The 129,085-nt window shown below is 38.6% G+C and overlaps 2 protein-coding genes across 4 annotated transcripts; one reads left to right on the forward strand and one right to left on the reverse strand.

Moving 5' to 3' along the window:
• Positions 1 to 1,238: 1,238 nt before the first annotated feature.
• On the forward strand, positions 1,239 to 96,113 carry MME (membrane metalloendopeptidase). Of its 3 annotated transcripts, none has more exons than XM_060767670.2 (23): positions 1,239 to 1,361; positions 25,171 to 25,340; positions 31,411 to 31,446; positions 47,963 to 48,124; positions 49,052 to 49,132; positions 50,379 to 50,474; positions 50,566 to 50,684; positions 51,045 to 51,110; positions 55,866 to 56,000; positions 57,975 to 58,076; positions 65,000 to 65,136; positions 65,232 to 65,325; positions 70,180 to 70,308; positions 75,332 to 75,430; positions 76,554 to 76,634; positions 78,540 to 78,643; positions 81,372 to 81,430; positions 83,793 to 83,912; positions 85,537 to 85,670; positions 86,785 to 86,850; positions 89,138 to 89,233; positions 89,636 to 89,712; positions 94,150 to 96,113. In XM_060767670.2, exons 2-23 carry the CDS (start codon positions 25,181 to 25,183, stop codon positions 94,247 to 94,249), a joined length of 2,253 nt encoding a protein of 750 aa, XP_060623653.2. In that variant the 5' UTR covers positions 1,239 to 1,361; positions 25,171 to 25,180; the 3' UTR covers positions 94,250 to 96,113. The 3 variants fall into 3 exon arrangements, with proteins under 3 accessions (XP_060623653.2, XP_060623651.2, XP_060623652.2); XM_060767668.2 differs by lacking the exon at positions 1,239 to 1,361 and adding an exon at positions 1,368 to 1,564; XM_060767669.2 differs by lacking the exon at positions 1,239 to 1,361 and adding an exon at positions 24,890 to 24,992.
• A 14,227-nt stretch (positions 96,114 to 110,340) lies between these two features.
• On the reverse strand, positions 110,341 to 116,354 carry STRIT1 (small transmembrane regulator of ion transport 1). Its single transcript, XM_060766773.2, has 3 exons — positions 116,272 to 116,354; positions 112,703 to 112,803; positions 110,341 to 111,663 (listed from the first exon to the last, which is right to left on the reverse strand). The coding sequence occupies exons 1-2, from the start codon at positions 116,282 to 116,284 to the stop codon at positions 112,709 to 112,711; spliced, it is 108 nt and encodes a 35-aa protein (XP_060622756.1). The 5' UTR covers positions 116,285 to 116,354; the 3' UTR covers positions 110,341 to 111,663; positions 112,703 to 112,708.
• Positions 116,355 to 129,085: the final 12,731 nt, after the last annotated feature.

The following is a 129,085-nucleotide window of genomic DNA, read 5'->3' on the forward strand; positions in this document are numbered from 1 at the left end:
TACTCAATATATCCCATATGCATGGGGGTATTGGGGTAATGATACAAAAGGTTTGCTAGGCTAGACCCTCTTTCACTCAGACTCACCCCCCCTTGAAACTTAGCCCCCCCCCAAACCCCCCCCCCTGAAAAAAAATTACCCCCCCCCCAAAAAAAAACCGAAATCCTGGCTACAGGCCTGGTCAGACCTCACAACCTCTGAGGATGCTTGCCATAGATGCAAGTGAAATGTCAGGAGAGAATGCTTCTAGAACATGGGCACATAGCCGGAAAAACCTACAACAACCCAAAGTTACACTGACAAAGAGTGCTGGTGCTTCACTAAACTACAAATGTCTGGATTCTGTGGCATTTAGCCTTGGTGGTCAAATTGGTGTCAAACTGCATTAATTCTACAGTGTAGATTCACCTCAAGTCACCTGAAATGTGCAACCTAAGGTTCTTCTTGTGTGCACACATGGATTCCTCAAATAACTTTGAAATGTATTGCTAGGAATTTGGGGGGGGGGGGGGGGAAGCCCTTGGCTCTATGGATTTCTCCATGGACTCCAGGTCTACTCGGTTGAGCTTCTGCAGAAGATGCCTTTTTCATCTCAAGGTAACCAAATCAGAGGTGTGCAGATAGAAGGTTTTAGCAATCCAACCAGGGACAGATCAGCAATTGTGAGCCTTCAAACTGTTTTTAAAAAAGATTGCAGTTGCAATGGAGAAAGTTGGGGAGAGGATTTTCAGTGGAGGGGTGCAGAAGCAGGTCTACTTCTGGCACCCCTTTCCATCAGCCCCACTGGGATTAGGACGTACCCAAGCGACCCCAAAACGAGGTTACCTCCTATCCCGAGCCGGACTTGTGAAGAAGGCTCTGGTGAAGAAAGGGGTCCCATGTCCACAGAGGGAGAGGGGACAACGGGGGAGGGCAAAGGGGTTTCCCAGGGAGGATATTCGGGTCTGTTTGAGGAGTGGGAAGCGGATGGAGAAAGAGATGAGGACGATGAGGAATTCTTTCCATCTTGTCCCTATCAGAAGCTCACCAAGACCCGAGAGAAAGAGGGGAGGGGGGCTCCGAAGTCCCCGAGAGTGGCGGAAAAGGAGACCCGGTGTTTGTGTGTATATCTCTATATGTGTGAATGTACTTGCGGAGGGAGGGGAGACCAGGATTGCGTCCAAGCCGTTCGGCGTCTCTGCTGGCAAGGAACCCCCGCTTCTCCCCTCCTGCTCGGGGGTGGGGGGGGGGAGAGAGAGGGAGAGGGAGAGACCGACCTCCGGCGTGTTGGCGATGCCTCTCCTCCGGGCAAGGAAAGCAGCCTGAGCCCCGGGGGAGGAAGAGAGAGAGACACAGAGAGAGAGAGAGAAAGACAGACAAGAGTGAGAGAGACGCTCCTGCTTTGCCTTGCCTTGCCTTGCCTTGCTTTGCTCTGCCCCCCATCTCCTCCCACCCTCCCGGTGACTTCTCTCGCCTCCCACTGCCGCCCCTTTTGCGCCTTTTCTCTCCCCCCTCCAAAAAAAAAAATCTTGGCCGGGGATGCGTCTGTTCCCATCTGGCTCGAACTTCTCCCAGGAGCGGCGGGGTAAGTCGAGAGAGGGGCTGGGGATCGGGTTGGCTTGCTTGCTTGCTTGTTTTGGGGGTGGGCACAGAAACTGGACCCAGTTAAGGATGGAAGGGGGGTGGGATAGAAAAGCCAAGGGGGCTAAGGAAAGGGAGCGGAGACCAGAGTCCAGGGGAAACTTCACCTGTAGGGGAAAGAAAAAGGAAGAGAAGTTGGGCAGCTTCCTATTGGGAAGGAGCACTGGGACCGTCGAGTCCCCCAAGCATCACTTGGCTACTTGGAAGGGAGGAGAGGAGGACCTCTGAGCATGTCTAGAGTGCATCCCCTGCTCTCTCTCACACACACACACACTCATTACAATTTGCTTTCGACTATGTCGGGTTTTCTTTGGTGCCCATCCACACAGCCCTATATCCCAGAATATCAAGACAGAAAATCACACTGTCTGTGGCTCCTTCCACACAGCTGAATAAAATCCCACACTATCTGCTTTGAACTGGGATATATGGAAGTGTGGACTCAAATAACCCAGCTCAAAGCAGATATTGTGGGTTATTCTGCCTTGATATCCTGGGATATAAGGCTGTGTGGAAGGGCCCTGAGTGTGGACACATATAACCCAATTCAAAGTAGATATTGTGGGGTTTTCTGCCTTGATATTCAGGGATATAGGATTGTGTGGAAGGGCCCAGGACCTCTCCTTTGGGAAGGCAGAGGCATGAAAAGACATTGCTGCTTTGAACTTCTGGAACAGTGTTTCTGCCCACTCTTTCTCCCCCTAACTACTCCTATGCGAAAGAGGGAGCGAATACACTCCTTAACTTTTGGTAGTGGGGTCCTAACTGTAGATGTCCAGTAAGTTTCAACCAGAAGATGTGCTATGTGTTGTCAAAGGCTTTCATGACCAGAATCAATGGGTTGCTGTGAGTTTTCTGGGAGCTGTGCAGCCATGTTCCAGAAGCATTCTCTCCTGACATTTCACTCACATCTATGGCAGCCATCCTCAGAGGTTAAGGACTCAACTTCGGAGGATGCCTGCCATAGATGTGGCTGAAAAGTCAGGAGAGAATGCTTCTGGAACATGGCCATACAGCCCGGAAAACTCACAGCAACCCATTGATTCTGGTCATGAAAGCCTTTGACAACACATAGCACATCTTCTGGTTGAAACTTCCTTTCTTGTGTTTAGTTCACAAAGAGAACTGAAACTAAACCAAAAACTAGAAGCTAGAAGTTATTACTTCATTTGATATATTTTAATACTTCTTCCTGATGGTATGATGACATCAATAACATAAACATTCATAACACTGGGCATGTGAATGTTACCCCTTGTGTTTCAGATTGCCTTAATATGAAACAGCGATTATTCCTTTCTTTATATGCTAGTCTTCTGCTATTATTATTTTCTTCCTGTGGGCATTAAGATTTGGCTGACCAGTGCCTATTGTCTTCTGGCTGCAAGTCAGGGAAGAGTTCTGGGAGAGAAGAATTGCTCTTAGAGAGGAGATCCAAATTAAGGAGCGCTCTCTTTCCAATGCAGTAACTTGCCTGAGTAAAACACTTCCCTTTCCTCTTTAAGTAGGCTCCTGTGCTCAAACACAGTTTGGTGAGAGCCTAATACAGTGGTCTCAACCTTCCTAATGCCGCAACCCCTTAATACAGTTCCTCATGTTGTGGTGACCCCCAACCATAACATCATTTTCATTGCTATTTCGTAACTGTAATTTTGCTATTGTTATGAATCATAATGATATGCAGGATGTATTTTCATTCACTGGACCAAATTTGTCACAAATAACCAATATGCCCAAATTTGAATACTGGTGGAATTGGATTTCATCATTTGGGAGTTGGAGTTCATGGGATTTATAGTTAACCTGCAATCAACAATAATTCTGAACTCCACCAACTATAGAATTGGGCCAAACTTCCCACACAGAACCCTGTGACCAACATAAAATACTGTGTTTTCTGATGGTCTTTGGTGACCCCTTTGATGCCCCCTCATGACCCCCTCCCCCGGGGTCCCGACCCCCAGATTGAGAAACGCTGGTCTAATAAAAGGTATGAATGGACCCTTCATAGCATCTAAAGGAACACTAGCCAGTTAGATAGCTAAACCATTTATGTAAAGAAGCATTTCAATCATGCATTTGTGCATCACAGTGCAAAACAAAGGACAGAGTGATTTTTGAAGTCAAGTGGACCATCTTGGAGTCAAACATGGTGTCAGATGCACTGTTTTGTCAAACTTAGCATTCAAAATTATGTATCATATAAGCAATTCTTTCTCTAACAACGGAGACCTTTTCCCAGTTGTTTGAAAATACTTTTGATGATATTTCAATGTTCTCTCCTTATTATGAGTGTGTTTTTTTAAAAATGATTATGTATCCAAAGAACGCATTAATATACACAATTCCCGAGTGCGTCGTAGTTGCAGAGCTACAGCAATTTCAAATTGGGTCCACCTTTTTAAAACAGCCTGTTTGTGTTTTGAAATTGTTCCACAAACTCAGTGCAACTTTTCTTCTCTCCCTCCCCATCATATTTTTTTACCATGTGCTACTCAGCATCATTTTTTCGACTCTTCCAGAAGTAAATGCTGGTATTTGGTGTGCAGTTACTTGTTGCAAATGCTTATTACATTTCACTCACAGAGGAAACTGTTCTTGTTGATTAACTTAAAGAAGCATTTAAACCTTCACAGTTTCAACCTTTGGCTTCAGGCAGACGTGTAATGAGTTCAGTCACGGTTGTTTACAAAAGGAACACTGGAATAGATTTCTTGGGGTTCTTGCTGCCTCTCATAGCGTGTTTTCAGAATGATTTCTCCACTTCTTTACCCTAGAAATGCTTCTTGGCAAAAGCTGGACTGTCCTTCTGTCTCATTCACAGACATGTCCAAATGATGTCTTTATAAGCCTTCCATGTTCTTTGCTCAGTTTAATCCATCTCTTTTCTTGCTGGAGAAAATATTTGAGGGAAGTATGGAATAGCTATAGAATGTCTTTGACCTAATCTATTGTTGAAGTCTTTCATGGCTGGAATCACTGGGTTGTTGTGAGTTTTCCAGGCTGTATGGCCATGTTTGAGAAGCACTCTCTCCTGATGTTTTGCCTGCATCTATGGCAAACATCCTCGGAGGTTGTGAGGTCTGTTGGAAACTAGGAAAATGGGGTTTATATATCTGTGGAATGCCCAGGATGGGAGAAAGAACTCTTGTCTGTTTGAGGTAGCTGTGAATGTTTCAATTGGCCACCTTGATTAGCATTTAATGGCCTAGCAGTTTCAAGGTCTGGCTTCTTAGTGCCTAGGGGAATCCTTTGCTGGAAGGTGATTAGCTGGCCCTGATTGTTTCTTGTCTGGAAATCTCCTGTTTTTGAGTGATGTTCTTTATTTACTGTTATGATTTTAGTGTTTTTTTTAATACTGGTAACCAGATTTTGTTCATTTCATAGTTTTCTCCTTTTTTTTTTAATTGTCCACATGCTTGTGGATTTCAATGGCTTCACTGTGTAGCCTGACATGGTAGTTGCTAGACTGGTCCAGCATTTCTGTGTTCTCAAATAATATGCTGTGTCCAGGTTAGTTTATCAGGTGCTCTGCTATGGTTGACTTCTCTCGTTGTGTTAGTCTGCAATGCTTTTAATGTTCTTTGATTCGTGTTTATTTGAGAACTCAGAAATGCTGGACCACTCTAACAACTACCATGTCAGACTACACAGACATGCAATTGAAATCCTAGTTTCCAAAAGACCTCACATCATATTGTCGAAGACTTTCATGACTGGACTCACTGGGTTGTTTTAAGGTTTTTTGGGCTGTATGGCCATGTTCCAGAAGCATTCTCTCCTGATGATTCACCTGCATCTATGGCAGGCATCCTCAGAGGTTGTCAGGTCTGGTACTTAGTTTTTTCCAATTTTCATGTGTCTTGGAACAGTTTCAATGTATTGTTAAAGGCTTTCATGGCCTGAATCACTGGGTTGTTGTAAGTTTTTCAGGCTGTATGGCCATGTTCCAGAAGCATTCTCTCCTGATGTTTTGCCTGTCTCTATAGCAGGCATCCTTAGAGGCTGTGAGACCTCACAACCTCTGAGAATGCCTGCCATAGATGCAGGCAAAACGTCAGGAGAGAATGCTTCTGGAACATGGCCATACACCTTGGAAAACTCACAACAACTAAGTGATATCTGTTTGCAAACACTTCTTTCTAGTTGTCAAGTACCTTCAAGTTGATTTCAACTTACTTAGGCAACCATCTCATAGCATTCTCTTGCCAAGATTTATTTAGGGGAAGTTTCGTATTGCCTTTCTGTAAGAATGTGAATGTGTGGCTTGTCCAGGATCACCCACTGGGTTTCCATGGCTGAGTGGAATATCATCCCTGGTTCCCAGAGTCGTAATCCAACATTCAAACCGCAACATTACACTGGATCAATTCTTTCTAGTTGTTTAAATCTGTCAAGTGTGGCACAGCTCTGTGTTCAAAATACCAAATGCCTTAAGAAATCATGAAGATGTATGTTAGACAGGATATCTCCATACAATCACCACTTTTCTCTAATTGGCACACAATATTGATAATTTTCTCATTAGAAGACATATGTGCATTTATGCAGAAGTGCCTGAATCTGTGTGTGCATGTAAGAATTCTGCTTCCTGTCAAAGCAGTAAGGACAACTAGCCCCTAGTAACCCAACATCTTTGGACCTGGTCTAGGCAGTTAGGAAACAAGATCTGAAATTCAACTTCAGTGAGCACATTATCTGTATTCATCAGCCACACATTCAAACCTGTTCTTCTAGTGGGCTCCATGGAAGAGGAGGTATGTTCTGTGATTTTTGCTGCTTTCAAAGATTTTACTATCGAAAAAGAGTCACTTTGTATTCCAGAAGATTTCTGATCTGTTTGAATACAACAAAATTTTCTTATTAATGAATAACACAGGCCAAGAGGCCAAACAAAAATAGCCATTGCTGTGTTAAAAGGGAAAGCAATCTATTTACGGAACGGATCTAGTAGTTGCCTTTGCAGAGGTGTCACACTTCGCAGGTCTCATCTCAGAGCTTGTTACTTTCAGTCAGCGTTTGCACCTTAAACACAAGGCATGCTCTCATGCATTTAAATTGGAAGGTGAGAAGTAGCCTATGGTTGCCATAGCTTCCTGTTTGTCGAATCAATTAAGGGCCATAAACAGCAATCCAAATTTGTTATAGTTTCAACTTGAGTCACAGCTATATTTCCACTTCTCTTTTTGAAGCTCTTTCTGCCCATTGTTTCTTTAAATTCATAACTTCTGCTTTGGGGAAAGACGAGTCAATTTTATGTCAATTTCACCTCGGAGGCACCGTTTTCTTGCCAAAGCCTTATTTCCGAAACTGACACAGCCAACCCATCATGCTGCCACTATGGAATGCTTCTTATGTCTGCCAATGTAGGTCAAGGAGCAGTGAGAAGTATTCCTCCTTGAAAGTTGGAAAATGTACCATATGTCTTAGACACATCTTTAACAGACTCACCAAAGCTGGTCAATGAAGTAGGATTTTCCTAGAAATAGATGCCATCCGTTCAAGTTACAAAGTTGTAAATGCTCCTATTGTTTTTTATTGCTGGTTCCAGAGCCCTGTTTCTTGTCATTGCTACTTAAATGTGTCATCTGCATAGCCTCCAGTGGGGCAATAGTTTAAACCCTTCTGCTGGCAGAACTGAAGACTGACAGATCAGAGGTTCAAATCCAGAGAGACCATGGATGAATTCCCTCTGTCAGCTCCACATGCGGGAAGATGAGAGAAACCTCCCACAAGGATGGTAAAACATCAAAACATCTGGGCATCCCCTGGGCAACATCCTTGCAGACAGCCAGTTCTCTCACATCAGAAGTGACTTGCAGTTTCTCAAGTCACTCCTGACACACAAAAAATCTGCATAGGTTTTATATTTGCAAAAACATGCATAGGTTTTACGCATGTATTAAAGTTCAGTGATTTCTTGTATTTGAGTAATAACATGGTGTAAAAGTTTGAACAGTGTACTGTGATTCTAGAGACAAGAGTTCAAATCTCCACTTGGTCATGGAAACCCATTTTGCAACCATGGACAAGCTACATTCTCAGCCTCAGAGGAAGTCAAAAGCTTTGAATAAATTTTACCGAGAAAAAAATGATAGGTTCACTGGGTTGTTGTAAGTTTTTCAGGCTGTGTGGCCATGTTTCAAAAGCATTCTCTCCTGATGTTTCACCTGCATCTCTGGCAGGCATCCTCAGAGGTTGTGAGGTTCAGACCTCAAAACCTCTGAGGATGCCTGCCATAGATATAGGCAAAATGTCAGGAGAGAATGCTTCTGGAACATGGCCATACAGCCCAAAAAACTTACAACTCAGTGATTCTGGCCAAGAAAGCCTTTGACAATACATTATAGGTTCACCTTAGGGTTTGTTTTTTTGTTTTGTGAGGGTACACAAAAACAACAGCAATGGAGGCATGCTCCAATCAAAAGTGATATTGGTTCCTGCTTTCATCCACATACCATTCTGGATGGGAATTACAGGCATATCTCAATAAATGTGTTAGACACTACTTATTTAACAGAAAATTTGGTGCAGGAGCAGACATAACATGGAAGGCGTATGGATAGACTCCTGCACCAAAAGAAAATGCAGTTCAACATATTTCGATTGACATTTTGTTCAAAATTAAGCACAAATGAAATGGAACAATCAGGTCATGTAAGCTTTGCAGAAGGAAATGAAACATTCTGAACCTTCTGTAGACCACTTGAAAACTCCTTCCACAAAGAACAGAGATATTTTCTCCCTCTTAACAGCCTTCTTTTTTCTTATGATTTCTATTTTGAGTTCTATGCTGCTTAACATGTTGAGGGTAACTGACACAAGCAGGCTCGTCTGCTCTTCTTTTTCATGCATGATCATTAAGGAATTATGGAGGCAACAAACGTCTACCTTGCCTGTTGTAGGAAATCAAATGTGCTTCCAGTAAAATGGGCTGATTAGAATCTCACTTGTTTCTAGCTCAAGCTTTCTTTATTAAAGTTTGTACTGCCAACACATGTCTGCAACCCAACACTGAATATCATTCCTGCTCCAGGCTCCTTTCATCAAATTCCTAATGCTGGCAGTGGTTTAAAAAACAGTTCAACTGGACAGAGGAGAAAAAAACAGTGCTGGGCAACCATACAAACCCTAGGCAAATTGAAGTTTCACTGTCAAACGCTTTGAGATATACCTGAACTTTGAAAAGATGTCAGCTCCTTGACATTTTAATCCATAGTATAACTTTTCCAGACACTGGTTTTAGGGTATTCTATAAGAAATAATATCCAATTGATAAGAGTATATTCTTTGTTTATTAGCCCAGATTATAATTCAGAGGAACAAAGATATGCAAAGTTTTCTGGATGCAGCCAGGTATCTAATTGAATAAGAAGATGGACACTAGAGCTGGATCTACACTCCCCTATATCCCAGAATCTGATCCCAGATTATCTGTTTATCACAGATTATCTGGAAGTGTAAACTTACATAATCCAGTTCCAAGCAGAATCTGGGATCAGATCCTGGAATATAGGGCAGTGTAGATTTGGCCTAAGAACAGCAGTGTCATCTGTTAGTGCTTGATTACTTCATCCTTACATGCAAAGACAAAGCATGATTAAAGTTTTCTCCCCTTCAGGAGAAAATAAATATTTGTACACAATATTCTCCCCCTTTTAGAGCTTTCCAACTTTTGTACAGAAATACCTATTATGTTTTTCCACACATAATATTCCTCCAAACACTTTGGAACAATTCAAATACTGGAAGAAGTCTCATGTCTTTGTTATCTTTCCCGGTGGGTTTCCAGATTGTCATGAAACCTATTTTCTGACTGGGAAATGAGTAATAGGGAATATTCATTGCTCCCCTAGTCATCCATTCTCAAGGATATGTATTTCTGATAGAATGAGTCCATATAGGTCTACTCAAAAATCAGTTATCCAGTTCAGTGGAATACCTTCTCCTCCTTCTCTTCCCCAGTCTGGGATTTAAGGTGGTTTCAACCAACAAAACAAACTTCATAGCAAATGATTCCCCTAGGCACAAAGAAGCCAGACCTTGAAACTGCTAGGCCATTAAATGTTAATCAAGGTGGCCAGTTGGAACATTCACACCTACCTCAAACAGACAAGAATTCTCTCTCCCACCCTGGACATTCCATAGATATATAAACCCCATTTTCCTAGTTTCCAACAGACCTCACAGTCTCTGAGATGCTATAGATGCAGGCAAAACGTCAGGAGTGAATGCTTCTGGAATATGGCTACACGGTCCGGAAAACTTGCTTCAACCCAAAACAAACATAGCTGTAAATCCACATAATGAATACTGGTTTAATGATAGTTGTTATCTGGACATAGAATTATGGGGGAAGTAAAATGTGAGAATTATCTCCCAGTATCCATTTTGCCATCCTCAAATGTAGAACCTTTCTATAGTCCCCAAATTTCTTGCATTGCAAACAATGAGGCACTGAAAATTCTTCACACATAGAACATTTACATTTGCCATGTTCACATTCCCTTGGTTTGTTTGGTTGCATACTGCAAGTTCCTTCTGTGTGAGAGAATCAGCAGTCTACAAAGATATTGCCCAGAGGATGCCCGGATGTGTTATGATCCTGTGGGGAGGGTTCTCTCACTCTCCATGGGTGCTAGAAATAATATTATATGGAAACTGACTGGCACAACCTGGGGATCACAACCAGACACAGTGAAGACATCTGTCCTTGCACTTTGCTACTCTGTTATTGAATACACATGCCCAGTGTGGAATGCATGTCACCATGTGGATGTGGCTTCTAATGAGACCTGCTGCATTATCACAGGATGTCTATGCTCTACACCACTGGAGAAATTATACTGTTTAGCCGGTATTGCATCACCTGACATTTGTCATGAAGTAGCAGTCAATAATGAAAAGACCAAGTCATTGACATCTCCGGTCCATCCTCTGTTCAGATATCAGCCAGCATGCCAATGCCTTAAATCAAGAAATAGTTTTCTAAGATTGACAGAGATACTTGCAGGAACACTTCAGCAAACAAGAGTCCAAAAGTGGCAGCCTAAAACCAGGAACCTGAAACCATGTATGATACCGGATAAGAAACTCTCTCCTTGGCACACAGAAGGCTGGGTGACTTGGAAGGTGATGAACAGGCTGTGCTCTGGCACCACAAGGTGCAGAGCCAATCTTAAGAAATGGGGCTACAAAGTGGAGTCTATGACATGTGAGTGTGGAGAAGAGCAAACCACAGAACACTTAGTACAATGTAGCCTGAGCCCTGCCACATGCACAATGGAGGATCTTCTTACAGCGACACCAGGCACTCAAAATGGCCAACTTCTGATCAAAGAATATTTAGTACAATATTTTTAACTTTCTTTGTGTTTTTAAATACTTTATAACTGTGCCCTCAATTTGCTTCTGACATGATAAATACATTCCCTTGTTATCTTTTCCTGCCCCTTTTCTTGGGATGCCTGAAGTGTCTTCCCAAATGCTCAAAATGTTTAAGTTGCTCCAATGCTAGAAATTTGAGAATTAAAGGGGAGGTGGGAAGAATTTGTATTTGGGAGTCAAGGTCCTCATTTTTGTATCCCTGCCCCTCACAACAGCTAAACTCATCTAAAACATTTTAAAGAAGATTGTGCAGTAGGTTTAGTCCAGCCTTCAGAAATCAAATTTTAACTTTCAATGAGAGAAATGAAAACAAAAAAATCACACAAATGTCTTAATTACCGTTTCTGCCACCATAGCTCATAACCAGTCCAAGTACTTGTAATTTTCCTGTTTTGTCTGTGCTTCAGGGGGCAAGTGGGGGTGGAACATAGAAACCCTTGGTGAAGTAGAATGGCACTACAATACCTGAGCTCATATCTACTTTAATTATTCCCAAGCCTTTGTGATGCATGCAATTAAGACATAAAGGGATCCTGACTGGGTGGCCTGTAAAGCGGTTTTCTGGTTTAATAAAAAAGCTACAGGTAAGAACAGTTCAGCGGGGCGCCTTTAAATAATAGAAACACCCTGGCTGCAGTATAAAAACTAACTCTCTTGTGGGAGGGGAAGTTGTGCTGACTTCACAAAGCATATTTGCATGTCAAAGCTGGTAACTCTTGGTGTGCTAATAAATTGCCTTGTAGGCAGCACTGATGTAGCCACCAAATTAAAGAAGCAGTCATTTTCTAATTTGAACTTCATGCATCTACAAACTCTGAGAAGTGTTTAGTCTAAATGATTTAACTTTTCGCTTAGCAACATGAGTGTGGTTATTTTTGCAGTGCATGCATCACAATTATGAGTACATCTCTGTCCCATGTGGTTTACTCCCTGCTAAGCATAGCTATCCTTTCAGGAATAGGATTGCACTGTGAATGTTAGTTTAGATCTGTTGATGTTAGTTTACATCTGTACAAGCCAATAATGTGTACTCCACATCTGTATGCATTTAACTGGTCAATAAATCAACTCAATGTTCTCCCATTTGTCTATGTGATAAAATGTAGCAGTATGTGTGTGGTGTGTCTCCCTCATTATATTTTGAATGCTTTAAATCTTTTCAAATTAGTGGTGTTTTAAAGGGATAGTTTGACTAATTGTGTTTTGTTTTTTTTAATGTTGTGTTTTAACTATAGTTTTAATGTATTCCATTAGCTGGGTTAGTCACATTTTGGGAGAAAAGTGGGGTCTTAATTGAATAAACAAATAAATGGGGGAAAGTTCTTTGTTGAGTAGACTGAAGAGCACTGTTATTTTACCGCTTATTTTTAAATGGAAGAAATATAAAAGAACCAAAAAGAAGGGAAATAGATCATTTCTTTGATTGTAGGTGAAGCGCCTTGTGTCGCCTTCGGGCTGAGAGGGGCAGTATATAAATATGGTAAATTAATTAAATAAATAAATTTCTTCTAGCACAGTGTTTCTCAACCTTCCTAATGCCATGACCCCTTGACACAGTTCCTCATGGTGTGGTGACCCCCAACCATAAATCATTTTTGTTGCTACTTCATAACTGTAATTTTGCTACTGTCATGAATCATAATGTAAATATCTGATATGCTGGATGTATTTTAATTCACTGGATCAAATTTGGCACAAATGCCCTATATGCCCAAATTTCAATACTGGTGGGGTGGAGGAGGGAGAATGTTTTTGTCATTTGGGAGTTGTAGTTGCTGGGATTTATAGTTAACATACAATCAAAGAGCATTCTGAACTCCACCAATGATTGAATTGAAGGAAACATGGCATACAGAACTCCCATGACCAACAGAAAATACTGGAAGGGTTTGGTGGGCATTGACCTTGAGTTTTGGAGTTGTAGTTCCCCCACATCAAGAGGGCACTGTGGACTCAAACAATGATGGATCTGGACCAAACTTGGCATGAATACTCAATATGCTGAAATTTGAACACTGGTGGAGTTTGGGGAAAATAGACCTTGACATGTGGGAGTTGGAGTTGCTGGGGTTTATAGTTCACCTACAATCAAAGAGCATTCTGAACCCCACCACCAACAGAATTGGGCCAGACTTCCCACACAGAACCCCCATGACCAACAGAAAATATTTGGCAACCCCTCTGATCCCCCCTCGTGATCCTCTCGGGGTCCTGACCCCCAGGTTGAGAGACACTGTTCTAGCAAAATCTGGCATCTTTTGTTCATTAAACTGTCATAACTGGTTTCCTTGCTGAGGTATCCAAATTGCAAATTTAGGCACACAAGAACAACAAACAGATATAGAAGGAAGGTATAATTGTGAGTGTGATTGGTAAGTTGCTTGTGCAGGGCTTATTGCCAATGATTTGATTCTTCTAGGTCAAATCTTTACCATTATCTGTATGACTTCCTGTGACTGCCTTAAGAGGCATTTCTCATAATGCCACTTTTTGCAGATGTTAAACGGGAAGGGTGTCCTCTCTGGTGACTCACTTTTGAGTCTCCTTTCCAAGAACTAAAGTATGTGCTATCTTGGATGTCGTTTCAACATCTGTTGAAACTTTTCTCATTTGCCTTCATAGTTACTTAGTAGTTACCTGTGACATTTGCTATTTCTCCTGAAGTTTCATGGTCTTTCTCCATGTTTATTGTTTGGAGTGAGTCAGATTCCAAGGACAGGTATTGCCACAGTGCTCTTCACTTCATATTTGGTTTTATCCCAGAGATCCATCCCTGGCTCTGGAGGATTCTAATTGGAGAGAGAGAGAGAGGGAGAGAGACGGATAGAAAATCAGTTTAGTAAAATTGTACAGGAAGACTGACAGGTTTAGTATGTACCAATAGAAAATTCCCACTCAGACTCTTTTCCTTTCACTTCCCTTGCTACCCAGACACTTTTTTCTCACCTTCCTCACCACCCAGACTCTTTTCCCATACTTTTCTAGCTTCCAAAACCTTATTTCCCTCCCACCGCTCAAGGGGTGTTTTGATTGTGTTTTTCCTGCATGGCAGAAGGGAGTTGAACTACATGGCACTTGAGGTTTCTTTTGTTGTTGTTGTTGTTGTTGTTGTTGTTGTTGTTGTTGTTGCTATAAAGGCCAGATGGCCATCTGTTTGGGGTGCTTTGATTGTGCTTTTAAGGGGGTTGAACTGGATGCCACCTGGGGTTGCTGCTATTACTAAAACTGCTGCTGCTGCTTATGATTACAACAGAGCCTGGATTTCCATCTGCCAGGGAACTTTGTGCTTTTTCTGCACAGCTGAAGGGAGTTTGGACTGGATGACCCCTGGGGTCTTCCATTGAAATACTATTCAGTTTATGATGGTTAAAATTGTTCTTGATTTGTTTGGCCATGCCTGGACTAGAAGTAGCTGCACAGTGGTCAGGGTAGACGGCGTTGCTCCTTCTTTTGGATTTTTACAGAATATACTTTTTTTCATGTTAGGAGCGACTTGAGAATAGACAAAGCTCTTGCCTTTAACCACTCTACTCAGAGAAGGGGATGATTACTTTTTTGATAAGAGTTGAGGCTCGCTCAGTTGAGGCTTAGTATTCACACTGAGCCATGGATAATTGTCCCAAGTTTTTCGAGTTGATTTTTTTGACTAAAATTTCTACACTTATACATGAATAGTTCCAGTTGGTATCAACTTTCTAACAGCACACAACCAGAACTACACTCTATTGTCTTGCAAATCTAAATGTAAGGTTCCATGATTAGGCAACATGAGAAGTATCTAATCTTACATTAGAATGACTATGTAGACAAAATAAGCTCCTTGATTTGAAATGGTACAGGAACAACAAGCCATTAGACAAAACATGAGAGTCTTTTTAGTTAAAAGGTACAAACAAATCATGGAGCCAGCTTGAATGAGCTTTTCAACCATAGATTTTTCACACAGCATGAAAGTAGCTACCCTATGTGAGGAGAAATAGGGAAAGGTCCATACTCTTGGCCAATTGTTATATATATTTCTCTATTATTTACTTACTTTCGTCAAAATACTAAATTGCAGAGCTGAACATCACAGTTCCACAAGCTGGACTATACTACCTATGTCTTCTAAGCATTCACTGCACTCACCATTTAGCTGCTACAACATCCCTTTATAGCTGTTCTATTAGAGACCTGTTATGGATCCTCATGGTCTCACACAATGAGGACATAGATTTCTAGGTAGGCAATTAGAATAGTTTCTGTCCCCCTAGCAAGCTGTAGAGTATTTAATTTACTATATTTATATCCCACCTTTCTTGACCCCAAAGAGGACTCAAGGCAGCTTACAGATAGACAACAATTCAATGCCTTAACAACAATATACAATTAAAATAAACAATTAAATTAAATTAAGATCAAAATTAAAATACATTAAAACATTTTAAAAACATTAAATCACTATAAAACCATGCTATTGGCAATAATGATGCAGGTCATTCCAGTAGTCATTTTACATAATTCCAGTAGTTCTCCGAAGGCTTGATCCCAGAGCCATGTTTTCACTCTGTTTCTGAAGATTGGGAAGGGGCTGATCTAATATCACTGGGGAGGGAATTCGACAGTCGAGGGGCCACCACTGAGAAGGCCCTATCTCTCATTCCCACCAGTCACGCCTGCAAAAGAGGAGGGACTGAGAGCAGGGCCCCCCATATGATCTTATCTCGGTGATGCTTCATAGGGAGAGATACGTTTGGACAGGTAAGTTGGGCCGGAACTGTTTATCATCCATTGGGATCCAGAGATCTCAGCAGATGACGTGATAATTCTGCATCTAGCTTCAGGGGCATAGCCAGAAACTTCCATCTCCTCCATACTCCACCAGTCACTAAAAAAATATAGGGGGTATGCATAGTGACTACATGGTGGGGGGGGGGGGGGCTCTGGTTATTATGGAGAAACAAATCTCAACAGCCAGAAACAGCTATAGATACATATAGACTTAACCTGCATATGCCATTAGTAGAATATCAACCATTATATCCCTCCTTCTCTTTCAGGAGGTTGACGAAACCTTCCTTCTCCTCACTAATCTACACTAATAGCCTTGGAGGTAGGTCAGGCTAAGATAAAGTGACTGAGGTTTTGCTTATGAATCCTTAACCATACCCTTCCCTTCACACGTTCCTGTTTTCCCCCAAGCATTAATTTCAGAATAGGCTGATTCACTTTGTCTTTTCATGTTCATGAAAAATAGTCCATAAGATGAAATAAGAAAACAACTAAAAACTAGATTTAAAAAGAAAAAAATTACCCATAAAGCTTTGTGTGTTTGTGCATCAGATATTTTCTATCACTTAATAGCATGGAAGTGGAAATATGATATTATAGAATGTGAAACCAACATATGAGACTTTATTAAGGAGGGCAGAGGCCAATAAGGAGGCTAGATGGTTTCATACACCATCAGAAAGCTTATTATTCTTATACCACAGGTTTTAACTGCAATCATGGACCATTAAATCTAAACAGTGCATGTACAAATCATGAAAGGAAAATAAACTAAGATGCTATAGTGCTGGGCTTGTATATATAATGTTTTCAGCAATGCTAAATGATGCTGATCTTGGGGTCAGTGGAACTTCCAAGCTGAAGGGAGCATCAAGTGGAATTTTGGTCCGAACTTTCCCTCATCTCATTTTGGGAAATGTTTCTTCATTTGAAAGACACAAATTTGCATTTCTGTGCACATTCCAAACATACATCATCACAGAAGTCCCTTGGATGAGGTGGTTATCCAAGGCTATTGATTTATAAGTTTGAATGTTCTGCTCTGGAAGGTACCCCTCCCCATGTATCAGTGATTTTAAAAGATATTTGTTTTATCTCCATGTGGTGAGATAGGAGATAAGGAGGAGTTGCAGAAGGGTGTCATGTATGGAATGAGGCTGTTTATCTAGAAGCCACTAGATCCTGTCTGACCTTGGAAACCGAGCAGGATCAGCCCTTGTTAGTGATTGCAAAGAAAGTGTGAGACCACTAATGAATACATGCTGTAAGCTGTCTTTTGCTGGAAGAAACTAGTAAAACCATCTCTATGCCTAAATCAACCCTCAGGAATTCATACAGTCACCATATATTGACACACAACTTGAAGGCACATATACATACACATTGCACATACAAGTCCTAGTGGCCCACTGAAGCTATTGTTTCTTACACTATGGATTCAGACCCCAAATGGGGTCCCCTTAGCTCAATGTTGAGGTCACGAAAAATTTGCCAGCACTAAAATGTTTCTGAATACCATTTAGACATTTGCATGAATCTCTTAGCAACAGTGTGCAGTGTTTTGTTTATAGTGAACTCTGTAGAAATAGCTTCAGCTGTACTTCATAAAAAGGAAAATTGGCCTATTTAGCAAGCCTTGCAAATGCTGATTTATTATCAGTAAATGTTTGATCTTTGTGCCTATTTTATATACTTATATACCCAGGATCATGTAAAAAATATTGGATGGAAAGGAATCATGGAAGTATTTCTCAAGCAGACAGTGGTTGTGAGTGGAAAAAGTTTCAGAAGTCCTTCTCTGAGCAATTAACATTCCAGGAAACTAGCTTCATCCCTATAAAAATTACAGACCTTTGCCACCTAGTGACTAAAGATGTTGTGACAGGTTACAGATAAATTTTACTTAATACAAATGAATTCGTCCATTTTAAAAACAAATTGAAGGTGTGGATTCACAATACTTCCCTCAGTGCTGCCAAGTTCTAGGTGTCTCAATTTTATAGAGTTAGAGCTATGGCCACACACCCTCTTTATGAGTGTAATTTACAAGCTGATCCAACCATTAATCCCACCAGTTTGTGCCTGTATAAAAGTTCAAGAGAACAAGTGTTGACACACAGACACACACAGGATCCTCTTCCATTAGAAAGCTGGCTTTTAAGAAGTCAGCCCACTGAATTTAAGTCAAAAGAATCAAAGTACAATAAATGGAATTAGGAGTAGACATTAGGAAGAACCTCCTGATTATACACAATGTTTGATCATAAGGAGCACAGTTGGAAGATGGTTTTGTTAAGAGATTTTAAGTTGAGGAGGATACAATAGCAATGGATTTTATGCAATGGGGAAGGGCTGGTGTGTATAATTATCAGCCACCCTTCCTACTGCACAAGTCTATGGATTACATGGCTGAGAACAGACCTCCAGGGTTTCAGATAGGAACCTTCATCAATCCTAACTGAAGAGGCTTCAGGCTAAACCTTTAGTGTGTGCTAGACTTGTGTGTGGATTCTTTCCACTGTTTTCCTTCTACTTCTTCGGCTTTCTGGATGGCCGTAACAGCAAGGGCTCAGCTGCTTTTTCTTCTTCTTTTGTCTGAAATGGCCCACATGCTGCCAGGCATGGCCTTTTCCCTTCTGCTTGGGAGTACATGGCATTGCTTCCTTAATCCTCAAACCCAGGGTCCCTTGAAAGGAAGGAAGGAAAGGGTCCCAGGAAGGGTGCTTCCTTAACCCCGTTTCTCAAACCCAGGCCCCCTTGAAAGGAAGAAAAGGAAGGATCCCAGGGATGGAAAGGGGAGCCTTGTAAGCTCCCCATTGCCACTAATGGGCCAGATCTTCCCAGATCTTTCAGCTGTCTAGCCAAAAACAGATATTTCCATTAGCCAGTTTTTGGGAGGTTCTCAAAAACAGATCTGGGTACCCAATGAAATTCAGATACCAAAAATGGATCACTCTCCAGCCGAATTGCACAAGCTAGTGTGTGCCTGCCTACTACTGAACGAACCATAGCCTTTCAATTCTGCTCAAAAGAGCCATAAAGATCCATAGTTTGAGACAGCATAGCTTGGAGAAATTGAAGTTCCCAAAACTTTGTCTAATTTGCATATGAGTGTTTTGTAACATTTTTCTAGTTATGTACACCAAGTGATTGATGATAGAAAAACCAGGTTTTTCCATTCCAAATTATCCCCTTCTGGTCTAGCCTTGTAGCAAGAAAATAGAACTCTGGGATTTTCTTACATTTTTACAAGTAATTCTTCCTCTGCAAATAAAAAAAAAATCAGAAGGTGGTAGTGACTAAAATTGGGGAGTGTCTTTAATAAACAACAGAGCTTGTGGTTGTTACCTTTTTGGATCACAACATTTTTTTCTTTCTCAACAAGCATTGTCACAGCCACCATGGTCCATAATCGTCTGCTAAAGTCTTCTGGTTGGTGTGAGCTGTAATCTGAAATAACATTTCCAGGCTCTGGAAAATGAGATAAATCAGCTCGTGTGTTCTGTTCCCACTGTTTTTTAAATTTCTAAGTGTTATGCAAATGTTTATTTATGAATACATTATATATTATTTATGAATATTTGCAGGCTACTGCTCTCAGAGGACCTCAACAATAAAATAAGAGAATAACAGAGACATTTGCATAATGCATCTTTTACAGAAGAAAAATAATGTTCTTCTTTGCATCATATTTTAGAAATTGGTGGTTGGATTATTGAAATGGAAGTTAATACTAGAGTGAACTTAGGCATCACTTTTTGATTGGTAACAATGGTACTAAATTGATAGCAAACATACTAATTGCCACCCCTTAAAAAAAGAATAATTTGTTTCCTCTGAGCCTCCTTCAGGTCTTATCTAGGAGGGGATAGGAATGAAGATGCACTTTACCAGTAATATGTTATTGTTCAGAGCTAAACCTGCAAAGCATATTGGATGGTTTTGTTTTGAATGTGCAGTGAAGCCTGCTCCCAAAAAGAGTAAAAAAAAAATGAAGAGAATGGCTTAATTGATATGAAAATGCTGCTGTTTGCCTCTTTTGGATTCCCCTTGCGATCAGTTCCGGTCTAATAATGGACTATCATCATGTTGCAGGGATACTTGGGAACTAGTTAAGAAAAGCTAGAGGTAGACATGTGGAGTTAAGCTTCTGAAAAAATAACATGGAGAATTATAAGAAGAGTAGGAGAATTGGTATTGATTTTTTTTGTCAAATAAATAAAGAAGACATTGTGTAGAGTAAATCTTCACATATAGTTATGTGCCAATTGTGCTACGCCATTTCTGGATTGAAAGTCAATGTTATATAAGTGAAAAAAACACCAAATATATTACCAAATGCACACTGAAATGCACATCAGAATGCAATGTACGTGTACATCCATGCACACCTTATGCAAAATGGCACAACATGTGCAATTCCTTTCCCACAACTTTGAACTTTTTTTCATGCCAGAAACAACTTGAGAAACTGCAAGTTGCTTCTGGTGTGAAGCAATTGGCCATCTGCAAGGACATTTTCCAGGAGAACTCCAGATGTTTTGATGTTTTACCATCCTTGTGGAAGGCTTCTTTCATGTTTCCGCATGGGGAGCTACACCTGACAGGGGGAGCTCATCCACAATCTCCCCAGATTCGAACCTGCAACCTGTCGGCCTTCAGTCCTGCCGGCACAAGGGTTTAACCCATTGCGTGACAGAAGGCTCCAACTTTGAACTGAATGAATACCTATGTTCCATGTTGGACAAAAAGTACCAAACTATTTCTGTAAAACAGTGCTGCTCAAAATGGCAGTCCATGGACCAATGCCAGTTTGTGAACCATCAGCTGTTAGTCCACAGCAAATTTCTAGGAAACAATGCTCAAACAATAATAATATGGCACAAATGTAGTATCAGTTTCTGACATGCTGTGCCAATCATTTATCTTGAGAAGAACTGTAGGAAAACTATACATGCATAAGACCCCAAGAAGATACACTTTCCTTGAAATTGATTTTGTTTAGAGCCAAGTGAGAACTGAAAACAGAAAATCAAGACAGGCAGCCCACACAAATTAGCAAAACCTATCATATTGCTACTTCCTATTCAACAAAAGGGGGCTTATGAATGACAAAGGATAGTTAGAAATAGTATCCAGTTCACTAATGAAAGCCACAACCACAGACATATTGAAATATTCTTTCAAACATTGCCTCATGTTTTGATGATCTCTGAAAACTATCTTGTGGTCTTCGTTTGTAGTAGGGAGACTAAAAAATTGATGGAAATATTTAGTTTATTTTTGATTTGAAGCAGCATATCTTCAACAAATGTAATTCAAGCAACAACCACACATAATAAGATTTACGTTAAAAAGAACATGAACTCTCATCTATACTGCTGTTTTACTTGTGGATAGACATACTGCTGCCCAATCCCTTATGTTAAGATCTTAGAGTTATCTCCCTGCCTTTCTGTTCTCCATAGGCACTTCTCCAGGGGAGCAGGGTGGAGGTAATTGTGGGTACTGGAAGGATATTGTCAAAATGAGTCAGGGAAATTCCATCTCTAGTCATTGAATTATGCCAGAATCTTTTAAACTTCCTCCTTTGTCAGAGCGTTACAGCATTTTTTTTGTTAGCACTCTCCTACATTTTTTCCAGTACTACAGTATTTGGCTCCAATACAGTATCCACAAGTCTACAGAGATTTTGCTATGGTGGCACATATAAAAGTGCACAAATGTAAGAAGTTTATCTTCTGTCCCTTTTCTGGTGATCATCAAGGTGAAGTTGATTTTTTCATTCTTGCTTTCAACTGCGTGAATGCTTTTATCAACTCCGAGATCCCATTACTGATAGGTAAATAAAATAAATTGTGATGGGAAATGGGAATGGAGTCCCCAAAATCAGATAAATGCACCTTTTAGGAACAGACACATTCATTCCTCATTAGGGAGATCCTGGAGCTCACCCACTGAGTTGACTAGGTCAATGGAAGCAAGAGTATTGTGCTTCTCATTACACAAGAATATAACTTGTCTCAGTTCTCAAGTTCCACAATGACTGGAGAACTAATTCCTCAGAATATGCCTATTATTATGTGCAAATCCTATCCCTTCCTCCATCATTCCCAGACATCTGGAAATCAGTTTCATCTTTGCATGCCTAGAAAGTGGGTACCAAAGTTCCACGTGTGGGAACCCAATTTTGCCAGGATTCTTGCTCACAGTAACTTTATAATCATGTTCAAACAAAAGTGAGTAGGAATAACTCACATCTAGAAAATCAGGGATGGACTGTAGTTATATGCCACCCATATACCTGTCCCTAGTTTTAACTATACATATGTCCTTTCACACTACAGAATTGTAGTACCAGGATCCCAACATGGTTCTTTTCTATTGAATCCTACAATTTCTAATTTATGGAGAGACTTTTAAAATTCTTAGAGATTTCTAGTATCCAGCAAACTACAAATGCCAGGCTTCCACGGGATTTAGCCATAACAATAACTGTAAAATAGAATCATACTGCTAAAAGGGACCGGATCCCATCTGATCTTGGAAGATAAGCATGGGCAGCTCTACACAGCTTTAACAGGAGACCATCAATGAACACAAAGTGCTGTTGATTGTATTTCAGAGGAAAGAAATGGCAAAATGCTATAGAATCTTGGGAGCTGTAGTTTGGTGAGGCCTTGGTACTCTTTGATGGGAAGGATAAAGACCTCATAAAGCGACAGGTCCTATGATTCCACAGCATTGAGCTATGACAGTTAAAGTGGTTCTAGATCAGGGGTTCTTAACCGGTGAGTCCCAGATGTTTTGACCTTCAATTCCCAGAAATTCTAACAGTTGGTAAAGTGGCTGGGATTTCTGGGAGTTGTCGGCCAAAACACCTGGGGATCCACAGGTTGAGAACTACTGTTCTAGGTTAGGGACCAAACAGTATAGAATCTTATAAACATAAAACACTATAGAATTGAAAGGTTTGGGAAGTCATTTCATCTCAAACTTTTGTTCAATGGGGGTTCTTAAGTGCAGGACACAACTGAAGCATTTTGTTCAATGGGGGTTCTTAAGTGCAGGACACAACTGAAGCATTTAACAAAGGCTGTCCCGCCTTTGTTAAAATTGACCGCAGTGAAAGAGAGCCCAGTAACTCCTTGTGGAATTTGGGTACACAGGATGCATCTATGCTGTAAAATTAATGCAGTTTGATGCCGCTTTAACTAACATGGCTCAATGGTATGGAATCACGGGAGTTGTAATTTGCCATTCTTTGCCATAAAGTGCTTGTGCATCACCAAACAATTACATCCTGTGATTCTATAGCATTGGGCCATGGCAGTTAAAGTAATGTCAAAACTCATTAATTCTACAGTATAGATGCACCCACAGTTGAAGAACAGCTCATATCACTAGGAATGTTTTCTCATGTTTAACTGAAAATTACTGCCCTGAAATTTCCACCAAGTCGAATGTTGCTCTCTGGAGCAACAGAGAAAAAGTATTCAAAAGTCATGTGTCTCCTCTGAATCTTTTATTCTGCAGGCTAAACATATCCACATCTTTCACTGGTCATGAGGCTATCCCTCACTGTCCTGATCATCTTTCTTTAAATATGCTCAGTGTTTTAAAATGTCAAACTTGGAAGGAGACAAAGTGTCCCACCATGCTTTCCCACAGTATTACCACATCTATAGAATCAGCCATCATAAGCAAAGATTCGTTGCTGCCAAGGGAGAGAAGGCCTGTCTAATCTTTTCATCTTTCTCTGTTCCTTAGTTGGCTAAGAAATAAGTGATTTTATTTCTCTTTTCCATTTGTACTTTGCTCTTCTTCTATTGACCTCGAGGCAATGTAGACAGATCTATCAATTGCTTTATCCTCATAACAGCACTATGAGGTAGGTCATGGTGAAAATGATTAACCGGCCTGATGCCATACGGTGGGCATCTTTACTAAGAAGGTTTGTGTGTGTGTGTGTGTGTGTGTGTGTGTGAGGAGCAACTTGAGAAACTGCAAGTCATTTCTGGTGTGATAGAACTAGCCGTCTGCAAGAACGTTGCCCAGGAGTTGCTCAGATGTTTTGATGTTTTATCCTTGTGGGAGGCTTCTCTCATGTCCCCACATGGGGAACTGGAGTTGACTGAGGGAGCTCATCCACACTCTCCCTGGATTTTAACCTCCAATCTAATGGCCTTCAGTCGTGCTGGCACAAGGGTTTGATCCAGTGCACCACCAGGGGCTCCCTAAACACCGTTACAATACCCTAACCACTGTATCGCATTACATACCAAACAAAACAAAAATGTGCAATCTCAAATCTTGCCAGAAGTGACAGGATTTATCTATATTTCTTCTTTCCCACCAACACGTTCACTCACAAACTCCTACCTCCCTTTCACTTATTGATAAAGCCCTAAGCAGTAAACAATCACATCGCCACCCCACTTTTTTTTGCATGGGAAATCCATGTTCAAATTACTTTTTGTGTATGTCTGTAAATGACTTTTCCTTATAAGTCCCAGAATACAAACAGTGCTTGAAAAGTACATACTAAGCTTCATATTCTTGCAGAATGAGGAGAAAATTGCTAATATTATTTGTTCTTCTATGTGAGATTGAAATAAAAGAAGTTCTAGATCTTGAATTCTCTGAATTATAGCACTAGAGCTGTCTACCAGAGAATACTCCATTCCACAATATACTACAAATCTCGAGGATAACAAATCCCTTGTAAATGCAGTTGAACAGCTAAACCTTTTATGCTGAGTCAGATCTGTGGGCCATCTAGATTCACAATGTATTTCTTTAGCTGTTCCTGGAAGTGCTTTGATTTGTAAATCCGGGGCCAAATTAAAACAAAACAAAACATACCCAAAAAGCTCAGAGGGACACATAGAAAACTCTGGGGTTGTATTGAAGTCATAAATACAAGACTTTGGTCGTTAAAATTTAGAATGATTCGAAAAATGCCAAAGAGGCCAAATTTTAATAAATCAACAATTCCAAAACCAAGTGCATCTGACTATTGGCAAATGATCAAAGACTGAAAGGTTAAGTTAATTTTTATTCAAACAGTAACAGCTGAATTTCACTCATTTGTGAACTCTGGTACCACAGGAGTGCAATTAAAATAGATATGCTAGCAATAAAACCAACATTGTTAGTATGTTTTCCTTCCTTTTTAGCGGCTTTCTGCCCAGAACAACATTTTCCAGTGAACTGTAAGTGGCAAAATGCAATGTGAATTTACTGTTGTGACTAAGTTTTGTGCCTGAACCACTAATATTTCCTCTTCTTCAATTGGAAACAGTGCCTCAGCGAGGCAGGAGGAATTTGAGAATTTCCAGTCTTGCAGACTTATTTTTTTAACCATGCTTTATTTCCTTTTTTTCTTTCCAGACTCTAGGTTATGGGCAAGTCAGAAAGTCAGATGGATATAACTGAAATGAACTCTCCAAAACAAAAGAAAAAACAGCGATGGAGCGCTCTGGAAATAGGGCTAACTGTTGTAGTGATTCTCCTTGCAATTGTGGCTATTACCATGATCGTTCTGTATGCTACCTATGATGGTAAGTGGATGTTCATTAAACTATAAATTCCATGGCAAATATTCATTCAGAAACTCAAAGAGAGAGTTGGAAATGCTGGCACGAAAATATTATTGCGCTAAAAGGGAGCTGGTCACTATCACTTTGTAAAATATTTTGGAGCATTCTGAACTTGTTAGCCACAACTATTGTGGAAATTTTAGCTACTAAACTGGAAAGCAATCCACATTTTCTTTGGAAGGACATGCTTTTAATTAGCTTGTCTTGCCAGTTATAATAACTGTATGTGTTGGACCTTCTGACTGTCAGATGTTTGAGACTGGCTTCTTTAAGATACGCTATTACAAAGCTACATATAATAAGGATGTTAAAAGCAACAAATTATTTATACTTCCCTGTGTTTTTATTATGTTTTGGGAACAGTTTACTGGAGGTTTGCACAAAATATTTTGCAATACTTAAATTCATTTCAGTAAGTTCAGGCTACTTATAAATGAAAACAATGACTACTTTCAAAGACCCATTGAAGCAGTGTTGACTTACCAAGTTCTTATTCACTCATTGAGTCAAGTCAAGTAAGAACTAGCAATTGGACTTAGGCTTCAATCAACAACTCCACTATATCATCTCAAGAATGGGTTGGTGGTCCTGTAGCCATCCAGATGTTACTGGACCACATTTCCCAGCAGTCTTCACTACTGGCTTGGAAGACTTGCTGCCCAACATCATCTGGAGACCACAGAATTAACACAAGCAGTTCGCCAAAATATACTTTCTGGATCTTGCTTTCTTCTTGCCCATCTCCCCAGAGTTCACTCATTGACTGGACTCATTAGCTCAAAAATTTTCTAATTTTTTACACATACACATAGCTTGTCCCTCCTTTCAAACGGAGAAGGGAAACACTAATATTTTCCGACCATTTAACCCAATACTTTGGGCCATTTCTCTGAGATTTCCATAACAATATCTCCAGGCAACTTTTATTCTTGATGTTGTATGCCTTCAAGTTTTTTCCAACTTATTGTGACCCCAGAGTTGCTATAAATCATGAGATGTTCTTGCCAAGATATATTCAGAGAGCTTTATCGTTGCCTTCTTCTGAGACTTAGACAGTATCAAGCCTGTAGACAGAGGGTGCTACAGGTTCAACGCCCTTCATGCCAAATTTTTCCTGTCCTCAGTCACCTATTTGCTTCCCCCCACCCACAAACACACACACTTGCTTATTTGCCCCTCAGGCTCATTTCACACACACCCCAGTAGGTTTCAGCAGTTAAGCAGGAGCTGAAAACCAGATCTCGAGAACTGTACAATCAGCTCTCTACATTTGCAAGTTTGACATTTGCCAACTTGCTTCAACCATTTTCACTAGGAATGTCTAGGTCCTCTTGTGTGATTATGTGGTCAATTTCCTGCAGATGTTGACCATAAAGTCATTGTGGAACACCTAGAGATTCCTAGAGAACATCTCTCTATAAATCACTAAGTTCATCAATAAATTCTGTGATCAGCATCCAATGGAAGTTAACCATAGAATCATGCAGGGAGACCAATACATTTCTAGAGATGTGTTTTCAAAGTACTATATACCACACTGGATCTTCTCAGAAGATATTACTACTGACTTTTTAGTAATATAGCACAAATTCTGGCGTCATTGACATTTTCTATACACATACTTAAGAACAGTTTATTTTTGCATACAACCATAAAAAATGCCAATCTTATATTCCCACAAAGTTATGAAATACATCATTCTGAGGTCATGAAGCTGGGCAAGAGAAGGAGGGATTCGCCATGCAGTGTGACTAATTCAATGGGTAGCAGGAGAAATCGTTGACCTAGACCTCGCACCACTCGCTGCACTGCTTTCCCCATCATATGGGAAAAAGCGTTGCTGCCCGGTCCCCCTCCCCCCCTTTCTATCTAATGAAAATATTTGAAACATCCCATGTTCTCTGGGCAGGATCCTAGCACATTGCCAGGATGCTTCCTTTGTGGAGCCCAGCTGAAAATAACCTTACATCATATGATGGGATCCATTGGGCTCTGTTAAGGAAGTGTCCTGGAAGTGTTTTGGACACTTCCAGAAGTCAATGTGATGAAGGCGGTAAGATGAAATTGTTGAATTGTCCAAAATGCTTGGGATGAATTTTGTTAGATTTTGGAATATTTGCACATACATGATGAGATATCTTGGAGATGGGACCCATTTCTAAATACAAAATTAATTTATGTTTCATATAACCTTACACACAGAGCCTGAAGTTATTTTTATACAATATTTTAAATATATATATTTTTACCTAAAATAACATTTGTGTGCACTGAGCTCTCAGAAAGAAAAGGTGTTACTATCTCGCCCACCAATGTGGATGGTTTGGGATTTAGGAGTATTTCAGATTTAGAAATGCAAATAAAAGATATTTGGTATGTACTATTTTAAAAAAAAATAGTTAAAATAAGTCTAATGTTATGTCTTGTTACAAAACAGGGTAGAAGTTTCTCTTTTTGTGAAAGCTAGTTTAATGTACTTGCCCATTCAATAGGACACACAGAAGATAATTTCTCTTAATCACTCAATTTTTCTATTTCTCGAATATATTCTTCCTACCTTAGATCTCTTTTCTCACTAGATGTAACATTTTTGCTCTAAATGATGGAAATTGACAGGTTAAAATATCATTAGAATGTACACGATTAGTGAAACGGATAAAGTTTTACCTAATAATTTCCTCTTTCACCATTATACAAACATTTTCCTCTTTTGCAGTTTCTGTTCACTTCACCTTTAAAGACACAAGGCAATCTTATAATAGCTTGATATTTTTTTCAGGTTTTAATGTTCTTTCTTGAGTCCTCACAAACAGAAGTTTGATTTCTTCCTCCTCAAACAAAATAGTTTACCAATTCCCACAACTTGGCCATTTCTTGGGAGTATGAATCACTCTAACATGGTTACACAGTGAAGAGGAGAAATGTTCTGCTCTATATCATTAGAACAGTGTTCCAAAAAGAGAGATTCACCCAAGGCATTTTCAATTCCCCTTTCTTTGTAAATTTGTTATACTAGTACATTATACTTTGGAGTATTATTTCTTGCCATCCCAAAACACCCACCCACAAATTCCCAGCAGTTGCAAACTCTTGCCAAATCACATTTTCTCTACTTACCCTAAACTTCTTTGACCCACTTCAGTAGAAAAGATTTTGGAATAATCCTCCCTTTATGAATAAACAAATCTGAAGAAGGATGAAATAGTTCCACAGACATGCACACATGGACTCCCAATGGATATAATTTTTGAGTGTGGCTCCTTACCTTGGGAGGGGGGGGGGGGCTACATAATGATACATATCAGGGATGATTTCTGTTGCTAGGCGCCACCCATCTCCAGTCACAAGTCTGTGAAAACCAAGAGCCTTTTCAAAATACAGAATTATGGCACTATGATTCCGCTCAATTGTCATAGTTCTGTCCTATAGAACCTTGGTAGTAGAGTGAGAGGCATTTAGAATTCTTACCAGAGAGCTCTAGTACCTCACCAATCTGCAATTCCCAGGAATAAATAGCATGCAGTTATGACAGTCAAAGTGAAAATCATTGTGCTATAAGGACCCTCAGTAAAATATCCAAACACATCTCTCAATGGAAATTGACTAGAAAGAATTTCTTTAATTTCCCTGGAATCAATTCCCCTATCAACTCAATCCACTTTCTGATCCAAACTGCAAGTTTTTTGTGTGGGATTCTCCTGCTAGTGCAGTCATTCCCAGAATTTGGATTTCAGCTCCCAGAAGTCATGACTGTTGGCTAATTTATTTTATTTATTTATTTAAAACATTTATATTCCGCTCTTCTTAACCCGAAGGGGACCCAGGGGGTCTAGAAGCTCTAGAACAGGGGTCCTCAAACTAAGGCCTGGGGACCGGATACAGCCCTCCAAGGTCATTTACCCGGTCCTCGCTCAGGGTCAACATAAGTCTGAAATGACTTGAAAGCACACAACAACAACAACAACAACAACAATTCTATCTCATCAGCCAAAACCAGGCCCACACTTCCCATTGAAATAGTAATAAGTTTATATCTGTTAAAATTGTTCTTCATTTGTATTGTTTTAAAGTGTGTTTTTATTGCATTACAAATAAGATATGTGCAGTGTGCATAGGAATTCATTCATTTTTTTTCCAAATTATAATCCAGCCCTCCAATAGTTTGAGGAACTGTGACCTGGCCCTCTGTTAAAAAAACTCTGAGGACTCCTGCTCTAGAACATGGCCATATAGCCCGAAAAACCTACAATAGCCCATTTGTCTCAATATTAAAATACACTAAGGTAGTTAGGGATTATTGGGGTTGAAGTCCCAAAGTATAGGGATCACTCTGTTAGTGTAACACTACCATAATTAAATACTGTATTTACTCATGTATAATTCTAGAAATTGTAATAGAAAAATTGTTCTCAAAACCTGAGTTGATTTATCCATGAGTCATACCAAAATTGATAACTTTGGCCCCCAAACCTGCCCCTGACATGAAGTCAACTTATACATGAGCATTTCTACAATCTTATGTAACAGAAGCAGTATCTCCACGTGCTCTTTTAAAAACAGGATTAGCTATTTTTGCTGGACAACACTAGGTAGCAGGTCTGTCCCTAGCACAAGTCTTTACTGACTACATTGATGTGCCAGGGGAATTCTCTTAGACCCCTTCTATACTGCCATATGAAATCCAGATTATTATTTTGAACTGAATTATATGGCAGTGTAGACACATATAATCCAGTTCAAAAGAGATAATCTGGATTATCTGTTTTGATAATCTGAATTATCTGTTTTGATAATCTGGATCATATGGCAGTGTAGATCCAGCCCTAGACCACTACTTCGCTGGTTGATTTAACCTTCCTACACATTTAACTGTGTGTGTTGGTTTATGTGCAGCTTAATTTGGGCATTGGTCTCTATCTTGCATGGTCGGAATTATTATGGCTGTGTGCTCACTTTCCTACTTGTTTGTATAACATATGGTCCCAAACTGAACCAAATAATTTTCCCAGTTTCTTTTTTATCTCCATACCACAAATATTTATTTTCCGTCTTCACAGCCCGCTTCTGGCATGTACCAATTCTAGGGGAATGTGCTAGAGATATAAAGATTATTAGTTAATTCCTCCCTCGAGGAAGGTATGTCTCACCAACCACCATGATTTTTTTCAGGCCTATGCCAGAATGCAATGAGAAGTACTTTGTTCATCTGCTTCCTTACAATGTGTACAAAAACTCATTTTGAAGAATACCCCCCTCCCAAAGAACACCACACAGCATGTAGATAGGTGTATGATTATTGATTTAGAAAAGGATTTTCTGTCCAGTATTTAAGCTTTCTAAAACTCGTGCATTGAGATATTAAGGATTGCAATTTATGAATAAATCATTTATGAAGTTTCTGCAAAAATCATTTTCATATATGAATACTTTACTTTTGATCATATTGTGATGAGGATAATTTCTCAACGGTTGTTGTTGTTGAGGATGTTGATGATGGAGTTTTCCCTCACAAAAATAAGATAGGCAGCATTTAAATCCAGCTGAGCCCACTAAGACCTTTGCCGAAAAACCAAAGTAGAAAAAGTAAATAAAGGATTTCCCCCTTCAATCATTTCTCCAATAAGTATTAGTTATTCCCCCACACACATTTCCTTCCATGAGTGCATACAGGTGGAAGAAAACTGTAAGGTTCTTTCCATTTCCGGGCTTAATTTGTATCTCCCTGTGACATTCACTTTTGTCATGGGTGGTACTTTGTCTCATCCATGCTTCTATCCATGCTTTTAAAATTCTTCTCATGAATATTTGAATAATGTATTACTATCATCAGATCAAACAAATTATTCTCATGCATTGCTCCCCAAAATGATTACTAGACATGAAAAGCTTCCAGACCTTTGTAAAGTTGATGATGGTCTTCACTGAACTTACCTGTGCTATCAGAACGATTTACAATTTCAAGACACACAGGATGCTGAACTATCTGGAAAATCCTTGACAATAGAAATATGTAATCTAATCTCTTTTTCAGATGGCATCTGTAAAACATCTGATTGCATAAAATCAGGTAAGATGTTATAATATTTTTATTTACTGTAGTACATTATTATAGATTTTGTATGTGTAATGTATCTCAAAGATCCATATAAGGGGACTTTGAGTTTGTGTTCTCGTATAGTCAATTATTCTAATTCATTTGGTAAATTAAATGCATAAAGGAGACTGCAGACATTGAAATTTGAGCTTCTGGTGGGTTGCCTTCTTATAACTCAGATATTTCTCACAAGTCAGTGTTTCTAATTTAAAAAATGAATGGTAGAATCTCAACTTGGCAGAATACACATGTTTGTTTGGCATATAGTGCTAATATTACATTCCTGCAAAAACAAAAGCCTTGTCATGAAATATTAATATGTTCCCCGCAAACAATCTGTCACAATTCATGAAATATAGCTGCAAAACATCTAATGCAACAGGAAGTGGTGTTGGTGATTCATAACTTTTCAGTTACAGGCATTGAAAAATCTGCATCTCTGTTGCCACAATATACCCTGACTAGACAGAATGACATGTTATGTAATAGATAAGACTTTGAATCTCCATGCCCATTGTTCTCCCATCCTGAATTGACAGTGGCAGTGAGTCAGCCATTACTTAGAGGAAGATTTGAACCAAGGAAAGTACCTTAAGGATTAATGGGCCTACAGTCCCAGGTGTGGTCTATCTCTTAACACAATGCCATGCTTAGGAGATCCCTTCTCAAAAACCATTGGTCTCTTTGCCCTTCCTTGATCAGAGGAACACTTGATGAAGATGCAAGAGAAGGTATTATTCATGGCCACACCCAGACTTTCCCTGAAGAGCTCTCTCTCTCTCTCTCACACACAACAAAGACATTTTTAAATTATGACAGTTGATTTTTTAAACTCAGTGTGCCAAGGACTAGGCACCATATTTGTATCCAATAAGTATGTTTTCCCCCTTTTTTTCTGGAAACTTATGAGGGGTCACTAGAACTAAGCAGAACTTCTAGAAATCATTTTTATGGACTTCAGTCCTCCAGGATATTTAAGTTGGTAACATTAAGTACATGGCCTGGTCCTAAAATAGAAAGACTGAGAGCACTTCTGGTCAGCCTTTTATCCCAGGAGCATCTGTGTTTCTTTTCTTTTCTTTTTACTGAGTTTAAGGGGGCTTCTGGGGAGGGGGTTGGGATGTCCACAGTTTTCTGGGCTAATTTATTCTGCAGTTCAGAACCAGATATAGTGATTTTATCCTGCACCTTCCTAGAAGGTGCAGAATAAATCCACTATCTAATTAATTCACTACAAACTGGGGCTTTCGTGGTTTGTGGTGAATTAATTCAGGATTGTCCAGGACATCATCTGCAAAGCCCCGTCTTTATTGCGGGTGCCCTGCTGGGACATGAAAGAAACCTCCCACAAGGATGGTAAAACATCAAAACATTCCGGCATCCCCTGGGCAACGTTCTTACAAAGAGCCAATTTCACATTAAGAGTGTGGGGTCCTTTGCCATGAACTTCATTTGTTTGTCAACAGGGACATGTTCCCTCTTCAACCCCTTTCAAGATGAAAAAAATACAAGTAGATTTGTTTTGTCTCAATTTCATCTAAAATCTTCTATTGTGTCATGTCCATTACATTGGTCCCTAATGGATTGGGACTGAGTAGAACATGGAAAGGAAATGGAGGCAAAGCAACAGTGATGGTTACAAACAGATGTGAAAGAATTCAGACAAGCAAAAAGATAGATGGTTTTCTGAGAATTCCCCACCTTGTTAAAAAGGAAAGCTTTCTCCCAGAAAATGATGTTATTTTGTTTGCTGTTTTTGGAAGACGTGTTATCTGATTTTACCCGAAACATATCACTCAAGGCAGGCTACAAAAATTAAATCACATGCTCCAAAAATACTGTGATAAAACCAGCGTTAAAACTATGGTAAAATTAGACCAGTTTTAAATCTGACTAATCATTTGTCCTACCACCAGTTCAGCTGTTCAGAAGTTTCCCCCCAACACTCTTAAAAATTGCATAAACATCTTAAATTTTTTATGGAATATGAAAGGCTTTCTTTCATCTGTACAATGAAATCTTTATCTCCTGTGGTTTCTTTCTTTCATTTGTTGACAAAGAGGAGAAAAAGCACACCAGGACAGTGCACAAAACCTTTTGAGATAGCTAAAAGTGAATTATACAAAGTTGTCAAAATTCATGGCATGGTATCAAGTGCATGCAGCAGGAGGATTGGCAGAAGAGATTTTCTGCATCTTGATGTGTACAAGGCTACCTTTCTCTCTGCTTTCGTATTGAACACAAGTTTTCTATCCATAATTGGCCTGCTGGAGCAAAAAGAGGTGATGGTGAAAGTGAACTCTAATACATCCGAACATAGACTGCACCAAGGATAAATCTTGGGGGTCATAGGTTAAATGCTTAGTTGATTTCAATGAATCATTGAGAAGTCACTACCATAGCACTTTAAAAAGAATATATTTATTATATTCTTACCAAGACTGTTAATTTATCTGAATCAGTGTAAATGATCATGTCTGCAACTATTTTAAATGTGTAATGCTATAACACTTCTGTTCAGAAGTAAGTATCATTCAATTTAATAGAATTCTAACAGATATGAGTGTACAGCAAAGATGGGGATCCTCCAGTACATTTCACACTAAGTAGATATAGTGCTATGGTTATTAGGGCTGGGCGGTTTCGTTTCGTTAATTCGTAATTCGTTAATAATTCGTTAATTTTTTTAATTACAAAACGATAACGAACCATTCTGAAGCAATTTTTTAAAAAAACGAATTTTTAAATACGTTTTGTAAATGCTTCGTATTTCGTTATTGTATTCGTTTCGTTATTGTTTTGAGGTCGTTTCGTTATTATTTCCGCATGTCTGGGGCAAGTTTTATGGTTGTTTTTTCATAGAATCATAGAATCAAAGAGTTGGAAGAGACCTCATGGGCCATCCAGTCCAACCCCCTGCCAAGAAGCAGGAATATTGCATTCAAATCACCCCTGACAAATGGCCATCCAGCCTCTGCTTAAAAGCTTCCAAAGAAGGAGCCTCCACCACACTCCGGGGCAGAGAGTTCCACTGCTGACCGGCTCTCACAGTCAGGAAGTTCTTCCTAATGTTCAGATGGAATCTCCTCTCTTGTAGTTTGAAACCATTGTTCCGCGTCCTAGTCTCCAAGGAAGCAGAAAACAAGCTTGCTCCCTCCTCCCTGTGGCTTCCTCTCACATATTTATACATGGCTATCATATCTCCTTTTGTTTAATTAGTGAAAAAAAATTATAATATCACACCAACAGTCAACAACAGAGGGAGAGGGAAGCTTCAGAAGTTTTTGGAGGTTTTTTAGCATATTTCGCGGTCGCGTCCACCATTAACGAATCGATTCATTATTGTTTCGGAAATCGATTCGTTAATGTTTTGTAATTTTTTTCACATTTACGAAATTTCGTAAATATCGAACTTTTTAAAAGGAAAATTTTGTAATTATTTTAAATAACGAAACGCAAAAAACCCCCAAAAACGAATCAATTTTAGAAACAAATTTTTCCGTTGTTACCCAGGCCTAATGGTTATACTTTAACTGCTATATGAAATCTTTGGATTTGAAGTTTAAGGAGAGGAATTTAGAATTGTTGAAGGCTTTCATGGCCGGAATCACTGGGTTGTTGTAGGTTTTTCAGGGTGTATGGCCATGTTCTAGAAGCATTCTCTCCTGATGTTTCACCTGCACCTAGAATTTCGAATTCACTGCCAAAGAGAGCCAACCTCTCAGAAACTAAAAGGTGCAACCATGGCCAGATAGAGTAGAAATGTAGTACTATCATTGCCCATCGCATCAAGATATGGAACTTGGTTGTTTTCCATCTGAGACACAAACTATCAGATCAGCAATCAGAAATAAGGGCACTGGGAATAGTACTTAATTCTTTGAATACCTCCCACTGAACTATGTTGTAATTTGGAGGAAAGAAAACTACAATCTGGAATTCATCAGCACATGTGGTAGGAGAATGTTCACATTAGTAAGAATTACATCAGACCCCATTGTGATGATTCTATTATGGAATCTTACCTTTGAGTGATCTTGCTCTTTGACAAGGGTTTGCTGCTCCTAAAACAAAGTGCTAGATTTGCCCTCTTCAAGTTTTGGTTAAAGATCTTCTTTGTTATTATAGTTTAGTCTCTAACTGGAGAACTGAAACAATGATCAGATGGAAGTATTTATTTATTTATTTATAACATTTATACGCCATCCTTCTCAACCTCCAAGGAAGGATGCAGGACAGCTTCCAACAGGCAACAATTCAGTGCAGACACAAAATAAAACACATAATAAAATACAGCCAAATAATTATAAAAAATATAATTATAAATATAATTATAAATATACATTAAAACGGTTTGTCAGGTTTAAAACGTCATCCAAATCAGTTCAAATTGCGGTCAAATAAAATCTTATCTTCATCAGTAAAATCAGTCTGTTCTGCAAACGCTTGATCCCATAACCAGGATTTAAATTTCTTCCGGAAGATCAGGAGGGAGGGAACAAATCTAACTTCATTAGGGAGGAAGTTCCACAGCCGAGGGGCCACCACAGAGAAAGCCCTGTCTCTTGTCCCCACCAAACGCAACTGCGATGGAGGTCGGACCAAGAACAGGGCCTCTTCAGATGATCTTAAGGTCTTTGATGGTTCGTAGAGGGAGATATGTTCGGTCACGTAACTATATGTTTATTTATATTATTTTAATAACTATAAAGCAAGTAGTCTTAATGTGTTACATAATTTGTCCTTGCATAATTAAATTCTTCAGCACTCTGACCTCCCTCAGCTTTCTAGCCCTATTCAGACATTTGATTTAAGATGAATAGGGCTACATGAAATATATGTAAGCCCCTCATCCCCAACATCCTTGAATACCTAGAAGTAAATTAGACATTTTTGCTTTGATTACGAACCCTCCAAAGGGGTTTTGTAACTGTTGAATACAAAGCACCTTTGAGAACTCACATAAGGTAATACTTCTGATCATGAGAGATTTATAACAGCATTCAAATGAACATGGTAATAAAGTTATCTTGTGAACTTCCTGCTCAGTGTGAAAAGGCCTGTATCTTATTTCTGGGAGCTCATGGATATAGGATGTGATGCTGATCCATGTATAAATAGGTTTTTTGTCTTCATCCAGATCTTAATCCTACAAATTCTCATGCTCAGTCATCCTTCACAACTTCAACCCTCTCCCTCTCTCAGCCAGTCATCAAACATATGCAGATTTATCCAGCAGCCTACTTTTGTCACTGTCTTCATATAGTCTGCAAAACTTTACTAATCATCTAACATAAAAAGAGTGTAATTATGGAAACTCAAATTGGTTGTATAGATTATGTAATGTCGCGATCGTACTCTGTCTTTGGTTCTGTCTGATGTCCTTATCTCATGCCCCTGCAACCATTCTCAAATTGGAATTTGGCCCTTGCAATGAAAAGGTTTATATATTCCTGCTGTAAAGGGGGAAGGCACATATAATTTGTAGTTTTTTAAATAACTCCTGCAAAAATCTAAATAATTTTTTTAAAAAATGTTTAACTGAGGTTGGATCTACACTGCCATATAATCCAATTTCTGAAACCAGATACCTGATCTGAACTGGATTATATGAGTCTACACTGCCATATAATCCAGTTCAAATCAGATAATCTGGATTCAGAAATAGGATTATATAGCTGTTTAGTCAGAGCCTGAAAGATCAGCAGTCTCTCTGATATTGAAAGAAGTGCTTATGAAAAGTATTTATGAAATAAAAGCATTCACTGACCATATATTCATGGTAGTCAAGGGAAGGTTTTTGGTTCAAAATTCTGGATTTTTATATGGCCTGTGGATAGGTCAAGTGCCATTCTACAGAGAGGAGAGAGCTTCCCTTGGATGTTGCCATTTTCCCATTTTGAGAATTTACAAAACACAAATGGCAAAGAGCCTTGAAGATATTTTTTTTTAAAAAAAAACCTAGAGTAACCCACCTGATTATTCCTATTCATTTATCTAGAGAAGACACTGTGCTGAACAGCCACAGCTATTCTAAAATTCTGGATTTCTCAATTTCCTCCAATCCTATGGGATCCCTCTATTCTGTCAAAGATAAAGTGAGAGAGGCCCAAGTTTGCATTGTTATTCATACTTCTGAATAATAATAATTGAACATGGTGAGATTTTGTCCTGATTAAGCATGTGTATTTCTGGGTAATAAAATAACCAAAAGTTGGGCAAACTCAAAAGACTCTAGCAGTTAGGGCTACAATTTGAAAGCTACGGGGACAGGTGAACCATGTAGTAAATGGTATCATTTCAAAAGGAGACAAAATGGAGGACAAGAAAAATGGACATTTGATTCTTCAACCCCTAATGTCTATTACTTTGGAGGGTTGGAGAGGATTAAAATGGTGTGTATGTGTGAAATGAAGTTTAAGAACTCTTGTGTCCCTCTCCACATATTATTCAGGGATGTTTCAAAGGGGCAGAAACGAAAAAGGAAATCCTCCCTCCTCTCATGCTATCCAGAATTACATTTTCCTTCCTTCTCATACATTCTACACCAGTGTAAGATGTCCTTGTTTAGGTCAACAGGTATTTAGCATTACAGAACACAGCAAGTGATGACTGGATGGAAGGGAGAAATAATATTTAACTTTTATACATTCTTAATAGTTCTAATAATCCATTCCCAGGGCTCCTGTTCCAACTATCTGGAGTCCTGACCAGAACTTGAAAATATCCCCTAACTATCCAACCCATATTGACTACTGAGTTTCAGTTTCATTATCCAAAAAGTCAATCATCCTAAGCACTGTATTAGGCAATGTTGAATCAACATGACAATAGCAAGATATTCAGGTTTTCTGATTATTCAAAAGATGGAATGTCTGTTGCCAAGTGTTTCCAGGTGTGTTTTTCATCTCACTAGTTGAAACCACAAAGATTCAAAGCAACATGGGACAGATTTCCTGAAAAGAAAAAAGAAACAAGGCAGAGCAACTTGTGGCTGTTATTTTCTTCTGAAGCCTTAGGGGAAAAAACAGGAAATGTGCATTAAAAAAAAAACTTTACTATTTTAAAATAAGCTTAAAATATTGTTCAGTGTAGAGAAATGTGAAACTTACGACTTCATCACATTGGACTACAATTGGCAACATGTGCCCATTTTAGCCCAGGTCACCCATGGAGCTGGTTGGCTCTCATCACATCTGCCACTGGCAGAGTAACATGGGAGAGCTCCCATGTTGCCATGCAGTCTACGGGGGGGGGGGGGGGGGGGGTGCTGCATGTACCATGTGCATTCACGCTTCTCCCCATGTGATTGCCCTCCCTTGGATCCAGGGGTGGCAGATTCCCCACAGCTCTCAGTGAAGCGGAGTGCCACTGCCGCCGGTCATGGGAGATATGATGAGCTGAAGAGAGACAGTTCATAAAGTTGTCAATAACTTTCTAGAAACATGAAAGTTAGTTGGATAGAGAAATCCAGTAGTAAACAGACCACTTAGATGTTGCCAAAAAACAACAGGGGACAAACATTTCCATAAAGGGTGTTTAGGGGAAAAAATAATTATAGGAAAAACAATGCTTTTCATCTCAGCAGAGAAAACTGTGGGTGAGCAGCCTGGGAATGTGCTCAGTCTTCTAACATAAGATAAAGGCTACTCAATTCTCATTACTCAATTATACCATTATAATTCCATTTTAACCACAGTAGCAGAATTCTGGGGTTTTTTAATTGATGAGGTACCAGATTTAACTTGAAAAAAAATCCCTTCTCTAAACTGCAAATCCTGGGTTTGCATAGAATGGAACTATGGCAATTAAAATGGGATCGTATTGCTATAACTGTGTAATGTGAAAGGCCTCTACCACTTTTTCCCTAAGGTTCTTTATCTTTCAACTACACCTACTTCTGAACAGCTTTTCAAAGAGAACACTTTTTTTTTCTAAGAACATGTGGGCATCTTATTAGGAAGGCATGTTCCACTCCCAGAAGGCATGCTCTGTTCCCACAGATAACAATCCACCCCCCCCCCCCCCCAAAAAAAAAACCTGAAGAGGAAGTTTAGAAAGACTCCTCTGACTTTAAAGTAGCTTCCTTCTATCACAAGTTTTGTAACAGCTGTTATTTCCATCCATCAATTTTTGCAACTGTGTTCCTTCTGTTCTCCGCCACTCTCCCTTCCCATGTTTGTGTCCTTTGCTCTTTTTTCAAACCCTGTCACATCAAGTCTCTTCCTTTAAAATCCCCTTATCCCATCTCTCCTCTTTGTAAAACCAGAGCTATCATGAGAAAACGTGAGGCAGTTCTCCAAGGCCGTAGCTTAAGGGTGATATGCAAGAGCACAGAGTTGTCCATTCCAGAATTTCGCTATTTTGTATTTTTACTGGCAGACAGACAGAGAGAATATGCTTCCAGCTTCCAGTGGCAAAATAACATGACCATTCTTGGTTACTGTGCGCTTCTTTTGAGGGGTAAAGGGTGTTGTTTGCTGTTCAGAATCAGGCAGCAAATTGTCTTCAAGCAACCCTGTCTCTTTAGGCTCAGGTCTCTGTGACATTGCAAAATGTTCATAGAAGTTGTGCCAAATGGCAGACAAGAGCAGAGATGAAAAATGGTTTACTCTCAGCCTTTCTCTCCCTCTATTTCTCTCTCACACATACAGCTATATTGAGAGAATTCACATAATAGAACAAAGCCTAGAACCATAGCCCTTGAATTCTAGTTATCTAAGTGGAGCACATTTTTTTAAAAAAAAAAATATGAAAGAGCATTCAAACACATGAACTGAAGAGGCACTGCTTAAATTCATTAAAGGCCAAACCAAAATCATAGATATTGGTCCCATCGTCCTCTTTCCATTTCCTTCCAATCCATATGAATCCATGTGGTAGCAATCTAAAGCTCTCAGGGAGAGAACACTGAGTGCCTCAGAGGACCAATGGAAAGGAAGCCAGTGGTCTTTCCTGGAACCCGTCCAAGGAGAAGGAAAGTCCGCTACCTGGTATGCCATTTTGGAAATGTGGTAGAACCTTCCACCATTACAGCTATTCCTCACGTGATACTCCAATGATGGTGGCTCCAAAGACAGGGTTATTTGGAGGTATTGTAGGGCATAAATCCCCAAGTACATATGCTTCCTTTTACTCTAGACATGAATTACATCAGCCCTGGAGTAGTATTGCTTATCTTCTCTTCCCTTCAATTGAAGTAGACTTTACTTACTTAGGAGATCTCTCCTTGTCCGAGGATGATGGTCCTCCAAGATTGGTGTCCTGGCAGTGGTATGTAGGTGACTGTGGAGCCCTACATGTGCTTGACCTACATGTTCTCCCACAATGAGGACATCAGTTTCCAGGTGGGAGGCAGTCTCGGTTGTGGTTGGCTTGATGTGCCTCCCTCTTGGCACATTTCTCTCTTTCACCCTCCATTCATACCTCTTCAAATTCTACAGCACTGCTGGTCACAGCTGACCTCCAGCTAGAGCGCTCAAGGGTCAGGGCTTCCCAGTTCTTGGTATCTGTGCCACAGTTTTTAAGGTTGGTTTTGAGCGTATCTTTAACTCTCTTTTCCTGTCCTCCAACATTTCATTTTCCATTCTTAAATCGGAGTAGAGTAACTGCTTTGGGAGACAGTGATCGGGCATTCGGACAATGTGGCCAGTCCAGTGGAGTTAATGGTAGAGGACCATCATTTCAATGCTGGTGGTCTTTGCTTTTTCCAGCATGCTGACATTTGTCCTCTTGTCTTCCCAAGAGATTTGCAGGATTTTTTGTAGGCAACACTGATTAAATTGTTCCAGGAGTTGCATGTGACATCTGTAGATAGTCCACGTTTCGCAGGCATATAGCAATGTTGGGAGGACTATAGCTTTATAAACAAGCACCTTGGTATCCCTCTGGATGTCCTGGTCCTCCAACGCTCTGTGCTTCATTCGGAAAAATGCTGCACTCGCAGAGCTCAGGTGTTGTATTTCAGTGTCAATGTTGACTTTTGTGGAGAGGTGGTTGCCAAGATAGTGGAAATGGTCAACATTTTCTAATGTATTTCTGGCATTGCAGATGTGTTGGTTGGTAACTGTTGGAAGAGCACTTTGGTAGAAGTGCACTTGAAGTAGAAGAGAAGTACAAATAAGGGGGGAGGGGGTCTTCTAACTTTGCAGTTGGGCTTGGAATCTGATGGTAAATCTAACAGAAAGTGCACTTACACCACACAGATATACTATCTACCTCATTCTACATTATTGCTTTTTAAAAGATCTCTTGTCACTATCTGCGCTCTCTCTCCCTATATTGCCATACATTTCAATTTAGTGAAAGTTTCCTCACCACCCTCTCCCACTTGAGATTTTAAAATCCCTTTTCTCTAACTTCTTTCCTCTTGATCAGTTTGTCACCTTTGATGTGACCCAAAATGTGATTCTTTGATTCACGCGCTTTCTGTGCCAGCTGGAACAATTATTTAGAACAGATCTATGTCTGTTACAGAAACTAAAAGGCAAGAGAATCTTCCCACAGCCCCACCTGCCTTAAAATGCCACCCTTAGTATTTTTGTTGTGGTTTCACAGAAATATATCTTGGCAATCTTAACCGACATGCTCCTAAGCCATCTGTTTGCAGCTGTCTCACAGTTATGACACCGTTGCAGGATTTATTTGTAAGATAGCAGAAGTCTTTATAAATTGGATGGAACAGAAGATCTTGTCCATCATATGTGGATACTAGATAAAAGTGAACTGGCTGTGTCTAAGCAAAGCTCAGAATACGTGGATGCAAAGACTGTTCTACAACACATTCTATAGAGATATTTGCTTGTTATGCTCAATTATTAAGAGAATAACTTGCATAGATGTAGCTGACGGTAACCTGGCCACTGCATTATGTACCAATTTTATGTTATATGCTTTGTTTTTGTGTTTTTTCTTTAGGCCTCTATTTTTTCTGCTTCTCAACACTCAGATTTGTTAAAAACATACATAAAAACACTGACTTTCTTTTGTTTCTTCACAATATAACAATTTAGCCAAACCACAATATAAAACGGTCTCTAATTGGCTTTTGTAGTTATTCTTAACTGATTATATTCTCTCAGCTTTTGAGAGCAATGTCTTGGACTTGCCTAACCACAAGGTCTAAATATTAGCGTATGAATCAGCCTTGAGAATTTAGGCTGCAATCCAATATGCCAGCATCTGGAGGGAGGTTCCACTGGAATTCATGCGATTACTTTTGAATAGATGTGTAAGATTACACCATTGAGCATTTAGCCATATGCAGGGGGGAAATAAACAAAATGTCACCACTATCCAGCTGCCAACTATTTTTAACTAGTTTCAAGATCTATATTTAGAATCAGCTGTTCCACATTTCTAAATATCTTTCTATTAAACAGGAAAGAACTTACCACCTCATGCAATATCTTTTACTAAAATAGGATGAAGCCAGTAGATTTAATACTTGTATATTATTGTTTTCATTGTCATTATTCTGTTTTTTTCCAAGAGTATAACACGAAGTGGCTCAGGAGATTAAAAACAAACAAGAGTAAATATTAAAATAGAATCAAGTGAGTTACAATGTTAAAACAATTCAATAAAAATGAAATTTAAAAAGACAACATTCTTAAAAACAGTTCAATTAAAACTACACAACATCCCCTAGTGCAATATGTTCATCATCCTGCCTTTTCCCCCAGTCCATGATTGATTCATCACCTCATCACATTTAGAAAAATCAGGGTCCTACTACACTGCCAGGTCACTTCCTCCTCAAAGCTCGCAGGATGCCATCACATGATGTAAAGCTACTTACAGCGAGTCTTCATGGAGGAAGCATCCTAACAGCACAGTAGGACACTTCCCTGGGAAAACAAGAGGCTTCCCGTGTTCCATAGGGAAGAGCAGGGGAAAGCTGGCCAGTAATGCTTCCTCCATGGGATGAGGTAAGGATGTGCAGTAGGTGATGTAGGGTGTGGGGCAATGGGTTCCCCCACTGCCCCACACATTAGAACCTCAATGTGATGAGGTCCTCAGTCTACTTTAGCTGGAACTAACAATTGAACTGAGCTAAATGACAACAGTTTTATATGAGTACATCTGTGATAATTCGTGGCCAAATTAAATGGTTAGTCTCACATTAAAATAAACCATATTTTCTTTGTTGTTGTTTTGAGTCTTCAAGTAATTTCTGACTCATAACAACCCTAAGGTGAACCTATTACTCCCCTCCCCCACCACCACCACCACCAAAAAATTCTACCTTTTCTATTAACAGTTAAAATGAAAGCAATCTATGTCCCATTAGAAACTGGACTTGCTCCCAAAAGTCAGCTCTGTACACCAGTAGAAATTTCTTTGTTATGGCTATCTTGTCATTTCTATCAAGCCTAAAACAGAACAGTCTAAGAGCTGATTGTCACTGGGGAACAGAGACTAAAACAACATCATCCCAGCAACTGATGTACATAATTCCATTGTGAGGAAACAGAAGATGCACTACTTCTCATCTTGCCCTGCACAAGATAGTAGGGTTCAGAAATGGCAGGAGCTCCAATGGAGCTGTCGGGTCCCTTCCCAAACCCCAGTAGAATGGCTCTGTAAGAGCAAATACAAAGTTAAAATGGGTAATTCGAAACTGCGTCAGAAGTATTAATATGAGAATTGCTTAGAAGCTGCATATATTTTACAATTTCTCTCATTTCTTTAATATTCTTTATTTTGTTTGTTTTTTAATTATCCATTATCAGAGCCAAAAGAGAGAGAGAGAATAGTATTTATAGTATGAATGAATGTGCCACCTCACTGGATGAAGAATTGGCTGCTAGAAAAATAAAACTGCATATGGAAATACATTATGGTTTTTTGTCTTATTAGGGGAAAGGGCAGAGCTGGGGCCCATTCACACTGGATACTTGTAATTGTAACACAACCAGTTTACCTTCTATAGATCAATCCTATGAAATTCTGTGGTTGGTAGTCTGGCAAGGGACAGTGAGGCAAAGAATGCCAAATGTTCCTCCCTATACTTCCAATGCCAGGATTCCGCAGGATGCTGCCATGGCTATTAAATTGGAATGGGCACCTGTAGTAAATCCACCCTAGATCTTTCCTCATTTTGCTATTTGTGAGACAAGTTTGTTCACAGTTACCTATGAGCACTCTGGCTCTCTTTCTATATAAAAAGGCCAGTATTATTTTACAGCACATTAAGTTTGACTGCTTCCAACCAACAGTTATTGAAAAATTCAATGTAATAAAGAATTCATTTCTGAAACACAAACTCCCCATTAAAGTATCTATTTTCAAAAAAAGCCAAAAGTTTAAAACTTTTTTTAAAAGGAACAACATATCAGCCAAATATATATATCACAAGAGCAAATGTATAACAGATGCATATTTTGAATTATCACCTGAGCAATTCACTGTAAAATCTAAAATACGTAGTTCTTCCAAGATGTTTTTGGACAGCAACTACATCAGCCTTAACCAATATAGTTAATGATAAAGCAGGAGAGAAGTTATGGGTTTATGAACTACAGAAACCTCTGAACCAAACATTCGGTAGCTTACCAATTTTCAACCTGGGGCACTTTCATACTACAGAATTATAGCACTATGACCACACTTTAACTACCATGGTTCCATCCTGCAAAATTATGGGATCTGCAGTTTATCCTGCCCCAGAGACTAGGACATAGAGCAATGGATTCAAACTGCGGAAAAAGACATTACCTCTAAATATTAGGAAGCACTTTCTGATAATAAATACTGTTTGAGAGTGCAATACACAGCCTCAGAGTGTGATGGATTCTTTTTCTCTGAAGGTTTTTAAACATCTATCATGTATGTTTTGATTGTGTATTCCTGCTAAATAGATTTGGATTGAATGACTCTTGTGGCCTCTTCCAACTCTAGGATTCTATGACTCTTTTGAGTAGCAGGGAAGTTCCTTCAGCTCAGAAGCCCTTTCAGAGTTTCACATTGTACAAATGCACATCTGTTTAGTTTTGTTCCATCCCTTTAACGTTAGCCATTTTTAAACTTGTTTATCACCCCCAATTTTGGCATGGTACCATAGAACAGAACACCAGGTTCCCAAGAATGAAAAACCATTGCCCACTTTAGCACTAGGAACGATGCTGAAAAATAGAGATTTTCCAGGAGCCCCATTACTCAGGAAGAATTATAAATAACATGGGTTGCACTGTAGTCAAATGCTAGAGATGGCAAACTCTACCCTATTAGTTCTTGCATCCTGGGAGTGTTGTGGGATGGAAATTGTGATAGATTTGAATAATTGGCATGGCTCCATCTGCTGAGCAGGTAGTTTGTATAAGATTCTGCCTAATTCTATTAGCGCTGTAAGCTGTGACATCTTAGCTGTATGAAGATAATGAAATTGTGGGTCTATTTTCAGTATCATTACCAATATTGGAATATGAACCTCCCTCTTCCAGCTTCCTGGTTATCTACTGGAAAATGCTGTCATTCCAAGAAAAAAAAACTGCTCTTCCATTACAAATTCTGAAGAGAGAAGAGCAAAGACTTTTGTGGGGAGAATGCTAGACAGACATTACAATGTGTGTTTTAATTTTATTACATGATGGTCCTGTAGATGGACAATCCATTGGTATTAAGGATATGTTCTCCTCAGATTTTTTTTTTTGTAAAAAAAAAAACATTTTCAGAGAGAGAATTGCAATAAAATTGAAATAATTTTTCTTCATTATCTCAGTAATTTTTAAAGAGTATGGGCATTCAAAAGAAAGATCTTCATCTTGATAATTTGAGAGTGAGCTACAGAATTTCTTCCTGGCCAGAGTTTCAGATCTTATAGGATTTTTCCTGGTAATGTGCTAGAATTTCCTCTGCTAATTGAATTATTCAATTATATGCTACTCCTGGGACAGTTAACAAATCAGCAGGACAATTAACACCATAAGATCATAAAATGCATTATTTGAAACAGAAACACAAAAAAACAGCTGGCTGATCTAATAGACACACAGCCACAAAATAAAACCTGTCGAACAACTCCAGATTCTGTAAGCAGAACTGGGAGAGGAAAACATCCTACAACTTTTTGTGCACCTTCAAAATCTGCTTTGAGAATTGGAAACAAACACATGGAGTGAACTATCAGTTTTCATGGAGGCCTGTAGAAAGGACAGATAGAAAGAAAGTCTCATGTGCTTACACACATCTATTGTAACTTTGAACTTCCCTAGCAGATAGGATTCTAGCTTGTATTATCAGCCACACTTTCAGTGACCTGAGAAAATAGCAGGGTCTTGTGCCCTTTACACACATGCATTGACTCTTCCTTCTCCAAACCTGGAAGAGATTCCAAAGAAAGGCGAAAGACCTTACCAGCACCACTCCTTCACTTTTGGGGGCATCCAGGGAAGAACCTGGGGTCACCTAAGGAAAAGCCTTTGAAATATCTTTCATGTGCGGCAAAGTTCATGCGGGAAATCTGACTCCTGCATGACATGTCGGCAGTCATTAGCACCATTCAGAAGCAATATTAAATGTCTATGTGCTTCCCGTTGGTCTTTCGGATATTTTCATCTCTTCACTTATTGGCCTTTATAGTCTTTCCGATTATCCTCTGGGTAAAAGTGTGAGTAGGTTGTTTATAGCTTAAATATTGACAAGTGATCCTTTACTAGTCATCCTACTTCTTTAGCTGTCTCATTCAACTGCTGGATGATCGATGTCGTCCCTTGTGGAACTTCCAGTGAATTTTAATGTTCAAACGTATATGCACCATCATAATGTATAGGGAGGTTCCTACACAAAAAGACAGTCCTCCTACTTGTAGGTTGCCATAGGATGTTTACAGGGTTGGAAAAGTTAATTTCATAGTGAGCTTTACGCTATATCTTCCTGCTCTGGAATCTAGAACTATTAAAGATATGGGGCCCTTGTCCTTTATTCAGTCTGATAAACTTCATTTCTGAAGGGTTTGTGAAATGATTTCTGCAAACTGATTATGCTGACCATGCTGGAAAGATGTAAATATTTTAATCCTGTTAACTGCTATGTTGTTATAATTTTGATTACAATTTTCTATGTGCCCCAATCCTATACATCTTTACTTGGAAGTCAGGGTTACACAGATTTTAGTGGGACTGAGGCCCCTTCCATACAACTTAATAAAATCCCACATGTTCTGTTTTGAAAAGGAATATATGGCAGTGTGGACTCAGATAACCCAATCCAAAGCAGACATTGCAGGATTTTCTGCCTTGATATTCTGGGTTATAGGGCTGTGCAGAAGGGCCCTTAGTCCCAACGAACTGTGCAGTACTAACCCCCAGTTTAGCAAAATGTGTATTAAAATTACTATCTTAGAACAATGAGGTTACATTTCTTTCCTTTTATATGATCAGCAATTCAGACTTGGGGTGCTTCTTTTAAAAATACTGTTTTTAATAGTTTGTATTTCTCTCCCTTTCACTCTCTTTCTTTCTGTGCCATTACTTCTCCCTTTCAACAGCTGCCCGAATCATTGCTGACATGGATCCAACAGCAGAACCTTGTGAAAATTTCTATCAGTTTGCTTGTGGAGGATGGTTAAAGAAGAACATCATCCCAGAGACAAGTTCCCGTTATAGTAACTTTGACATTTTAAGAGATGAGCTAGAAGTTGTTTTGAAAGGTCAGTTGGAATATATATTTGAGAACCAAACATTTGGAAGATTTTTGACTTATCTACAAAACAAAAAATACTCTTTTCTTCTTTGTTTCACCCTTTCTAAAACCAACCCATGAACACAACTTATGAATTAATCTGTTGTGTCTAGTGAAAAGCATTCAGAAACTGTTTTCCAGCTGGGGTGGATCTGGTGCTACTGAGGAATGAGCTTGACATTGCATTCCAGCTCTTTCAACAGCTGAAGGCAGTGCCCTCATGACCCTTTAAGAGTGGGCAGCTGTCCTAGGTGTGAGAAAAAGGAGTTCCCAACAAGCCAACTCAGCTGGTAATGCTGCTAAAAACATTCACAGTCAGTGTTGACCAAGCTTATAGCCTGTGCCTAAATAAATATAGCAAAGTAAGCATTTTCTAAACATAGACATATTGTAGCCATACCATGATATGTTTCTTTGCAGATCATCAGAAGATATGGCTAACAGTAAGAGATAAAATAGGACTATCTTGTAGAGGCATGCACTGAAGTTGTGAAAAAAGACAAAACTATTTTATTGGGTGTATGTTTTATAAGAGCTAGTTTGGTGTTTGAATGTTGGACTAAGACTTTAGTGTGAATTCCCACTCAGTCATGGAAACCCATTAGGCAAGTTACACCCTCTCAGCCTCAGAGGAAAGCAATGGCAAACCTTTTCTGAACAAATCTTATCAAGAAAACCCAATGATAGATTAACCTAAGAATTGCCATAAATCAGAGAGTGGGATTGGTATCAGCAGACAGTGTTCTTCGGAAAGAACACAAGTTTATTCCAAGATGATTTGAAACTGTACTGTCATAATCACTTACTGTTTTGTACATTGAGGTAAATGGGCATTGATGACATGCTATGACTACTCAATCCATAACAGTTGGATAAATATATCTCTTATTTTCAGATGTCCTCGACAAGGAAAACAATGATGATATAGAAGCTGTTAAGAAAGCAAAAATGCTTTACCGATCTTGCATAAATGAGAGTAAGTTTCCTTGTATTTTGTTGCATGTAAGATTTTGTTACATGGAAGGGGTGGCCAGTTGAAGGTGATGTGTGATGTTGTTTATTTGGAGACTGCCAGTTGGTGGAAAGATGCTCTATTCTAGTCTTAACCCTCAGAGCAAACATGACAAGATCAGCTAGGCTACATACACATAAATGCAACAATGTTTAAAATAAATCTTGTAATAAATAACTTTTAATAACTTACAATACATAGCATTAATACATTATTAATATTGGTTTATCTTATTCTCTCCATACATCTTTTAATGCACTAATAGAATGAATATAAAGGTTGACCCTCTCTTATCTGAAAATCTCAAATGTGTGACACTTAAAACATTTTGCCAAAAGACTCCCACTTTTGCCTCTAGAGAAAGTCACACATCCAGCGGCCACCAATGGTGGCACACAGTCAGGTAGATGCCTTGTAAATGGTCAACAAAGACAAACACATAATGGCCTTAACTGAACAAAATTTGGAGAGAATAAAAAAGGCTTACTGGGATGGGGTGGTGGTGTGGGATTTCCCCCCTTCCTTCCCAGTTTCCATTGGATAGCTCTGGGGATTCTGTACTAGAAATACTATGACGTTATCTACACCTTTTACAGTTATAATACTGGCACAGCTTAAAAATGCATCACACAAAAGCTAAGCATGTTATTAAATTATCACTAAGACTAAAAGCAGTTAAAAGCATAATAAAATGGCAAGCATAAAACACATAGAAGACCTTTTCCCACTGAACAACCAGCCCTCAAATATATGCTGCAACAAAAACTTGTCCTCTGCTTATGAAAAGCTAGCAAGGAGGGCACTGTTCTACCTTCTGTAAGGAAGGGAGTATCAGAGCTTGAAAGCAGCCTCTGAGGAAAACCCTCTCCAGAGTTCCCATCAAATGTACTTATAAAGGTATTAAACAGAGGGCCCTTCCACACAGCCATATAACGCAGAATATCAAGGCAGAAAATCCTACAACATCTGCTTTGAACCAGGTTATCTAAGTCCACACTGCCATATATTCCAGTTCAAAGCAGAAAATGTAGGATTTTATTCAGCTGTGTGGAAAGGGCCCTGAGAAAAGGTCTGCTCAGAAGATCTCAGGACATAGCAGACCAATTTAGTGATCTATGTAGTACTCCTTGTTCGTCAGTGTCATTGTAATAATTTTGTGCTTTTATGAATGCATGCATAAAACCTATGAACCAATGTTTGTTTTCACAAGCGACTATTGATAGCAGAGGAGGGAAACCACTCATCGACATAATGCCAACTTTTTCTGACTGGCCTGTGGCATTGGATAGCTGGGACCATGATTATGGTAGGAGAATTTTCACTATTTTCCAAAAATCAGCTAGAAAAGTGTCTTCATTAAAATACTCAGAGTATTTCTTTTTCTTAAACTGTTTTAGGTGCCTCGTGGACAGCCGAAAACTCTATTGCAAACTTAACTTATCAATATGGGAAAAGGGTCATCATTAACTTCTTTGTTGGTACAGATGATAAGAATTCTACGCAACATATAATTCATGTAAGTTCAGAACTCTTGGAAAGTCTTGAACATATGTACATATTTTAAGGTGCCAAAGTCATCCCCCTAAAGCTGTGGCATGGAGTTCTAGATCCAGATCCTTTCCCATTCCATTCTCTGTTTTTCCCCTCTCTTGATTTATTTCAGTACAGGAATGCCCTCAAATCTTCTGTTTCCAACACAGGACTTAAGTATTTTTAATGCAGAATTATGTTTTAGTGTTCATATATTTTACTTCAGAAGTATTTTCAAAGAAACAACTATTTAGAAGTAGAGATCATTAGCTGCAAACTTTTATCTTTCCATTGAATTATTGTTCCTCTAGCCTGATAATTATGTTTTTTAATATTTGCTTTCCAGATAGATCAGCCTTCTCTTGGACTCCCTTCCCGTGATTACTATGAATGCACTGGAGTTTACAAAGAGGTATGCTCTCAGATCAGCAACTATACCTCTGTCAATTCTGTATGAAAGGAATAAGCTCCCAAATTACTCATTTTCTAACTAATTCAGAAATTTCAATGAGAGGAATAGAAGTGTAGCGGCTGTAAAACTATGGTGACTGGTACCACTAGTGTCCCCTCTCAAAAAAAATGTGAACACATTGTTGGTTCTTATACTATTTATATCTCTGTTCCTAAAGGGGAAAAAAGAAAAATGTTTTCTCAGTTAATGTGAATTAAATTATCACCAAGATTTGGCATTGTCAGACGCAGCTACAAGAATGGAGCTAGATCTTGTAGCTACTTCTCCCAATGCTCACCACTCCTTGCAAAAAATTTAAAATCCTGGCCTCTTAAGGAAAATAGTGCCTCAGTTGAAAGGTTTCCAAGGCACTGCTGATCAGGGTGCAAGGAAGTCATGAATGCCTTACTGTCCTGGTTACAGGGCATGATAAGTCAAGCATTTGGAGAGATCCTGGGGGGTCCTGCTGCAACTACTTCTCTCAGTGCACTGAAACTGGGATAGTATTCCAGTCATCATTTTCCTGCCCCCTGATCCGCCTCACCACAAAAGCGGCGTGGGATGTTGGTCAGAGTCAACCATTAATCTCATGAATCCCAAACGTTATGAGATCATAAGTAGCTACTAAACAGGATGCCAACCAATGATTTAAAGTATTATATGTATGCATTTTTTGCATATCTGTATCTGAAAAACCCAACAAGCTTCCACAATACCTACACAGCGCTATTGCTTCCAATAACATTACATCATTTCATGTGGCCAGACACATTAGCATGTGCAGAAGGTGTCCATTATTATTTCATCTTCCTTTTCTCGCACTCTGATCTTTAAAATCTGTTGTAACGGCACTCCATACAGTAATCCATACAGGGTATAGGGTTACAGCCCATGCTGGATGAGGTCGCACTCCCCTTGAAGGCGCAGGTTCGCAACTTGGGTGTGATCCTGGATTCATCGCTGAGCCTGGAGCCCCAGGTCTCGGCGGTGACCAGGGGAGCATTTGCACAGCTTAGGCTCGTGCGCCAGGTGCGCCCGTATCTTGGGAAGTCTGACTTGGCCACGGTAGTCCACGCTCTGGTTACATCCCGCTTAGACTACTGCAACACTCTCTACGTGGGGTTGCCTTTGAAGACGGCCTGGAAGCTCCAACTGGTCCAGCGTGCGGCAGCCATGATACTAACAGGAGCGGGACGTAGGGAGCATACAACCCCCCTGCTGTACCAGCTCCACTGGCTGCCGATCTGCTACCGGGCTCAATTCAAGGTGCTGGCATTGACCTATAAAGCCCTAAACAGTTCCGGCCCAAAATACCTAACTGACCGCCTCTCGGCCTATGAGCCCACGAGGACTTTGAGATCTTCCGGGGAGGCCCTGCTCTCGATCCCGCCTGCCTCACAGGCACGGCTGGTGGGGACGAGAGACAGGGCCTTCTCGGTGGTGGCTCCTCGGCTGTGGAACACCCTTCCCGTGGACATCAAGCTAGCCCCCACCCTGCTAATATTCCGCAGGAAGTTAAAGACCTGGCTATTTAAGAAGGCATTTGATCAAGAAGTGCAATGACTGGCAATTGACCATAGGAATGGAACAACGGAAATGATATCAGATTGTGGCTTGACAATGAGACGATTCGGAATGTAGTAGTAATTTTGTAGTAATGTTGTTGTTTTGATAAGATGTTTTTTTATGATTATGATGAATTGTAGACTGTTTTGCACTATGCTTTGTAGATTGCACTTGTTTTTTCATGTTGTACACCGCAATGAGTCGCCCTTGGGCTGAGAATTGCGGTATATAAGCGCAGTAAATAAATAAATAATAAATAATAATGCTGGCCATATGACCTTGGAGATGTCTACAGACAATGCTCGCTCTTCGGCTTAGAAATTGAGATGAGCACCAACCCCCAGAGTCGGACACGACTGGACTTAATGTCAGGGGAAAACCTTTACCTTTATCTTAATACAACCACTCCACTGGACTGGTGGTAGTCTCCTTCTGGACATACGAGTGTAGAACTTGGCTTATTATGTGCACACTTGGGGGTGAATTTTGATTGGCTGAAGCTTCCCTAAAGAATCTGTACAGATTTCCTGGATTAAAGTTGGAATCCATCTAGGACATTGTTATACGTGATGTCAGCCTGAGCAGGGATGCTAATGGACAGCTGCCAGCATATTAAGGAGAGAATAAAATCTCTAACAAGAAACAAAACGTCCATAATGGAACCTCCCACAGACACCCAGAGAAACTGTCAACACTGAATCATTGTTCCTCTAATGAGTATCTCCTCCCAACTAATCTGTTTATTGCCACAGTCTGGAAGCTACATTTGCTGAAACTGTAATTAAGTAAGCTTGTTAGCAAAGCTGTAATCCATGTCTTAGCTTTCAAATGCACATTAGTAAATATGTAATTACACTCATATTATAATTGGCCTTGTTTTAGGCAGGTATGCTATAACCAAATACCTAAAAAAAAAAAAGATTTGCTACTTGTGTTAATAGTATTTCATCATACCGCTACAGCCAGTTACAGCCAATTGTCTCAATTTTACTTATCAATAGCAATAATTTAATAATGTTTCAAGATAATATGTAAAGGCTGGAAGAGATTCTAGTATTGGGATGAGGAACACGTAGTCCCCCTGAGATTTTTGGACTGCAAATTCTGCTCGTATATATCGATCAATTAAACAAATATAGAGGACCAGGGGGCATGAGGGGGTGTTGTGGGGGACTCAAAAGATTGAAAAAAAAGAGTTGGGACCATATAGAGGTTTCAGGCTTTACTTTTTCTGCAATGATATAAAATAAATAATTGTTTAGAACACTGCTTCTTAAACTGTGGGTCCTGGCCCCAAATGGGGTTAATGTTGGGGTCACAAAAATTTGGTGACAGTAAAAGGTTTCTGAATGCCAACAACATGCAGTGTTTATAGTGAACTCTGCAGAAAACTCTTCAGCTGTACCCCACAAAAGGGAAAATCAGTCTGTTTCATATACTTTCCAAATGCAGGTATATTTTCAGCAAACTGTTGTCGAAGGCTTTCATAGCTGGAATCACTGGGTTGCTGTGAGTTTTCCAGGCTGTATGGCCATGTTCCAGAAGCATTCTCTTCTGAGGTTTTGCCCACATCTATGGCAGGCATCCTCAGAGGTTGTGAGGTCAGTTGGAAACTAGGCAAGTCAGGTTTATATATCTGTGGAATGTCCAAGATGGGAGAACGAACTCTTGTCTGCTGGAGGCAAATGAGAATGATGAAATTGGCCACCTTGGTGTAGCTTCAAAGCCTGGCTCATTGCTGCATGGGGGAACTAATTCAACCAGAGAAGTTAGATATAGCAGAGCACTTCATGAAACAACCTGGACACAGCATATTATTTGAGAACACAGAAATGCTGGACTTCTCTAACAACTACCATGTCAGAGTCCATGGAGAAGCCATTGAAATCCACAAGTATGTGGACAATTTCAACAGAAAGAAGGAAACCATGAGAATGAACAAAATCTGGCTACCAGTGTTTAAAAAAACGTTAAGATCAGGACAGTAAATAAAGATCAACAGTAAAAAAAAAACCAGGGGAATTCCAGACAAGAATCAATCAGAGCGAGTTAATACCCCCAGGCAGCAACCAGCCAGGCTCTGATGCTACAAGCCATTAAATGCTAATCAAAGTAGCCAATTGCAACATTCACACTTGCCTCAAACAGACAAGAGTTCTTTCTCCCACCCTGGACATTCCATAGATATATAAACCTCACTAGTTTCCAACTGACCTCGCAAGCCCTGAGGATGCCTGCCATAGATGTGGACAAAACGTCAGGAGAGAATGCTTCTGGAATATGGCCACACAGCTCGGAAAACTCACAGCAACCCAGTTTCAGCCAAATGTTTAATTTTTATACCTATTTCATATACCTGGGGTCACATAAAATGTATCAGGTGGAAAGGGTTCACAAGTAGAAACAGTTTTAAGAAGCCTTGGTGTACAGTCAGAGAAAGCAAAGGGAAAATGATCTGGAACATGAAATAGAGCTGGCTAGTCAGGAGGGCTGCATACCCAGGCCCTGTTCCTTCCCTTCTGCCTTCATATGTAGGATCACTCTTAGCCACTATTGTGGCATTGTGAGGTTTATTGCCCTGCTTCATGAAATTAACTGCCATTATTCCAGAGAGAGAACAAAAACACTGCATAATATAGAAAAAACAATTCCATAGCAAGTGGAGATAAGAGCTGCATGCCATGTCTGATTGCTGCTCTGTGTCAAGTGTAAATTGGGTGACTGATAGATTATAAAAGTGCTTATACTTTCGATCCATGGTGGAACTCTGCAGTAATAATTAAAGGGAGCATTCAGAAGCAAAATTGGAGAAACAAAATCACATCTGGATTAAAGTCAAACATTTGAAAAGCCTAATGGAACAACATTGTCATAATAATGTAGCAAAAGGACACTAGAGAAGCATCCACTCTAATATCTCTTTTGACTGTTCCTGTCTCATTTTCTCAATGTCCAATCTACCTCAATGTTAGAATGCCAAACAGAGCCTTGGAACATGACTGACCAATGTGCAGGTTTATGTGGAATAGTCTTTCAAATTGTTCTGTGACAAGAAAAAGCAGCGCATGCATAACTCAGCCATTTAATGGCTTCTCTGTACAATGTTCAAACATGTATTTGCAAAATGTGTATATATTTCTTTTCTTACAGGCATGCTCAGCCTATGTTGATTTTATGATTTCCGTAGCAAAGCTGATCCGCCAAGAAAGAAACCTTACCATCGACGAGGCAGCAATTGCTGCAGAAATGAGAAGAGTAATGGATCTGGAGACAGAGATTGCAAATGTAAGTCTGTTTTCTAAGTTTTATGCACAGAACTGAATGTTTAAAGTTAAGATTAAAATGGTCAGGATCTTGAGCAAAGATAATTACAATACAATATGCATGGTTACATATGAGTCCAAACTGATGCATCTGATTTGATAATGTAATATCTTTTTTCATACTAAACAGCTATAGCACTAGAAGTCTACTTTAATTGCAATGGCTGTCTGCCATGGAATCCTGGGATTTATAGTACAAGGAGGCACTAAATCTTTCCCACAGAGAATTCTAAATTCCCCTCCTAGGATTCCACAGGACAGAACCATACCAATTAAAACATTGTCATAGTGCTATAAATGTGTGGTATGAAATGAAACAACCAGGTCAGATAAGTCCTATATAAATAAAGAAAACAATTGGTTAATTCCAGAAATGTTTCCCAAATCCCAGGATTCTTTTTTTTCAATAGTTCAACTTTTGAACACCATTTTGTTGGCAAAATTTAGACATCTTTGCTTTTCCAATATGCCTTTTCTTTTTGTGTTGTCTTCACACATGCTCAGAAAGGCCTCTTCCATACTGCCACATAATCCAATCCACATTGAATTGGATTATGTTGCAGTGTAGACTCAGATAATTCAGTTCAAAGCAGATATTGTGGATAATCTGCCTTGATATTCTGGATTGTATGGCTGTGTGGAAGTGCCCTAAATGTTTCTGGAGTCAACTGTTTCCCTTGCCTGTTGTACATAAGCACACCCAGTTGCAATGGGAATTACCTAAAATAGGATCCCATTCTTCTCCATGTCAAGCTTTATTGTATTGTTTTCAGAAGACAAACTGATGCAACCTGCCACTGGAAATCTGTCTTTTCCTACCCTTCTTCACCTGCCGTTCAGTGGGGTCAGGGGGACCTTCTCTGTGTTCTCTAGGTTTATGGAGACAACATGGTCTTGATCTGCTAATGTAATGTATAGCTGAGAGAGTTGATAAGAAGAAGATGAAATGGATATTTATATTATTAATATAGCAGATTATGATGCATCACACTAGTGGTCTTTTTATAAATAGCATATTTTAATTTTTACATTTCATTACATTATTACATTTCATTGTTACATACTCTAGGTCTAATTACTTACCTAGGTGATCCCTCGTAGCCCAAGGACGATTGTCCTCCAAGTGTAGTGTCTTGGTGGTGGGTCCGTAGGTGGCTGTGGAGTCCAATTCTTGATCCGCATGTTCTCCTGCAGTGAGGACATCAATTTCCAGGTGGAAGGCAGTCCCAGTCAGGGTTGGCTTGACACGCCTTCCTTTTGGCTCATTTCTCCCTTTCGCCTTCCATTTGTGCCTCTTCAAATTCTGCAGAACTGTTGGTCACAGCTGATCTCCAGTTAGAGCACTCAAGGCCCAGGGTTTCCCAGTTCTCAGTGTCTCTGCCACAGTTTTTAAGGTTGGCTTTAAGCCCATCTTTAAATCTCTTTTCTTGCCCACCTACATTACACTTCCTGTTCTTGAGTTGGGAGTATAGTAACTGCTTTGGGAGATGATGATTGGACATTCGGACAATGTGGCCAGTTTGGCAGAGTTGATGGTGAGGAGCATCACTTCAATGCTGGTGGTCTTTGCTTCTTCCAGCCTGCTGTCATTTGTCCACTTATATAATATTCAGTATAAGGGAATGTTTCTGGTAGAACAGATATAATAGAAGAATAAAACAAAATGTTAACATAAATTAATCACAGTAACAATAATAATAATATAATGTGTTGTTCAACATGATAGTGAGCAAATACTGCCTGGCTGAAAATAAACATATCTCACATCTGTTGGCATAGTCTATCTGTCTATATTTTGCATTCAAACATTCATGCTTTGAGGGGATGAGATGATATCCATGCAGCTTTTCCACATCTCTTGTTTGTCGTGCAGTTTCTTCAAAAGAGCCCCTTCATGTGTTGTAAATCTCTTTGTGTGTATGTGTGTGTTTTCCAGGCTACCACCAAAGCTGATGACAGAACCGACCCCCTTTTACTGTATAACAAAATGACTCTCGAGGATATCCAGAAGAATTTCACTTTGGAATTCAATCACAAGGTAAAAAAAAAAAGATGCATTATTTTCAGCTTCTACTTCTGATTGATTCATGCAGTAGTCTAATGTATTTTGCTTTTGTAAAAGCTTAATTCAGAAGATAAATTGAACTTTAGAACTGCCCATGTTAAAATGAATTTGTCACCCCGTTGTATTCTGATCTGATGGCAGGAAAAGGAAAATAAGTCAATTGAACATGTTAGTAACCCATTAAAAGCCATAGTAGAGGACTAGAGGAGAAGGGACAGAATTGACATGTCCTGTGAATATCTGCTCAGAGGTAAATCCCATAGAGTTCAGTAGTATATATTCTCTGGAAGATGTTTTCAGCATTGCAATAAATAATCTCTTGCCTTCCTTGCAAGAAGTAATTACTAATATGTCAAAACAATATGTAACATGATAATGTTGCTTTTTTATAGTATAGCTATGAGAATCATCCCAAAGCAACATGATTACTGCCTATGCTGACCTGGAGAATCCTGGAAGTTGTAAGCCAAAAAGTAAATCTCCAGTTTCTGAGGGCTCTTCCAGACTGACGATATACGTAATTCAGCTTGTAACTGCATTATATGACAGTGTAGATGGTGTGTTAGACAAAAAGTAACTTTTCTAATACAGTCCAAAAGATATCTCTCTCAAAAAAAGATTCAGTCAAATTCTAAGCCCTGATTGTTGAACAAAGCCTTGAAATGGGGCTTAAATAGGAATCAACCATGCACTCAGTAGTTATCAAAACATGTCATATTTATCCAATCAGAAGAATATGTACCAAAGTCTGCTTTTACATGGGTGCCTTGCTTAGTTAGATTAGGACAAGAGGTTAAATTGTCATTAAGAGTTCTAATGCAAACATCTGACAAGTGAACAAAGTTCAATTAAATCATGTGTTTTTCCATCATAAAGAGATGAAGTCTAAATATAAAGTTTTATAATACATATACTTTCTCTGATACCAAGTAAGGAAAACTTGTATGACCCTGCAACAGGACTTCAGTTCAAAGACTGAGTTCTTTGGCACCTTATTTACAGTGGCGTGAATAAGAAAATGTGTGTTGTTTTTTGTCATGGGAAATTATCACATGGAAAATTGCAATTGCAGGAAGACACCAAGATGGTAGGCCAAAGAAGAAGGGCTTCTCCAGACAATCTTAGAGCTATACTGGGCTCATACGGGGAATTACAGTCCTTCAAATAACCATATTAGATCATAGTGCCCACCACGTATTGTACCTAGTTAATGCTTCTCCTACAGCCATGGCCTATGAAATGCTGAGCAACCAAAACAGACTTATACAATTTGTGATTTGTGATTTGTGACTGATTGAGATAGAAGGTAAAAGCAGTTAGCAAAGTTTCCCATCTTGGAAAGAAGTTTAACTGTTAATGCCAACACAGCTACTGATAAACATTTTCCTTTCTGTAGCAACACAGAGGAAGTTCTGTACCTTAAAACACTTCGAAAAATTACTTTTTTGCATTATCATTTGCTATAATCATTGTGGCTGAGAATGTTGGGAAGTGTCGTTCCCAAAACTAAAAAAATTAAAATGTTGGAATATGGCAGGATAGCCAGGACAGTTTTGCATAGTAGTCATTTATGGATCTAAAGACCCATCTACACTGACTCTTATTGAAGACAGAGGTTTTGCTATGTACATGATTACATAGGAAATCTGGACCCATTTTGAGGCCTGGGAGGTAATCATACAAACCACAGAACACTGGTGTACATTAAGGACTTTCTTTTGTGCTTTTTAGTGGGAGTTCATTGTCTGACTGCTGCATTTTGAATCTAGCTTCAAACTGCAGTATGTGGTCAATGTATATGGGGCCCATGAGAGCCTGAGCAGTTGAGTATGGTGCCCAATTGCCAGTTGGGGATTGAGACAAAGGATTTGCTAGAGAAACAACATTACTTTTCAACCTCCAGTTTAAGATAAAAAAGTAAATTAAATTGCACTGGCAAAAGTTCCAATGTAGATTCATAGCATCAAGATTAAAGGTAAAAGCAATCCACCATCCGAAATATTCTTCAAACAGGGTACTATAACTTAGTGCATATTCTGATTATTCTGCAGTAAATAAATATTTTGCACTGGCGCTTGACACCAGTGTTTCAGTTGCAATCTACATTTGACAGCCTCTGACAGCTAAAACGCAGCAGCATATAGCAGTCAACATCCAATGGATAAGCTGCTATAGGATTTAGGAAGTTTAATTTTATCATCCATCCATCCATCCATCCATTTAGCAGTTAAGAAGCATTCTTTGAATGGATGGAAAATTCAGAGAGTCAAATGTGGCAGTCTCACGCCAGAGTCCATGAATTTTGACATCAGGTGTCACAATCCACATTTTATAGATTCTTTGTTTTCAATTTGTTTTCAATGATTTTAAATTAATGCTTTAAAGGTGATTGGTCAACTTTTTATTACTAGGTATCTATCTGATTTTTTAAAACTATGTAGAAAATCATATGGGCTATGAATGACATACAAAATTGTATCCTTCTGAATGTTTAAAACCTACTGAAATTGACTGGATCCTACCCAGCACGTAGAAGTAGAACTTCCTTTTCAGTGCAAAAAGTACAGTTATGTAAAGTAATTGGAGTCATTGCTTTTTATTGTTTTACAGCTCATTAACCTTCAATTGTAGCTAATTCAGCTCAACTTAATTGCCTCTTAGCCAAGAGTTTCTGAGATAAATGTGAAATTGTTTAACATAATTTATTACTAAGTGAGCACTTTTCCCATTGCTGCTTATGGAGATTTTTTCCAGTAGCTATCTGACTGTACTAATCAAAAGACAGAAGGCAAACCAGAATGACCTCTTTTTTATAACTTGCATGAATACTTGTTCTCGATTTTTATGTTTATATAGGTCCAAATGAATATATATCATTCAGAAATGTGTGTAGGCCGCCATGTTAGCTATAAGAAAAAAATGAAAAATAATTCCTTTATAAGATCAGATTAAAGATCACAAAAATGTGTCTGTTTCATGCCCTTCTCCTGGTTATTAGTTGTTGAATTTGGTTTGATATACTTTTAATGATGTTTTTATACCCTGCTATGTTTTTAATAGTTTTAATTGGATTGTTTATGCTATTATGTTTTTAATTGTGTTTTTAGTTGGTGTATTTTGTTGTATGTTCTGGGCTTGGTCCCGCTTATAAACCACCCCGAGTCCCTTTGGGGAGATGGTGGCGGGGTATAAAAACAAAGTAGTTGCAACCTAATTATCATTCAACCTGAATTTCCTATATTACATTACTATTCAGATTTTATAAGTTATACTGAATTGTTTCTGATCCTGTTAGATTGCTCTATTTTAATATTTCCTACGCTATTATACATTTTCATCCACCTTGTTGAACCAATTACTCTTCAATCAGCTCATATTTTTGGCCTCCCCCCCCCCCTTACTTCTTTTGCTGCTTGATGCTTGTCTATTATTGTTATGTTTGTTTTATGTTTTTAAATTACATTTTGTTATTGCTCTGCTTTTAATTGTATCCTCCCTGGGCTTGGCTCCATGTAAGCCACCCCGAGTCCCTTCGGGGAAATGAAGGCGGGGTAGAAAAGTACTTCTTCTCCTTCTCCTTCTCCTTCTCCTTCTTCTTTATTATTATTATTATTATTATTATTATTATTACTATTACTATTATTATTAGAAACACAACAAGATGAGTCCACAGCAAACAAGATCACTCTGCTGGCAGTTGTATTGGATCACATGTCGGACACTTCCCAAGTGTCTAGGACTGTGTGATGTATCAGCAAATGATGTGTGCAGATACCAGTAAGGTGGCCTTCTGCAGCTGGCAGATGGTAATTTTGTCAGTGCCGATTGTGTTTAAGTGCAAGCCAAGGTCTTTAGGCACTACACCCAATGTGCCAATCAACACTGGGACCACAGTTCGATCTCTAAATCCTTATATCGTGTCAGCTTTTCCAGTTGTTTCTCATCATCATCATCATCATCATCATCTCTGGTCATGCAGCCACCAAGACTTTCCCCTCTAACACTATTCCTTCATTCCATCACCTTCTTCCTATAACGCCTTGCTTGGAGAATTTTTGTGACCTCAGTCCTTCAAACCCCTAATGAAGTTATTCAATCAATGAAGACACATACTCATAGCTTGATTCCTGCATTAGAACATCTTGTATTTTATTTCTTTATTATCTTGGGTACCCGGTGTTATCTGGGTTATTAGAAGAAGTCATTTTTAAAAATTTTACAAAATGCATAAGGTTGTGGTTGTACTACAACTCACATTATGCCAGTTTAGCCCCCTGAAACACCAATATTTAAAGTTTGTCATGTCGGGCAAGTTTGCCGTAGATGCATCATTGCTGGTGTTCAGCATGCTCTCTGGCTGCAGAGTAAACTACAACTCTCACCAAGGTGGGCCAGTGCCCTCAAATCTCTCCAGTAGATTTAGTTGGTCATGGTGGTTCTCTGTGCCAAATTAGATCCAAGTGCATCATCGGTGGGGTGCAGAGTGCTCTTTGATTGCAGATGAAATATAAATCCCAGTACCTACAACTAACAAATGTCAAGGTCATCCCCCCCCCAAACCCACCAGTATTCAAATTTGGGCATATTGGGTATGCATGCATTGCTTGCATTCACAGTTCTCTCTTGGTATAGTGACCTATAATTCCTATAAATCAAGGTGAACTTCCCCCAAAACCCTCCTGTATTTTTTGTTGGTCATGGGGGTTCTGTGTGCCAAGTTAGGTCCAAGGCCATCATTGGTGGGGTCCAGAGTGCTCTACTATTGCAAATGAAATATAAATCCCAGTACCTACAATAGCTATAAATCAAGGTGAATTCACCCAAACCTCTCCAGAACTTTTCTTTGGTCATGGGGGTTCAGTGTGCCAGGTCCATTGTATGGATGTCATAGTGCTCTGACTTAATGCAGGATGAACTACAACTTCCATCATGTGGAGTCAATTCCCCAAACTCCTCCAGTATGTTTAGTTGTTTGTTCTGCTATGTTTCTTGTGCAGAGTTGAAAAGAGTAGGAAAGGGTTAAGGGAGAGGAAGTGGGTGGGAACATGCACATTCCACACCAAAGGAGAGAGTAAGAAACACTGGAATGTCAGTGGTGGAGGAAATTGTCAGTGGTGGATGAAATTGTTCTCAAATGAAAGCATTCCTTGGGTATGATGTTTGGGGAGGACATTGGCAAGGGTTAGGCTACATGTTCATAACGCTCACTGGAGGGAGAGCTTTTAATGGCTCCTCAGCACTGTGGGTTAAAGCTGCTTGTGCAAGTGGGAGCCTGTCTGTGGGAAGTGGGCACCTCAACCACTTACACATATTTTCACTTTTAGAAAACAAAAAGATAGATAGATAGATAGATAGATAGAGATTAAAATGTGTCATAGATCTAAGTCAGGGAAGTGCACCATAAAAACAATATAAAACATGACAATCTGAGAAAAATTTACAGTGCTAAATACATTGAGATATTTAATAATTTTTAGATACTCCACTTTAATATTGAATTTTTCACCCATTGCCTGGAGAGCCAATGCATTTGACGGGCTTAGATGGAGAATAAAATGTATGTACTATTTTCCGACTGTATAGTGCAATATGTGTTTTGCAGGACATAAAATGTTCTCTTGTCTCTTTTTTTAAAAGGCTATAGTATTTGTATGGCATAATACAGGAGTCCTCAAACTTTTTAAACAGAGGGCCATGTCACAGTCCCTCAAACTCTTAGAGGGCCAGATTATGACGTGGAAAAAAATGAATGAATACCTATGCACACTGTACATATCTTATTTGTAGTGTAAAAACACCTTAAAATGATAAAATAATTAAAATGAAGAACAATTTTGACAAATATAAACTTATTAGTATTTCAATGGGAAGTGTGGGCCTGCTTTTGGCTGATGAGATAGGGTTGTTGTAGTTGTTGTTGTTGTGTGCTTTCAAGTCATTTCAGAATTAGGTTAACTCAGAATGAGGGCCGGGTAAATGACTTTGGAGAGCCATATCTGGCCCCCGGGCCTTAGTTTGGGGACCCCTGGCATAATGCATTGTATTATAAAACCAACCTCAACTGTGCATACAGCACCCCCAGCCAAAGTGCAATATTTTTAATTTCTAAAATGGGAGTCAGCCAGTAGATCTCAAGTGAATCAGAAAGTTGGAAACTCTTATCCATAATCCAAATGTGTCAAAACTGCTTATCTTCTGTTATTGCTTGACATCTTGCTTTATCTTGAAAAACAGTGGCATCATTTTTAAAAATCCTGACACAAATGAAGCCATGTTTTAGTGATGGACTAGCCCTGATGGATTTGAAGGGCTTAGTTGATTAAGATTTTAAAATAATTTTCTATTTAAATGATATAATCTTGATTTTTTTCTACATCAAGTGGGAGAGTTTTTATGCAGGGGGAGCTTATAATGTGTACAAATTTTGGTTGGTATTTCAAGAGCTTTCCTGAAGGCATAGTCAATGAAGTTGTCAGAATGTAAATCTAATATATAAACAGAGGTCATTATGCAACAGAGCTATTTAATCACAGCCATAAGTCTTCTCAAAACACTCAAAACACTGCATGCAAGAAATCATAAGGGGCTAAAAGCTAGAGAGCCCATCTGATCTTATAAGCAAAGCAGAGTCAGCAATTGGATGGGCGACCACAATAAATGGATAGGCTACTACTAGTGAATATCAGGTGCTCTAGGCTATATCTCAGAGGAAACCATATCTAAATATTCATTTTCTAAGTAAACTATGAAAATCATGAATTCACCATAAATTGACAGGCAACATGAAAGCGTGCACGCACGCACACATGCACACACACACAGTGATTAGAAATGAAACTTTCTTATATTGAATAAATGGAATATAACTAAAAGTGCATATCTTTTTGCCTCCACAGCAATTCAGCTGGTCAACATTCTTCAATAATATCATGTCAATAGTGCAAATTAACATTGAAAATACAGAAAATGTTATTGTTTGTGCTCCAGAATATCTAATCAAGCTAGAATCTATCCTTAATAAATACACAGCCAGGTAGGTGTGCTGTATACATTTCTTAAATATCAATGCCCATCTGTTCTATGGTTCCGGAAACATCACCAGTATTTTCTTTTTGTATTACTATGCAGAGACATTCAAAACTACATGAGCTGGCGATACATAATGGAAATGGTAAACAGTCTAAGCCGTGAATACAAGGACACAAGGAATAATTTCCGTAAGGTGCAGAAACCGCTATTTTCTTTTATATTTACAATTCACAATTTGTCATGTCTATGTAATTGTTTTTCAGCATCAGCTCTACCATACATATTTATTCAAAATTTAGAACACCAAAAAGCTACAGCTTTTTGCTAAAGCTGTAGATAGCATTTTGTGCCATGATTCCATATTACAGAAGACCATAACGATTTCTAATGAAAGGATCTCAGACAGCAATCTTTTACCTGGTGCATCAGTGAGCCAGAGCCAGTTTAAATAATACCAGGTTAAGAAGATGAATGGTCTCAATCAGATTGCTAGTTTGTATCCATGTGAAGACCAAGAGTCCTTTGTTGAAGTGGATGGTGTTTAAGGTCAAGTTTCCACTCAACCATGAAGCTTTCAGTTAAGTCCTCACTATCTCTCCACATATGCCACCTTGAATCGCTTCTTGAAAAGGAGCTGAGATATAAACTACAACAATCTGCTGAATAGTAAACCGTTTAATGTCCATTTGCTAATTAGGAATTACAAACATACCGTAAGTCAAATATCTTGCAAGGCATGTTCTTCAATGCTGTTTCTCTGTTTTGCTTAGTTAGTAGGGTATGCCTCTGAAGTGCTTTCAGAGGTATTCCCATCCATGCCTTGGCACATAAAAATAACTTTTGTCAAGTACCATTAGGCCTCACCCAACACAGGAGCACAGAATTGGTTGTATTTAGAAAACTGCTTTGAAAACAGGCTTGATCAGATGTCAAACCTGCTCATTATTTCAGTCTGATGGACCACATGTCTATTTTTGAGATCTTTGTCATACCCTCAAAAACCTGTTAAACCTTTCTTTGATCTCCCTTAGTGGCAAAAAGGTAGTTATTTATTATCCTACTTTTCCTTGAAGAAGTTCAAGAGAAGTTCACAGAGCACAAAGTTAAAAGTATCTTAGCATTTCTTGTCCTATCTCTCAAAAACAGCCTTGCTTTAAGACAAAAGTGGCTTGTGTTTTTCAAAACATTATTGAAAAGGACATTAAACCACTACACATTCATGTTGTCAGAACTAAAGGAAATAGGTTTCAGAGTATAGCAAGGATGGGCAACTTGCAGTCCTCTAGAGGTTATTGGGTTTCACTCTCCCATATCTATCAGGAGAAAAGACAATACGGAATGTGCTTTGTAATATCACTAAGATACAAGATAGATGAGACTGGAAAGTAAGGCCCCAGAGTCTTAGGATGGAGCTAGACTGCCCTATATCCCAGGATCTGATCCCAGATTTTCTCCTTTGAACTGGATCATATGAGTCTACAATGCCAGATAATCTGGAATAAACAGATAATCTGGGATCAGGTCCTGGGATATAGGGCAGTGCAGATCCAGCCTTACTGGATCACAATGGATGGGAGCCATGTTCTTGGGCAACTCCATCTCTAACAAGGAGAAAAGAGATATGTAACTATCAGAGTTTATACAAGAAGCACATATGCACTCTTTCTCTCTTGAAATTTACTGACAGCCTAACTGGATCATAAAAGTTCAAGCACAAAAGAAAGCATGAAGTGTATTAGTTTTCTTTCCTGACAACATGTTGTTTTCTGGTACTTAGCAGGAAGTTGCATTCAGAAGACTGCTAGGGTGGGGTTATTTTTGGTGGCCTGACTACAAATTAGTCACCAATAGAGGTGGAAATAATGTTTGATATTATTTTGTAAATGGTCAAATAATGTGTCAGGAAATTCTGGTGAGAAGAATCTTGGATTGATCTCAATCCTCACAATATGAGACTTATTTTGTGGGGAAAAAATTGCATGCGATTTTTTTTTGTACTGCAGACAGCATTTTCTGTGCTGGAAGCAACATTTGGGAGGCGGAGGAGGCATCTTATTTACTGAGCATAAGATAAAGTTTCCAGCTCATAAAATGCACACTTTGGGCTGATTAGCGACAAAAAAATGCTTTTCCCAGTAGGGAAAAATGCTTTGAGATTTTGAGACTGAAATTAGCAAAAGACTTGCATTGTTACTCACTGAAAGTTAATGCTACTTATACATACAGTAAGATTTTATTTTTTTAGGTCTTTCCAATCCAGCTTCCCTTTTAAATAAAAGGTATGCAAGTCAACTGAAAAAGGCATAAATACAACATAAAACAACTCCAAATCTGACATAATATTGTATACCAAATACAAGGTGTCATTGAACAAAACATAATCCCATGAATTTAATATTCCCCAGCAATGCAGGCTGGATTGCAACCTATATTGTCTTTGATTCAAGGCAGGGGCAATAGCTGGACTTGTGGAGATGAGAAAGCAAATCCAGGAGTCAAAGGTTGGCTCTGTTCCACACAGATATTCCTCTGCAGCAGTAAACGAGAGAAATGTAGCAACGACAGGGAGGAAATCTTGAAACAAAACAATTTTCAGTGGAGCTAGCATAGCAGCAGACTGTCCTTTTCTAACTTTCCTGATAACATTTCTTGTAGATCTTTCTCCTCTTCCTCGTTCTCTATGCACTTATTAGGATTGGAAACAACCTGTTATTTTTCAGTGCCTTTCATTCTGTCCAAAGGGTGGAATTCCATAAATGATTAGTTAGACAACTTTAGACATGGGTTAAGATAACTGGGAGTTGTAAAGAAAGATACACAAATGTATTTCAGTCAAATACTAAGAAGGTTCAGAGAACAACAACATTTCTTCATACATGCTTGCGCACTTTTCTAAATCACCATCTGAAGAGAGTGCTGTAAGCTTTGAGTTACAACAACTCAATGTTTACATAGCTGCATAACCATGAGAATTCTTTCCTAAGTATTTGGTTACAGGATATAAATATTTTAATTAATAAATTAATAAAGATGACACAGTGTCTGACATTTATTACATTTTAAGAGCCAACGTGCACACTGTGACAGTAATTCTCAGAATATGCCAAAGGTCACAAAAAAATAATAAAGGCCTCATATATTTAAAGTGTAATGCAGTATCACACACACACAATTTGATTCAATCTAGTTGCAAAGGACTATAACTCACATCATCCCTGGCCAGAAGTACTATCCAGGAATCATGGAAGTCATAGTCTAACACATCTGGATGGCATTAAGGGAACATTCAAACTACATAATTATAGTTGTTTTATTCCCCTTTATCTGCTAGAGTTCCAGCCTATGGAATCCTGAAGCTTGTAGTATGTTGAAGCTCTCTTCCTTGTACCGCCAATCCTATTATCCCGAAGGATGAAACCACGGCAGTTAAAGTGGAATCATAGCACCGGGACCATGTAGTGTGAATGGGCCCCAGGTTAAAGACGGTATTTTCAGCTTAACCACTTTCCAGAGGATAGAAGAGCCATTATATCTCTACATAGTTTGATTTGCTTTGGCATAGTCTCCTTGCAACCAAATCATCATATAAATAATGTAAAAGGAAAGTGTAAAGTAGTTGAAATTTTGAGCTCTATCTCTTAGTCTAAAACAACACATCAGAAAAGATTTAGCTTTTCTTCCTGATGTGTTAATATAGTATAGAAGTGCATCCATTTGTAGCAGTCTGAGCCAAGGACAAAAGAGCAAGTCTGTCTAGATCTTAGAAAGCTGACGTTTTGGCAGGGAGGTCAGAGTTGTTTTAAATATGCATGGGGGTCAAGACTACTGTGTAGAATGTTACTCATTTTAAATGGGGAGGGTGCATTGCTTTTCTCATCCACTATTATTTAAATATCCTTAAAGCTGAAGACAATATGTACTTAAAAGTGCCCTCCGGATGTTCAGTGGAACTTACTCTGAAATAACTGTGTACAAGATAGATGTGGGTGAAACATCAGGAAGAAAAAGCTTGTGGAACATGGCCATACAGCCCAGAAAACTCACAGCAACCCAGTGATTGCAGCCATGAAAGCCTTCAACAATGCAATGTACAATATAGAATGCAGACTGCTTTTCTTATTCCTGAAAGTGCTCAACAGCAGTCATTGCCTTAATATTTCTTAGTACATTTCTTTGTGATGATTCCTAAGCAGGCTCAATGTTGCAGAAGTCTTAGTGGGCCAGTTCTCCCAGATGATTTCAGCACAGGAAGACTCATTACAAGTGGATGGATTCAATCAAATAAGCCATGGCCCTGGGTCTGGAGATCTATCATTGATAAATTGAAGTTGATTAGATAGCATGTAATAATTTAAAAAGCCATGCTGCAGTGTAGGTTTCCACTGTTGCCATGTGTTCTTCCAATGTACAACAGTCCATCCAACTTCACACCAATCACTAAGACATCTCATAGGCTTTTACAATGATTTATATAAGTGACATAGTGTTTGTCCAATCTCCAAGAAAATGCGGGCCCTTGTGCAACAGCAGTAGGCCACTGTAAAGCTGCAATGCTTGTTCAGCCTTATTTTCCCCTGTGGTTGAAGTATAAAGCAGCAAGATCTCAGGCAGCATCAGTTCTTCTGTCAAGGCTTTGGATCACTTTTATATTTATGAGGTTATTTCTTCCCTTAGAAGGAGTGCTCCTATTAGTTGGGATGGGTAAGTTACAGCTTAGAATGAATGATGTCCTCTGGGCATTTATGTGTTCTCCTGAAACTGTGCTTTCACAAGAAAAACATAGATGCTTATCTTTACCATGCTGAGTCAGATACTCTGTGCTTCGTAGTTTTCAGATTATTAAAACAAGGAGTATTTGAAAAATATAAAGAGGAATTGGAAAGAGGTTCACATGTGCTCACTTATCAAATGTTCTGACTATAGCTCATAAAATACCTCTGATAGTGGATGACCCCAGGCCATGTCAGATGAGACTTCTGGAAAGAGTTCCTCATTCCCAAACTCAATCAAATGTGTCCTTAATTTCTCTAATGATCATGCTTATTAGGTGCTGTATGGTACAACATCGGACACTGCTGTTTGGCGACGTTGTGCAAATTATGTCAATGGCAATCTGGAAAATGCTGTGGGGAGACTATACGTAACAGAAGCATTTGCTGGAGAAAGTAAGAAAATGGTAAGATTATCATATAATCATGCATGCTATTTATTTGAGTAGATGCTAGCTTGAGAATATTGAAGCCCAATGACTCTTTTGATAAGAAAACATGCATTTTACCTTCTATAGTCTAGCATTATCCACTATGATTAGAAGCGGAAAGGCAAGAATTGGCCCATTTGAATCAGGAATACCATGACATTGAATAATTCCAGGTTAGCCTTGTTCTTCTTCCCTGTAGTCTGTTGTAGCCTTCATCTCCAGTGTAAGGTAGACCAACAATGGACAATAGAAAGAGATGTGGATCTGAAAAACATCCACGAATATACACATTTTATCATATCTCAGTTCTAGATCCGATTCTACCTTTGCTTGCTGCCAATGGAGCAGATTTCCTCTCATGCTGCAGGTTCCCTCCCAGATCTGCTCTCAGATGATGGAGGAAACTTGGGATCAGATTTTAGGAATACGCCAGGAACTATGAAGGAAAGGAAATCCCTGGAAAAATTCTTTGTGGGAGAAGTCTAGGTATATAACACTGTATATAACAGCATTCTCCAAGAAGGAAGTAGAATTCAACTATATTGCCTGCTGCTCAAGTTCCATTGAAGATGCCTCCATTAGATGTGTTCCTGGGCATCACTGCTTTAACAGCAGACTTGATGCAGAGACCGAAATAAAACTGAATAGGGATAGGCTCCTGCAACACGAAAAAAGAAGGTTGTGTAAACCTTTCATAAATATGAAAAGCATTTTTAATCCACAAGAAGATATCTTCCAAAATGTATCCAGGGATGACTTCCTTTGGTTAGCTTTCCTTTTCCTTATGATTTTCATTTTGGTGGTCAAATGTATCAATCTGTGCTGCTTTTACTATGCCAACAAACCTCTCTGCTCTCCATTTTTCATTCTGTTTTTCTAATCACACCATCTCAGTAAGGGGTTCAAGAAGCAACTACTGTTTGGCTTGAGTGTAGCAGGAAGGTACTCGGGTAACCCATCTGCACTAACTATTTAATGCAGTTTGAAGCTAACCCCAAACTGCAGCAGCCAAGCAGCAAACTCCCACAGAAACATGCAAAGAAAACCCTTAATGTGCATAAATGCTTTGTGGTTTGTGTAATCACCATCTGGGGCACAAACTTGTTCAAGGATTTCCTATGTCATATGTGATATTGACAAACTGGATTGTGTCCAGAGAAGGGTGACCAAACTGATCAATTAAACACATCATCCAATCCATTGGTTCAATGTATCTGCTCTAGTGGGGACTAAACACAGAATTCAGTAAATACATTTTAAATATCTTGGGTTGTTGTTTTTTGTGTTTTGTTTTTGTTTTTTGTAGAACTATTTACGCACCTCTGGTGATAACAATGACCAAGGCTGTTGCAATATCAACTACACACGTTGACAGTCTGGTGCAATGTTGGGGTTGTGTTTACAAAGCACCAAGTGATATGTAGCTGTTGTCCTAAATACATCTCACTGTTTTGCTATTGCAATGGTTGGCCAGCAGAAATGAAGTTTTTGGGAGGGAAAGACTGTTTATTTGGCATGTATTAATGGTAAAAAAAAATGAGTTCCTATTTTTAAAAAAGGGGAGAGGAGAGGAGGAATAGGAAAACCTTATACAGTGAAGTTTTGAAAATTAGATTTAAGAGACTGGAAGAAATCAACTCCTTTTGGCTGCCAGACTGGGGATAAGATTTTATAGCTCTTCCAGGACAATAAGCCAAGTTATTAGCTAATGATGTAGATTAGAAGTCCTTGCATGTTGTAGAATGAAGGTGTTAAAGAATAGGAGATTACAGAAAAACAGCTCAATTTGATTAACATTGCTAACCTGGGGAGAGAGAAAAATGCAATGTGTGAATCAACATAAACAGATAGATGTGTGCATCATCAGATAGATTTTAAAATGACTTGTCAATTGCTTATTTAACTGTTGTTTGACATTTGCTATGAAACAAACATTGTAGTTTTCCATTCTTTTTTATGTGACCAAGCCTGTTTCAATAAGGAAATGTAGAAATAAGAATAATGTGCTCTCACTGTTACTGTACACCAGCAGCTAAGCACCGCTGTGCAGAATATGTATATCTGGGAAAAACACCCAGCAATTCTGTCTTCTTCCTCCTGAAATAATGGATAATCACAGATGGGATATTATTTACTCCCACAAGCAGGAGTGGATTTCAATAAACAGAGTAGCCCATTTGGTCTGCACCCATAAATCCGTTTTGTAAGAATATGGCCTGTTTCAATAAAGGAATATCCAAATAAGAATAAGAATCTGTGTTAGATCTGCAGATCCATGAAAGAACTAATGCTGGTTATGTAGCCAGTGACACTGTCTTCTTGCTGACAGATGGTCAATGGGAAGTGGTATATTTACAGAAGGGTCTTCATAAACAGAGTGGTAGATATGCCCATCTGGTGCTACATCTGCAAATCTGCAGTTAAATGGATTATGAGTGGACTATTGGATGCAAACAGTTTATCTTCCACAAAGCATCTGCTATTGTCATCTGCATTCAGGCTTGCTATTAGGCGTGTAAGTTACACCCACAATGCTCCCATACACCACTCAATCATGAGTGTTGGGGCCAATTTATATTTTATCCTGGGTTCACATTGAGGGTCAAATTGGACACTGATCCCAAAGATCAATTCATTTTCTTCCCAAAGTGGGATTTCATCTGAGATATGTGCTATGGCAAGTCGATGTGCAGATTAATCCAGTGTTTTCCTTCCAATCTAAAGCGCACTAAATACATTGGTGAGTTCAGATTCTATAACACAGATATATATATATCACTAGTTTGGGAAGCATCTCTTCCAAAATGGGTTAAAGATATCTATTTTAATCCCCAGTCTGCCCTTTAGTATGATTAATGGTTTCTTTGATACATATGGTTTATTTACTCATGTGCACAAGTTAAGCAGCAACTGGATTTCAGGATTAATAACTTCAGTAGCAAGTTTACTCCCCTTTCACTGGATTTTGCAAGAGAGGCAGCTTAAATGACCGTTCCTGCCATCTAAAACCCTCACCCCCTGTATATTTAACCCCAACTGCAACTACCAAAGCCCAATGTGTAAGAAATCCACATATGCACGTGGGGCAGGCAAACCTTTTTCCCAAAATATTCACTTTTCCCAGAAGAGATCTTCTGCTGATAAACATCTCTTCAACAAAGCAGGGCACCCTTCTGCCAGAACCACAAAAATTGTGTCCAGCAGTCCTACCAGTTCCACTCCAAATCCCAGTCTTAGAGCCAAAAATGACAAATCCATAAGGGATCTCTGAAAGGTCACTGTGACCCACTCTGAACCACACTAATCCCACCAACCACTTGGTCAGTTAGATATTGAGTCAGAGGCTAAAATCCCTTTGTGGGCACACATTCACTCCTTGTGTGTCCAGCCACAAAGAAAATATCTTCATTTGCTAGCACATAGTATTTTCAGCTTCATATGTGCACTCAGTTGCATACAAAGCTTTTGATCATATGGAAGATTCTTTTATTGTTCAGAAGTCTGCAGTTTTCCCTAGTCTACTTTCTGATGAAAAATGAAGCCACTTCAGAAGACTGACATATTTTCTCAAAGGAGACTTGCAAGGCAGTGGAGGACTGTGATGCTAATTCTATGAATCCTTTTTTCTGGTTGTTCTTTTATGGCCACAGGAAGCCTGGGTAGTTTTAAAAACCAGACCAATGAGAGACTGCCTTGAAATAAGTTAGTGAAGCTTCCTCGGGATTTCCATTTGCATAACTGAGAAGATGGCCATCATATCCGGTCTTGGACCTTAAACTGCATACTCAGTCTTTCCTTCCTGTCAGAGACTGTAGAAGCTGTTAAGTGGAAGGTAGAGATTAGGTCCACATCATCAACCTCACAATACTTCCATGCGCAGGATTCTTTGGTGGAACTCATAAGATTTATATTGGCATGAAAATCAGTATAAGCCAGTAGCATATACATATTCCTCAGGACACAGAAAATTTAGTGAGGCATTTCCTTTTGTTTTTTGGATTGTGGCTCCCAGAATTCCAAGCTCAGAGGTGTCAAATTTATAGCTCTTCAGATGTTTGGGCCTCCAATTCCCAGAAGCTCAAGCCAGCTTGTCAAATGGCCTGAAATTCTGGGAGCTGAAGTCCAAAACACCTGGAGGGTCACATATTTGACACCATTGATCTAGCCCAGTAGTTCACACCCTATGGGTCCCCAGGTGTTTTGGCTTACAACTCCCAAAAATTCCAGCCAGTTTATCAGCTGTTAGGATTTCTGGGAGATGAAGTCCAAAACATCTGGGGACCCACAGGTTAGGAACCACTGATATAGCCAGTGTGGCCAGACTTGAGCCACACTGGCTTCAGTCAAAAAGGTAAACTTTCCCAAGCTTTGATACACTAGTACCATTATTTTGATTTGATGGTACAAAAGTATTTCCAGTAGCAATGGTAATTATTGGTAAACTATGATAGGCTTAGCAACTTGGATGACTTGAAATTGAACTTTTGGAAAAAAAAATGTAATAAATATAGCTGTTCAGTTATGGAATCCACCCCTCCCCCAGGAGATCTGACTGATTCCAACATGGCTTTCTTTCTAGGGTCAAGTAAAAACATGGCTTTTTATTAAAGCCATGAAGGACTAATTTACTCCACATTGTATTTATACCATACATTGTTTTTAATGTTTTAATATTAAACTGTTGTTTGTTTAATATTTTAAAAACTTGTTTAAATTATGTTTTTAATCTGAAATGATGGTGTTGTGTGCCACCCTAAATCTTATAATCAAGTGTGGGATACAAATAGCTAACAACACAACAGCAATATAACAAAGAGTAAATGCCAGGTTATAGCATGTCAAGAAATCTAAATATTTAACTAGGCAGTTTGGTGTGTATGTGGGCATATGAATATAACCTACTCAAACGTAAGTCCCCTTCAATTCAATGTGGTTTACCTCCCAGGAAGGGATCTATTGTTTCACTGATTTAACCCTATTGTATTTTGCCTATCTCAAGGTTCAAGATATGATTACACAAATCCGTGAAGTTTTTATACATACACTGGAAGAACTCACTTGGATGGATGCAGAAACCAAAAAGAAAGCAGAAGAAAAGGCAAGTATTTTAAAGAGGCATTTTTGTATTTTGGAGGAAAGCAAGTGCTTCCTTAATCTGAAATTTGAATGGGAAGAACATAATTGCAGAAAGAATTGATTACAAAGGACCACTTATGAGGTGGAAACAAATACAGCATTCTTCAGAGAACATCTGGGATCGTTCATGGTGATCAACTTTTTTCTACCTGACTGAAACTGGTAAACATTTACTGCTGAATAACTGAGCACAGTGTACACTTGAGTGCTTACTTTTCTCAGTGTACAAATGCCATTGCCTTGGAGCTTTTTATTTAGTACAATGGCTAGTCAAGAGGGTGTTTTCAATTAAAGGGATTCCTTTAAAACTTAAACGAAATGCCAGTCCATGCATGGTGATTAGTGTGTTGTAGTGATGCAAAGATTGGATTTTTACTTACAAGACCCAAGTTCAAATCCCCTCAGAGTTAAATACACACACACACACACACACACACACACACACACATACACATGCACACAAGCCAACGGTGGGTAAATTACTCTCTATCAGCATGACTTGTCTTGTGAGGCTCCAGAGAAGATTAAAGTGGGAAGTACTATTCATGCTGCTTTGAATTCCCTGGAAGAAAGGCAAAAATATAAATGTAGCCTACTGACTAACGGCATTTCTCAGCTATATTAGATTACGTATTTTATAAACCAGCATGGCTAGTTCTTATTGTTGAGTGCCTTCAGGTCAATTCTCACTTATCGGTGAAACTTAAGAGCTTAATTTTTGCCTGGATTTTGTTAAATGTGTGTGTTAAAGCAGAGGAGAGGAAGAGAGAAAGCGAGTTGGGGGGAAGAGTCACAAATGTTAACTGAATTGGCAGCGCTGTTAAATTTGTTGTGGCATTTATATATTGAACATGTCAAAAGGGATTTTCAAGGAGTCCATGATTTCTTGCTGCTTTGAAAAAACCATTAAACTGCCATCAAATAGGAAATATCTGTTACTCTGAAGCCTAACTACTAGATGTAAAATCTAGATTGAAACAGATTGAAAAAGTAATTCTGTAAATGTTTGAATGATTTTTGACCAACTTCATAATGTTCTGATTTACAGTGCAAGTAACTGACACATCATATTTCTTTTTTCCTAGGCTCTAGCAATTAAAGAAAGAATTGGCTACCCTAATGAGATCATAACAGACACTGCAAAGCTGAATGCAGAATACAAGGATGTAAGTACATCTAAAAACATATTGTAATCAACAGCAAAAGTATAAGATTGAAATCAGCATCTCCCATCCTAACAGTTGTGTTGAATTCTCAAATTCATCATTCCCAGCTGTTACCTGGGATAGTGAGCACTGTAGTCCCAACATGTTTGGTGGGTAGCAAGTTGGAAAATACCAGCAGGTCATATGTGCCTTTGTACAATTTAACAAGGCCACCACCTTCTCCCCACATTACGACCTAACTCAAAGGGGTTCCCCTTAACCTCTGTGAGGTGTTGAAGAGATTGTCATGTGAAGGATGGGATGAAGAACTCTATCCCAACTTTTGAGGGTGTGTGCCTACATTTGAGCCCAATCCATCATGAATTTTAATTGCTGTTGTTATTTACATTTCCCTAAAACACAGAAGAAGAAACATGCCAATCTCAGGTTCTCTTCAAATTACATTTTAAGATAAAAACATTTTATCTTATAAGGAATCTGCAGGCAGCTATTTCTACCTTTTTAACCCCCAAATTATTGTTACTGACAATGCCAGTTTGTTCAGAACTTATAGGGGTAACACAAACACAATAAAGAAACGCCAATGAATGAGTGATAGCTTGTGAAGTCTACCACACAAGGGGTATTTTTAGTGATATGTCTAGTAAAATATTCCATTAATAGGTGAGGAATGTAACTGAAGACAAAAGTAATTGTTATTGAAATTAATGCCCTTTGGCCCAAACAATACTGTTGAATCATGCTGAAAGGCCTAGAAAATACCTAAAGATGACATATTTTATCAAATGTGGATAAATGAAATTGTGGATATCAGTCCCATGGATATAGGGTTTATACAGTATAAATAAAATGACAATGACCTCATAATTTATTTTTTTCTGAAAAATGATTATTAACTACTGGTGATTTACAGATTTACCAGGTAACTTAATCCCTAATGCCCTTTTCAGATGAATAGTTACCATTCCTTTTAAATTAGCCAGTGCTTATTGCATTATCTCACGTTGTCCTTCATTTGTTAACTGGTTTAACATACTTGCAAGTCATTTTGTTGAGCAAGCAGATCCAAAGTAATAGTTTCTCCCTGGATTACTATGAGAACTAAGGAAAGATTTTGACAGTCCCAGAAGAGATTGGCCAGATATATGTAGAGAGAAGTCATGATCAGAGTCTCCAGCATGCGAAATATAAAACCAGGATGATTTAATTATTAATTGGCAGTCTTTAAAATCTAGTCCATCTGGGTCCCAGCAATCTTCCTGAATGCCCTGAAAATCTGATGATGTCACATTATCTTATCTTATCTTGTCTTAGTAGCAAGAAGTCAAGAAAAAACCTTTGTGATATATAAATTAAAGATAGCTATGTATAGGTGAGAGTATTTAAGCTCTATACAAACAATGAACACACTAGGACAAAGTGCTATAAATATTGTTATCTTCTGCAAAATCAGTTCCGCTTCTATGGCAATCTAGGCTACATCTATTTCATTGAAAATAAGCTATCAGCAATTACTTTGTCAGCAAACCCGAAACAATCTGGAAGTGAACAATCACTGAAAAATGTGCAAGAACTCTCATCATCCTACCCAGTGGGAGAAAAGGTTTTGAATGTTTATTTAGTTACATATTTATATACCGCCTTTCTCAGCCTGAGGGCTACTCAGGGCAGTTAACAAGTGGCACAATTCGCTGTCCCCAATAACATTTAGCAAAAATAACATTAGATGAAATAATAAAACTGATAAAAGTATAAATCCTCAGAATCTCATCACATGTGAGAAAGAAATAAGTAAAAATTTTGATTCCTCTCAGGCGTGTAGGTCGCCCACCTGCAGCACAAGCTCACTCTGTCCTTTACACAAAGTCTTACACAAACTGTACTGTGATTTCTCTTTTTTCAAAGCTGAACTACAAAGAAGAAGAATATTTTGAAAACATGGTTGAGAACTTAAAGTTTGCCCAAAAGGAAAGGCTAAAGAAGCTTAGAGAAAAGGTCGACAAAGAAGAGTATGTATTTAAGTTCTGGGTGTTGTGTTCTTTTATTGGTTGCTGATACTTACGATTGACTTCACCTTATGGCAGCCTATGAATGAGAGATCTCCAAGAGCCTTAATCATCAACTGCTCTGCTCAGCTGATATAGAATTAGAAAATAACATCTTTGATGCAATCAATCTACTTGTAATGTGATCTTCCTCTTTTATTGCTGCTACTTTTCCAAGTAGCATTGCATTTTCAAGTGAGCCCCTTTGGTTGAGGATATGTTTAAGCATGATAGCTTCACAGCATCACATTTCTCTCCTACACATACTCATGCACACACTTATGATTTTTATGTATTACTTGAAGCAATTGACAAACAGGATTGAAAATATAAGCAAAATGTTTTGGCTTCTGCCTTCTTCAGTTATGATAGAGGAAATCCAGCTCCATAAAGGTGGCAGTTTATGCTCTGTTTCCAGTTTTCTTTAGTGGATGATAATCTTATCCTCTCAGTTGTGGCCATGTGGTGTTAGAGTCTTAGCATCTTAAGCATATAGATCCACAGTTATTTGCTTTTGTACAAAATGTCTGAAGGAGAAGACACCTCGGTACCTAAACAAACAAACAAATAAATAATTAATAGAACAATTAAGAGGTACTGTGATATTTAGAGCTTGAAATGCCTTGCTTTTGGTTGCTCTAGCATTCTGGTCAGGATTGTAGACTTAAGGTTCCTGAACATATTGTCTACATATTGCAGGTGACAGGCCATATGCCTGCAATCAATCACATGAATAAAATTGCAGAATTGGCAGGGGATATATTGTTTAATGTTGAAGGTCCTGTCAGTCACTGTTCTCCTAAAAGAGACAGTCTGTTTAAGGTACTTTTGGATGATGCAGCCCTTTGAATCACATGGGTAATATCCTGGATTGCTAAGTGGTGTTTTTAAGACAACTTTTATCATTAATCTCGGTAGATTTTATGGCTAGTGGAAAGCTATAGCTGGAAGCTTGCTGGTGGCAGTAATAAGTGGTTTGTAATTAGTTAGCAATGATTAGCTTTCTCTAATTGCCCTTTCATAATTGGGAGATGGAAATATACAACAAAAGGAATGCATTGTTGGTTGTCACTTGATTCTTGTCTTTTGTGGAGAAGATTTTATTTCAAAACAATGTTTACCTTTCTGATATTGTCATCAATTATATTAGGAGCTTATTCTCATTGACGTTGACATTGCTGAAGTTCATTCGTCCTTTTACAGTACTTTCCTTCAGTGTGTCCTTCAGTGGGACTAGCAGAGTTGGGCGTGAGATTGAGAACACAGCATTCTGGGAAATGTAGTTTGGGAAGGCAGAGAATTCAAAAGACTGTGCCCTAAACTACATTTCCCAGAATGCAGTGCTCAGCATCAGAAAGTTCAAATGAGGGCTACAGCAGCTAGCCATTTGGAATAAGTCTAATAATAAGAAATAAAATTAGCAAATCTGCAAAGAGGACTTAAGTATGTAATAGTATAAATCTGTGCTAAGTTGAAGTTATGTAGTTAATTGTGTGCCATATAGACACACTTGTTAGACAGATATTCAAGGGGATTGCTGTTGTGACTGTTTTTGTCTACAATTTTACAAATACATAAAAATCAGTAGACATGTGAATCTTTCTGAAAATTGTGGGGATCAATGCCAGGTTGTCTTGTGCATTGTATATAGAATTCAAGTAGATAGATCTTGTAGTTTTTTGAAATATATATATTGTTTGTAAAAAAAAATCAAACATTCCCCAAAACTTAGTGGATGAGTGTAACTTTCTGAAATTTGGTGGGCTAATATTGGAAAATGTGTGGTACAATTATATTATAGCAAGTTTCATCACGATAGCTCTAAAACTAAGTTTCCCCGCTTGTTCAATTACTTAATGAAAAAAATAACAAAATTTTGTTACTCCCGTTATAGTAACTAAATTTCTACTAATGATACTTTAGAAACACTTTAGAAACAAAGCACCAGTGCCCCCTAATTTTATAATGAGTTTTGAAACATTTTTTTTTATCAATCACACAACCCTAAAAGGCACTATGGTTAAGTCAGAGTGGGATTCAACAATGTCATAGAGGATTGGTCTTTCAGAGATTACCAGCTAAATTCAACCTCCATGTTCTGAGGCAATAGATCTCTAATAGCCAAATGCTGTGAACAAGCACCGGGAAATACTTATAATAATTCTGATCTCCTTGTGGTCTACCAAAAGGCATCTGTCTGTCCAAGCTACAGAAACAATTTGTTCTTAAGAGGTTCCTAAAATGACCTGTGTATATGATATTTATTCAGTGAATAAATAATGGTGCTGTAATGCTTGACCCCCCCCCCCTCCCATAATGAATGAGATGCGACACGGACATATAAGCAGGGGACACAAAGAAAAAACTAACAGTAGAGTTAATAGAGGTTGCAATACACTCTTCTATCACACTGCCACACCATCTTCCCAGCAGAGGTGACAAAGAAGCATAGCAACTCATCAAATGAGAAAGTGTAATACACCCAGCTGGTTTTGCATGTACTTTTGCACTTCACTGTTTCATTTCAGTGCTTCTTGAACACAAGATATGTGCTGGTACATGGGTTTCATTATAACATGTATTTAAAATGCTACTTTGGCTATCCAGTATCAGAGTAATTCAAAGTCATTAGGTTTTCTCATCCCACTGATAATTTTATTAACACTTTAATATGTTTCTCAATTTTCTGTAGGTGGATAAGTGGAGCAGCTGTAGTGAATGCCTTTTATTCGGCAAACAGAAATCAGATTGGTAAGCTGAGCTCTTTTATGAAGAACTATAACTATTTGAGAATCATAAAATCATAGCGTTGGAAGAGACCACATGGACCAACCAGGTAAACCCTTGCCATGCAGGAAAACGACAAAGTACCCCAGCAAGAAATAAATCACCCCTGTGCATCTCTGCTATCAAGAATAGCAATTCGTTTTAACTATAATGTACTATTTATTATTTGTTTATTTTATTTATCATACATATCTGTGCCTTCAGTACAGGTAATATGCATGTCTGTCCTCACAACCGTAACCCTGCAGCATAATTTAGGGTGAGAAGGAGTTCAAGGAGAGTATGTGAGCAATGAAACTTGGGTCGCCCCAGTCACAGAAACATAAAGTTGGAAGAGACTCAAGGGCCATCCAGTTCAACCCCCTGCAATGAAGCTCTGGTCTAACATTAAGCCCCTATACCACCCTGGCTTAGTATATATTTCACATGAGAGAACCATGGTTATGGGATTGTAGGAATTTTAGTCCAAACAAGCTATATTTTTCTGAGCTCCAGTTCTACAGGGGGTCAAGACCATATCAGATCAACACTGAAGAGAAGGGCTGAACATAAACAAAAATGTTTTCCTGAAAATCTATCATTTCAGAATTATGCATGTAGGAAAACCAAGCAGAATTTTGTGTTTGCAGTCCTAATTAACTGAAAACAAGCTCAACAGAAACATGGCAAAGTCATACTAACTATAATCCCTGTGATGAAGGATTACATTTGGAGAGGGGAGCTGCAACAATTAATTATACAACAGAGAACATTAATTGCATATTTGAGTTTCAAATGAGAATGGAAACTCTAGGTTATAATAAAAGTTTTTTTGCGATGAAAAAGAAAATGAAGCAAGATCTTGTGCTATGCAAAAGCAAGACAAAATGAAGAAATACATTAGTGGGGACTGTTTATTAGTTTACGAAACGAAAGGCCGATTCCAGTGTGCCTGCATTCAATGTGTAAACATATCATGGCAAAAATCTTTGCGGTTAGGCTCAAGGGATAAAGAATTTAGGATTCTTTTCCTAACAGTCTTTGAGCAGCCAGTCAGGGAAAGAGTTGCAATTCCCTGGCCACAACTGTATTTATTTCTGTGTTGATGTGGGCAAGTGTTTTGCTATTTGAGAAAAGCCTCCAATGAATAATTATCTTCTCTCCCATAGCGAAAAATTGCTCAATTTTCACAAAAATTATAAGCGAGCATTGGTTTGTTACGAGGTAGCTTAGAATAAACATTCCATCAATTAAAGTAGTACTTTTTCAAACTCAGCTAGCATCAAAACATTTCAATGCATTGAATTGCTGTGTTGCAAAGCACAACAATTCATCAAATGGTAATACAGGCATAGCCAACGTGTGTGTGTGCAGATTAGTGTTTTTACTTTTGTTTGTACTGCTATTCTCCAGAATCACATGTGGTGGAGACAGGATGAAATTTAACTGAAATCAATATAGTTTGATTATTCCCTGAGGTGATGATCTTTTCCTGTTTTATTTTCCTCTGTGAGCTGGATGTGCCAATTATAGCTTATTTTTGGTTAAACAATGAGAAAGGAGATAATGCAATATGGAGGGATTCCAACGGCCTTAACTAAAAAAATATCTGCATGTGGGTTTATTGTCCTGTGTTCTCAAAGCAACCAGCTAGGACATTATTCTGGTTTTTGCAAGGCTGCAATACCACAGGCAGTTAACAGATTTTATTCAAAGATTGGACAAGCTAACTGTTGCTTGTAACATCTGGATCAGTTCTTCTCATTATTGGGTGATTATGGGAAAACATGTTCAGTTTATCAGAGCCTGAAAAGTCAATCTGAAGCCTTAGGAAAAACATTTGTGAGTGAAGGGGAGGAGAAGTTCCAGAAAGATAGATGGCAGAAGATGACAGAAAAAACAGTTAATGAATTAAGACATGCATGGGCAAACTTTGGACCTCCAGATGTTTTGAACTTCCACAATTCCTAAAAGCTAAGCTGTTAGGAATTGTGGGAGTTGAAGTTCAAAACACCTGGAGGGCTGAAGTTTGCCCATGTCTAGGTTAAGAGGTCAGGAGACCTTTGTAGTGGAAGTTGAAAGAAAGCGGAGAGTTGTTGGTGGAATGGCAATCAGGAAAAAAAGGTCTAGGAGACAACACTGAAACACCAGACACAAGGACCTCTGTTCCTCTGGGCAGATATCAAAGTTAATTTGGAAGCTAAAATGCCCTTGATCTGCATGTCCAGCAACATGGCATCTGATTCAATCTTTTACTAAAATGGTTAGTACTGTTGTTTTGTATTTTCACTTTGCAAATATACACAGCCTTGAACTTCCATCCATGGTGTCATTTCTCTTCTTCCAGTCTTTCCTGCAGGAATTTTGCAACCACCTTTCTTTAGTGCATCCCAGCCTAAATCCTTGAATTTTGGTGGCATCGGCATGGTCATCGGCCATGAAATCACACACGGCTTTGATGACAATGGTAAGACACAAAACTAATATTTCATTGTAATAATTATTATAATTCTGTATCGAACACAAATGGAAGCAGTCTTGATTTTGGTATTTGCAGTTACATCCTTTTACATGTAGAATTTAGATCCTTAGCATTGGATAAATTCCCCAGACACTGAAAAAGCATTCTCTGTTATTGGAAGTGCCAAAAATGTGTGTTCCTCTTTTTTGTATTATCTGGTAGTGCTAAACAAAAGTCATGATTTATTTGATTTATGTGACATCATTGCATTCAGGGAGGCTAGCATAGTTATAGAAAAATGTATGATTGAACTCACAAATTACAAAGACCTAAACTCACTGATAAATATAAATTACAAGTGTTTAAAACAACAAATATCTGTCATTACAAATATATAATACAATACAGTACAAGGAGTACAAACAAGCAACAAAAACAAATTACATATTTGCATCTTCTTTTAATATCTATAGAAACAGAGACAAATTTAAATGATGCTTCAAAGACCAGTTTTGAGAATGAGTGGATCTCTGATAGAAAGGAGGTTCATAGCCAAGAAATCCTGTTAGATGTGGTAGCCCAGATGGCACACTATATTAAGGTACATGGCTAAATTCCTATGGAATCACTACCATGTGTGTATTAAGAGAAAAAAGATTCACCCTGATTAATTACAATCCACAGGCTGAGTAATTGGAGTAATTAAGGTCAACAAGTTTTGGGCAACTCCCGAAGGGATATAACTTGAGAGTGTCTGTTATATGACTTTGGGCTTACTGAATGTTTGCTCCTGAGCTTACTCGGTGTAAGCTCCTGGCTTGCACCTATTTGACTCTGGCAAGTCTGTCTTCCATGCTCGTCTCCATGAACAAGAAATGAAGATTGGGAGAAGAAATATTTTCTGATAGAAAGCATTGCATGAATTAAATGCAAGGACCATACATGAGTTTGATATTTCAGAGGAACTGTGACTGTATTATTACTAGAAAATTTGTGTTGAAGTAGCTGTTTTTTCATAAAATCTACTGCACAAGAGTAAAATTTAAGTTTTTCATTTCTTCTACTTGTGTTGCTCATTTTTGAATATACAAAGGACTAATCTTCTGCTGGTCTGCACACATTGTCAAACTGTAACACATGGCTCTTGAGTTGCATTAAATCATCCATGAACTAAAATGAATGGAACATAACATTTCCTTACATGCAAGGAATATCTAGCAAACCTTTTTAGCAAGAGGGCCACATGTGATCTTGGATGAAGGTTGAGAGCTCTGTACAATCCAAGCAATTTCCTTTCATTGGAGATGCTGCCGACTGAAAGACTATGTCTCTATTGGATGGCAATTCAGATGAAAGTAAGAACAACCCACAAAAAAATAAATCTCTCCAGTAACTTGAGATGACTCAGTTTTCAAAATATATTGATTTATTATGTTGTAATGTAAAGAAGTACAGAGATGAGCCCATACTTTGCATTTCTAAGATCTCAAAAACATGAAAAGAATCTTAGAGAGCAAGTCCTGGGAGATTGTGATTTTGATAGGAAGCATTAAACCAGGTTTGCTGCAATACAAGGCAGTTTCCTATTTCCAGTGTCTTCCTGACCAACAATCCATATTCCTTATTTCAGGTAGAAATTTTAATGCAGATGGAGATCTGGTAGACTGGTGGAGTCAAGAATCTGCAAACAATTTTAAGAAACAATCTGAGTGTGTGGTATATCAATATGGAAACTTCTCGTGGGATCTGGCTGGTGGACAACATGTATGTTCTATGTTTCCTACTGACTTGTTCATTTATATTTGTATATGCTTCCTTGTATTTCATTATGCCCCCCCCCCCCATAAAAGCCAAAATAAGTGTTTTGAATGCAAATTTCTTGCTTCTTGGCAGGGGGTTGGACTGGATGTCCCATGAGGTCTCTTCCAACTCAATGATTTTATGATTCTATAATGTCATGTCCAAATAGGAGCAAACTTTATGCCTAATATCATAGACATAATACTTAAAATGGAAAGAAACAAAAAGATCAGCAACTCATCAGCAAGTAATGGAATTTGAGCGAAGCTTGATTTCTGATACAGTTTGTTTGTTTGCCTGAAACCTCTCTCCTCAAATGAGCTCTGTCACTAGCACATAGAGGGTTAGCATATTGCTTATGGCAGTATTTAATTGAAGTTTTCACCTTGAGATTAGAATTCCTTCTCTGTGGTTGCACAGCAAATTATGTCATTATTTATGTTTCTGTCAATAGAACTCGCTCAAGAAGAGCAGTGTTTATTTCCACTGTTAAAAAAAGCTAGGTCTTAATCTTATTACTGAACCCACCCATCCACTACCACTGAATCAAATACATTTGTTGCGTTTGTAACGCCACTCTGAGTCCCCTTCGGGATTGAGAAGGGTGGGGTATAAATACTGTAAATAAATAAAATAATAATAAATTTGTGCAATGATATAATGGGTTTATGTACATGGAATTTAGCCCCAGCTCATTGTAAGATTGCTTGCTGCTTTTGTTTTATTAAAATGCTAGTTGCTATGAATGATGTACAGTTATGTGGAAGGGAAATATATAGTGCAGGAACCTAAGGCTGTAGGTGCAATTAATGCATAACATTCCACACTAAACTTCCAAGTTTATCATAACCATTTCTTGGCAACCGTTTGGCATTTTTGCCCCCTGCTAAGTCTAGTTGTGATTTTCTTCCACTCTGAAAGTAGTTACAGAGTATTCATTCCTATCTCTTCCATGGCTAGATTGTCTCAGTTCTCCATTTTGACCTTTGAGCCATGTTTTGTTCTTCTTCCTGCAACCAATGATATCATTCTTCAGAAAAATCAACAATATTTATATTTCTTCCATTTTTCTTTCCAGCTCAGTGGAGTCAATACCCTTGGGGAAAACATTGCCGATAATGGTGGCATTAGACAAGCATACAGGGTGAGAAATGCTTTTGTCTTCACAGCTGAGAAGATTATTTGTTAGAAAAGATTAAATAAAAAAGCAGGTTCAACAAAAAGAAATTATAGGTGGCATATATTAGTGCTGCATTTTCAGAGTGGTCTAACTAAACCCCAAAGTTTTGGGCACTGAGAAACTCAAATTCCTCCTGCTACATTTCATTAAAAGGATACATGAAGGGGGTCACAGCCAAAAATGTGAAAATCTTGATTGTATTTTTCTCTCTCAATATCATCTGTATTTTACCATACTTTTCCTACCAAGTTACAAAACCTTTCTTCTTGAATTGAAACTGTTCTTCCTGATTTCTGCATTTAACCTATTGCATGTATTTTACCCCTCTTTTCTAAATCATGTTGATGCATTCTTTTTCACTTGTGCTCACATTAAGCTTCTTGCATTGTTTTATGAGTACTTTATTTTTGAAAAAATGGAAGGTCCTCAACAAATTTGTGATTTCTCAAGATAAGGGGTATTTCTTCTACCAGTATGTCTAGAAAAAAAAATCATCAATACCTAATTATTATTATTTTTTATCCCTCTACTTGTCCTGCTTATTAAGTCTGTGGTAGCCACATTCTCAACCGTATAGGCATTTGGCAATTTGGGAAAAGTGTGGTACATGTATATGTGCATTAGGAAGCAACAGAACTTCATTTCTCCCTGGTGGTAAGCAAGGGTTGTGGCAGCATAGTGTTGGGGAAACAAACAGCATGGGAAAAATAAGATATAATTTAGATGTAATTTTGTTGAACTATTAACTGAAGTTTTTTCACATGTGGTCATGGAAAAAAATGGTCACTGCCTTATATTTTCTTTATCTTAATTTTTAAAAGTTCAGAACACACAGTCAAATTAACTGAATGTTCAGGACAAAGTGCATTCCAATAAGGATCATCCAGTTTTTGCTTGTCTATGGAGACATTACAACTCTCTTATCTTTCACTTACAATAGTCAAGGATATTCCCACAAGTGTAACCAAAACAAACTGAAAAGAACTATAGCAGTACAAGATCCACACAAGATGCTCTCATTTCTTGTGCCTGGTTGTGTTTTTTATACTAGAGTACATTTTTAATAATGGGTCCCAGTGCATTCTGAGCTATATAAGCTCTTTCGAAGGGGAACACAGACTTCTTTTTACATTTAATATTAAATTCTCTTGGAGAAATTATCTGTGACCCTACATCATGCTGGTAAACACAAGTCTATACCAGTGTACTTATGGGAGCAGGGCTAGAATGCAACAACATTTAGGAGGCTACTGGCCGCATCTCCAATTCCCTGGTCCCTGATTAGCTCTGGGGTGAACTCAGGCTCCTTCTTACTGCTACTGACCATTTAAGGAAGAATAAGCAGCATAGGGCTCCTCCTTCCCTTGGTGCTGAAGTGCAGGCAGAATGGGCCAAGCTGCAATCCTATAGCCAAGCCCCTTATAGTTATAGCTTTCCAGGGTAAGGACTTTGCCAATGAAGGTACTGAAACTCAATGCATGGTCTTGAGATGTTCATATTTGGGGGTAAACCCAGATTGTAGCCATGTGTGTCACCAACAGGATTCCGGCCGTATTTCCAATTCATAACCTATAATGCTAAATGACACAATTCTGCCTTCATACTCATTTTGTGATCCTTGGTTGACTGGCATTATGGATTGGATGCTGAAGAAAGCATTAGTCTTGAAGAGCTATGACAACATATGGAAAAAAATCGCAAAGATACAAATCTGCAAGAGTGTGGTTGTTATTTTTGCAGGGATTCACACCCCCATCAATGCTCTGCCTTTCATTCCCATACCTTTTGTGTGGAAGATTGTACCACTCATAAACAAAGCACCTCAGAAACCATAGCAAACAAGAAGACATTTTATTCATGTTTGCTTCAAATATTAGGACACCATAAATAAAGCAAAGCAGGAAATGGTCGAGAATGGAATCTAAACATTTCCTCCCATTCATCAAATCAAGATTTGCTCTGGTTTTTTTCTTACAAAAAGGGAAACAAAACCATGTTTTATTCTATATTGATTTGATAATGGTACTGATTACTACCATATTTTCACATGTTTTGATAACTGATGGGTAGGTAGGTCAACAGTCTATACTCTCACGATGTCACTCTTAGGGTCAGAGTAAGTTCTGTTGAACTCAATGGGATTTCCTCCAAAATAACCATTTATATAGCATTTATATAGCATTGCATCATTTGGAAAAGATTATATATTTCCTTCTGTATTCTCTTTGCATTTGCTCCTGCCCTTTTGTAGGCTTATGAGAATTTTGCCAAAAAGAATGGGAACGAGAAACGCCTTCCTGGGCTTGACTTCGACCATAAGCAGCTGTTCTTCCTGAACTTTGCACAGGTATTATGCTTGCTTTGATTGAAAGCTTTGAAAATTATTTTGAGTTGCAATTTCACACCTAAGTTGGAAACAGCAGGCTGTATTTTCTCCTTTTAATGTGAACTGGCAGAATTGCCAAGTCGAACAGCCTTCATGGCAGCAGGGCCAAGAGGAGAGTGGCCTGTCAGATTACATTAATCATAGCTAAGTGCATAAATGCATTCATAAGGTGAGTTTGGAGAGGCCCGTTGCGTGTGGTCACAGCCACATTCATAAATACTTAGTAATGGGCGGGAGTTTAGGTGAGTTCACTGTCACCGTTTTAAATCTTCTCTCATAACCTCAAATAGACTGTTGCAAAATAAAACATAATTACTATGATACAAACCTTTCCCCCTCAATATTTTACTGTTGCTTTTCAAGATATGGTGTGGAACATACAGACCGGAATATGCTGTCAACTCTATTAAAACAGATTCCCACAGCCCTGGCAAGTTCAGGTCAGTGTTTCAAAGTTCCATTTCTTTATTTGCACAAAACTGGTCTCTTAGCATCCATATGTTTGTATTTCCAAAATAAATATGTTTTTGAAATGGCACAATGTGATTTGCCATTTTGTTGTTGTTTTATGAAACAATTATATGTAGCTCTTCATTTTTGGTCATATCAGAAGATCTAGGCTAAAACTTGGAAATATTACCTCTTTTGGATAACAACTCTCAGAAGCTCCCATGCTGACATAGTCACTTCTTGGCATCCATGACCTTCCCAATATTTTAGTTGGTGAAGATGAGGCTGGGGACTTATGGAGAACTGGAGTAGGGCATATGAGAAGAGCCCACATGGCCCCTTTGTTTGGTCCAGCAGATCTTAGAGGGAGCTGAAAACTGTGAGAACAAAGCTAATACTATGGCTCGAGGCATAGCTCAAGGCTTGTATTTTGGAAGATATCACTTGAGGAAGGCTTGTCATACCCATGTTCTTTTCCTACACACAATATTTGTTGGTGCCATTAAGCAAGTTGAGGAAGATCAACGTTGGGGGGAAAAATGATCTAATACTGGTAAAGCTGGCTGGGAGATCCTTGGAGTTATAATCTTAAAAAGTAATATTTTGAAGTTCCCTGCTATTTTTACATGCATAGAGACCCTGATGTAATTATAATATTTGTGTAGCCCTTTCAGGTATTCCGCAAAATGGTCTTTGCAACACATGCATTGAAACGCTAATGGAAAGTTTTTTGCAGTTGTGTTGCTTACCAAGATCTATACAAAAATCTAGCATGTTTGCAATAACATACCAAGGAGGTGTGCATGTGACGAGTGTTTGTAGTACGTATATTGAATGCATTTGGAAGACAGTTTGTAAAGTTGTCTGTAGTCAGTTATGAATTTCGGAGATTATTCGGTTACATAATCTTTTTGAAATACAGTAGGTTTTTTTTAATTCAATCAAAATAGAATAATAATGGAAAACATTAAAACATTGCAATGTGTTTCTAACACCGTGGCCCAGTGGCTGCTTGGACAAATTTTATTTCATATCCATTTTGAAAGAGATTGTTTTATGCTCAAACCCAGGTTTTAGATAGCCATTTGTTTTATTTGTACTGAAAGCAGCCGCTGTCCCTGGCTCTGGCATCACAATGGCATTTTCATGTGGGTGTTTTCTTGAATGTTTTTCCAGGAAATCTGTAGCTTTCTTCCTGAGACAATTATGTTCAAACTCCTGCGCAAAGCTTAATTTCAGCTATGCTGTTTGCTTTGATCAGTTGCAGTTCTCAGGACCTTTGCCTAATGGGTACTTTTGTCAATCACATTGTTTTTTTTCATTCCTCACATTCATTCCTGGCATTTGACATAATTTTGTGTTCCATAACAAAAGCTATGTTTAATTCCTGACAAGGCGTCTATGGTATATGTCACATGCCCACTCAAGAGAACTCATGGGTTGATAGGATTTTGCTATGTCTAATGGTTTTTAACTTTGAATATGTTTTAATTGATTTTAACTGTGAATTTTTAACGCTTTTTATATTTAATTCTGTTTTAATGTTTGCATATTTGTATATTGTAAATTGTATGTTATTGCTTTTATGTTAAGCTGCTTTGACTCTCCTTTGGGAGAAATAAAGCACGGTATATAGATGGTGATGATGATGATGATGATGATGATGATGATGATGATGATGAATTGTAACATGGCGTTATTGATTACTTGCAAGGAGGGCAACATTCAGTCATGCCCTTCCCATCATTGGTTAGAAGAAAAGGGGGACAACATGCATAAATTTGTTGGAGGTAGTGGTAACAAGTGAAGTAACAAGGGAACCTTGGGTAAGTCACAGTCTCTCTACCTCAGAGGAAGGTGATACTAAACTCTCTCCAAAGAAATCTTGCTAAGGAAACCCCATGATAAATTTTCTTTAGGGTAAGTTGAAAACAACTTGAAGGTACACAACAACACTAACAAATATATTAACTAAGGGCCTCATTGCATTAGGGGACGTTAGCGTCCTAGGATGCTTGGAGGATGCTGGGAGGACAGCGCCTGCCGGATGCCATCAGGTGATGCACAGCTACATCTGGAGGGATTCTGTCGTTTCAGCATCTGCCAAGTGCCCTAGGACACTTCTCAGAGAACACAAGGGTTCCCGTGTTCTTATAGAGGAAAATGGGGCTAGTGCAGAGAGAAGCCGAGCAGCGATGCCTCCCTCCATGGGATAGATAAGTGAACAATGCAGGTGATGTAGGGTTCCCCCACTGCCTGCCAGATTTGCCATGATCCATCCTGAATCTCCCTGTGATTGCCCGTAAATTGGACCTCATTGTAATGAGGTTCTTAATGGCTGAAATCCTATTGATAACATATACAGGAATAAGTTGTGCTACACATGCAGAATACAGTAATATTTTTGGACAATGCAGAATACATGTATGTGGCTGATGATGTCAGGAACATGAATTCCACATGTGGAACCATTGTGATTTACAATAATACAGTTAACATAGTGCGTGAATGTGCATTTCACATTGCACAAAGAAGTAACAGCTGTGCACCTGCATTTTTTCTCCCAAGCCTTCACATTTCTACTTGTGACAGTGTTGGATGTCTCTTTCATAGAATCATAGAATCATAGAATCAAAGAGTTGGAAGAGACCCCATGGGCCATCCAGTCCAACCCCCTGCCAAGAAGCAGGAATATTGCATTCAAATCACCCCTGACAGATGGCCATCCAGCCTCTGCTTAAAAGCTTCCAAAGAAGGAGCCTCCACCACACTCCGGGGCAGAGAGTTCCACTGCTGAACGGCTCTCACAGTCAGGAAGTTCTTCCTAATGTTCAGATGGAATCTCTTGTAGTTTGAAGCCATTGTTCCGCGTCCTAGTCTCCAAGGAAGCAGAAAACAAGCTTGCTCCCTCCTCCCTGTGGCTTCCTCTCACATATTTGTACATGGCTATCATATCTCCTCTCAGCCTTCTCTTCTTCAGGCTAAACATGCCCAGTTCCCTAAGCCGCTCCTCATAGGGCTTGTTCTCCAGACCCTTGATCATTTTAGTCGCCCTCCTCTGGACACATTCCAGCTTGTCAATATCTCTCTTGAATTGTGGTGCCCAGAATTGGACACAATATTCCAGATGTGGTCTAACTAAAGCAGAATAGAGGGGTAGCATTACTTCCTTAGATCTAGACACTATGCTCCTATTGATGCAGGCCAAAATCCCATTGGCTTTTTTTGCTGCCACATCACATTGTTGGCTCATGTTTAACTTGTTGTCCACGAGGACTCCAAGATCTTTTTCACACGTACTGCTCTCGAGCCAGGCGTCACCCATTCTGTATCTTTGCATTTCATTTTTTTCTGCCAAAGTGGAGTATCTTGCATTTGTCACTGTTGAACTTCATTTTGTTAGTTTTGGCCCATCTCTCTAATCTGTCAAGATCGTTTTGAATTCTGCTCCTGTCCTCTGGACTATTAGCTATCCCTCCCAATTTGGTGTCGTCTGCAAACTTGATGATCATGCCTTCTAGCCCTTCATCTAAGTCATTAATAAAGATGTTGAACAGGACCGGGCCCAGGACGGAACCCTGCGGCACTCCACTTGTCACTTCTTTCCAAGATGAGGAGGAAGCATTAGTGAGCACTCTCTGTGTTCGTCCACTTAACCAATTACAGATCCACCTCACCGTAGTTTTGCCTAGCCCACATTGGACTAGTTTCCTTGCCAGAAGGTCATGGTCCCTTTGTTCAAGGTCCCAAAAAAGTAGTTATAATAGTTTAATTTCAAGTTACAACAGTGTAAACTGCTAAGAGCACTCCAGATTCAGAATGTTGTCATAGTAAATATAAGGCACTTGTGGATGCATTACCACCTAGCTCCTTATTGATTCCCACCCCAATCACTAAATTCCTGTTTACCAGACAACAGTCACTGCAATTGACAGGAGTCCATACCCCTGTCACTCTTGAAGCAGTTGACTGATGTTGTCATCACCTCCTCGGAGCAGTCTCCATTGCAACAAAGAGAAGCCAGGGCCCTGCCATAATTCCTCCTTGCACCAGAAATCACTCACAAAAGGACAAATAAAGAATTCAGTCTGTTATTTTTTCATCAGTAGAGAAACACACAAACACACATGTTGATTGCATTAGCTCCTGCTTGCTAAGTAGGGATTGAGACATGTTTTCAGACCCCTAAATTAAGTGAATACAGGAGGGATTATTAACACCAAACAGTTATGAATATGTAACAACTCTAAATGATATAGTTATAACTGCCCAGTAGAATTCCAGTCAATTGCAGAAGGTAAATCTGTTTGGAAAGCCCTAGCCTTTTAGAACTGTAGGTAAGAGAAGATTGACCTTGTGCTTTGTTAAATGCTTATTTATAATGTGGAATCAGTGGTGCTAAAGTGTTATTTTGTTCTGTTTTAAAGGGTTCTGGGAACATTACAAAACACGGCAGAGTTTTCTGAGGCCTTCAAATGTGCCAACACGCAATACATGGATCCTGCAAAAAAGTGCCGAGTTTGGTGACAGGGTTACCAAGAAAAAAGAAATTTCCAGAAATCTGGGGTGGTTTGAACCTGCCAGGAGGGGATTTGCTGCAAAAGGAACAATAACAGAAACTGATCAAATGCACTAAAGCAATGCAGTCTCCAAAAAGAAAGAGAAAAGAAAGAAAGAGAAAAAAGAACTAAATACCTTGCTAAGGCAGTCACTGCCAACCATTACCTGGACTCAACTTGGGAAACGCTAAAAGGCTGCATATCTAAAGTCTCTTCATTTTTTAAAATGAAACAATTTATTTCTGATTTTCACTCAGTTTGCTGATTTTGTTTAATATTTGAACCAGTTCACCCAGACATTAGCTTGAACACATATTGAACCATTGGAATTGTGCTTAGACTTAACAATCTGCTGTCCTATAAATGTATTCTGTTATTTATAGTCAGATGGTAGAGAGGGGTTTCAAATAACACAGTAGCTGGGATGTGAAATATTATGATGAGTTAAGGAGTAGATGGGGTTCTTTAATATCTCCCATTTATGGCTCCCAAGCTTTTCCAAATCCTTGTTTTTCAGAGGCGGACTAAAGAAAAAGAGAAATTTAGGGACCCTAAGACAAGACTGATCAAGCTTAACCAACTTAGAAACCTATTTGCATCCAGACATTTTCATACTATAACACCAATGACATTAGCTGCAATTGGAAATAGCTAGTCCTGAGTAAAAACTGGTGGCTCCACATGCCATGACCATCCCTGTTCTCAATAGAAGATGTCAAGATCAGTAGTGCATGATGGAGTAGTGCAATACTGATGGAGGTGTGCAACCAGATATAATTCAGTTTTTTGCAGGACTTGGGGTATGTATAATTGGCTCTGCCCAGTTCTGGATGAATGATAGCCACCCAACAGGCCCTGATTTCCCCCCACTTCTGCAGCTTTTTATCTTAAAGGGGAACAGCTTCACAGGACAGGCTTTCTTCCCTCTGCCTCCATGAAATATTGCATATGGGAGTCTAGTCTGTGCAAACACCTACTGCACTGTCCTGTGCACTGTCTCTTAAGGCTTTCCCTGTTCCATTTTTATTTGAAGCCATTTTTTTTAAAGAACAATCCAAAGACGAATTGTAACCTACTTAAGAGATTAATGATTGACCAAAATTATTATGTGCTGCTTTCCTGTCAAAATGATACTGTAGATAATTTATTACTGTTTTTAGCATATATTGTATTCAGTCCAGATGTAATCAAAAATTCCTCCATGTTTTTTTCTAGGATTATCCTGCTTTATTTCAAATCTTGTGCTTTTTTTTAAAGGAAAAATTTGTAATAATATATAAGATTATAAGATCATACTTTTTTATATTTAATTCTGAGCTATACCAGACATGAACTGTTATATATTATTACAATTGGTATATACCATTGGTGTGTCAGGATCATTCTGAACACAGAAGTCTTTATCAATTGGAGGTACAGACGGGTGAAATGATTTTGAAATAAACTGTTAGAAGGCCAGTTCTACAACTACTAGGACCTACACACCTAATGTGAATGATGTTTATAATTCCTCTGAATCAGCAAGACCTTTTGCTTCAGTAATAATATTACTATTGTAGTGTTTGCATTTCTGGACTCTTAGTAGTATGAAGTCTTTTGAAATCTGCTATAATAATTTTAAGTGCTCTCCCACAGGTGGCCTAGGAACATAATGCTTCTGGTATTGAAGCACAGAGAAATTTCCAAATAATAAAATAAGTACCAGATACCTCGAATGACTTAGATGGGTCTATTTCTGTGCATTTAAAGAATCTATGTGCATTTTACTTTTCAAATTTGTCATTGGATGAAGCGTTTTATAATTAAATGGAATCCACATTTCTTATTGTCTACAGCTGTTGCAGTGTGTGTTTCCTGACAGGAGGGGCAACATGCATTCATTAGTATAGTGATTAAGTTGGATATTCACGGCTCTTGGAACATATAGTGACATTGCCACTACATGAGATTGTTCAGCATCTCTGCAGTTAAAGAGCCATCTCATCTGTTGCCATAAGATTTTGAAGCTGAAATTCTGTCTGTGATCATAAATCTTCATGTTTATGATTTGGAAATTACAGTAGTCTGCCTGTTTTCTCAGATTCAAGCCTTAGGACCACATCCCATTGAAGGAGGCAGAGTATTCATTCCATCAAATTCAGTTGTGTAAATTGTTTTGTGTTCAGATGGAATTAATACTCATGTTTCTGCACATCTTAGAATCATATAATCATAGAGTTGGAAGAGATTTCATGGACCATCCAGTCCAACCCCCTGCCAAGAAGCAGAAAAATCGCATTCAAAGCACTCCCGACAGATGGTTATCCAGGCTCTGCTTAAAGGCCTTCAAAGAAGGCGTCTCCACCACATCTTGAATTTATCAACATTCATTTGCCATCATCACTCATGTAATGTCTTGTCTGATTCTGATTTTGGCTTTTTTTTTCTGGAACATTGTGCAAGAACAAAAGATAAGACTAGAAAGAGCATTGAAAGGGAAGTTAGTCCCACCCATGATGCACACCCACCACACACATCATTGGGGAAATGGATGAAATGCATGCAAAACAGCACAATCATGGTCCACTCAAAAGCACTGAAGACAATTCCTGCCCATCTTTCAAAACAGACAGGAAGCAGATGGATAGCCTACATCATCAAATGGAATACCTACAAAAGAAAAGAAACTTCATGGCATGGCAACCATTGGATACCATTGGAAACACTTCAGAAATGGCATTCTAAATCCATGGGATGAAGTCCTAAATCAATATTTTCTATTTAGATCTCTTGTTGTTTTTACCAGCCATACATTTCCATCAACACTTATTATGAAGTGTATCCATGGATCTGAAAAATCCTATTCCCCAAGAGCACTACCTTGTATATAGTGCACAATCATTCCTCTGCAAGTGCAACATCATTGCTCATAATGATATGGAAGCAATGGATATTGGCCACTTCTCACCTTCTCTTGCTAGTCCGGATAGTTGGAACAAGGGTGAGGGATGATGGGAAGAGCAGTTCATCAGCCTCTGTAGGGTCACAGGTTTTTTACCCCTGCCAAAGATTATTATAACACCAATTCTACTAAATAACAGAATTATTCTTTGGAGTGTGTTAGATAATTCCTCAGAGTTCACTTATGTACACTCAGGATTTTGTTTCAGTCTTGAAAATGTCTGATGAAGAACCATCTTTAATTAAGAGATTAGTGACCCTGCCAGAATCATTTAGAGTACAGGCAATTAAAGCAATCAGGAAACTTGGTTACATCTGTTGCTCTCCTTTTCCAAGCACTTCAAATGCAAACATATGCCATGAAATATGTAAATGTTATTGCTGCATATGATACCCCTTTATTTGCTCACTATTTTTTCACCTTCATGAATACCAAAGAGTGACATTCTTCTCCCGGACAAATTGTTGTTTTTTTTTTTATTTCTTAAAGCTTTTCTGACCTATGTCAATTCTTTGCAGGATTTTCTTAGCAGGATTTGTTCAAAAGAAAGTTCCCATTAGACTGAAAGAATATGAGTTTCATGGCCAAGGAAGAATTTAAGCTGGTGTCATAATCCAATACTCAAATGACTAATCACATTGGCTCCTACAACAAATAGCAAAACCTATATAATTTTCCTCAGTCATGGGGATGAACAGAATGGTTCATTCTTAAGAATTTGCTTCTGAGTGCTTTTGAATGTTTGGCTCACACCTTCTAAAATAGAAGTACAAGCGAAGTTCCTATCAGAGGAAACAAACCTTTGAGGGCAGACTGTAGAGGAATATGCTCTTTACCTCATGACCTGGACATTTTGACAAACATGTTCATGCTGACCTTCAAACCCCAAGGTTGATAGCTGGAATGAGAAAACAAACTACTATATTTACTTGAGTTCTAGTGCACATCTTTTTTGGCTAAACCCCACGGCCAAAATGGGGGTGCGCATTAATATCAAGTATTACGGTAATGTACCATAAGTGCCAAGGTAAAGTAAAAAATAAAGTTGCTCCAGAGGGAGAGGGAGGAGGAGAGGCAAAAGCTGTTGCTCAAGAGGGCCCCACAAAGTGATTTTTTCCAACTCCTTCCCCTGAAATATAACCTATCATTGAGAGTTTCCCTTTCAAACATGAACTAGCTCTGATCATTTCCAAGATCAGATGGGACTTTCTTGTCCCACTTTAAAACCTGCAGAGTTCTGTGGCTTGTAGTTCAGTGAGCCTAGGACTTCTTTTGCTAAAGCCCCAAAATCCTGCAGTCACAAACTCTAAATCCTATTTTAGGGGTGATTACCTTTAGTCCCCATAATTCCTTCCAGTAAGTTGGGGGAATTTTCCATGAGATTTTCTTGTGGTTCTCTCTTGCAGCTCTAAGGAAATTTGAGGACTAAAGTCTAGGACACCAGTATAGCCCTCCTAGGATGTATCTACACTGCAGAATTTATGTATTTTGACACCACTTTTAATTGCCATGGCTTAGTACTATGCAATCCTGGGAGTTGTAGTTTGGTGAGATACCACCATTCTTTGGCAGAGAAGGTTGAAGACCTTGTAAAATATTGCCCCCATGATTTCATAGCATTGAACCATAGCAGTGAAGGTGGTGTCAGATTACAAGAATTCCAATGCAGGTTCACACAAGGACTTTGGAATCGCATATACTGTAAACATGTACGCTGTCTGATAACACAGAATACCATTATTCATTGTATGGAATCCTGGGATTTGTAGTTTGGAGAGACACCAGCCCTTTTTGACAGAGAAGGCAAAAGAGCTTACAGAACTACAACTCCCAAGATTCCATAGCATTGAGCCAGAACAGTTCAAGTGATGTCAAGCTGCAGTCATTATACAGCATAGATTCACCTAAGGAAGCGGAGGCAGGATAAACAGGAGAGGCTCCTTGGTTACCAATTTCTCTGGTTTTATTTTAAATTGCTGGAAGATTTGGTGCCTTATCACCTTGGTTTTTAAAAAAGCAGCTCTAAGCGGGAAGCAACTGCAATGCACATCTTGGTCAAATTTCAAGGAGTACACTTCTTGCTGCTGAGCATTACATTTGGCAACAAATATGTCTCTTGTTTTCAGGGTTTTGGAAACTGAGGTGCACATTACATTCAAAGGTGCACTAGATTCGAGTAAATACAGTAATTTCTCCACACACTTCATGTACCCTATAGTCACAGAATCTTCTGCAACTATTCTGGTCTGAGGAAAAGTCACGAGAGAGTGCACAACCATTCTTGGAATTTGTTGTTGTATGCCTTCAAGTCATTTCTGACTCATAGCAACTCAAAGCTAAACCTATCACAAGTTTTTTTCAGCACAATTTTCTCAAATGAGAATTGCCATTGCTTTCCACATTGAAATTTCATTTTTCCAAACTCTCCACATAATGCCATAAGATTTTCTGCAAACAATTATGTACTCACCTGCAAGACAATATATATACACATACAAACATAAATACCATTAAATGAATTAAAGACTAAATTTTTCCTACTTAGTGTTAATTTTATTGAGCTTTTATGATTTAAAGAAACATACTCTGGGACACACTGCAATACCTCAAGCTTCAGGAGACAGAAGCAAATACAGAAAAAGCAATCTCAGAATTTAAGTCCCGTTGTCAAGGAACTTAAACCTCGCACATGTTGTGTTGAATATTCAGACTCAGAATTTACTGGAAAAGGAGAGGCTTCAATAATGGCATTCATTTCAGTAAAATGCAATAAGTCACATCAAGATAAGTATTTATACTTTCATTTCCTGATTTTGTAAGTGACTTTACAGAAAGGTCACAGACAGCAACACAGAATGCTCACATATTGCATGGTGATAAGGTTACAAACTCACTGCTGGATAAGGAGAACAGGTAAGCCATGGTTTCTCCTATCCAGTTTCTTCCTTCCAAGACTGTTTTTGTTGTATCGCTTCAAGTCCTTTCCGTCCTGTGCTGACCCAAAGGCAAACCTGTCACAGGTGTTCCTTGGCAAGATTTATAGAGAGGGATTTTTACCTTTTTCTCCCAGTGAGATGAAGAATATGACTTACTCAGGGTCACCCAGTGGGTTTCCATAGCTGAGCAGGGATTCAAACTCTGTTCTCCTGAGTCATAGTTCAACACTCAAACCACTACAAGAGAAGCAGATTCTGAGGCAGAAGCACAAACTTTGCATGCTTTCAACCCTATCAGAATGAGTAATGCTCAACAGTTGCCAAGTAATCTTGGCTCCTGGTCCAGAAAATTTCACAAGTACCTCTCCCAAGGATTGAAAATGCAATAATAAAACTTAAACTGCCACATCACTATGCCTAACAAAAGGATCACCCCTATTATTTATATACCTTGCTCAGCCTGTTGCATGGCACTATGCCTGCCCTCTTGACCATTACAATAAGCAAGAAAGGAGAGTGGGTTAAAGGACCATTTATTCAACAAGCAGCATAATCTTAGTAACAGGAGACTCCAACGTTGGCCGATCTTGCCAGTCAGAAAACAAGCAATGGAGATAGTAAATTGACACAGCAGCAGGACCGTCACCCTACCACACAACATTGTTGCCAACCCACTACCTTCCCACAATGAATCCATCAGGGACTACTGACAGGCAAAACCCATCAATAGCTTTGGTCATACCATGGTTCTAGGTCTTACTTTTAAGGCATTTCATAACTGAAACACCTTAAAAATAAATATTTAAAAATTGGAGGATTGGCACAACAGAAGGGTGGAATTATGACACAAACACACACACATCATGAATTGTGAAATGCCAGTTGCTGCGTGATGTTTCCCATCACAGTGAGTTAAGTAGTACCTGACCTATGTTGCAGAAATGTCATGATAGTGGCTTGCATGCTATTACATGTAATGATGTCCTTAATGATAAAGTTTTTAAAACAACTAAAAATCATCACATTGAAACAAATTGATGAAGGCATTTTAATAATAATAATAATAATAATAATAATAATAATGTCCGTACCCCATTTGAAATCCTCCCCACTTTCACATTAAAAGCCTCCATAAATAAAAAGGATTCCTAGATGTCAGAGCCTGGTCTTTTTTCTCCAATCCCTGAGATAAAAAAGTATCTCCTTGAGAGTTCACACTGATGATGATGATGATGATGATACTAAGAATGATTCTAATTGTATCATGCTTAATAGCATCAGTATCTGCATCATCACCCTTATAATACCACCACCTCCCACCCTCACGACATCTTAAGAGAACATCCTTTTATGTAATGTTTTGGCCCCAATATCTGTAGAATCATAGAATCATAGAATCAAAGAGTTGGAAGAGACCTCATGGACCATCCAGTCCAACCCCCTACCAAGAAGCAGGAATATTGCATTCAAAGCAGTAAAACAGTTAGGATCCAGTTAGGATGTAGCAGTAAAACAGTTAGGATCCAAGACTCAAGATATTTTGATATGTAAGAGGGATAATTCAAACTGTTTCTTTTATCCTGCCCTGAATTATTGAAAAATATAATAAGTTTTACCCGTCTCCTTCACAACAATTCCATCAGTTTCAGCTGTGGCAGGCCTTCACTACTGCTGTAATACTGCATTTATACAGTATTACAGCCTAAGCCTTCTACTTATTTGAATGCATCACAATAGCCAACAGAGAACTATAAAATGTCATGGCTCTTTGACAAAGCTATCAGTTCTACTTGCCGAACACATCTCATAGTACAGTACCTTCCTAAAACATTACACAAATTTCTACATTCCTCTAGCTCAGCAGTTCTCAAGTGTGCTCCGTGGAGCCCTTAAGGTTCTGCAAAGCATACTGAGGGGCTCTGCGCTACCCTCCTCCTCCTCTCTCCTCCTTCCCACCTCCTCCTCCCTTGATGCCAAAAGCCTTTTTTCCTCACCTCCCTTGCTACCAAAAGCAGTTTTTCTCACATCCCTTGCCACCAAAAGCCCATTTTCCTTCCCTCCCCTGCCACCAAAAACCTTTATTCCTCTTCTCCCTTGCTGCCAAAAGCATTTTTCTCACCTCCCATGCCATCAAAAGCCTGTTTGCCTTGCCTCCCTTGCCACCAAAAACCTTTATTTCTCACATACCTTGCTGCCAAAAACATTTTTTCCTCACCTCCCTTGCCACCAAATGCCTTTTTCCCCCTCACCTTCCTCACCGGCTAGATTCTTTCCCCATCACTTTGCTTGCTTGAAAAACCCTATGCATAGCAGAAGGGAATTAAACTGGATGGGCATGGGATTTCTGCTGCTGCTGCTGCTGCTGCTATTATTATTATTATTATTATTATTATTATTATTATTATTATTATTACAAAGGCTGAATGGTCATCTGAAGGAAGTTGAATTGGATGGCCCCAGGGATCTTTAACTGAAATACTGTTTATGTTGGTTTAAATTGTTCTTCATTTTAAACATTGTAGAGTTCTAACTTTCCTCTTTTCCCCCCACTACAAATGAGATATGTGAAGTGTGTTTAGGAATTTGTTCATTTTTTTAATTAGCTCACACAAGCACTCTTCATCCATCTACCACTGGCCCAGCCCTTCTGTCAAATTTTAAAACACAATGTGTCAAAAAGTTTGCCCATGCCTGCTATATATACCTTATATATAATACAATATATATATATACATTTCTTGGGGCTTCATAAGAAACTTTTGTTTTAAAAAGGACTCCTTGGCTGAAAAAGTTTGAGAACCCCTGATCTATCTCACCACCATTTCGTGTTGGCACAACCCTTATAAAAAAACTCAGGTTCTACATCCCACAATTGCATACTAATTGTAATTGCTCCTGAAGATAAGTAAAAATATTAAGTAGCAATAGGAAATGGCTGGAATCTAGTTGGCGTCTTATAAATGTGTAAGTTGTCCTATGCATTTTGGCACTATTAGATGTACTTACTTCAGTTTAACAATTTAATATAATGCAAATTTAAATAAAGGAAAAATAATGATTGACACAATATACCATATACATGCAGTCCTCGAGTTACAAATAACCAACTTACAAATTATCCATAGTTAAGAACAGGGGTGAGATAACAGGAAGTGAGAGAAATCTACCCCCAGAAAAGGCAATTCACTCCTGAAAGTGTTATCATGGGAAAAGGTGTCTCCACTGAAGCTTTCTCATTAATCCAGTTTTATACAACAAACCCATCTGATTATTACAGGGACACAAAGTGAGGTGAAATCTTCTGATCAGGGGCACAGACAGCAAAACACAGTCTTACCCAAAAAGTGTGTGTGGGGGGGGGGGGGCTGGAGTTACACTTTAAAATGTACCTGTTTTGAGTTACATACAAATTCAGCTTAAGAACAAACCTACATAACCTATCATGTTCATAACTTGGAGAGTGCCTGTACAGACCTTTAGAATTAAATGAACATCTCCAAGAAAAATTCATGGAAAAAGAGAGAGATTATATTTTAATTTCATTCATTCTTCTGCAGATCTAAATGAGATTGTGGAGCTGAGCATGTCTGTTTATTGATGTAATAAAAGGATGTTGGCTGTATGAAATTCACAGTTGGTTTTTGTTTGTAATTCCCACATTTGTCATGTATGTATTTCCATCAAAACCAAGGACCATAACCTTTGTTTCTGTTTCAACAATGATAAATTGTTTGCTGCTTTCTAGTCTTTGTGCACGCAGCTAGGCACTAGCATGACAAATTTGCATGACAAATGTTGGTTTTCAAAACACACACATGCACACACACACACGCGCACACACACACACACACAGAACTTCACAGTAAACCCAGTTCTGGAGACATTCTATCCTGTGATTACACTAATCTCAGAGGCAGGAAATTAGCCAGAAAATATAAGCTCATCATAATAATATGATTCAATGCCACAACAAGCATTCAAAGTCAGATTTGTTTTTAAATAAATATGTGAAATGCAGAGGTGTAAAATACCACCTCTAGAGTATTTAACTTCTTTTTTTTAAAAAAATGAATGAAACCATATTAACTGAGGACTCAATCCATAAATTTTCCAAATTTATTTTAAGAGTAATGATGAGCAAACATTACATTAAACATTTACTTAAGAAGAGCAGTTTTATACTAGGATTTATTTTAAGTAGTGGCATTTCTATGGTTGTTAGTGTTACACTAACAGTAGATGTTTGCAAACAACCATCTAAATACAGTAGCAATTACCACATGCATTTTGGCTTATTATTCTGCAAGTGATTCATGTGATGTGGACCATGTCTATAAAGGACTGAATAACATGGACTCACATCTCAGCTGCTATGCTGGATTCTAACAGTTAATTTGGTTCAAACAGTGAGACAGGATTTAGTCAAAAGATTCCAGGAAGTTCCGTAGTGGAGTTCTGAAGGCATGAATAGCTGGATTGGGCTAGATCTACTGTCCACATGTCCATCACTGCATCATTGCCACAAGGGGTTTTCTTTCAAAATCTTGTTGGGGACATTGCTTCTGGTGAGGTAACATCAGGGAAACAACCATATAATCAGGAAAAGTGACATTGTCAACAATGCCCTGTGAGGTAGATGACCATGGCTAGCAACACAGTTACCCCAGTATGCCCTTGGCATGGCTGGCCATTGGGATGGCCAAAGGTCTAAAGGGAGGCTCCTGGGCGGCATCAGAGAAGCTCTGGAGTGGTTGATCCCACAGTAATTGGATGAGCGTAGAGACAATCCTATTCCAATTAAGCTTAGCAATTGGATTCAGGCCAACAACAATACTTGTATCTCCAATTGCATAACTGTTAGGTAGAATGTGGATCACAATGTGAAGATAAATTCAAACAGAGGAAGAGGAGAAAGTGCCATGTGTTTGATGGGAAGGGCACCACATTATTTTCAATGCAGCAGCTAAAGGTCTGTGATTCCTCATTAAACTTCATTAAAAGTTTTCTATACAGTTACTATTGACAAGTGATGAACTACCAGTATCATAAAGAACAAAAAAGAAAACTGCATAGTGACTTGGTTCATCACTCGTCATCACATAGGACTATATTAAGCCATCTGTATAGCATGGTCATACATATAAAGTTACTCTTGGCTAAGAGTAAAAGACATATGATCTGCAAAGATCAACATGGGAAGCATCTCTGCTTTAAATAATATTTGGAAATAAGCCATGCAATTCGACAGAATCTAAAAATAGAAGTTCTAATCCTATCACCTGTGCCAAACTTTCAAATCAGCCACTTCAGCATGGTTTACTTAAACCCAAGTCCTTAAGCTGAACTTCACAGCATGATAAAGTCACTTTCATTTCACTCTGTCTCCTCCCTGGAGCTTTCTTCTATATACCTGGAGAAGAGACAGTCAAGGTGATTCCCCGCAATGACCATGTCCTTCAGCTGAAAGTATCTTCTGGCAATAACTTCATTAGCAAAACCACAAAGCAAGAAATAGTTCTGAGAGCCAAGAATCATAGAATCATAGATTAATGGAATTGGAAGAGATCACGTGGGCCATCTAGTCCAACCCCCTACCATGCAGCCAAGATATCATTACTTAATAGCACAATTATCAAACAATAGGAGCATAGTGTCTAGATCTGAGGAAGTAATGCTATTCTGCTTTGGTTAGACCACATCTGGAATATTGTGTCCAATTCTGGGCACCACAATTCAAGAGAGATATTGACAAGCTGGAATGTGTCCAGAGGAGGGTGACTAAAATGATCAAGGGTCTGGAGAACAAGCCCTATGAGGAGCGGCTTAGGGAACTGGGCATGTTTAGCCTGAAGAAGAGAAGGCTGAGAGGAGATATGATAGCCATGTATAAATATGTGAGAGGAAGCCACAGGGAGGAGGGAGCAAGCTTGTTTTCTGCTTCCTTGGAGACTAGGACGCGGAACAATGGCTTCAAACTACAAGAGAGGAGATTCCATCTGAACATTAGGAAGAACTTCCTGACTGTGAGAGCCGTTCAGCAATGGAACTCTCTGCCCCGGAGTGTGGTGGAGGCTCCTTCTTTGGAAGCTTTTAAGCAGAGGCTGGATGGCCATTTGTCAGGGGTAATTTGAAAGCAATATTCCTGCTTCTTGGCAGGGGGTTGGACTGGATGGCCCATGAGGTCTCTTCCAACTCTTTGATTCTATGATTCTATGATTCTAATTCATTTAATATTGTATTTGGACATTGTAGATGCATTGGTACCACTTCTGCAGGAAGATAATGGCTCTCCATGCAGTCATGCTGGCCACATGACCTTTGAGGTATATATGGACAACGCCAGCTCTTTGGTTGAGAAATGGAGATGAGCACTCCCCCCCCCCCCCCAGAGTTGGACACAACTAGACTTAATGTCAGGGGAAACATCTACCTTTACCTTAATCCATGTGGATAAGAGTTTGCTGGTTTTTAGAATTGGCATTTTGTTAAAGGAACTTTACAGTAAACTATATACTCACTGACATTTCCTGAGTAATAATTATGTATGGCTCATTTGTACAAATTGGCACAGGGAAGCCAGAAGAAACATTGGACTCACATCTTTCCCTGTCCAGTTCAGCTTCATGAGATCAAATCTGAAAATCTTTTAAATTAAGTTTACTAATGCATGTGTAGAAGAAAAGTCAAATTGATTCCAAAGAGGATGAACTATGTTGTTAAGTTATTCTTATAGCTTAACGAAGTGGCCTTTGATGGCTAATGGTGCAGAATCTGGATGAATATAACATAACCCATGCTTTGATTACAGGACATAAGAGATAGGGGGATGTAACTGATGGCAGGAGTTATGCAGCCACATTAGTCTTGGAAAGTGGGGAGGGGGCAGAAGCAGATCAAAATCTGAATGCTAAGGTCAAGGCAGACAAGGTTAGAAATTATAAGCAACTATTAGAACAAGTGAAGGCTGCTGGAGAATACAGACTGCAGGCACCAGTCATTGTTTTGCTATTAATGGGTGAACGTGTGGTTTATTCTGAGAAAGAAGCTGGCACAACAAGGACTGACTGGAAATTTGCTCAGCAATCAGGTGAGTGGGCGGCAGAAGACATGGCTTGTTGTGAAAACTGTAGGCATCAATAGCTGTAAATTGTCAAAGTGGAAAGCACTGATCTTCCATTTATTTCATTTACACTTCTGAATAGGACTTGTGTTATTTTTAAAGCTACATTTCCCAGAATGCTCTCAACCAGAGAATTATTGGATTGCAAACTGTATTTCTGCCAAGGTCCGATTCTAAAAGGCAGAAAGGTATAGCTCATGCCATGTGCGTTTGGTAGCAAATGCACGATGATGATGAGCAGCAGCAGGTGGGCAAAACTGCTCACCAGCTGCACAGGTCAGCTTCAGCAAGTGTGAAAAGTTCGTTTGCTTTGTCTCAACAGGATGGGAAGAAATTTTATACTCATATAACCTTGAAATAGAAAGATGGTAAAGTTATCCAATTGCCAAGTGCTGGATAATTCAACTAATTCAATTGGTCTCATGGTAGACCAACACAAATGCTGTTTACTAGTTAGCATGTTGGACCTGAATCACTCAAGTTTCACTCCAAATCCTCACTCAGCCATGAAATTCACCAGGTGACCTTGGTCATTTACACTCTCTAACATACTTCATAGGGTTGCAATAAACGGTGAGGGAAAGTCATTTGCACACATCAGAGGTCAGGCAGGATGTACACATAACTAATAACAATGTAAAAATTTGCTTGAAAATCTTCTTATTCACCTATATCAGTATGGTCATTTAAACGCCTGTTAGTGGACAGTAATCCAGAATCCTGCTAGTGAATTGCAATGGCATAAATAAGATTTACAAAGAATTTTACCAATATGAAATGACTAAAATGTCCAATCCCCCAAAAGTGAACTATCAAGTCAGATAGCCTTTACAACAGATCCATTTTCATGTTCATAACATTCCCAAAAGCTTTCTACTCTTTGATTGCACTTTGATTGATATTTTCCTGCATGACAGGGAGTTGGACTACATGGCCTCTGTGGTCTCTTCAAACTCTATTTTTCTATGATTCTCTGATTCTGTCCATAAAGTATGGTTCATACAAAGAGGGATTACCAAAATCATGGCAGAAAGACAGCCATTTTGTTTAAAGGGGCCAAATGTGAAGAAGGAATTGAGGATTGTGAATGTCTTTAAAACTTCAACATGCTTTATGAAAACATGGGGTTCTAAAGAGTGTGGAGTTCCCTTTGGAAAACATATGGCATTGGAATTGTTTGCATTTGTTTTGGATTTGGGTTACATCTTTTTTTTTCTGAATCTCTGTGACTCTTTCTGTACTGTAAGCAGGACTTTAGGAAACACAAACTTATTTCACACCAGTAAAATATTTTGATTCACACTTCCAATTCATGTTCAAAGATTTTAATTAAGTCCTCTACTTTCCATTAAGATTTAGAAATGAAACATTTTGTCACTGTTGTTGTGAAAACAGCATCTGTACCCTTGCAAAGGCAATGCCATCTACAGGTTATGTATGAAATATGCTGCCTTAAAAAGTCATTTCAGAAACATATAGCCCCACCATGTGGTGGCAAATATGATAAAGGAGATGAACAAAAAGCCATATAAATTGCAATGAAGCCTCAACTGCTTTCAGATTTTATTAAACAGTTCAAAAATAGATATAGCTGCAGGTTTGAAACTGGTTTATATTTGATTTCACTGACGTCATAACTTACATTGAAATAAACTGGTGTGATAGAATATATTAATAAAAGGGCATGTAGTCTGAAATGCTGGGATGGACATCACAGATTATAGAGCATTGATAATATTGGAGTGAAGTGGTCATACTAAACAAGCTTCTAATAGAGCAAAAGAAAAAGTTGGGTTGCTAGAGTGAACATTTTGTGTACCTTTCATAATTATGGAAAAGAGGAAATTTCAGCAGACGTTGCTTGTTACCTGGTTGCATGACATTCATTATTTGCTGAAATTTTTATTTAAAGTCTATATATAAATCTCTTTTATAGTCCACCAATATTCTGTTTTCCACTCTTGAGCTGGGAGTAAAGTAACTGCTTTGGGAGAGAGTGATTGGGTATTTGAACAACGTGGCCAGTCCAGCAAAGCTGATAGTGGAGGATCATTACATCAGTGCTGGTGGTCTTTGCTTCTTCCAGAATGCTGACATTTGTTCACTTGTCTTCTCAAGAGATTTGCTGATGGAGTCTTTCCAGAAGTGATATTTGTAGACAATCCATGTTTCGCAGGTGAACAACAGAGTTGGAAAGACGATAGCTTTATAAACAAGCTTCTTGGTATCCCTATGGATGTCCCAATCCTCAAACACTCTGCTTCATTTTTTAAAAAATGCTGCACTCACAGAGTTCAGATGGTGTTGTATTTTGCCATCACTGTCAGCTCCCCATAACGCACATAAACTGTAGGAAGCCATACTGGTACATTAGGGGAGTAACAAAATCAAAGCAAACCGTTTATACCAATAATAGCATCATAAGGTTGGGAATAAGTGTGTGGCTTCTCCAGAATACATGACCTTGTTGGTTGTTATGCAAATAAAAAACAAAACAAAACTTTGAGATTAGAAAAAGCAGATGAGGATGGAAAAGGTCAAAAGACAGGTGTCTGTAACAGTATTAAAATGGAGTATAAGAGTTTGAAATCTCTCTCAACAAAATTCAGATGTGAAAATGAACAAAACATGCCTTCATTGTGGTTCTATGATTTCCATCTTGAAATTAATCCCAACAGGGATTAGTATCTGTCTATGTACAATGAGTACATTTTTAAATATATGTGTATATATGCATTTTAGATATGTGCATTTTTTTTCTCATAAGCTAAATCATGTTTCTGTGAATTTTAAAATATACGTTTCATGATAATTTCTCAAAGGTAGACAACAATGTCTGGTTGACCATGAAAACCTACTAGATGACCTTGGGCAAGGCACACTATCTTCGCCCCAGAGGAAGCAAAATATATACCCCTCTCTGAGGCTCCTTCTACATTATCTGCCTTGATATTTTGGATTATATGGCATTGTAGAAGGACCCTGAGCAAATCTTGCCAAGAAAACCAAGGGCCCTTCCACACAACCATATAACTTAGAAAAGTGGTTCTAAACCTGTAGATTCCCAGATGTTTTGGCCTTCAACTCCCAGAAATCCTAACAGCTGGTTAACTGGCTGGGATTTATGGTAGTTGTGGGCCAAAACACCTGGGGACCTACAGGTTGAGAACCACTGACTTAGAATATAAAAACAGATAATCCACAATATCTGCTTTGAACTGGGTTATCTGAGTCCACACTGCCATATAACTCAGTTCAAAGCAGATATTGTGGGATTTTTATACAGCTGTGTGGAAAGGGCCCCTGTAATAAGTTTGAGTTAGGATCACCATAACTTGGAAATGATTGGAAGGCATACAAAACAATTGCATTGATGGCTCACTTCCCAGAGCCAAAGGGACTATTACTTGGTATTTTTTTATACTCATTGTTCTTCTCTTTAATACTGTAGCTTTATTTTTAATTGTTCTTGATTTTACTGATAGTTTAACATAACTATTAAGTTGAGAAATTCAGGTCTAAAAATTCACTGTGTCAACATATCTATGAATCAATGCTGGTTCTACAGCTTGGAAGAAAAGGGAGGAGGAAGTGGGGAGTGCTGAAAAGGCCTGAGGAAGGTCCCATCTACACTGGCCATTTAATGCAGCTTCAAATCAGTATTGAAGAAAGTGTTTTTGCTGTGCTGATGATTGCATAGGGCCGGATGCCTATAGAAAGTTCACTAAATAGGGCATGAATACAACACTCCACAGCCCTACAAAAACTTAAACTTGTTGGCAGTTTGCATGGCTCCAGTGGCTAGAGTTGACAGAAGTTGTAATACAGCGGCACCTAAAGGACCACATGTTTTATAACTCTGTACACTGAAGACTAATAAATAATATTAAAATACCTTTAAAATTATGTAGTAAGCAATTATTTGAGAGGACTTTTATAGGAATTCAGGTCATTATTTCTAATTTTTGTGTAATAAAATGAATATGAATGAGGAAACTTATTGCTTAGAAGCATAGTGTAAGAAAAATTAACTTTCATTCGACAAATGAAACTAATACAAGAATCAATTTATAATACTAACCAAAGTGGCATTTTAACATTGTCATTTAACAGATCAGACACAGAAATGTTTGGAGGGGAGAGGCTGAATGCCAAAATAAAAAAGAGACATGCAAACATTTTTTTTTCTGCCATGAAACATCCAATGAAAAATTCATTCAAAATCTAAAAACTGCTCTTGTTATTGGGTCATTTTTAAACGGAGAAAGTACATCTATTGCAACTTCATTGTAATGTTCTTGGATTATAATTTTCATGGTGTGTTTTCAAAATAAGAAATAGGCATCTTCATTCTGTTCCAAGGGTTTTCTGAAAACGCTTCATTCCTGCATAACCAAAAAAAATAAATAAACTGTAGTTATAACATTTATAGTGCGCATACATTGGTAACTTGGAGAAATCAAATACGAATAAGGTACATTTACACTGTAGAAATAATGCATTTTGACACCACTTTAAATGTCATAGTTCAATACCATGGAATCCTGGGTAATATATAGGGCGGGGGGGGGGGGCAAGATCTTGTCCGGACAGTGTCTGGGCTGACCTAGCACTTATCACTCTCGAAGATTTGTTGAAACCACCAGGTCTTCAAACTCTTACAAAAAGCGGGGAGGGATGGGACCTGCCTTATTTCCCTTGGAAGGGTGTTCCAGAGGTGGGGGACTCCTCTAGAAGTCAGAATGATCAAACTATTGTACTACAGGTATGTCATAAGACTAATGTCATTGGCCCAGTGCTGTTCAACATCTTTATTAATGACTTGGATTAAAGTGTAGAATGCCCACTTATCAAATCTGCATATGACACCAAGTTGGGAGGGAGAGTTGATGCTCCAGAAGACAGAATCAGAATTTGAAATGACCTTAACAGATTAGAGGGATGGGCCAAAACTAGCAAAATGCATTTCAACAAGGAGAAATATAGGATACTACATTTAAGCAGAAAAAAAATGAAATGAACAGATACAAGATAGATGATGCCTGGCTCAAAAACAGTACATGTGAAAAAGATCTTGGAGTCTTAGCGGACAACAATTTTACTATAATGTCAGAAGGAAAGCTTTACCTTTACCTTAGATGGCCATCTGTCAGGGGTATTTTGACTATGCTATGATTCTATTATTCTACTTCAGGTATATCATGATATGACACAGCTCACTAGAGAAGATTATCATGTTTGGTGAAGTGGGAGACAAAAGTAAAAGAAAACAACCACATTACAGGTAGATTGACTAAATCAAGGAAGCTAAAGCCCTAGGCTGTTGATGATAGGGTGTTTTTGAGTTTTCTCATTCATAGGACCACCATAAATCAAAGTTGACTTGACAGGAATTAGCAACAATAAAAACAGAAAATCACTTACCCTCTTTTATGAAAAGACAAAATAAACTGTCAGTACACAACCCACAATCCAGGCAATCAAAAGAAGAAGTGGTACAAGATACTGAGAATATGGAATTGTCACTGAAGAGAGAAAATAAAGAATGTATTTTACATAGCGGAATTTTTAAATCAAGGCAAAGACTGAGGGTCTTCAAAAGAGACATTCTTGTTAGAAAAACAATCAATTGATACATGGTTTAGAAAAAAAAGAGTAGGCTATTTGTAGACCTCCAGATGTTGATAGGTTGCAATCCCTATCGGCCTTAACCCATATAGCTAATCATAGAAGATGATGGGGACTGAAGTCCAGGAACCACCGGAAGACCACAAGTTGTTCAACTTGACTGAGAAAATGAATTTTCCTGTCATCACTCCCCATCTGCTCTATCAGTCTTTCTGCCCTCACTTGGGTAATTTGAAAATAACTAGTTACAAGTAACTTGCCACACATAATATATTTCTTTCCAAAACAATTTACACATCCACACATTCTGTATCCATAGATTCAACCTCTAATAGCTTGAAAATCTGCCGAAAAGCAAATCCAAAACCTCTAAAGGATCAAAGTTTGGGAATCATGGTTTAAAATGAATATCTAGCCGTCTTTATAGGCCTAAAACCTTAGCCTTTGTTCCAAGACAGAAAACTAGCAGACACCGATACTGATCTTATGCTCTATGTTCTACAGCCTATATGTTTTGCCAGCTTATATGCCCTTTTTGATGTTATATGAATAGGTTGAGGAAATATTTTCAGACCTGTAACAGTCTGCCCCATGGGGTTTATTGATCCAATAGATTCTTGATGGCTGTTAGGGGGTTGCTTGCTGTCTTGACTGATTTTGGGAATAGAGAAAATACAAGACTCCTAAGCATGTCCTCTCATGAAGTAATATATGAAAAGTGAGCCACCTAATGACTCAAGGAGCTCAATTCGCCATGGATCATTAGAGGAAATGGTGGGACTTCAGCATCAGTGGCAGAAAACTTGGAGTGAGTTTGATGAAACATGAGAGTGACTCTGATCCAACTAGAACCCACTGGTAGACCTATTCTGTGGCACTGGTGGTATCAAATAAATCATTATTCTTTGCTGCACTTGCATCTGCACAATGATCTACAGCAGAGCTATCTGGAGTAGCCAAGGACTTTTCGTTATGTGTCACAGAAGCATCATGTAGACCACTCATGACACTTTGTAGATAAAAGCAAATTGATCTTCTCCAACCTGGGTGGTATAATTGATATAGGTTTGGTGGATATAACCTTAGTTTCTGGTGCCCCAGGCTAATGAATTCATTTCAGTTTGTGCAAACTGATGATATGGGCAGGATGGCTAAAGAAATGAGAGGTTAGACTGCAGATAACAGATGAAGAGGCATAGTGGAGGCCAAAGTGATGGTCCAGTGAGTCTGATGTAGTCTCAGCTTGGCTGGACCACGTGGATGCCAAAGCAGTAATAAATAAGCACTGAAGTGGGTTCAACAAGGTGTGTATACTCTAACCATCTCCAGGCCCTGTATTTAACACCCAGTGTTGACTTGCCCCATATGAACTTCCCAGAGTTCTAAGATCTACAGGTGAGGGTTTTGTATCAGTTCAGCCACCATCACTAACTCACCCGGTGAGAACATGAGTGGCTGCTCCTGCCCTCCCGCCCTCTGCAACTTTTTTCTGTGGGAGGCTAGGCTGGCAGCCTCCCTGCTTTCCATTCACTGGCAGGTGGACATTCAAGCAGGCTTTTCATATGTAATTACTCTCAGGAAGGAAACAGAGGTATGTGTTCAATTTTTTATAGTTTTAACTTTTGTATCTCTTTAAAATAATTGTATACTGTTTAAAATTCTTTTTAAAAATTATATTGTTTCAACTGATTTTGTCTGTCTTGGGTCTTACTTCAGGAGAAAGGTGGTATCTAAATAAAAAAATAAAAAAATACATACAGAAGACAGACGAGAGAAGGCAACTAAACTTCTCATGGAAGATAGTTCCTCAACTTGAGAGCAGCTACTGAGATGACTAATTAAATAATGCTAAAAGATATAGTTCTGATCCTTCGACAACACAGAGTTCTGATAGTTCCGATATTTTGATGGCCATCTTTTAAGGGTGCCTTAGCAGTGTTTCGTGGCAGAAGGTTGGTGTAGGTAGGCCTTGTAATTCCTTCCATCTCTCAGATTCAATTATTCCAAGGTTGTACAGTACACTCCTTAATTGAAATCCAAGTTAGTTGAAGGATAGTAATGAAAGGCCTGAGACACCAAGATATCCACCATAAGTCATGATTCCATGAGCAGCTGGCTGGGAAAGTTATTGTTTCAGGGGAATCATGAAATACATGCATATCAGTGATTAGTGTGCAAACAAATACAGAGCAATTTGCCTGAATCGATATCCCAAGAGGCCTCAGTCCTCAACCTGTTGAGTTTTTGCTTTATTCTTGTGATGATATTCTGTCTTTTCTCTAATAAAACCAGTTTTTATTATTTAAAAGTTTTAATATTTTTTCTAATGTCAGAGTTTATTAATAATGTAAATCAAGTTCATAAGACTTGCAGATCTTATTAATAATGTAAAACAAGTTCATAAGACTTGCATATATATGCAGAATGACCTCAACTTGTCCATGGGTCATGTCAAAATCCATAATTTTGATCCCAAAGCCCAGGCTCAACTTATACATGTGATCAACTTATACACAAGTATATACAGTAGTTCTCTTTAAACTGTCATTATTGTAAAAATTGGACAAAAGCTAAAATATATTGATTAATTAGAATATATATAATGTGCATAATTATAATAATTACATAATATGCAAATTAGATACATGTACAGCAACCCTGCCCTATGTTGTTGATAGGACAACTTTCTCACAGTATTTTATTGGCAGGTTTATTCAGAAGAATATTACTGTTGCCGTCCTCCAATCCACCCTGGATCTCTCTTTGAGAAAAAATGTGGTATATAAATGCAAAAAAAAATGTAAGGTTTAGAACACTAAGCCTGAGATTTTACTGAGATTTTAACCATTTGTAAGGAAAAACTAGTCTCTTTGTGAAACTAGCTGCTTTTCCCCCACTAAGCATGCATGCATGCCTGCACACACACGTGCGCACACAGATCAAACACAGAAGGACTGGCTTACTAATCAAAAATATCATCTTCACATGCACATTGGTTTCTTACATATTTGCTATGGCTGCTCATTTTAAAGACATTTACTTTAGAAGAAAAGGATTTTCATTTTGCAAAGGATGTTTTAAAAGTTACAGAAATGATTCTTGAGGAAGAAGGGGAAAACATTAAAAACCTCATGTGTATTAGGTTTATAATAGTTGTGGTTACAATAAAATTAGAAAAAATCAGAAAACACAAGTTTAAGGCAGAAAGCTAGAAGCATCTCCAGGCTATATGTTAATATACAAAGAGAGAGAGAGAGAGAGAGAGACAGACAGACAGACAGACAGACAGACAGACAGACAGACAGAGAGAATCATAGACACACATGAATAATATGTCTAAAACATTTGGCGTCTTAACAGCGTACCTGTTTGTGCCATTCCTCTGTTGTGTGTCTAAACAATACAGATTTAATATTTGAGTCTGTGGATGTATCTCTGAGCTTTCCGAAGCTTTAAATAGAGCAATATGTGGAATGCAGTGCACCTGCTTCTCTCGTGAATGCCAATTATCTGCATTCAATGGTTGGGAGGTTTGGGAGTTGAGGAACGGGATGGGAAAATCTCTTGGTTTAAAACATTAACATATTTAAAAGCTGAAATTCTATACAAATACAAAATATGAGGAAGTTTGTGCATTTTGGTAAAAAAAACTAAACGGAAATTGTCCCAATTTGATTGACCAATATTCAGTTCACAGCATGAGAAATCTTTGTACCTCGCAAGAAGGCTACATAAAAATATCATATATACACAAGTATAAGTTGATCTTGTGTATAAGCCAAAGGTAGGATTTGGGGCCAAAATTTTGATATGACCTATGGATATGTCAAGCGGCATTCCTCAGAAAGGAGAAAGCACCAGCACTACCCCAGGTGGCAAATTGTCCCTGACAATGCCATTTTCCTGTCCAACCATTCAAAAGGGTCAGAAGAGGCATTGCAGCAGAGAAAGTTGATGTAGGAAGGAAGTTAGTGCTTCTTTTAGGTTCTCCAGGAATAGACTAAGCTCTTGCTTTTCACCCTCTATTTAGAGAAGAGAGTGGTTCTTTTCTTGATGAAGAGTTAAGGTATAATACTTACACTGTCCAATGAATAAGCTGACCCTGCATTTTTGAGGGGGTGAATTTTGGACTAAAATTTCTAGAGTTACAGTAGATTCTCATTTCTCCAACATGAACAGGCCAGCAGAACGCTGGATAAACAAAAGTGTTGGAAAATAAGGAGGGGTTAAGGAAAAGTCTATTAAACGTCAAATTACATTATTATTTTACAAATTAAGGACCAAAATATCATGTTTTACAACAAATCAACAGAAAAAGCAGTACAATAACAAGGTAACGTTATGTAGCAATTACTGTGTTTATGAATTTAACACCAAAACATCACAATGTATTGAAAACATTGCTTAGAGAAACAGCAGTGGATCCAGACAGGAGGCAGACTGTGTTGGATAATACAAACATTGGATGAGCGAAGATTGGATAAGTGAGACTACTGTATGTAGAAGTATATACAGTAATACACTGTGGTCAGTTAAATAGTAAAAAATACTCGGTGCTTAAACCACTAGATAGCACTGGCTCTTGGCAACACTGTGAATATGCTGTTGGACAGAGAGTGCTGATACTTGTCCGAGCTAGACCTTATTTTGCAGCTTCATACGCATTTACTCAAAATGGATCCTGTTAAGTTGAATGGGGCCACCAAATAAGTGGTTCTCTCTGTGTAGTCTAAGAGTGCATCTACACTGTAGAATTAACACAGTTTGACACCACTTTAACTGCTTAGCTCAGTGCTATGGAATCCTAGAGTTTGTAGTTTGATGAATCACCAGCTCTCTTTAGCAGAGAAGGATGAAAACTTGTAAAAACTACAGTTCTCATTATTACATAGCATTGAGTTATGCCAGTGATTCAAATGGTGTCAAACTGTATTAATTCTGCAGCATAGAAGCACTCTAATTTTTACGGATACTAAAAATACTATATAATCTTAAATGCAAGCACTGCAGATTAACTAGTTTATTAATATGGTCAGGGGCAAGTACTGGAATTCATGTATGAAGTTCCTGGTAATGACTGTGGTCTTGTAATTAATATTCCTTTAGGGTGTCATAGCTTATATTGGGAAGTCATTGTGTAATGATTAGGCTGAAATAAGCTGTGAGAGGGAAATAATAGCATAGCTTTCAGCAGGAAACCTATTCTAGTTGAACCATGAAATTATGTAAAGAGGGATTTTATGTTTCAATATAATGGAAGGTATCTCACGTGCACATTGTTCAATAAATCCTACAAAGCTCTCCTCATTCTGTATGCAAGTTAACTGGCGTGAGAAGAATTCTCTTTGGGTTAATTGCTGAAAGGATATTTATTTAGTTGTCTATCCATCCATCCAGCCATCAAGGATTGCATCATGAGGGTAAGATGCTAAATTATCTTGCTGGTGTAATACTTCCCTCAAGTAGAGCTTGGATGGTGACTTTTAAGAAGAAGGAATATGATATACTGAAGCCACCAATAACTGGTCCATAACCTTCTCTGCTTTCCTTTTGCTGGCAAATGAAAACTTTTTTGTTTAAGCATGTTTTTAATGTATACTCAGGAAGGCTTGCTATTGAAGTGTGTTTTATTTGTATTGTCGAAGGCTTTCATGGCTGGAATCACTGGGTTGCTGTAGGTTTTTTCGGGCTTATGTGGCCATGTTCTAGAGGCATTCTCTCCTAACGTTTCACCTGCATCTGTGGCAAGCATCCTTGTGTTTCCTCATCAGCTTCCCTATGAGGTCAATGGTTCCCTTGCAGTCAGTGGTTCCAGAGGAAAAGTGTTGCCATACATCAAGGGAACTGCCTTTGGAGAGTGATCAGATAATTCCTTTTGTTGCTCCTCCTATAATGTTTGTCCCCATGTTGCAATAACAGCCCCCCCCCCCCCCCGCACCTGTTTGAATGCCTGTCTCCACTACTCCGTCTCCTATGTGCTTTTCCCATACAAACATTTCTCTTTCATCTCTATCTCATCCTGAATTTTACCATTTTATCTCACACATGTGGCCCGCCCTTTGGGATTGATTCTGCATTGTATTATTTTGTATGGTTTTATTGCATTCTTATGTTTTTATTTATTTAATTGTGATGTTTGTTTTGTTGTTTTGGTTTTATTTTGTTGTAATGTACTGTTGGACTTGGCCTCATGTAAGCCGCCCAAGTCCCCTTGGTATAGTGGTTTGAAAATTGAACTATGCAAACTATGACTCAAATCCTTGTTCAGCCATGGAAGACCCACTGTGTGACCTTGGGAAGTCACAACATAGAGTCATTGTAGGTTTGTCATAAGTTGGAAATAACTTGAAGACCAACAACAACAACGGTATCAATGAAACTATCAATGTATACCAATGGAAAGAGTGATAGGGAAAATACTCTTGCCTTGGAAAAAGAATGGAAAGAGAAAGCAGAATTGATTTGCACTTCCAGTTTATTGTGCTTTTTAAGTTCAGTCTTGCACATCTTTTCCAGTGGAGAGTTATCTGTAGTATTAATAAGTACCCCCCCCCCCTCAAAATAATGCACAAGATCACATTTGGATAAGGCAAAGAAATGTGAGGATTAGGAAAAACAAACAGTCGCAGATCCCATTCATCTCTGTACTTTTTGTATCTTACAGAACAGCTCACCCTCCATGGGGTTACCATTTGAGCTGACTTTTGATGCTGTCATTCAGATGATTGCTGTTGAAATGAGAGTCCCAGACCAGATGGACCTGGGACTCTCAGTAAAACGCAACAATCTTTTTTCCTTTGATACCAGAAGGATGGATCACACTGGCACCATATGTTAAGAGACACAAACATCTTAAATCTTGGTATTTCATTTTTTAAGCTATCCTTTTCTACCCTTCAACATAGTAAAGATAGGCTTGACTAAACACAGGCTGTCTCACAACATATGTAAGCAAAAAATCAATTTATGAGAGGCTGGTATTTCAGTGACCTGACTACAAGAAAAGCAAAATTAATTTTGTCAGATAAGAAAATGTATATTAGGTATATGTGTCCCATACGTTTTCCATTCTACCTTTTAAAAAATCTCCAGAGTATATTCATCTTCATTACAAAAGAGGGACATAAGGATACTAAAAGGTGAATATGGAAGGTCATTATGTAAATGGGTTGTTAAAATCATCATCATCATTATCATCATCATTATCATCACCATCATCATCTTTATTTATACCCCACCACCATCTCCCCAGTGGGGATTCGGGGCAGCTAACATGAGACCGAGCCCAAAAATAATACAACAAAATAATATACAAAACAATATATACAATAACAATATAATATATAAAAGCATGTTTCTAGCTCCCACTTTTGAAACACTTGCTGATAAAAAGGTATATCTAGCATGATCACATCAGGTCCTATTATTTATCACTAAAACCTATTGTAATTCACAAAATTCACACAAAAACTCAATGGGAAGAGAATCCAGAAACTACCATCATGACACTTCTGTTTTGTCCTTGGTGTTATCCTAAATTTAATCCTACATTTGATTGGGGAATAGCTATGGCTGCTTATGCCTTTCTTGCAGTCTTATGCAGTGGAAAAGTGCTTTCTGACCAGGGCCATAACTTTAAACCTGGAGGTCACCAAAGGCAGGTAGATAATGGTGGTGGAAGAAGGAGCCTCTTCCAAGTAAAATTGCAACTTCCTACAATTGACTGAACAAGAGCAGAGTTAGCAGGATTTGATGAACAAACAAGAATATGCATTGAGTTTCCAAACTCTGGATTAAAAGAACTAAAGAACTAAAAATAAAACCCCACAAAACTCTTACTCACTTAAGAGTTCATCACGTGCAATAAACTCCACATTTCTACATACTTTAGAAACAGCTACTGACAGAGCCCATCACACGATGCACACTCATTCCATGAGTTTATAGTCTTTTGCCATTTCTAAAGTGTGATTTTTCCCAATGATTTAGACCTCAATTAGCAATTGACTTCATTTTCAATTCCCTGGGTAGACACAGGCAAAAATGGCAAATTTCACGTGTGATGGGAATCCCCGTTGTCCACTTGTAAACAGTATGATCGCATCATGCTGGAAGGAGGACCTGAAATGGGCAGTATTGATTCCTTTCTTCTGCCATTATCATTTTGGGACTGCAGAGGAAAGAATGGTAATTTATTTTGTTCTGTAAACTTTTTGTTCACAAAAAGATATCCCATTGATTTTTTTTCAATAAAAAGAAAATGAGGGAGGGGACAGTGGGAAGAGAAATATCTTTCCCGTATGTTGGAAGGCAAATTAATAATTTGTAAAGAAAGTGGAATGGCGAAAACATGTTGTGGGGTAGAACTGGGTGGCTGTTGTGGTCTCTTCCAACTCTGCTATGCTATAATTCTGTCCTTTTCTTGTCAAGGCCTAAATACTATTGAAATTTGGCTAGATGACCTCAAACATCCATCTGATTCCAATGGGCAAGAAAGACCAAGCACCCTATCAGATACCCTTTTTGCTATAGATGAGGATTTAACTCCACTGGTGTTTCAAATTTTTGTGTGTGCACACACATAACACTACAACTGCCCCCAATATTTAGATATTAATCCAAATTAATCCTGTCATACCACTTTTCCAGCTGCTCCTAAAATATCCCAGTGTCCCTCTCCTCTTCCCATTTTTGAATTTGAACTTCACTTACAGCTGCTGCAAAAATATAAAAGTAGTTTGTAGTCAGTTAACTCAGCAGAAAGAGATGAGAAGTGTGGAATCTCGTCCATCCCAGTAGCCTCAGGTGAAAGCAAACACCTGCAGCATGTTCTAACCTATGTGTCCTACTGCATTAATAACTTTGGCCAGCTTGACTACAACGTTGATGTTGATGGCCACTTGTTCCCTGGTTTTCATTTAGAAAATGTTGGTTTTTATAAGTGTGCGTGAGAGAGAAATTGAGGATAAACTAAGGGAGAAGAACCACTCTACTCTTATTTCCGTCCATGAGACAGGATTTCCAAATATAAGCTATGAACTTTTTTTCTCTCTTCATTGCCGACATGGTTTTACTAAAGGCATAACTCCTTACATCATTCTTTCATGAACATTATTTACTGTATATACTCAAGTATAAGCCTAATTTTTCAGCCCTTTCTTTAGACTGAAAAAGTTCCCCTCGGCTTATACTCGAGTCAAGGTTATTTATTATTTTACTCTGTTATTATCATTATTATCATTATCATTATTGTTATTATTGCATTTCTCATTTTACTCTATTATTACTATTGCATTTATTATTAGCATTTATTATTGTTGTTATTACATTTATTTTACTATTATTATTATTACTACTACTACTACTACTACATTTATTAGAATTTATTAGAATTATTATTACATTTTTTTCTAAGATCTACAGAGACACTCACTGGAACACCTCAACAAGCGAGAGTCCAAAAGTGGCAGGCTCAACCCCAGAGCCTCAATCAATGGCTGATACAAAATGAGAGACTCCCCCCCTGGGCACACAGAAAATGGGCGACTTGGAAGGCGCTGAATAGACCACTCTGGCACCATGAGATGCAAAGCCAACCTTAAGAAATGGGGCTACAAAGGGAATTCACAACATGTGAGTGTGGAGAAGAGCAAACCACAGACCACCTGCTGCAATGCAACTTGAGCCCTGCTACATGGAATTGACCCATAGCTGCTACATTTCTCACCCTTGGCTTATACTCAAGTCAAAAAGTTTTCCCAGTTTTTTGTGAAAAAATTAGGTGCCTCGGCTTATATTCGAGTATATACGATATTTTCCTTCCTTTTAACTAAATCTGGATTAACCATTTGACTGTATTAGTCACTGTCAGATCGAAGGGCTTTTTAAATTGTGGCTCCTGATGCTCGTGGAATTATTTCTTCAGAGAGGTTTGACTGGCCAGCTTGCTTGAATATTTTTTTTTCTTCTATGACAATGAAATGCATTACTTTTTGGTAATGAGAATGATTGCATTTCAGGAGAAACATAATACGCTGGATGAAGTTACTTTACTAATACAATTAATATCATTTCCCCATTAATTTTTAAATTTACTTTTTAGGGGCATGACAAGAATTTTACAAGTTTTACAAGATTCTCTTATCAATCAAATGTATTGCCAGTAGTTATTTTCCAAGTAACAGCAAGTGATGTAATTATTTTTAATAATTATCTTTCTAAGCTCTGAACAAGACTATATGAATCCAATAATTCTTGGATTCTTCTAGATACGTGGCTACTAAAGGCATGTTCTATTGAAAACCTGAAGCTGTAGTATAAAGAAAGTATCACATTCGACATTGCAGACCAGCTGGCGGCTAGCTACGTGCTCACAGCCATGCAACCCTGAACAGATCTGATCATTCACATACTGTTGGCATCAGCCAGTCATTCTCTCACAACGTGTACAATTCAAGCTGAAATTATTTATCATTCTGAGAAAATGACACATAGACAAGTTGGAATATATTCAGGATGTCTCAAAAACATCTCTGGATTTGCTGCCACTTTCATGTGCTAAGCATACCACCAAAGTCACCCGATGTGTTATTATGATATGTCAGCCGAGAAAGATAAAGCAGATTACATTTGACACTGGAGATAAAAGATGTTTTGGGAACTGGATTTGGGGCATTGTTGAAAGATATAGGATTCTGTTCCCCTTATACTCCAGGAATATTTATTGCAAAATTCACTTTGCAGGGACTCTTATGGCTGGAAAGTTGGTGTCATACCAATACCATCCATTGTGCTTCTGCTAATTATATATCACATACACCTGATCTAGTGGAAATAATTTCTTCCACGAACAATGTATTCCTAACAAGACGTGTTGACCTTTGCAGATTGGTCCCTTTCCAGTCCTTGTTGTTTTGAGCAAGGACATAGCGTCAACATTCTCTGCACCAGTTTGTACAAGGAGGTTCATTTGGATGAAAGCTATAAAAGATCAGCAAAACTAGCACTGTAATGTGCATGGTTAGGGGTATAATAAAAAGTTGTTTTAGGGAAGTTATGAAAGTCAAATATAAATGGCTTGCAACAGCTAGTCTAGACTGCCATCTGGCATGCTGGAGTTGATAGTAGATACTAACCCAACAGAACTTTCTTGCCACTACCATTTCTGTATGTGTATTTCCAGAACTTGAGAATGTTACTTTTTGGGGATACAACTCCTGGTATTCTCCTACCAGCACTTGATATGCGGGTTACCAAAAGCAACAACATGTCATGTTGAAAACTAAAACATTTGTCGTTGAATTCAGTTTTACAGACGATACTCAAAGTCGGCGATAGTCTATGCAAGTTCAAGCTATAATACATTTATTAATCTTCAATCTTGTTTTTCTAATTCTACAGCATCTGAAGGGCTAAGCCCTCAAATCTTGGCTCCCTATTCCATAACACCAAAAAATGCAGCCCCAAATTATAGTATGGTATCGGTCATATACAAATCACAGCATGTCATCTACATTTATTTAGTTAAATTATTTAGATTCCACCCTTCTCACCCCAAAGAGGACTCAGAGAGGATCACAGAACACATATACAGCAAACATTCAATGCCATTATACACTGACAAGACAGACAATTGTACATAGATAGAGGTATTTTGGAGGCTGTGCTTGGTTCTAGCCACCAGGAGGGGTGGTGGTGGTGCTGTCACTCCACTTTCCCTGCTGAAGTCCTATTTCCAAATCTAAGATATTCATTCATTCATTCCATTTCTTTCTCTGAAAATCGACACTCAGATTATATGATTTTATTTATTTAGAATATTTTAAGACTTGCAGGTATTTACAACAACAACCAACACAAAATGTCCCGGATAATAATCTATATTTCTTCGAATGTCCATGAGAAAGTTGCTACATTATATGAAATGATATATTTCAATCACCAAAATAACCTCCTTAGCCAGCAGTTCTTAAACCTGCACATGCATTTTATTTGAATACTTGATATTTATCACAAGTACTCATTTTTAAAAATGTAATTGGAAAGTTCAAAGTGCTCAAGCAGAGACAGAAATATTTAGACAGCTGGTTCTACTTGTTAGATTTCTTCCAATTTGACAGATTTTTCAGAAATTCAGAAGTGTGGCAAACAAAGGACTTTGCCATTGATTTCTTCACACTTGCAGTACACATATAGGAATGGACACATTCCATGTATTTAATGACATTTTAATTTTATATATGGTAGCTGGTGAACATGAGGTGAAAGAGGCTGAAAACCAACATACATCAAATTTGGCCTGTTCATGAAAAGAAGTCCTCTATCAAAAGGAAAGAATCTCCAATGCACATCCATGTAGACTCTCAATCTGAAAAAGATACTCAGGAGGTCTGAAGTAGAAATCCACAATATTAAGAAATAGCTTCTCCTCAGAAAAACTGATTTTGGCAATATCTTAGCATGCAGAAAATGTAAATGATAGGTGTTGTTGATCTGTAATACACATGAGGGATGGTGGGAGCCTCAGTTTAGTGATATTTGAAGAGCCACAGCAGGTTCCAAGCTAAGCTTTTTTATATTTCTTGGCCTTGATTTCCTATCAAGACCTGTCTTCTTGCTAAGAACTGAAGAGCTCACAAAGGTATGTCCATGCATCCATCTCTGTCTCTTAGACAAACAGATTTCATTCCTACCACACTGGCCAAGGATCTTTCTGAATGGAGTCAGATTCTGGATATCTCAGGAGTACAGCATGTCAAAGGCTTGTATTCAAATTGGCTAGGCTGCACTCGCGTCTCTAATAACTGGTCCTGCCAGGTTGGCTTTCTTCTTATGAGTAAAGTTCAGGGATGGGAGACTTCACGCTACCAATTAGTTATGGACTAAATGAGACTTATTCTTTTAGAATACAGAGGCATTAAGCAGTCCAGTGGTTGAAAAGTATGACAGATTTATTTAGCAGCAGTTGGTAAAATATAGAGCTGTCAAAATCCTTACCTGCAATATGCCCCTTGGCCCCCAAGAGCAAGCCAAGTCTTTGAAGGTCTGTTAGGAGACCAGAGAAGCAATCAAGAAGTTCCCCAAGGCCAAAAACTAACAATTCTGATCTGGGTTGTTATAGGTTTTTCGGGCTATATGGCCATATAGCCCAAAAAACCTACAACAACCCAGTGATTCCAGCCACGAAAGCCTTCGACAATATATTCTGGTCTGCCCTGAATTATCTCAGTGCAATTTCAAAGGAGATGTTATAGACAAAACAAAGGTTTGAGATTCATGTAGACAAGCTCACAGTGCCTATGGATGGCAACAAAATGTCCACATAGATTTTAAATGTCTGTTTTGGATAAGTTAGTCTCCCAAAAGTTTACAAGCTTTCTTTCCATTTCTGTCCAAAGAATGAATATTTCAGCTGCTATACAATGTTGCCATCAAACATCATCAAGGTATATTTTTAATATCATTTGCAATTTATAATGAACAAAAAATATGTACATGTATCTAGGATCTAGTTACATATTTCTTGATCAGGTCTGAATTGCATATTATGACAGGTTGCCTATTTGAAAGGTGTGTGGTTGTGCTTGTTGTTTAAAAAGACAAGCAATTACAGTTTGAGCTTGACATGTGTAGTGATGATTGACTTATCCTGACATCTGCAAAATAAGATGTGACAAAATCTCATTTATGGAACAATTTCAGTTTTACTGAACTGAAAGGCAATTTGATTTTTTTAGATAAAATGATGCCCAAGATACCAGGTCATTTGACTTTGGTTGACATGCATCCATTAAAGCAATACGCATAACAGCGCTTGTGGAAATAGCAAGAGGCGAATGTATATTGATTCCAGATTACATTAATATTACTATTTTATAACTCCTGATAAACCTTTTAAACAACAACAACTTTGTACTGTCAAAAGCCTTCGACCACACAAACAACTTTGCTTCTGCTCAACAATTTTGTTTTTTCATTAGTCCATAAATCATCTCAACAGGCAGTTCACAAATGGCCAGTTCATACTCATTTTTATTTTATTTTTGTTAATAGGCTTCAGCTCGAGACAAGGCAATTGACATTGCGAATTCATAGTAAATTAGACAATATAAGTGTTAGAAAGGGATACATCAGTTCCTACAGCTGCCACAAGCATACTACAGTTGTGTATTGCAAATAACAACTCAGACAATGCAACAAGTGATTTAACTATCACACAATTTCTGTTTTTCTCCTTGTTAAAAGTTATTTTCCCATCATGGGATCATACCACATCTCAACCATAGAATCAATTTAAACTGTAGGAATTAGCCATGGGGTACATTAAGTAATATTAAAGATACATCTTCACTAAGCACATACAAGGTTATACCATTCAACATTTCACAAATGCAATCCACAATAAACAACATTACAGTGTGGACCAAATAGTAAAGGTTATTTAAGAGGAAGAACACTCAATCTAGGAGAGACTGCAGAAGTTTTCTTTTACCTAAATCTACTGGAAAGGGTGTCTCTTTTCTCCACCTCACTGAATTAATTACTTTAATTGCAGCTTGTGCATGGCAAATAATAACTACTTTTGCACTTTGGACTCAGTTTGAAATTATTGAAATAAGCTGAGGACAAAGGGAGGAAGAGAGAGAATCTGGGACATTTTAAACGGAAGTGAGAGAACAGAGGATCAATTAGGATGATTTCTACCAAATCGGGATGGTTTGAGAGTACACACAATACAGTTGTCTTTCTGCTGAACAACTGTAACATGTCTTCACACATTTCAGATTATTAAAAAACAGTTCTAGGCTTCCAGGCAAGCTAAATTCTAAGATCTCTCACTATAAAGAGATGAAAAGCTAAGACAGTCATCAATAAATAAAACATTAAGAATTTATTAAAGTATAGAGCACAGAGCTGCCACTGCCGCTGACAAAAACACCTGTTGAATTGAGAATTGAATGTCACCTTCTATTTAGAAAGCAACATACCCAATCAATATTAAACCAATTCTATTAAAACATTTCTTGTTCTGCAGTACTACAGATTGGTGCAACCAATCTTTATAGGTAAGCATGATATACAGGGTTGCCAGGCATCCTGGATTTTAAGGGACAGTCCCTTATTCTGGGAAAAATGTCCTGTGTCCCAGGCAACCACTGCCCGGGACATCCCAGGGGCTCATCCAATGAAGGCACTGCCCCTTTCTCTACACCCCACTGAGCTCCTCCTTCTCCTCCTCCTCTTCAGCAATTGATATTCCTCTGTACCCTCCTTGCCTCCTTCTCCTCCTCCACCTGCCCCTTGGTGTCCCCCTGTTTCCTCAAGCCAGGAAAGGATGGGGGGGGGCATCAACTGCTGAGTAGGAGGAGGCAAGGAGGGTGTGATCTTGAAGTCCACCCCCTCCTTGCCTCCTCCTCCTCCTCCTCCTCCTCTTCCTCCTCTTGATGTTCTTCTACCCTTCTCACATTCAGGGGATGAGGGGGCAGAGGAACTTCAATTGGTGACAAAGAGGAGGAGCTCGGGTGAGGAGAGGGAGGGAAAGTGTGTGTCGTACTCATTGCTGAGGCCCCAGAAGAATTGAAACCTGAAGTATTCTAACATCCAAAACTGTCCCTATTGGTGGCTTGGATAATTACATATTTGCTTTTTGATGGTTTGCTGTACACAAACTTTGTTTCATGCACAAAATTATTTTAAAATATTGTAAAAAATAATTTCAAGGTATGTGAAGCATAAATGAATTTCATGTTTAGACGTGGGTCCCATCCCCAAGATATTTCATTGTGTACATTCAAATACCAGTACTGTATTCAGAAATCCCAAAGCCCAAATACTTCTGGTTCCAAGAATTTTGAATAATGAATCACCTCACTAAACCTCACTAAATCTCTTCATACAGATAATATAGATTATTATTCAAATAACTGTAGCTGTAAGATTTAGTAGTTTAATTTGAATCTCCAAAGCTGAAAATACTCTTTGCCATGGAACTGCGGATGGTCTCTTTCAGTTCAGAGATAAAAGAATATGTAATAATAATCTATATAATAAACATGTTTTTAGGATCACATCAGAAGAGAATATATGTGATTAATTCTTCAATTTGGAGTGCATCTAGGGTATACTATAAAATAAATGCCTCCATTTTTGTAAATCCCATCACCCTTGGACTGTATGACC

This window comes from Anolis sagrei, chromosome 3 (genome assembly GCF_037176765.1).
Source record: "Anolis sagrei isolate rAnoSag1 chromosome 3, rAnoSag1.mat, whole genome shotgun sequence".
NCBI lineage: Eukaryota > Metazoa > Chordata > Lepidosauria > Squamata > Dactyloidae > Anolis > Anolis sagrei.

Excerpts from the sequence above, each read along its gene's own strand:
- MME (XM_060767670.2), top strand. The coding sequence starts at position 25,181 with ATGGGCAAGTCAGAAAGTCAGATGGATATAACTGAAATGAACTCTCCA. Across the intron at positions 81,431-83,792 it reads GGCAAACAGAAATCAGATTG|TCTTTCCTGCAGGAATTTTG; the intron begins GTAAGCTGAGCT and ends CTCTTCTTCCAG. Across the intron at positions 86,851-89,137 it reads GCATTAGACAAGCATACAGG|GCTTATGAGAATTTTGCCAA; the intron begins GTGAGAAATGCT and ends GCCCTTTTGTAG.